This window comes from Hyaena hyaena, unplaced genomic scaffold, assembly GCF_003009895.1.
Source record: "Hyaena hyaena isolate Hyena2069 unplaced genomic scaffold, ASM300989v1 scaffold_29, whole genome shotgun sequence".
Taxonomy (NCBI): Eukaryota; Metazoa; Chordata; class Mammalia; order Carnivora; family Hyaenidae; genus Hyaena; species Hyaena hyaena.
In genome coordinates, this window is record NW_024080661.1 from 4,010,057 (window position 1) to 4,136,032 (window position 125,976).

Consider the following 125,976-nt stretch of genomic DNA (forward strand, 5'->3'; position numbering starts at 1 on the left):
ACTTGCAGGTTTGGAGTCAGAAGTAAAGTTAAAACAATTTTTTAAAGTAATGTCTACACCCATTACTTTAATATCGGGGGCTCAAACTCAAGATCCCGAGATCAGGGGTCAGATGCTCTACCAACTGAGCCAGCCAGGTGCCCCTCAGAAGTAAATTTGATAGCGTTGGGTACAGGACACATGGGTGCTCGGTATGCCATTCTCTGTACTTTTCTGGGTACTGGAAACATTTCAGAGTAAGAAGAATGACTCGAGGTATTTGGGAGTTCCTGTACGGGTGTGTGTGCAAGGTAGGTGTGAATTAATAGGCGAAGAGAGGGGAGGTGATAAGACCAGAGGCTTAAAGAAAGTGCAAAAAGGTGAGCAAGTCTGAAGCGTAGCTTCTGCTATGGGGACCAGGAAAAAGGACTGACCAGGGACATGGAAGAACTTTGGGCTGCCGCAGCCCTCTCTGTGGAGGGAGACTATGACGTTGTAGTGACCCCAGGGCTCATGATGGGGGCCACCCAGGTGGTGGGTTGCTCTCCAGCTGGGCTCGGTGGAGGGTTATGAGCAGACAGTTGGGCCAACCAAGATGGAGGTCTGTTGGACATGCAAGGGAGAAGCATCCATTAGAAAGTGGTAGTTCAAGTGGTTTCTAGGGGAGTCCATGTTGAGCAAAGGAGGAAGTGAAGAGTGGGGTGACTGGTGGAGACATGGAAGAGAAGTCCAGGCTGGGGATCCCCGTGAGATCAGAGGGAGGCCACAAAGGCATCACGGAAGGAACACTCTTAGGGTCGGAGAGCAGGAGGTTGGAATTTGTTTGAGCTGCAGAAAACCAAAGAAGAGAAAATCTTGAATGGAGCCAGAGGAGAAAATACCATCTTATTTATAGAAAGATTTATATGAATTATAGGGGCACCTGGGTGGCTTAGTCGGTTAAGCATCTGACTTAAGCTCAGGTCATGATCTCACAGTTCGTGGGTTCGAGCCCCATGTCGGGCTCTTTGCTGACAGCTAGCTCAGAGCCTGGAGCCTGTTTCAGATTCTGTATCTCCCTCTCTCTCTCTGACCCTCCCCTGCTCACACTGTCTCTCTCTCTCTCTCTCTTTCAGAAATAAATTTAAAAAAAAATAAAGTAACTCAACATGGGGCTTGAACTCATAACCTTGAGATCAAGCGTTGCATGCTCTCCCCCCCAAATAAATGAAATAAAAAATAAAGTTAAAGAATATATATGTACAGATTATATTGGATGTTTCGGAAGCCATGCAACCAAGAACAGAATAAAGTGACATCTCTAGTGTTGAAAGAGAAAAAACAATACAGAATTCTGTATCTAGTGAAAATATCCTTCCAAGGTGAGCATAAATAAATACTTTCTCAATCAAACAAAAGCTGAGGGAATTCGTTGCCAGTAGACTTGCCTTGGAGGAAATGGTAAAAGAAGATTTTCAGAAAGAAGGAAAATGGTGAAGGTCAAAAGCTCAGTTCTACATAAAGAAAGGAAGAGCATAAGAGAAGGAGTAAATGGAGATAAAATATTTTATTTTTCTTATTCTTAATTTATCTAAGAGAAAATGTTCATATAATAATAGCAACGATGTATTGGGTAATTACAGCTTATGGATAAGTGAAATGAATTATACCAAAGTTATAAGGGACAGGAGGAAGAAGTAGGGAATATTCACTTCTAAGGTACCAGCCATCAAAGAGAATAGTATTATTTGAAAATGAATCTAGATCAGGCTAAGTTGTATCATAAACTCGAGGGCTGCTACTTAAAACATTTTTTAAGTGTTTTCATTTATTTAAGTAATCTCTATACCCCACGTGGGACTTGAACTCATGACCCGAAGATCAAGAGTCACACATACTCTTCCTACGGAGGCAGCCAGGTGCCCCTAAAAATATATTTAAAAAGTAGGCTCCACATCCAGCGTGGAGTCCAATATGGGACTTGAACTCACGACCCTGAGATCAAGACCTGAGATCAAGAGTCAGACACTTAACTGACTGAGCCATTCAGGAGCCCCTAAAATATTTTTAATGTTTTATTTATTATTTTTGAAAGAGAGAGAGAGAGCATGAGCAGGGGAGGGGCGGAGAGAGAGGGAGACACAGAAACCCAAGCAGGCTCCAGGCTCTGAGCTGTCAGCACAAAGCCAGACACCAGGCTTGAACTCATGAACTCTGAGATCATGACCTGAGCTGAAGTCAGACACTTAACTGACTGAACGACCCAGGCACCCCTAAAATATTTTTAATTTAATTTTTATTTTCTTAATGTTTTATTTTTGAGAGAGAGAGAGAGAGAAAGCATGAGAGGGAGAGGGACAGAGGCAGAGAGAGGGGGGGACAAAGGATCCAATTTGAAGTGGGCTCTACGCTGGTAGCAGGGAGCCTGATGCGGGGCTCAAACTCATGAACCATGAGATTGTGACCTGAGCCGAAGTTGGTTACCCAACCAACTGAACCACTCAGGCCCCCCAAAATATTTTTTTTACATTTTAATTTAATTTTATTATTTTTTGAAGTGATCTCTACACCCAACATGGAGATCACACTTATTGACCCTGAGGTCAAGAGTCACACATTCCACCAACTGACCCAGACAAGCACCCCAGCCCCCAAAATATTTTTAAAAGATGTATACTCGGTATGCTAAGAGAGGAGAGAAAATAGAATAATACAGAGTGCTCAACTAAAGCCAGAGAAGGTAGAAAAAGCAGGGACCGGTTTCAAAACCGAAGAAACAGAGAGTAAGTACAATAAAAAGAAAACAGCCACCGATATGGTAGGTATTAATCCAACTATGTCGATAATTATTTAAATGTGAATGATATAAGCACACCAATGAAAAGACAGACTGACAGGATGGATAAGAAACAAAACAAAACAAAACCCAACTTTGTTTGTAAGAAAGTCACTTCAAATATAAAGATACGGTCAATTAAACGTAAAGGACTCAAGAAAAATACAGCATGCTAACACTAATCATAAGAAAGCGAGGGTTGGAGGGGGGCCGCCTGGCTGGCTCTGTCAATGGAGCATGCAACTCTTGGTCTCAGGGTCATGAATTTGAGCCCCACATTGCACGTAAAGCTCACTAAAAAAAAAAAAAAAAAAAAAAAAAAAGGAAAAGAAAAGAAAAAAGAAAGCTTGAGGAGCTATATTTGTTTCAGACCAAGGAAACTTCAGAACAAGGAAAATAATCAGGGATGAAGAGGGGCATCGTCACAGTAAAGGGGTTTATTCTCCAAGAAGGCATAACAGTCTGATGTATACGCACCTACTGTGAGTATCAAAACACATGAGGCAAAACATCGTTGAACTACGAGAGGGAAAAGACAAATCCCCTCTCAGAGTTGGAGACTTCAACACACCTTCATTAGTGGTTGAGTGTGAATTATGGGTTTGAAGAACAGCAAGGAGGCCAGTGTGGTTGGAGAGAGCGTGAGCGAGAGCGCCGGAAGATGAAGGCAAAGAGGTGATGTGATGGGTGTGGAGGGATCACGTAGTGCCTCACAGGATATCATAAGGACTTTGAATTCTACTCTAAGTGAGATAAGGCGTTGTTGCCGAATCGTGAGCAGAAGAGTGACACGGCTTGACTTATTTTTTACTGGAATGTGTCTCAGTGTGGATTTTTCAAATTTATCCGACTTGGAGTTCTTTGAGATACTTGGAGGTGTAGATTCCTGCCTTTCATCATATTTGGGACAGTGTGGGCCATTGTTTCTTCGAATGCTCTTTCTGCACCCCTTCTTTCTCTGGGACTTCCACAGTGCATGTGTTGGTGGGCTTGATGGTGCTCCACAGTTCTCTTCGGCTCTGTTCTTTTTCTTTTTTTCTTTCTGTCCATCAGGCTAAATGATTTCAATTGACTTTCCATCACTGACTTTTCTCCTTGTTCAAACCTACTGTTGAACCCCTCTAGTGAATTTTTCATTGCAGGTATTGTACGTTTAAGCTCCAGAATTTCTATTTGGTTTCATTTGATAACTTTTTTCTCTTCACTGATATTCTCTATTTGTTCAGACACCATTCTCTTGGTTTTCCTTTTGTTATTTGTCCATGTTTTTCTTTAGCTCGTTGGGCATATATATTTTTAAATTTTTTAATGTTTATTCATTTTTGAGAGAGAGAGAGAGACAGGGACAGAGTCTGAGTTGGGGAGGTGCAGAGAGAGAGGGAGACACAGAATCCGAAGCAGCTGTCAGCACAGAGCCCGACGCTGGACTCAAACTCATGAACTGTGAGATCACGACCTGAGCTGAAGTCAGAGGCTTAACCGACTGAGCCACCCAGGCACCCCCTCTTTGGGCATATTTTGAAAACAGTCGAAGTCTTTGTCTAGTAAGTCCAATGTCTTTGTTTGTTTATCTGTTTGTTTCAGTAAGTACAATGTCTATGTGTCCTTTCTGTTTTCCTGTGAATGGGCCATCTTTTCTGTTTCTTTATAGGCTTTATAATCTTGCTGTTGAAACTAGGTATTTTAAATTTTATAATGTGGTACGTCTGGGAATCAGATGTTTCTTCCTATCCAGGGTTTGTTGCTGTTGCTTGCTGTGGGATACGATGCAATCCTCCGTTTGTTTAATGACTTTTCCAAACTATCTTTGCAAGGACAATATTCCTTGTCATGTGTGGTCACTGAGGCTGTGCACGAAGAATCCTGTGCACCATGCTGCTAAAAGGTGAATGATGTACTTACTTGGGATGCTGAAGCTTTCATAACATTTTTAGTCACATTTCAGTTTCCTCAAAATGTGCAGAAGCCCTTAGTGAGATTACTGACTTTATATATGTGGAAGGAGATACTCTTTAAACACATGCCTACAAGATGACTATCTGGGTGTTGACCTGTAAAGTAATTTTTTTAAAGTTTATTTTATTTTTAAGAGAAAGAGAGAGAGAGAAAGAGAAAGAGAGAGATAGAGCATGAGAGGAGGAGGAGCAGAGAGAAAGAGGAGACACAGAATCCAAAGCAGGCTCCAGACTCCCAGCTGTCAATACAGAGCCCAATGTGGGGCTCAAACCTGTGAACCATGAGATCATGACCAGAGCCGAAGTTGGATACTTAACCCACTGAGCCACCCAGGCGCTCCTAAAGTAATTTTTAAAGTAGGCTCCACGTCCAATGAGGGGGCTTGAACTCACAACCCTGAGATTAAGAGTCACATGCTCCACTGACTGAGCCAGACTGGCATCCCTGTAAAATCTTGTTTAAAGGGTAAGAGTAAAGGAATGTCCTTCTCTAATTTGGAAGTATACAAAAGATAAAAATGGAGAAAGGGATCACAGTAAAACAGAAGTTTATATGCTATTTCTCCAAAACTGTTCGTTGATCTTTGAAGAGGCCATAAGAAGCCTAGAGAAAGATGAATTGGCTGCATTTGAGTTGTTCAGTATCATGTGTAGGTTGTGAGAAAAGCTCACACGGGGTGGAGGGGGTGGGGAAGACTCATATTTAGGAAATAAGGCTGCTTCAGAATTAAAACAAAAACAAAAACAGGTCACCAGGAAAGGGCAGTCAAATTAAACAAGACTTTCTTAATTTAAAAAAAAGTTTATTTATTTTTTGGGGGGGAAGGGGGAGAGAGAGAGAGAATCCCAAGCAGGCTCCACGCTGTCAGCACAGAGCCCCACATAGGGCTCGAACCAGCAAACCATGAGATCATGACCTGGGCTGAAATCAAAAGCCAGACACTTACCCGACTGAGTCACTCGGGCACCCAAGACTTTCTAAAATTTTTAAATAAAAATTGTAACTTATTTGAAATCTGCGTTAGTCTGAATTCTCCAGAGAATAGAACCAATATGAGATAGCTAGCTAGCTCATCTGTCTATCATCTGTTACAAGGAATTGGTTCATGTGGTTATGAAGGTTGGAGTCCCGAGATCTGCAGTTAGCAGGTGAAGACCCATGAGAGCTGATAGTTTGGCTCCAGCCTAAGTTCTGAGGGCTGAAATCTGGAAGCATGGATGATATAGGTTCCAGAGTGATGGCAAAGACTGGTGTCCTGGCATGAAGCTAGCCAGAAGACACTGTCTTCTCCCTTACTCAGCCTTTCAGTCCATGCAGGACTTCAACAGATTGGATATCCAACCTGCCCGCCCACCCCCCACCAAACCACCACAAAGGGGAAGGTAATCTGCTTTACTTAATCTACTGATTCCAGTATGAGTCTCATTCATAAACATCCCCAGGGACACGCCAGAATAATGTTTAACCAAACACCCGGGCACCCCATGACCCAATTCAGAGGACATGAAATTAACCATCAACTTGGATTTCACAGTCAGGATCACCTCTGTGCTTTAAAGCCGTTTTCCCCGAGAAGGAAGTCAACCTTCTGATGGGCATCTGAGTATTTAAAAATGACGAACGTTTTAGGCATGGCTAGTCTATATGATAAATTCATAGATGCGAAGGACCAACCGATAAACAACTGGCCTACCCAAATAAGCCTGTAAGATACAAAGGAATGGACTTTTTGAGGAGTGGTGATGGATTCCCACAAGTCTAAAAACCTGCTGTTGTGGGATGCCTGGGTGGCTCAGTCGGTTAAGCGTCTGACTTCAGCTCAGGTCATGATCTCACAGTTTGTGAGTTCGAGCCCTGTGTCAGGCTCTGTGCTGACAGCCAGCTCAGAGCCTGGAGCCTGTTTCAGATTCTGTATCTCCCTCTCTCTCTCTCTGACCCTTCCCTGCTCATGCTGTCTCTCTCTCTCTCTCTTTCTCTCTCTCAGAAATAAACAAAACATTAAAAAAATTAAAAAATACCCTGCTGTTGCAAGCAAGTGGAATCCTAAGTATTCCATGCTCATATGTTTTGTTGAGGGGAGATTTAGCTGGATGTGGTCACACTGGACTGACCCAAGGAATTGGTACAATGTAGGTTGACTAAGCACAGGGCTGTGGGGCCAGATGAATTTTACATTTGACTCTGAAGTTTCAGCACTACATAAAAGAAGAGGAGGGTATCCTAAAAAAAAGGCTATAGGCAGTTCAGAGAAGTATTATTGGAATAGAAAACCAAGAGTCACATCATTCTGCCATGTCATGGGTCAGACAGAAACATACCATTGCTTTATTATTATTATTATTATTACTTAATATGAACAATAGCTCCTTAATTTATCCGATTATAGGTATGTTCTTCTTGACTTTTTTTTTAATTTTTTTTTTAATTTCTAGGAGAAAGAGAGAAAGAGACAGTGTTAGCAAGGGAGGGTCAGAGAGAGAGGGAGACACAGAATCTGAAGCAGGCTCCAGGCTCTGAGCTGGCAGTCAGCACAGAGCCCAACGCGGGTCTCGAACCCACGAACCGCGAGATCATGACCTAAGCGAAAGTCGGACGCTTAACTGACTAAGCCACCCAGGCACCCCTTGACTTTTTGAAGTCTTACATTCATGTTTCTTAAGAATACACAATCAGGGTGCCTGACTGGCTCAGTCGGAAGGGCATGTGGCTCTTGATCTTGGGGTCATGAGTTCAAGCTCCATGTTGGGTGTAGAGATTCCTTAAATACATAAATGAATCAACTTAAAAAAAATTAAAAAAGAGTACATAATCATGTAGCTCATAAAATTTATATGTACAGCAAAGAGGGGCTCCTGGATGGCTCGGTTGGTTAAGCATCTGACTTCAGCTCAGGTCATAATCTCGTGGTTTGTGAGTTCAAGCCCCGCATTGGACTCAGAGCCTGGAGCCTACTTTGGATTCATGTCTCCCCTTCTCTCTGCCCCTCTCATGCTCATGCTCTGTCTCTCTCTGTCTGTCAATAATAAATAAACATTGAAAAAATATTTAAATGTCCAACAAAGAGTTCTAAAGGGTTAAAATAAATTTTCTTATATCAGACAAAAAGAGCTGACCTAAAAATATTGTTATATTTTTCTTACATGTATTATTTAATTGGTCCTATTATCAATCAGTACTAATTACTTCTTTTAACTAGTCCTGTTGTTTTGTTTAAATAACAGCATTTAGGGGCGCCTGTATGGCTCAGTTGGTTAAGCGTCTGACTTCGGCTCAGGTCATGATCTCACAGTTAGTGGGTTCGAGCCCCGCATCGTGCTCTGTGCTGATGGCTAGCTCAGAGCCCGGAGCCTGTTTCAGATGTCTCCCTCTCTCTCTAACCCTCCTCTGCTCATGCTGTCTCTTTCTCTCAGAAGTAAATAAAAAACATTTTTAAAAGATTTTAAAAAATAACAGCATTTAGGGGCGCCTGGGTGGCTCAGTCAGTAAGGCATCCAACTTCGGCTCAGATCATGATCTCGTAGTTCATGAGTTCGAGCCCTGCATTGGGCTCTGTGCTGATGGCTCGGAGCCTGGAGCCTGCTTCAGATTCTGTGTTTCCCTCTCTCTCTGTTCCTCTCGCGCTCATGCTCTGTCTCTCAAAAATGAATAAACATTAAAATAAATAAATAAATAACAGCATCTATGGGCCAGGAAATAAAATAATAAGAGAATAACATAATTTCAAATAAATACTTATTTTCATGCTATTATGTTAGAGTCATAAAACATGCTTAGATTATAAATTTGAGCTTCGATTTTTTTGTCTGGTATGGCTATGTCCCTCTAACAAGATTGGCTCTCTAAAAAGCAGGTCACTGTGGGTAAGGGACTTCTGAAAGCCAGGGCCCAGAGCTTCACAGAGCTCAAATGATGTCACCATGTCTGCTTGTCGATCTGTCTGCTTTCTGTGTGGCTCCTCGCCCCCACCTCCCCCCCCCACCCCAGCCTGTGCTTACATTATCTTCACCTACCAATCTAAGCAGGAAAGCATTTCCCCAGACACAGTCCTGGGATTGAGTCTCAGTGGGTGCCCTCAGTTCACACGCCTGTCCCTAAACCACTTACTGTGTCCAAAGGAAGTGGTGGAGCCTGGGTTATCAGTTCACCCCAGAGTGGGAGGGAGGCTGGAAGGAGCCAGCTCCCTCAAAAACAAATTGAGAGTGGAGACGTGGTTCCCTGAAGGGAAACCTGGGACTCTTCCCAGAAGAGGAATAGATGCTGTGCAGACGAAAGCATCCTCAGCCATCCATTTACTCTGTCGGCGGCCAGCCAAAGTGCTTTCCGCTAAGTCGTTCTGGGCCAGCTCCCTGGAGCCAAACAAACATGCATCCATTTTATCATTTACCATATTCTTTTGAGATGATCTGGTGCTGTGTCTCTCTTACTGATCGGACAGCAAGTTTCCCAAGGACAGAGGCCATGGCTGATTCCTGCTCTGTCTCTTTCACACTCAGCAGGGCCCTGGGATCCTGTTCCCACCTCTGTTCTCAGCCCTTGCTACATACGTTTCCTTGCACAATCTCTTCCACTCCTGTGACTTTCAACAACACTTCTGGCAGAGACCTTCACCCTGAGTCCAGAGGCGGGCATCCCGCTGTCTTCCAGACACTCTAACTTGGACGTCCCACAGGCAGCTCAAGCTATACTGGAAACTGAACTTGCTGTCCTCATCCCTAAATGCTAAATATCCTCCTCCTCCACGGTCCCCTTTCTCAGCAACCCCTGGTCATTCGATTTACTTGGCTCTCACCTGCCACAGTCTGTCCATCCCTAAGTGTTCTTGACCCTTTCTCTCAGATACTTCTCGGTGCCCCCTCCCTCCTCATCTCACTGGCCGGCCTCAGCGTCCCTCCCTTGATGATACAGCCACCGTCCGGCGCCAGCCTCCCTCAGCCTGTTCCTTGGTGTTTCCTGTCAATTTCGCCTTCCCACCACCCCAGCAGCACCTGCGGGCTCTGGCCTCGCTGTTCTGTGCATGCTCTGAGCTGCCACGGCCTTTCTACTTCTCCTTGTCCTGAGAGACCAGGTTACCTCCAGGAAGAAGCCCTCCCTCCATGAGGGCGCAACCCCCGGCTGAGAGCCCAGTGCTTTGCTCTTCCCTGCTTTCCAGCACCCGTACTCATCCAGCCCCCCTTTCAGTGGTGCATTTGATTGTGTGGCCACTATTGACTTGACAGCAATTTGACTTCCTGTGAGAAAGCCTCTGTGGTTAGACAGGTGGTCTCTTTACTTACTCATTTCTCCCCGTAGACTGTGATTGACATGGGAGCAGGCGAGGTGTCCTTTATCTCTGTGACCCTAGCCCGGGGCTGGAATATAGCAGGTGCTCATCGATTGTTAAGTGAGCGAATCAGCAGGGCAGCTACAACAGAGGTTGGCAAACTTTGGAAAGGGCCAGACGGAGAATATTTTAGCCTTTGCAGGTAGCGCGGTCTCCCTTAGCAGCCACAAATCATATGTAAATAACACTGCGCTTACAAAATCAGGTGGCCCCTGTCAGGCTGACCTTCCAGCCTGGGGGAGGGGTTCGGGGAGCCCTCTGATTCTTCCTCTGCCTTGAGGACAAGAGGGAAAGGAGAAAAACATGAAGACCAGACCACAGGTAGGATTTTCTAAGAAAAGGTTAGGGAGGAATCGCTTTCCTCGGAGGTATTGAAAACGAGAAACTGCCCAAGTATGCTGAAAAACAAGGCGGTGTGGCCTGGAGGCAGGAGGAGGGACAAGGTGGCCCCTAGATCGGTCATGATTATTACAACCCAGGGGTTTTTCCTGCCCTTTGGAGAAGGGCGCGGTGCACCGACCATGGGCTGCAGTTAGCTCAATCGCCACCAGGTGGCAGGCCTGCCCATTCCTAAATGCTGAGGACTCTGGCAGCTGGGGACTCCAATTGGTCGACAGATTTATTTATCCGTCATTTATTCATTCACGATTTGTATTCCCCAAGCACGTTGGACTCCTCCTACAATGCCAGCAGGCGCTGTGCTAAGTGTGGGGAGGGAGCAAGCGGCCAAGACTGGGTCTGGGTTCTAAGGCACCTGGCATACCTACCTCGTCCCTCCCCGGCAGCGGGTCAAATGCCCAGATATGGGTCCATAGTGGCGACCGGGTGTCTGTGTGCCAGGCCTGCTGCCTGGACCTGTGCCCACTGCAACCTCGTGGAATGGTGTCCCTTGCCTTCCGTTCTCGTTCAGCGAGAGCCAACGGGCAGCGGGCCCTGAGCAAGGTTTGGATCACCTCCCACCCGGAGCTCAGGTCGCCCTCAGCAGGTCTCAGGTGCAGCCGCACACTGGTCCCTCGGGCTGAGGTTTTCTCCATCTCTGTCGTCTTCCAACCAGGCCCAACCTCAAACCGCCAGTCTCTCCCCTCCCCCCTTTCCTCCCTTCCCTTTGCTCTGTTCTGATAGCCTTTCTCAGAAATGTCCATCCGGAGAGCAGGACGTGGGTACCTGGAGCAGGGCCAAGTCCTGGGGGTCTTGGGGTCACTTCCTCCACCTTTGCCACTACTTAGGGCACCACACACTCCCCCGCCCCCACCCCCGTGGTTCCTGGTTCCAGTGTTCACCACCCACGTGCCAGAAGCATCCATGTCTTGGCTATTTACTCCATCCCCACCTGAAGTATAGCCTCCGGAGGGCAGAGACCTCTGGCTCACTGTCAAACCTCCAGGACCTACGCAGCGCCTGACACATAGCAGGTTTCAACAAATGTGGGCTGGACCACTCAGTAAGGGTGAGTGGATGCAGCTTTGCAAAAGTTTAGAGGACTTCAGAGCGAGACCCCACAGATCCACACAAAGGCAGGGTGGGCAGGGGTAAACCCTAGAGGCTAAGAACGTGCCTGAGAGTAACTGCCCTGAATTGAACGGAGGACCCCCTGGGCCTGTTTCAATGAGGACCATGGGAGCCCCAGACTCCAGCCCCAGCAGGGATGGAGTTAGCACCTATTGGGGTCATTCTTTGGACAGGGCCCCCAGATGACTTCCTCGGCCATCAGCCCTGGGGCCCCATCCTCTGGAAGAGTGCCCCCCACTGCTCTGCCTTATTTCCTTCTCTCTACTCCTGCCCCACTTCCCTGGGAACTGGGAACCCCTCCCTCGACCCAGGCCCCGTGCCTTCTGACTCACTGTGTAGCTCAGCTGGAAAGCATCTGGTCATGCCCATGGCCCTGGCATCTGGCCCGTTGGCCTTGAATGAGAGGCACCCCTTCCTCGGACCTTCCATTAAGTTCTCCGTTAAGATCGTGTCCATTGAAAACTTCCCCACTCGGCCCCCCTCCCCCGAGAAAAATCCCCTCTGAGAAGCGGAGGTGGCAAAGCACCCTACCCCGTGCCAGGTGGAGTGGGACTCCCAACCTTATCAGCTCATCACATTCCGGACATTCCCTGTGGGTGGGGGAGGGGTCGGCCAGAAGAGGAGAATGCTGCTTGACTTCAATATCCCAGGTCTTGGTTTGCTCCAATTTCTACCCCCCACCCAGGGCTCAGGGCCCTTCCACGTGCCTCCCAGCCCCTTGCATCTTGGTCTCCATGTCTAGCTCCTCATCCTCTCTCAGTCTGTTCTGTTCTCCCTTTCCTTCCATTTTCTTTTGCCTTTCCCAGCCCTCCTCTGTCATCCCAGGAGTTTGCATTAGGAAGTGGGGGGACCACGGTGGGGTTCTCAGTTCTCAGAGGGGACCTTGTCCCTGACCTAGGCAACCAAGAACTCTAGATTTGGTCTGGCCCCGGGTTGCCACCACTTCCTTGTCAATCTTGGGTCCAGGACTTGCCCTCTCTGGTCATGGGGGTCATCCTGCCTCTTGAGCGCTGGAGTCCTGGGTTCTGAGTCCCTGATCTCTAAGGCGTTCCCAGAGTGATGGTCCGGATATGCCCTGGAGAGAGTTCCCCAAGGCCTCCTTCCAAACTGCACAGGACCAGAAGGGAGGGCCAGCCCCTCCACCAGGCTCCCACCGTCCACCCAGCCTGGCCCCCCTCCCTCTCTTGCTGGAGGAGGGGCTGCCTGCCCACCTTCTTCATACACCATCTGCAGGTATGGACCCAGTACAAAGTTGTCCTATTTGTGAAACACTTATACACACATCCCTCTACCTTCTGGCCACCTCCCAACTGCTGACCACAGAGGTGGTTGAAGCGGGGCTGGAATCCAGCCCTAGTTCTAGTTCTAGGTCTAACTCTGGGTCTACCACTAGCCTACTATGTGACCTGAAGTCTTCCTCTGAGCTGAGAGGAATGACAGGAGTAGACTGGCGGTCTCACGTTCCAAAGTCAAAGGGGAACACCGAGAGACCTGGACTAGACAGAAGTTTTGATGGAGGACATGAAGAGGAGTCATCATGGAGGTATTTCCCTCTTGGAAACAATGCCTTTTTGTTTTTTGAGTGAGGATCAGGCTGTCCCTAAGGGCTCCCCTCCTCTGTAGTGTTCCCTACCCCAAGCCCTTAGGCCATTCTCTTATCAGAAAAATGTCCAGAAGAGTGCTGCTGTGAAGAGTATCTCCAAACACACACAGCCAACATCAAGCTTAATGGCAAGATGTTGAAAGCTCTTCTGCTGAAAAAGATCTTCTCACTATCCCTACTTCTGTCCAGCACTACACTTGGAAATCCCGGTCAGGGCAATATGGCAAGAGAAAGAAGTTATGAGAATTGGAAAAGAAAAGAATAAAACTGCCGATATTTAGATGACATAATGGTACACAGAAAAAATCCAAAAAACATACCAACGATTTCAATAAGTAAGTGAATTTAGCAAGGTCACTGGATACAAGGTTAGTATAAGAAATCAAATGTTTTTCAAATAATTTTTAATGTTTATTTACTTTTGAGAGCGAGCGAGAGAGAGAGAGCTAGACAGAGTGCAAGTGGGGAGGGACAGAGAGGGAGACACAGAATCCGAAGCAGGCTCCAGGCTCTGGTCAGCACAGAGCTCGACGTGGGGCTCAAACTCACAAACTGTGAGATCAGACGCTCAACCGACTGAGCCACCCAGGCACCCCAAATGTTTTTGAATATATTATCAATGCACAATTAGAGAAAGGAATTCAAAAGACAACATCATTTTCACTCTTATGTGGAACTTGAGAAACTTACAGAAGACCATGGGGGAAGGTAAGAGGAAAAATTGATTCAAACAGAGAGGGAGGGATACCATAAAAGACTCTCAAATACAGAGAACAAACTGAGGGTTGATGGGGGGAAGGAGAGGAGGGAAATGGGTGATGGGCATTGAGGAGGGCACTTGTTGGGATGAACACTGGGTGTCGTATGTAAGTGATGAAGCATGGGAATCTATCCCCCAAACCAAGAGCACACTGTATACACTGTATGTTAGCTAACTTGACAATAAATTATATTAAATTTTTTAAATTATAAAAAATAAAATATATTAAAAAAACAAAAACAAACAAAAAGATAACATCATTGGGGCTGCTGGGTGGTTCAGTCGGTTAAGCATCCAACTCGATTTCGACTCAGGTCATGATCTCACAGTTCATGGGTTCAAGTCCCATGTCATGCTCTGTACGGACATTGTGGAGACTGCTTGGGATTCTCCCTCTCTCCCTCTCTCTGCCCCTTCCCCCACTCACTTGCAAGTGCACTCTCTCTCAAAATAAACCAAAAAAAAAAAAAAAAAAGGCAACATCATTTATACACTTTAAAAATATCAAATTCTTGGGGCCGCCTGGGTGGCTCAGTCGATTAAGCGTCCAACTTCGGCTCAGGTCATGACCTCACAGTTTGTGGGTTTGAGCCCTGCAATGGGCTCTGTGCTGACAACTAGCTCAGAGCCTGGAGCCTGTCTTCAGATTCTGTGTCTCCCTCTCTCTCTGACCCTCCCCTGCCTCATGCTGTCTCTCTCTCTCTCTCAAAAATAAATTAAAAAACATTTAAAAAATATCAAATTCTTGTTGAGAAAGAAATCTAACCAAAAAATACAAGATTACTTAGTACACAGAAAACCATAAAACATTACTGAGAAATACTGTGAAATATCTACGTTAACTGAGGGGTATACTGTGTTCATGAATTAGAAGATTATAAAGATATTAATTCTCCACAAATCAATCTATAGAATCAATGCAATCCCAATCAAAACCTAGCAGGAATGCGTGTGTGTGCACGCGCATGTGTGTATCAACAAGCTGATTCTAAAATTTGTATGGAAATACAAAAGACCAAGAATAGTCAAGACATGCTTGATGAAGAGGAAAGTTGGAGGGCTTCTAGCACCAGATATTAAGACATCAATGCAAGAATGGACCAGTAGAACAAAATAAAGATCCCTGCAACAGGTCCACAGAAAAATGGCCACTTGATTTTTGACACAGATATTGCTGCTTTGCTCTAAGGAGAAAAGCATGATCTTCTCAATAAATGATGCTGGGTTGATTGGATGTTCATATGGAAAAAAGGTATCTTGATCCCTACTTCACATCACACGCAGAAATAAATTTCAGCTAGAATATAAATCTAAAAATAAAAAGGTAAAACAACTAGAAGGAAACATTAAGATATCTTCATAAGTTAGGCAAAGTTCCTTAAACAGGACACGAAAATCACTAACTGTAATGGAACAAACTTGATAAATTATTCTCCATTAGGATAAAGAACTTCAGTTTATCAAAAGTCACCATTAAGAAAGTGAAAAGGAAAGCTGCAGAGTTGGAGAAGGTATTTGCAATACATAGGTTTGTATCCATAATATATAAAGAACTCTTACAGATCAATAGAAATAAGAAGGACAATACAATAGAAAATGGGTGAGAGACTTGAACAGGCACTTCACAAATAAGGTTTTCCACATGGTCTGTGAACATAAGGCACGGCGATCGATATCACATCACTAGGAAGATGCAAAAGCTACACTGAGCTGAGATGAAAAGACCAACTAAATATGGTGGGGATATGAAACACATAGCACTTTCATACCTGGCTGGTGAGAGTATCAGTTGGCAGGATCACTTTGGAAAATTTTATGACAGTATCAATTAAAGCTGAACATATTCAGCCCCTATGCTCCAGCATTTCCATCTCTGGGCATGTGTCCAACACGAAAAGCATACATTATGTTCCGAAAGACACACCCAAGGATGTTCACCAGAGCAGTATCGTCAGCAGCCCCGAACCGAAAACCCCAGATGGCCATCAGCAATAGACTAGATCGATAAAGAGTGGTCTGTTCATATGATAGCATACTATGCAATGCAAAGGAACAAACTACCACTGGAAGAGACAACATGGATGAATCTTGGGCGGTGGGAGTGGGAGGAGACAGAGAGACAAAGCAGAGGTCAGAGAACCAAGATCACTAGGCGGTGGGCAACCAGAGTGAGAAGGAACACAGCCATAGGAGGAGGGGCAGCCGGGTGCTTGGAGACCAGTGGTGTCTGGTAGTCGGTGATGGGTAGGAACGTAAGCCACCTCTTCCCTCCGTCACCCCCACCTCTCAGGAATGACACCCCGCTTACCCTGCTTGGCGAACAGTATTTAGGGAGGAATTTAAGCACAGGGCCAACAGCGCACAGGTGAGAGGCAAAGAGGGCATGGAGAATTGGGCAAAAGGCAGAAAGCAGAGGGAGAGGGGAGCACGCAGGACTCTCAGGGTGAGGGCTGAAGCTTAAAACTCCAGAATGGAAGTCTGGAGAGCTCAAGAACCCAGGTGATTGATGCTGGAGTCTCGGGGGAAGTGAGCAGGGGAGACTAGACGTGGTGCAGGGCCATCCGCATGTGGTGCAGCGGACCTCCCCCACCCCTTCCTGCAGAAGGGCAGCCCCTCTCCGCCCGACACGACACAGACATGTGGAGAATGTCAGTGGCCAAAGGCAGAGATGGCTGGAGGAGGCCAAGGAGAGTCACCCCGCTGATATCCAGAGGCTTGAAGGAGAGACCCCCCCCCAACTCCCTCCCAAATCCTTGGGTGGAAGGACTGTGACCTTCCAAGAGCCAAGGGGTTAGAGGCAGGCTGCCGGCTCCAAGGAGAGTCTGCGAGCCCTGGGGAGCGGGGAATAAGTGACCCGCTGCCTTGTGAATCAGGGGCCAGCTCTGGGGAAGCTGACACTAAGGACAGGGGGCTTCTGCTCCACCCCCCCATCCCCCCAGGGCTGGTGGAGGACAAATACGACAGGGGCCTCATGTGCCTCGCACAATCTGGAAATCCCAATCCTCTCGGGGCCTTTGCTTATACCGTTTCCCTGGGGGTCTGGCCTGTGTCTGGAGGCACATTGTGCAAGACCTGACCTTTCACGGAGCTGTCACAAACGTGACCCTGGTTGATCAGCAGCAAAACCATGGGGGACAAGGTCCTGTTACCTCTACTGCATAGATGAGTCTCCATCACAGGCCCAAGGCGCACAGCTCAGAAGCCAATGGTGGGGGGGGGGGGGCCTTGAGAGGCGGGAGGGGGAAGGGGGACGCTGTAGGGAAGAGGCAGAGCCCTAGGTGAGGGGGAAGGAGGGCAAGAAGCAGGGGTGGACCCAGCCTTGAAGAGAGCTAGGACTTTCCTCCACGTCTTCCAGCAAGCCTTCCTAGCTGCCTTCATCAGAGAGGCTGTCCCTATTCTCATCCCCACCCTGCACCCTCCCCAAATCTAGACCCCACCAGCCTTCCAACCCGATTGGGGTGCCTGCTCTGCCTGTACCCCCACACAGCCAACTGACATCTGAGCAGTAGGGGTGGGGGCTCCTCTAGGTCTCTCCCAAGGCGCCCTAGGTGGGCTTCGCACAGAGGAGGTGCTCACTGGCACTTTATGAATCGGCCTGAGAGGGGTCGGCTCCACCTGGAAGACTTCCTGAAGGAGGTGGCCCTGGAGCTTGGGAGAGACCGGAGGGACTTCAGGTGTTGTGGGGGGAAGAGAGAGAAAAGAGGGGGGCCTTAGTAGCTGGGAAGGAGTGCTCAGGTTTCCTGTGACAGCCACATTTCCCACTAAACACCCCAAGGGCGGACCTGCCCTCGCTGCCCTGGCTGGGAGCCCCCAAAAGGTGTGGCAGGGCAAGCCCACTTCCCTGACCAGTCCCAGCCAGGGAAGCCGGGCTCTGGGGAAGGAGACGCAGAGGCTGGGTTGAGGGCCCATCCTGTCCCACAGCCCTGGGCCCCACGGGACCGGAGTCTGTCAGGACCGAAGGCTGACGCCCCTCCAGGCACTGACCATGAGCAGATGCGGGCTCCTTAGGGCGCAGGTAGGAAGCATCCCCCACTGTCTTCCGGAGTGTTTGTGGGGAAAGAGTGGCCTTGTGGGAAAGCAGAGCGGGTGTTTACCTGGTCAGGAGAGGCTTGGCTGAACTTCGGGTTTAGCTACTTAGAGCACACGGTGAGGGAGCTGCACACTGTCTATGCCTGCGCTGCAGCCCCAAACCTCCCGGGGGGCGTGGGCGTGGGAGGAGGGACAGGCAGGGACAGAAAAGGCTGAGGGTCTGGGTCTTCATCGCTCCCGCTCCCGGAGAATCCACAGCCACTTCTGGCCTCGCCACTCTCTTCCCACCAGTCTGTGGGCGGCCCCCGGATCCCCTGGATTCCTGTCCCGGCCTGTCTATGCAGACAGGAGAGAGGACAGAGATGGGAGGGAGACAGAGACTAGATGGGACAAGGGGCCCGGAAGTAGGGGGATGGAGCCAGGGGAGGGGGCGAGGGGGAGCCCTCCCCGGAAGGGACTTGGGCAGGGGCCCTGGGAGTGGGGCGGAGCTCCTAGCCCCCCACTCCCCACCCCTCCATTCTGTGCCCAGAACCAGTCTCTTAGCTTTCCGGGCCACCCAGCACCTGCAGGTGGTTCTGGGTATGTTTCTAGCCAGGGGCTGTCGTGGGTGATATGACGGTGTCCTCTAGGAAGTGGGTGCTTGTCGGCTCAGGGCAGCACCCTCCCCCGCCCCGTCTCCCCACTCCTGTCAAGCTCCTTGATTATTTTTTCCTGTCCGCTCTGCCTCCGGGGGCTGCCTCCCGCCCAGGATGGAAGGCAGGCAGCAGCTTATCTGACCCAGCCTGGCCCTGGGTGGGGGGCCCCCTGCTCTTGGGGGGCCTGGATCATGTAAGCCAGAGAGACCAAAGAGACTGCTCCCACCCCCATCCTGGGAGCCCCGAGAGGCCCCCTTCCTGCCCCCGGTTTCCCAGCCTCTCCTCTGAGAGCAGGCCCGAACCTTCTGGGAGGCAGCCAGATTCCTGCCGGAGGGTGGGCTGTGGGAGGGAGAAGCGGCGAGCAGCTACTGTTCTAGTACACGTCCCATCCCCCACGCAGGGTGAGCCAGGCCCCTGAGTCCCCCGCTTCCCCTCCCTGTGTCCAGGGGCTGCGGGCCCGCGTGAGACCAGAGGAATGGACGCGGCCAGGGCCTGACCCAGGAGCCTTGGCTCTGGGCCCAGCACTAAGAACACTGTCCGTAAATATTTGGGGAGTGAACGGTACCCGCCCCTCCGCACACAGCCGCCTCTTTCCTGCAGCCGCAGAAGGCTTGCAGGAGCCGGAGGCTGCCGTGTCCATCCCTCTGCATCGGATCAGCATCAAGGATCTGCTAGGCCCTCAGGCGGGTCTGGCCACTGACAGGAAGGCCATCTTCTGCGTCACCCGCAGCGGTACCACTGCAGCCATCGCCCTGCCTCGGTGCTCACCAGAGTCTGCTCCGGCTGGGAAACCCCAAGCCTTTTCAAGCTCTCTCGGGCACAGAATCCTTTGCCGATGGGCGTCCGTTCTGGGAGCCCTTGACTCAGGGTTGGGATGGCAATGAATCCCGTCCGACCTTCGGAAAATAAACTTTGGTCCTCACCCTGCTGTACCGTGTCTCTTTCTGGAGAGCTGTCTGTCTGCCCGCTGTCACCCTGGCTAGAAGGGCTGAATGATAAAAGGATGCCCTGAAACTCCGTTGGGGGTCCCCTTCCCCACTCCACTGGGAGCAAGAACCTGGGGGGGGGGGGACACACAGCCCTCAACCTTCCCTGACCTTTCCACCCTCCTGGGGCCTCTGGGGACATCTCTGGACAACTCCCATGCCAGGCAGCCGAGAATGTACCTGCTGCAGGTGAACGGCTAAGGGGTCTCGGGTGCTCCCTGCCCCCACACCTAGGGCCTCAGAAGTGGATGTAGGGTTGCTCTGGGCTGGGCTGCGGGACAGGAAAGCTGGAGTCAGGGCTGGGAAGAAGAAGAAGTGCCACGTGCACTTTTCCAATCTTGCTCCCGTGCCTCCAGCGCCATATCTAACCTCATTCCATGAGCCTGCCTGGGCCCCCCGTCTCGTTGCGTAATATCAGGCAAGTTATCGCAATGCTCTAGAAGCTCCATTTCCCCATCTGTAAAATGAGGGTACTAATAGTACCTGCTTCATAGGATTGCTATAAGGCTCAGATGAGATGATGTGTGCGGGGCACTTAGCACAGGATGGAGTATAGACTAAGGACATGACACGTGTGGTCCATGCTGACTGAGGCTTTTAAGACTTAAAGGCCAAGTTCTCCAAGTCCTCTCAGCCCCGAGCTCTGGGCGTGCTTCTCACGGCCTGGGGGAGAATAATGTGCTCTGAGGCTGACTGCACCTGCCTGGCTCCAATCGGATCAATCTTCTCTACTCACTATTGTTCTCCACCTCCCGGCTCTCGTGAGTCTTTAGGTCTGGTGTCTTCTGCCCGACCAGCCTTGCCAGGCTGGTGCCCATCCCCCTTCCAGGAAGAGGGATGCAAGCACAGCTGGGAGCTCCTGTCTGGGTCAGGGAGGCTCTGGGAATTCCTAGGGCTTGGGCGGGGGAGCCCAGCGAGGAAGGAAGCACCCTTTCCAGGAGCCAAAGAGAGGTGAGGGGGAAAGTTTGCCCCACCCCTTCCACAATGAAGGCCGCTGTTCGGACCCCTGCCACCCAGCCTGCACACCTAGCAGGTGTGAAGTGGTATCTCATCGTGGTTTTGATTTGCTTTTCCCTGATGACGAACAATGTTGACCACCTTCTTAAGTGCTTGTTGGCCATTTGTGTATCTTCTTTTTTTTTTTTTTAATGTTTAATTTATTTTTGGGATAGAGATAGAGACAGCGTGAGCAGGGGAGGGTCAGAGAGAGAGGGAGACACAGAATCCGAAACAGGCTCCAGGCTCTGAGCTATTCCTCAGCACAGAGCCCGACGCGGGGCTCGAACCCACGAACCATGAGATCATGACCTAAGCTGAAGTCGGATGCTTAACCGACTGAGCCACCCAGGCGCCCCTGTGTATCTTCTTTGCAGAAAAGTCTATTCAGACGCTTTTTAACCACTTCGCTGGCCCCAGGTCACTAGGCTGTCCTTCCTCCTTCCGTTCGCCCCCCGCCCCCTCCCCGCCACCGCAGCCTGTTCTCCTTCTAAGCCCAGCTCTAGACAGACCCTCCCCCTGCTTGAACCTTCAGTGGCTCCCCATTGCTTATGGCCAAACTTGCCACACTGCGTTCTGTGAAAAGTGTTTTGGGAAAAGCCAAGGGAAGTTACTCTGGAAGTGGTTCTGTGGTCAAACTGTGGCCATCGTTTTGGGAAATGCTGGAATATTCAAGAGTCTAAGCTTGCCAATGCATGTTAGCTCAGACAATTCCCAAAACTAGTGAATGAATGAGCTAACTAAATAAATAAGCAAACAAACATTCAAAAAAATCCCCTCCCAGACCCAGAATGTCCCAAGTGAATATGATGTTAGATTCACACTGTGCTTTGTGTTTCCTCTTTTACCATTTATTGAGATAGAATTGATGTATCATACAACTCGCCCAAAGCTTATAATTCAGTGGTTTTTAGTATATGCCCGGTCGTGCGACCCTCATGATAATCAATTCTGGAACATTTTCATCACCCCAAAAAGAAACGCCATACATGCCCTTTAGCCATCATCCCTAACCTGCCCACCATTCCTCCCTCTCTCTACCCTGGGCACCTACTAATGCACTCTCTGTTTCTACATTTGCATGTTCTGGACATCTCGTATAAATGGAATCACACAGCTTTTCATGACTTGCTTCTTTCACTCAGCAAAATGTCTTCAAGGTTCAATCATACTGTAATGTATATCAACACTTCATTCCTTTTTAATGTCCCAATAATAGTCCCTTGTGTGGATGTGATACATTTTGTTTGTTCATCAGTTGATGGACATTTGGGTGAGTTTTACTTTGGGGCTATATGAATACCGCTGCCATGAACATTCGCATACAAGCTTTCATGTAGATGTACGTGTTCATGTCTCCTGGGTATATACCAGGGAGTGGAATTGCTGGGCCAAATGGTAAGCCTATATTTAGCTCGTTGAGGAAATGCCAGACTATTTTTTGAAGCAATCACATCATTTACCATTCCCACCAGCAATGTGTGAGGGCTCCAAATTCTCTGCGTCTTCACCAACATTCACTTGACTCTTTGGTTCGAGCCACCCTCAAGCGTATAAAGTGATCTCGTTGTGGGTTTTTTTTTAAGTGTTTATTTTTGAGAGAGAGGCAGACAGAAGGCGGGCAGGGGAGGGCAGAGAGAGAGAGAGGGAGACACAGAATCGAATCCGAAGCAGGCTCCAGGCTCTGAGCTGTCAGCACAGAGCCCGATGTGGGGCTTGAATTCGTGCACCATGAGATTGCGACCTGAACCAGACGCCTAACCAACTGAGCCACCCAGGGCCCTGAAATATTTATAAAACATCCAGTGGCGGCTCATAGAACTCTGGGGAGCACCAGTTGGAAAATGCCACCTACGAGATGAGATCCAAGGTTTTTAGCCTGCCCAAAGCCTCTTACTATTTGTGCCCAACTTACACGCTATTCTGATGCTTCTCCCACCCCTACCCCTGCACACACACACACCAGCCCCCTTTGTCTGCTGGACTTTACTCACCTTCTAAGGAATAGAAAGAGCTAAGACTTATTGGGCGCTTGCTGTATACCATCTCCCTAAGCAATTTATTTGTAGTATTCCATTTAATTTTTACAAGAACCCTATGATGTATATGTTCCTATCATCTCCATCTTCCAGATGAGGAAGTCCAAGTTCACCGTGAGTAAGTAACCTGCCCAAGGTTACTCAGTTAGCAGGTCATGGAGGGAGAATTTGAACCCAGGCCATCGGACTCCAGAGTCCCTCTCTGCCCTTAACCAATCACTATCCTCCCGCAAGCTTTGCCGGTTACCTCCGCTCCCCACCGCCTCCTTAGGACCAAAATATATTCACCAAGCTCTACTACGTATTTTGCTGAGATGACAAATTAGCAAGAGAGTAAAAGAATTCATGGAACTGCATTGTCAGAGCTGGGAGGGACCCAAGCGATGGTGCACACATTCTGGGATAGGGAACGGATGGGTAGGGAGGTTCCGAGACTCGGCCGGGGCAACGAGGCGGAGGCAAAAACCATGTCGGGATCCGTTTCTTCACCTCCAGTCTCGCGGTTTTGACAGCACACCTGCTGTACCTCCTTTCGACGCGCATTTATTGAGCGCCTTCTCTGTGCGACGCCCCAGTCTGAGCTCCATCTGAGGCCAAATGGACGAGACCCCTGGGATCCTGCTCTGCCTCTCCTCCCGGGGAACAGGGGAGCTTAGGTCTGGCGGGGCTTCTCCTGGGCTTCAAGACCCTTCGGATTCTTTCCCCACCGCACCCCTCCCCCCCCCTCCCCCCCACTTTGCAGGGCCATCCCTGGGCTCCGGCTCAGCCTTCTCAGCTCTATTGCAGGGAGCAGCGGCAATGGGAGGCGGCAGTTGGCCGGGGGCACAGGGCGGGGCCGGGAGGAAGGACCCTGGGTCCGGCTCATTTCCTGGCACCCTTGTTTGCCGCGTGCCCCTGGCTTCTGGTGGCTGTTTCCGCCCCGCCCACAGCCTCCCTGGAAGCCTGCGTAGCCGGCCTGAGGCTGGAATTCTCCCACCACCCTCGGCCCCGCCCTCTCCTCAGAGCCCAGCAGAGCAGGATTCGGATCCCGCTCCCCTAGGTAGTGGTGTGACCGTGGGCATGTCACTTCGTCAGTCTGGGCCTTTGTTTCCTTCTGGAAAACGAGATAATAGGACTGACCTCACAGGCTCCTCGTGAGAAATAAAGGTCGCGATTTGCATAAAGGGCGTGGCACGATGAGACTCCCGGTGAAAACTGTTACCCCTTTTCTCGCCCAGCTCTCCCCATCAATTCCAGGATGCCCACTCTCCCCTGGTCCCCATCTCTGTGTTGGAGTCCCACTCTGAGCCCCAGGGAAGGCCAGCCAGGCTCCTCTGAGGGCGGAGGGGGGGCTCCGGGGGCTGATACCTCCAGTAGCGCTTGGGAGGGGTCCATTTCCCAGACACAGAAATGTCCGTGCGTCACAGTGAATGGAGCCGAGGGGAACCCACAAAGAAGCACCGTGAGTTGTTTGACGGACCAGGGGAGATTCAATCTGATGCCTCTCCTTGACCTCCACTCCAAGCAGAACAGTGTAGTGGGAGCTATTGGCAGGGTGGAGAGAGAGAGAGTCTGAGCTCGCCTTTTCTGAGAGTCAGAGCTGTCAGGAGACAGACGGCCACTGTCACCCTCACCACCATCTCAATAAAAAATAACATGCATTGGCCTATTTACTATGTGGCGGGCGCTGTGCAAGTTCTTACTTAACTCTCCACAACAACTCTCGGGCTAGAGTGCAGTTATTAGCTCCAGTGTGCAGACAGAGAGACTGAGTCACAGACAGCTTTTAAGCAACTTTGCCCCAGCTAATCAGTGATACATGGCCCAGTGTGACAAGTGCTCTATCCGAGGGGAAAACAGGGTTATGCCAGAGCAGAAAGCATGGGCTGGGGCCCAGGGAGCTGGGAAGATGGCTCAATTAGCCTTGATGGAAGGGGAGCTGTCAATGGAAGATGCTGGAATGTTGCTCACAGGTGGAGGGAACACCATGGGCAAGGGTCTTGAGAAAAGGCGGGGGGAGCAGGCTTTGGGGGATGATCTCCCCCCGGGCTGGAGCCATGGGGGAAAGGATGGGAGTGTGGGGTGCAAGGACCAAGGACCAAGGTGCAAAGGAAAGCAGGTGGTCACAGAGGACCTCAAGCCCCAAGCTGAGCTAGGGTTAGTTTTGAATAGGGTCAGAGCAGTAAGGCCCTGGAGCCAGGTAACGATTGTCTGCAGGAAGAGAAGGGCACAGTGTGTGGCCCCCTGACAGGTGCTTCCCAGGTATGGGCTCAGTTAATCTCCCAACTATCCCCAGAGTTGGGCATGACCATCACCTCTTTGCAAAGAAATGATGCTCAGAGATGACCAAGGGTGAGTTAGAGGCTGGTGGGCATTGGGGTAGGGGCGCCACAGCCTGGCACACTGGCAGCGAGGACAGGTGGGCAGCGTTCTAAAGTCTGAGGGCGTCTGTGGGGGCAGAGAAGAACGTAGGCAGGGCATGAATGAAGCGGGGGCCCCGGGGGTTGTAACTGGGTCACCAAGAGATGAGAACAAGAAGGAGGCTAGAAGGAAGAAAGGACAGAGCTGGGGGCCTGGAGTGCAGGGTGCAGGTGAGGAGAGGCACTGGGGATGATCTCGGGGGGGCGGGGAGGGCTTGTTGGGGGCCAAGCCTGACCCCAAGGAACCAGGCTGTCACGGCCTGGTTGACATCCAGGCTGAGGCTAGTGCTTGCTCCTGGGGAAAGGGTTCTAGGATCTTCGGAAGGTTTGGAGCGCACCACGTTGGGCGGCCCTCCTGCGCTCTGGCCTCCTTGTTTATCTCCACCCCTGTCCCAGGCCTGTGACAGATTGCCGGACAGACCTCCCCCTAAGGAGGCCCTAGAGGTCCCACAGATTCGCCAGCTACTTGCTACTGATCTCTCCCCACGTCCCCTGCACGACTGCCACCAGCTCCTGGCCCCGCCCTCACCCACATGTCTCTCTTGCCCACGTCCCTCTCCGCAGGAGGGCGGGTGCCACATCAGCCGCAGGTGGGTCTTCTGAATCCACAAAGGTTCTCCACTTGCTCACTCCCGGGTGTGGACCCAGCCGTTGCCTTCAGCTCCAAGGCCGGCGAGCTGAAGGCTTTCCCCAGCGTGCCCCTCGCAGCCTCTGTGACTGCTGCCTTCTGCCCTGCCCATGCCCCCTCGCTGGGCCCTTGTCTTCCTGTGCATCTGGTTGTCCCCCCCACCCCTCGCCCTGGACCCCTGAGTTCCATCTCCTTCGGCACTCAGCAGTCCAGGTAGGTTGCGCCCACATTCGGCCTCCGAGCACGGTCAGGAGTGCTGCCCAGAGCAGTTCTGCTGCCTCCCAGTGGCCCTGACGTCCCCCAAGCCCCTTACGGCTCTTCTTCCCATCCGCGGACCCCAGGACAAGGCAGGGAAGGGACCTCCAGAGGGAAAAGCCCAGGACTCTGGGGCAGGAGAGTGAAGTCCCTTCTTCATAGCCCCATCGTGCTAACAGTGAACCAGGGAGGGCAGTGCCAGAGGCCTGTCTAGAACCCCTGCCCACCCCCCACCCCCATTAAATCACTCTCTGTCCCAGCCCTGGCCTCTTCCCTCCCTCCCCCTACCTTCATGCTGCCTGAATCATTTATACCCCAGGGCCCTGAGCTCTGCAGGAGATGCTGTAACACCCTGTCTTGTCCCTGCAAGCGCGCCCACGTGCTACCCGCCAGGTAGAGCTCCCTGCCTTTTAATAGGAACGTTCCGGAGACAAGGCCTTAGGCCACACGAAGGTTGCCTAATGGTGAGAATTTCTGTGATCCTGGCAGGAAAGGAGAGGGTCGTTACGAGGAGGGGAATTTCTGCTACCTCCCAGATCAAACTCCGGAAGGGTGCCCTGCCTTGCACATCAGACTCAGGAGAGGCGGGGGGAGGGGGCTGAGAACAGAGTTTGTTCCCCTCCCCATCCCCACCCCCACTCCCTGTCTGCCGGGCAGTCTGACCCCCTGGCTGACCGAAACTTGCAAGCGCATTTCAGCTCAGGGGTATCTGGCTTCACTACCTTTCCACTCACTGGTGAGGTTCACAGAGAGGCCCAGTGGGGGGGGGGGGGTAGCGGCGGGGGGAGTGCTTGGACCAGGAGCAAGGGCAGGGAGAAGGCTACAACCTGTGTTACTCAGGGCCCAGCTGGGTCTGCAGTGGGTGGGGAGGAGGAAGTGAGTCAGTGGGCACAGCAATTCATGCCTCAGACTTCTGACTTTCCTTTTCAACCCACTGAGCCAAGACGTTTGTCCCAACAGGATCCCGGGGTGGGGGAGGGGACGGGAGCAAGAGGGTATTTATGAGACGGAGCTGGCCTCTCGCTCACCTCTACCATGTTCTCTGATTTATGGCCATAAAGAGTACGGGGCCAACTGAATTTAGCTGAAGATGTGCTACCGCGTGTGAGGGGCCGTCACGGGTGCTGGAAATTCAAGTGAAATCCACAGGGAGCACAATGGCCACGGAGTGGGCCACTTCTGGGCCTCGGCTCTACTATTTTCCAACAAACCTGTGAGTCGGGTTTCTATAATCACACTGCAAGCCCAGACTAGAAGTCATTGTAAGGCCTGGAAGATTCTAGAGTGACTGTGTGGCACCTCCATTGCCTCCTCCCGTTCCCCCCAACCCTAAAATACAAGGTGGTGTGCAGGGTTAGGCTGTTTACACTCGAGAGCTCGATGAATGTGGGGTCAAGGTGAAAGCTCAGCCTCCCCGGAAGATGCTCTGGTGCCTCTTTGACACCCCTGGTGGGTCCCAGCTCTGTGCCGGTCCGTCGTAGGTTGTCAATTAATGTTTGAGGCTGACAGATTCTGAGCCAGGGACCAGGCGCCTGCCGGTATCTAGGTCACGGGAGAAAGGAAATCTGATAAACCCATTCATGCTTCATCGCTCCTCCCTCCCTCCTCAGTAATTTGCATTTTCAACTCAGATCAGAGATAGAGACCTGAGTCTTAATTCAATAGCAGAGATCTGGTCCACTTAGTTCAACAAATATTAGGAGCCTTAGCACACATGGGACACCAGCTAGTGAATAATGAGAGATCTCCTCCAGCCCTTTCGTTGCACGGATGGGGAAATCGAGGCTCAGAGGACAGTAACTTGCCCAAGGTGAGAGGGCCGAAGAGAGCCTGCACTCAACTCAGAGGAAGGATAGTGCAAACCCAGCAAGCACTAAATAAACCGAGGCACCTTTATAGAATCTTGACTCTGTCATTGTTGCAACGGGGGACATTTCACCGTGAACCAGCTCTTCTGCCCTCTTCTCTCCCGAGGCTCTGTCTTCCTAGTCCTTTGCTCCCTTGTCCAGATACTCCTCCTCCAAGAAGCCTCCCTGCCTCTACAGCAGAGCCCATAGCTGGCTTGCTGTCAGGCTCCCCCGCAGAGGCAGACGGACCCCACCCAAGGTATTGCTTGATGTCAAGTCTGATGACGCCACACGCACGCCAGGAGTGCATGAAAAGGTTTATTATTTACATAATTGAGGTCTCCGGGGAGGGCAGGGCTGGTGTGCGGAGCAAGGTCTGAACCAGTGAGAGCGAACAAGGAAAAGAGATTGCCTTCTTGTGGTTAGGGACTGAGATCAAAGTGAACATTTGCGCTGGACAGGATTTATAGGGTTCGAATCCCCCATGGATGTCAAAGGAGGGAACACAGCCCGCAAGTTTTGTTATAAGCTCGTCCAGGTGTGGGGCAAAGGAGAAGAAGAAGGGAGGGTGCTTACAAGCCATCAGCAGTCAAACATCAAAAAATGGGACTCCGAGGGGCGCCTGGGTGGCTCAGTCGGTTAAGCATCCGACTTCCGCTCGGGTCACGATCTCACTGTTTGTGAGTTTGAGCCCCGCACCGAGCTCACTGCTGTCAGCACAGAGCCTACTTCCGATCCTCTGTCTCCCTCTCTCTCTGCCCGTCCCCTGCTTACTCTCTCTGTCAAAAATAAATAAACCTTTTTTTTTTTTTTTTTAGAGAGAGATAGAGAACGAGCAGGGGAGGGGCAGAGAGAGAGGGAGGCACAAAACTCAGCAGGCTCCAGGCTCGGAGCTGTCAACACAGAACCTGATGCGAGGGTCGAACTCACCAACTGTGAGATCATGACCTGAGCCGAAGTCGGACGCTTAACCGACCGAGCCACCCAGATGCCCCAGATAAACATTTTTTAAAATGTTTAAAAAAGGACTCTGGTTCCTCTTGATGCATGTTATTCATGCATCCTTGCTTCTCTCTGTCTACCTTTATAGCTAGGGCTCCTTCTCCACAGAGAAGAGCTGACATGCTCAAATCAACCGATGGATGAGATGAAGCCATGGATGATATGTCGCTGGAACCAGGTGGCTTCAGAACTTTGTCATGCACTTACCGTTTCCCCTTCTGCATCATTCTAGCCCAGAGACCCTTCCAGTGCCCACTTCCAGTCTCCCTCCATCCCTGCTCGATCTCTCCCAGGTCTCTCTGACACTCCCCCACATTCCTTAGCTCGAGTCCTCCCCTGCCCCTGCTACCAGGCGCCCTGCTCTCACTCCCACATTCCCTCAGGATACTCCCCTGGAGTGGAAAAACCACCCCTCATCCCTTTCCTGCTCCCAGCCCTGGGATCGGACGTGCTGGTCATTCCTGTTTGGGATGGCCAAAGAGATAACGCCTGGCACAGAGCCCATCTGTCATCACAGGACTCTCAAAGCTGTTTCAGGTGGGACCCCCACCGACACTTAACAGCCACCCTGGCCCCTACTCTCCTGACCCTGGATGCCAGGAACATGGTGGAGGACCCCAGCCCGAAGGAGAACAAGGTAACTGGTCAACTTCCACCCAGGCCAGGAGGAGAGGCTGGGTGGCTCTGGGTGGCTGGGACAGCTCTGGAACAGATGCTGTCCTAAGGGCATACAGGGATGAACGTCGTCTCGCAGAACACCACAGAGAACGCTGTTACTGCAGCTGCTTTCATTCAGATGTCTCTGGCTGGCTGACCAACATCTGCCTGGTACCTGTCTCTTAAAGACATAGATGTCGCCGGGAGCTTCCGGTCCTGGCCCCGACTCGAATGAGCTGGGTGATCTTGGATGTCCAGGTTCCCTCCTAAGTCAAATGAGGACGATAATCCTGACGTCACAGAGAGGCCAGGAGGATGAAATAAGAGTCTGCACGTGGAATGATTCATAAACTGTAATGTTCAAGTCCCCTTTCCAGCCTCTGAATCTAATTTTGCACTCCTAGCTCCTTATTCCTTTCCTTAAAGAGGTCTCCAAATTACACACATTTCAGGCTCCCCCCCAAACCTAGACCAGTTCCAAGTATTGTACAAATGTTACTGATTAGCACAAGTGGTCAAGGACTCTGAGGCCAGATAATACAGGATAAAAATCTGAGCTGTGTGTTCCTCACCAAGTTGCTTAACCTCTCTGAGCCTCGGTTTCCTCATCTTAAAACAGATCATCTTCCAAGGTTGATGTGAAGCTTTAGTCTAATAATCTTTGTAAAGCCCTTAGCATAGTTCTTGCTGCATGAGTGCTTACAACATAGTTTTCTTATTATTAGAAACTCTGAGATAGGGCCTCTAAATCAAATTTCAAAAGCGCCAGTGCTGAGGTGTGGATTTCTGGGCCAAAATAAGAACGTTCCTTCTGCCTGGAGAAAAGAAACGTTCAGCGGAAGTGGGTCTGTGCTTCAATATGAGAAATCTGAGTCCGTTTCAAGAAAGTAGACAGTGACCTGCTCAAGTTCCCTTTCGGTTAGATCCTGCTGAGGATGACCAGACCTTTGGGCCCCGCCCACCTACCTCCACCTGGCGCCACCCACCGCACACCTAGGGGGGCTCTGTCCCTGCCCAGTCTCCAAACACTCAGTCTGAGCCCCCTCAGTGGGAGGAGGAGACGTTTGGGATTCCGCTGGGCTGGGCCCCGAAGGCAGGAGTGGAGGAGATGTGTGTACCGGCTGGGCCCAGCATCCCGGCCACACAGTGCGTTCTAAGAAGGGACTCATTTCCACCCCGAAGAGCTTATAAGGGATACCAGGAGGCTCAGCCCTTTGGAGGACCTGCTGTTTTGTTGCTTATTACAATTAGCAATGCTTGGTTATTACCACCGCTAAACATCTGTCTGGCTTTGCTCAGGGACCACTCCCAGCCCGGGTCAGGGTGGGCGAGGGCGGGTAGGCAAGAGAAGTAAATCTCGACAAGGACAGCGAAGGGCCTGGGTGCGAGGGAGAACGCCCAGAGACCGCCAGCCGCCACTCCGGGACTCACAGCGCCGCGGAGGCGAGTCGGGCATTCCAGCCAGCGGCGCGCGGACGTCGGTTCCCACCCAGGTCCGCCAACGCCGGGTCTCTCCCGCCGGGCCCGCAGAGGTGGCCGCGCCTGGAACCGCCGTTCGCGCAGCAGTGGCAACCGGAGCAAAGCTGCCGGACAAATCCCACCCCCGGCCCCGCCCGTCCAATCCATCTTGCTGGGGAGGTGACGCTTCTTGGGAGAAGCAAGGGGCGGGGAAGGGAAATCCAAGCCTTGCGGGGCTCTCGACAGGTGTTTGGGGGAGAAGGCGGAGCCTGGTTAGGGAGGATGAGGAGGGAGGGGCGGCGCTGCCCCTTTAAGAGGCGGTGGCGGAGCCGGGACCTTTTCTCTTTCCCCGGAAGGAAAGCGGAGCCCGGGCTGGGCGCGCAAGGTGGGGAGGTGCGGGCTGGGGCGTGGGGAGGCGGGGCGCGCGCGGAGGGCACCCCTCCCTCCGGTCTTCCTTGCGGTCCACCGGTCCGCGCGCCCAGATCCGCCGCCGAGCCGGGATCGGAGGCAACAGTGCGGCCAAGGGGGGCGCGGCCAGGGACCAGCTAGGGGCAGGGTGCGTGGGCCGGGGGGGGCGGTGACCCGGCGGCAGGGCAGGCGGGAGAACAGACCCGCGAACCTCAGAGAGGAATCTAAAAGCGCAGACCCCGAGGGGACGCGAGACGGACCGGGGCTGGGGGCCAGAAACTCGTCGGCGCTGCCGGGCTCAACGACGCGGCCCGCGGTGGCGCGGGCAGCAGGTGAACAAGTCTTCACCCCCAGCCCCGCACCCTCACGCGCTCTCGCCCCGGCCCCCTGCTCCGGCTCGCAGCCATGGGCCCCGGCCCCCGCCGCGCCGCCTGCGTCCCGCGCCCGATGCTCTGCGCGCTCGCCTTGATGGTGGCCGCCGGGGGCCGCGTCGCCTCCGCCTTCAACCTGGACACCCGATTCCTGGTGGTGAAGGAGGCCAAGAACCCGGGCAGCCTCTTCGGCTACTCGGTCGCCCTCCATCGGCAGACGGAGCGGCAGCAGCGCTACCTGTAAGTGAGGCTGGCGGGGGTGCGGGTGGGGGTGGGGGTGGGGGTGGGAGGGAGTGCGTGCGCAGGGTGCGGATCCTTAGCCGAGTCGCAGCCCGGCTTCGAGGGCCACCGCCCGCTCTAGGCAGCCGGGATTAAGGGGGCGGGGACCTGGGCAGCCCTTCTGCTGCCGAGGTCTGGCGGGAAGTGGAGGGATTCGGGGTGGGATGGGGTCAGTAATCACTGGCAAGTGCCGACCCGGCCAGAACCTGTCTCAACTCAGCCCCTGGGCTCTTCACACCTCTCAAGTAGAAGTGGGATCCCCGTTTCCTGGGCACCCTCCCATTCTATACCGAATATTTCTCTCCAGGGCTGGGACGTGGGGAAAATAAACACCTAGTGGATCCCGCTTCCCCCTTTCCTGGGACGAACCTGTGGGCATATGTATTTAAGCCCTCCCGGGCCTTTACACCTCGCCTGTAGTCTGCAGGCCAGGCCAGCCACACCCTCTGCAGAGCCAGACTAGAGGGCCTCAGCTGCTCAGCGGTTGCTGGGTGAAGTGACGGGCGAGTCTGGGCGTTTGGCGCTCTCCAGGATCTCCCCCTGACCCCTTAAGGATGGGGATGTAGAGGTAGCTCTCCCAACTCCTGCTTGGTCTCCTGTCCCCCTCGCCCCCCAAGCCACCCTCAGCAGGGACGCCCGCCCTCCCACCAGACATCTTCCCTGCATTCCACAGATTCATGTTGAATCTTCAACCCTGAGTGTGTTTGTTTTGGTTTGAAGAGGGAAAGAGTGTTTTTCTCTTCTGGTCGCCTTCGCCAACAGCTGTAAGGAGAAGGAGGGGGAAGAGCTAGCCACAGAGGAGAGGGGAGAAGGAGATTGCAGCCAGCTGTTTGTGGTTCCTCCCCCCCATCCCCCCCCCAGCCAACGTGCACACCCGTGTCTAGAGGGGCGTGTGCAGGTTTCAGAGGGTTCTCTGCCACGGTCTCAGGTGCAGAGGTTGGTGTTTGGGAGAAAAAGGCAGCTGGGAGAGGGGAGGCTGCCCCAGGAGGGAAGGAGTTATGACGGGTCAGGCAGGCTGCACCTACCTCTTTGGGCTGGGGGACGTACCAGATGTCCACTCCCTCCTGGTGTCCCGACTCCACTGAGCAAGAGGACATGGTCACATACATGTTTGGATTGAAACCTTTCCCAGCTCTGGCAGGGGCCTGCAGAAACTCGAGGAAGCTTGAATATCCAAAGTCCAAACCCTGCCCCAGCCTCAGCCTCTGCCCCACTGGCCCAGCCCAGGCCCAGGCTACCTATCTACTTGGCCTCCGTCTAGCCTCTGCAGGGGCCAAGTCCACCACACCCTTCCCAGCGCAGGCTGGTCTTGGCGAGCCCTTCATCTCGTGGAGACCCTCGGTGACCATCAGCACCAGTTTCTATCTCGGCGCTGTCTTCGCTACAGCCCAGACAAAGATGTTCAGGCTGTTCAATACCGAACCTGCATGGTATAAGGTAGCATAGTGTAAAGAGAAGATCAGGAAAGCAAGAGTAAATAATGAAAAGCTGGAGTAAATCGTGGACTGTGTAAACCCCACCCACCCCCACCCCCACCCGCTATGTGGCCTTGAGCAAGATATTTCCCTTCTCTGGGCCGGTTTTTCCCAAAAAGGGGTTGGGCCTGGATCTATATGCTCCTTCCTGCCTCTGTCGGCCTGTAAGAGGCCACTTGGCACGGAGGGGAGAGAAGAGGCACCCAGAGTCCCACTGCCAGTTTCCAGTCTCGGATCTGTCACTAATATCAGAGTCTTAATTTCTCCACATGTCGGGGAGGGAAACAACATGCCTTCTTCACGAGGTGCCTATGTCTCCCGGGAGCAGTTTAGGGCTCTTGTGCCAAAGCCAGGCCCTCACTAACCAAGATGGCAACGCGAGGGGCCTCTACGTCTCTTTCTGGGCAGTGAGAGATGGCATGAGGCATGCTAGGAGCCCAGAAGTTTCCAAAACTACTGACTCTCGCAGAGGCAGGTCGTTCTAGATAGAGTTCTGGGCCATTCTCTCCAGTGTCCTGTCTTTCCCAGGGTGGGGAGTGGTTCGTATCGTGGCTCAGCTCCTCCTCTTGCTGAATTCTGCACCGTGGGCCCTTTGGGAGAGCCAGCTGGGCCAGCCGGGTGTAGCTGCGGCCAGCTGCGCAGCCAGATGTGAACAGCTGCATGAGTGCACTGCTCGGGGGAAACGAAAAGTCAGGTCTTACATTCTGTTTGCCTCAAAGCCCCTTTGGGAAAAGGGGAGAGGTTTCATGGTCCTGAACAAGCTCTTAGCCCGGGATTCCTAGACGGTTTCTGGGAGACGCGGGGACCCCTGAACATACCGTGGGTCTGCATTGTTCTGGGAGTGGAAGGAGGGGAGGAGCACGGCTTTCATGATATTCTCAAAGAAGGCCTTATTCCAGAAACGGTTCAAAGCCCAGGTGCCGATCTCTTGGTTCAGCCTTATCTTGGGACCGGAGCTCCCTGCCCACAGCATTCAGAGCTCATTCTAACCCAGGCCCCAGCTTCCCAGTCTCTGGAAGTGAGGGGTGCACAGCAGGGCCAAGGTCTAAGGTGCTTTGGGCTTCTTGGTGAGATGCATGAGGCCCTCGGAGGGAAGCAGAGGGACTATTCCTCTGGGAGATAGTCCCTGCCCTCCAGCCCCCAGCCCCTGCTCCGTCATTCCCTCCTGGGAGTCCAGATGTCCTGCTCTGGCCGGACCTTGTGGGCTGCAGAAGATACCTCTGGGGCTCTCTCTCTCCCTCTTTGCCCTTGCCTGGAAATGAGGGTGTCTGCGGAGCCTGGGGCAGAGGTGGTTGTGGCCCCTGGCAGATGAGGTCATATCTGAGGTAGGAAGGAACCGGGCTCACCTGCTGTGCTCTCCCAAAACATGTTTCCCGGGGCAGGGCAGGCGCGCCTGGCAGCCTCCAAGGCTCGTGCCAGAGGAAATGGGCAGAGCAGCCGCGACTGCAGGCAGAATTCCCGCACGCGTGGTGCCCTTTTTCTCTGGCTCTCTCCAGTGACCAGTCCAGGCCAAGGAGCTTTAAAATTGGGCAGGAGGCGGGGGAAGCCTGATCTGGTAGAAAAAGAAGTGGAAGGGGTTTGGCTGGAGATAAACAAAGGAGGGAGGGAATGTCTGATGCAGCATGAGGGATGGTGGTTAGCTGAGGCGAAGAAGGCCTTGGGGAATCAAGTACGGAAAAAAAAAAAAAAAAAAAAAACTATATAAAAAAAAAAAAAAAAAAAAAAAAAAAAAAAAAAAAACCTAAAGAGCCAGCCAGAGGGAGAAGAAATGAGAAAGACAGCCTTGTTTCGGGCCAGGGCCTCCTGTCCTCGCTCATTCCCTCGCTGCCTCCAGCTTGTTGCTCTGGTGCTAGGGCTGAGTCACCAGAAGGGAGAGGGGGCTGGATGGGAGATGGCTAATTCGGGCAGCAGGATGGGCGCAGAGCTGGGATCCTGCATCTTAGAGCTGCCCCACCTGCGCCAGCAGAGTTGAGGCAGTGGCTTGCGGGGTGGGGTGGGAGGGAAAGGGAATCTGGAGGAGTAAGGCACCGGGTCAGTGCTCTGGCCCCTTGGGCTCCTCCAAGTTAACTGAAGGCTTCCCACTCGAGCCGCCCCAGCACCTCCTCCGGGCAAGGATCCTGGGAAGTTGAATCTGACAGGCAGTGTGTCTCTGAGCATCACCCCCCCCCAGTCCCCCCCCCCCCCCGGGGAGCCACCCTGGTGCCTTAACTGCCCCTGGATCCTGTTCCCCAGCCCCCTCCCATTCTGCTGCGTTTGGCCGTTGCAGTGCATTAGCTTTGAACCGCTCCAGGAAGAGTGATGGAATGGGGGTGAGGAAGTGCTTTGATGGGACTTGGAGCCCAAGGGGATCCCCAGAGGCCAGGAGGGGCTTGGCTGGCTGGAGCCAAAGGAGAGGCTGAGGAGGCAGCTCTTTGAAAGCCCTTGAGAGGTCATTTCATCCATCCCCCTAGTTCCCAGAGGGGCCCAGCCCTGCTTGGAGAGAGGCCGGCTGATCTCCCTCCTTCCGTGCTCCCAGAGCTAGCCTTCCTTCTGACTGCCGCCTAGAGGGGGCGCTCAGTGGTGGTCTGGGAGAGGTCGGCTTTTGACTCACTGATTGGGAGCAGACCCAACAGCAGGCAGCATTGTGGTCGTTTGCATGTTATTTCACATTTCATTTACGGGCCAGTAAGGCCTTTCCCACACCTGGCTGTGTCTAGAGGAAGCTGGACCGGACCCTCTGCATAAGCTTTCCCATCCAACTCCTAGTCGTCTGGCTATAGACCCGCTGCATCCCAGGCTGGGAGCCAGAGGGCCTTAAAGGGCCTCTGAGTAGGCCAAGTAGGAGCTAAAAATACTCCAGGGGGGTTGGGAGGGGGCTCCCTGTGGAGCCTAGGATAGGGAAGGGAGGGGCCTAGGATGTGGGGCTGGAATTAGGGCACCAGTCCTGCCCCACTGCCCATCAGCAGGCACAAGGCTGGTGCAGGGTGAGGGCCGATCAGGTATAGATGGCAAAGGGATTTGTTTCGATCCGATTGCCATTCTGCCTGCCCGGTACCCCAGGAGGCTAAGAGGAGGGGCCCCTCAGCCTAGTGCCTCTGAGATGAGTAAAGCTGGGAGGTCATGGCCACCCTGCCCCTCAGCCACCTCACGTCCCAACTAGGTCAGGGCTGGGCTGGGGACAGCAACACTTGCATTGCATTTCACGCCCTGGACTGCACCCTGGGCTCCCCAAGGCCTCCTCACCCACCGAGGCCTGAACCTACCCCTTCAAGGTCACTGTAGCCATCCCTCAGCCTCTACCTCCAGCCAAATCCGAGCGACCACGCTAGAATGCCCCACCCCACCTTAGTGATTTCACCCCTGTGGAAGTGCCACTTGGGTCCTGTCCTCTGCTCCCTCTAAACAACTGAACTAGTCTGCTATTTGCCCTCGGTTCCAGGTCCCCCTACCTGGTGGGGCAAAAATTCCTGGGTGCTTGGGGTCAGGGGGACGCCTGGGCATGTGCTAAGGCCAGTCCCTGATGCCACGAGAAGTCAGACAGACGGTGCTCACGTTGGCCATGACTTCATAGTCAGAAAGCCCTTTTGAAGAATGAACCAACCCCTTTGTTCCCCCTCCGGGACTGGGAGGACAGCTGCTGTCCCCATTTTACAGATGAGACCCTCACAGCTCAGAGAGGGAAAAGAAACTGCCACACAGGGCGGAACAAACCCTACAAGCCGGCCATCAGGTTCTTTTCCCACGGGCTGGAATGTTCCTTTACCACGGGCTTTGGCTTCCCTCTCTCACCTGTCAGTTGCACCCGGGGGCAAATGTCCATGGGTGGTCAGGCAGGGGACTCACCGGACACCTTCTCCGGCCCAGACAGAGGATGACTAACCGGCCCTGGCTGCCACCCTGGGGCCCTGCCAGCCTGCCTGCTTGCACATCTTAGCCCTGCTCTGCTTAAAGAAGCCGCACCTCTGCCCCCGGCGACACTTCTCAGGGTGAGGTGTGAGCTGAGAAGTGAGGTGCAGGCAGAAATCCCACCCCCTTGCCAGCACCCCCCCGGGCAGTGCATTCCTGACACCCAGTGGGCGGAGGCACCCCAGGTCCCAGCATGCCCGGGCCCTGGCCTGCCCACTCCTCACAGCCCTTGCTCACAGGTGCCAAGAGGGAGCTGCGGTGGGGGGAAGGGGGGGCGTTGCTGTGCACCTCCAGACTCTGGCAGGAAGCCCAGGGCCCAGGTTCTGAGCCGGAAGCCTCAGGGCGATAGTGTTGCTGGGGCCAGATGGAGGGGTAGCGTAGGAGATCCCTGCCACCCAGAAGGCTGCGCCCATCAGGGTCTGGGAGGCAGGCCTCGCAGGGTGTCCAGAGACTGCAGGGAGGAGATGCCCAGAGAGCAAGGAGGCCATAGAGCTATATTCTCAAACTGAGGTGCACGGTATTTGGGGCACATGTTAGATATGCAGGTTCCAGGGCTCCACCCCGCCCCCCCCCCAAGATGCAATTCCGACAGTCCGTGGTGGGCCAAGGACTTTGCTGTTTTATTTATTTTTTTATTGTTATTTTTGAAATTTGTTTCATGTTTCTTTATTTTTGAGACAGAGAGACAGAGTGGGGGAGGGGCAGAGAGGGAGACACAGAATCCGAAACAGGCTCCAGGCTCCGAGCTGTCAGCCCAGAGCCCCGGTTCGGGGCTCGAACTCACCAACCCTGAGATCAGGACCTGAGCTGAAGTCGGACACTTAACCGACTGAGCCACCCAGGTGCCCCCGGACTTTGCCGTTTTAACACACATGCCAGAGATTTCTGATGCCGGTGGGCCTAGGGCTGTCTTCTGAGATACTGCCTCCAGGCTGATCTGCCTTCCTCTCCAATAGCCACCTCTCTGGGACAAGAGGGTGGCCAGGGCTCTAAGCACCCTTGTAGGGACCTGCAGTTATCATCCCCAAAGATGGGCACTAGGCAGGCTGGGGGCAGCGTGATTGTCCTTGCCCATCCACATGCTCGTGCCCACCGCCAAGAACTCTGCCCTGTGGCCACAGTGTCCAAAGTGTCAGGTACCCGGCCCCCCCCCACCCCATACCTTGTATGCCTGTCTCCGGGTGGTGGTGGTGCCGTGTGGCGGGAGAGTAGACATCACCCAGGTCACTTCAGGGCCCTGCTGACCCAGCTTCCCTGACTCTGGTTTAGGGGACACTCACTGAATTCACTCATGACCTCCAGCTCGTCTTCTTCCGTGCTGGCCCCTAGACCGAAGTCCTCACATAGTTTAGAGGGGAAGGACCCAGGCCTCCAGCAGCCACCCCACCCCTCACACTGTCTCCCCTCAGCCCCCCTCCCCCCAGAAGTTGACCTGTGCCAGGATTCCTCCAGTCTTTCTTCCGGTCTACCTTCACCTCAGAAGGCAAAGCATTCCTTCCAGAATCCAGATCCAACCGTGTCACTCAGATGCCACACATTCCTCCCAAAACCCAGATCTGCTCCTGTCACTCCCTTGCTTAGAAAATCCCTCTGTGGCTGCCCTTTCCACCCTGCCCTCCAGTGTGCCCTCCCTGCCGCACCCCCCCCCCCCGCCGGCCCGCTGTACTGGGGGCCTTGTGGATCCTGAGTCACCCTGCTTGCTCATACTTCCTGGCCTTCATACATGTCACACCTTTGCCTGAAGTGCCCTTCCTCCCTTTCTCCTGGTGAGTCCTCGTCATCATCAGCTCAGGCTGGGCTCCCCTCTTCTGTGTGCCTCCCTGACTGCTCCCCACACTGGATCTGGGTAGCTTTCCCCTCCCCCGCTTTCCTCCCCAGTGCCCCCCCACCCCCACCCTGCACTGGGCTCTCCTGGAGGGCAGGGGCCAGGATCCATTCCTCTCCTGACCCCAGATCCTGGCACACAGCCTGGCACCTGGGACACAGCAGATGCCCGGGAAACATGGTGAACAGGGAGTTGTTTGAATCAGGCTTTGGGGAGTCTGAGCTCCGCTCTGCCAACCTCCTTGCTCCCCAGGCTCCTGGCTGGTGCTCCCCGGGACCTCGCCGTGCCTGATGGCTATACCAACCGGACCGGTGCTGTGTACCTGTGCCCACTCACTGCCTACAAGAATGACTGTGCGCGGATGGATATCTCCGAGAAAAGTGAGGGGAAGGCTCCAGGGATCAGCGCTGGGTCAGGAGTTTGGGGGGGGCGTAGCACAGAGAGAATGACCGGGGGAGCTCTCAGGCTTCCCTGGGAAGTTCCTAGTCCCTTGTTGTCCAGCTGGGAGGAGGGAGCTCTTAGAGGAGAGGGGGCCACATTGGGCTTGTGGAGCTGACATTAATGGTGGGCTGGAGAGGGGCACTGGCAGGGGGGGGGGTTGCCTGCAGGAGTAGAGGGTCAGGAAGACCGGCCCCTGCCCTCAGAGGCTCTACACACAGGGAGGATGGGTGCCCCGGCTCATGATCCCCCCACCATGCCCACAGGTGACCCTGACCATCATATTATTGAGGACATGTGGCTCGGGGTGACCGTGGCCAGCCAGGGCCCTGCGGGCAGAGTCCTGGTAAGTGGGTACTCACTGTCAGCACCCCCCCCAACTCTCTCCTTCATTTCCCAGGAGCTGGGGAGGGAAGCAGAGGGCAGGAGAGGTGTGTGAGCTGGGACCTTGCAGATGTCCATTTCCATGCCTCTGTGTCTCCATTGGCCTGCGTGTCCCCTCGATCCTGCACTTATGTGGGGGGTTGGGGGGGGAGGAGTGCTGGCACATTCTTAGGGCCTGGCATGGCCTGGGTCCTGTCTGAATCACCCACTTCCTCTCCCCCCCCATCCCCACCGCCACCCCCTCCCGGGGTGCTCACCCTTCGTGGGAACGAGCTGAGGGAACTGTGAGGAGGAAAGGGCAGAGGAGGCCTGGGGCAGTATTGCCTGGGCCCGCTCCTTCCTGACAGGCTGCTGGCGGAAGAGGCACAACCCTGATGACCCCAGCTCACCCGGCTGGGGTTCGGGGGCCACTCCCTGCTGTCACTGGCCACTTCCTGGCTGCATTCTTCAGCGTCGGCCCCTGGGGGGGGGGGGTCTCAATTTCTGAATCCCAGATAGACCATTCTTTTTTTCACTTTTCAAAATTGATGTGAAACTTACAGACGGTGAAATGTACAGATTTTACCTTTTAGGGAGTCTTGACACATTCAACCCCTGTGTCACGGATACGCATTAAAGAAATGTGTACATCACTCCAGACAGCATGTCCCCTTCCAACCAGTTGCCACCCCTGTAGTCATCCCTGTTGCAATTTCTGTTACCTTGGAGCACTGTTTTAGGCTCCAGGTTTGCATCAAATGCCAGAGGTTAAAACTGAACGCCGTTTTATTTGTTTTATTTATATTTTTATTATAGTTAATTGTCAGGTTGGTTTCCCTATAACACCCAAGTGCTCATCCCCACAAGTGCCCTCCTCCATGCCCATCACCCCCCTTCCCTTCTCCCCCACCCCCATCAGCCCTCAGTTTGTTCTCAGTATTTAGGAGTCTCTCATTGTTTGCCTCCCTCCCTCTCCTTAACTATTCTTTCCCCTTCCCCTCCCCCATGGTTCTCTGTTAAGTTTCTCCTGTTCCACATATGAGTGAAAACATATGGATGGTATCTGTCCTTCTCTGCCTGACTTATTTCGCCCAGCATAACACCCTCGAGTTCCATCCACGTTGCTACACATGGCCAGATTTCATTCTTTTTCATCGCCATGTAGTATTCCATTGTCTAGATAAACCACATCTTCTTGAGCCATTCATCCGTTGATGGACACTTAGGCTCTTTCCATGTTTCGGCTATTGTTGAGAGTGCTGCTATGAACATTGGGGTACATGTGCTCCTATGCATCAGCATTTCTGGATCCCTTGGGTAAATTCCTAGCAATGCTATTGCTGGGTCATAGGGGAGTTCTATTGTTAGTTTCCTGAGGAACCGCCACACTGTTTTCCAGAGGGGCTGCACCAGTTTACATTCCCACCAGCAGTGTAGGAGGGTGCCCGTTTCTCCACATTCTCACTAGCATCTGTAGTCTCCCGATTTGTTCATTTTAGCCATTCTGACTGGCGTGAGGTGGTATCTCAGTGGGGTTTTGATTTGTATTTCCCTGATGAGGAGGGACGCTCAGCATCGTTTCGTGTGTCTGTCGGCCATCTGGGTGTCCTCTTTGGAGAAGTGTCTGTTCGTATCTTCTGCCCATTTCTTCACTGGATTATTAGTTTTTCGGGTGTGGAGTTTGGTGAGTTCCTAAAAGATTCTGAATATTAGCCCTTTATCCGATATGTCGTTTGCAACGATCTTCTCCCATTCTGTCAGTTGCCTATTAGTTTTGTTGATTATGAAACGCTGTTTTAGAACTGTGTTACAGACGGTGGGGTCTGGGATTCCATTTAAGGCAGTCCTAGATCCCGGTCCCTTCGACAGTTGTTTGCTGACCCATCTGTTCATGCGACAAATGTTTAGTGAGCACCTACTGTGTGCTGTGTTCCCTGCCAGCCCTGGAAGCCTCTCAGTGACTCAGGCCTGCGGCTCCTGGAGCCCACAGCTGCAAGGAGACACAGAGAGCAAGCACACGAGACCCAGGCCTAGTTCTGGATTTCACCTGACCCCTGGCTGTTTTATAAACACCCTCTTCTCATCGATGTGCCCCAAAACTATTTGTCGAGCACCTCTAGCGTGCCGGGAGAGGGCAGGAGAGGGGCAGAGCAGCCTAGCCCAGTGCTTAGGAGCTCCGACTCAGGAGCCTGACAGCCTTGGTTTGACTATTCTCTGCTTCTGTCTGGATGTGAGAGCTTAGTTAGAGAATTAGCTCTCTGTGCTTCAGTTTCCTTATGTAAAATGGGGGTGGAAATTGTCCCTACTTGGTAGGGGTATTAGGAGGCGTAGTGGAGTTAATATGTGAAGAGCTTAGACTTAATGTCTGGCGTATAGTAAGCACTCAGCAGGTGCTAGCTGCTATGATTACTGGTGTTGTCGCTATTATTGTTATTATTATTTTAACAAGGGCTCTTCCATTAGGAGGGCAGAGCAGAGAAGTCAGTCCCTTAATCCTGGATCGCACATTCCCTTTTCCTTTTGCCAAGATCTGTAAGCCACTCTCAAACCTGGGACCTCCCGGCCTCCCAAAATGTGTTCCCAACCTTCAAAGCAGATTTCCAAATCTCCGGAAAGGAGACACAGGCCCAGGCGTCTCGGTGGGAAGGAAAAAAAAGCCAGGGGACCTCTTCTAAGTCTTCTCCAGCAAAGCCAGAGGCACACAGGGCCAAGGAGACGGCTGGTCTTCAGTTCCCGCTATGGGCTCAGGCTGTGTGTGTCCCCAGGTCTGCGCCCACCGCTACACCCAGGTGCTGTGGTCAGGGTCAGAGGACCAGCGACGCATGGTGGGCAAGTGCTACGTGCGGGGCAATGACCTTCAGCTGGACCGCACAGATGACTGGCAAACCTACCACAATGAGATGTGTAACAGCAACACAGACTACCTGGAGACGGGTATGTGCCAGTTGGGCACCAGTGGCGGCTTCACAAAGAACACCGTGTACTTCGGCGCACCGGGTGCCTATAACTGGAAAGGTAGGGACCGTGGGGGAGGGAGGAGGGTGGAGCACCCATGCCCAAGCTAGTCCCGGGGACAGCCAGCCCAGACCCTCCCCACTAGAGGGCAGAAGAGAGCCCTTTGCCCATATTGGCAACCACCAGCACATCTGCTATTTAAAATAAATTTTTTAAAATATTTATTTATTTATTTTTGAGACAGAGAGCAACAGAGCATGAGCAGGGGAGGGGCAGAGAGAGGGAGGGAGACACAGAATCCGAAACAGGCTCTGAGCTGTTAGCACAGAGCCCGATGTGGGGCTCAAAGCCACGAACCGTGAAATCATGACCTGAGCCAAAGTCGGACGCCCAACCCACTGAGCCACCCAGGCGCCTCATACCTCTGCTATTTTAAAGTGCTTACTTGTGCCACAGGCTTTACACATCTTATGTTAATTTATCCTAGAATATTCTTATAAAGCAGGTATCATTATACTCATTTTACGGAAAACTGAGCCTCCGAGAAGTAAAGTAAATGGCCCAGGGTCATCAGTAAGTGATGAAACATGCAGATCCATCAGACTCTACTTCAAGCATTTAAAACCTTATTAAAACAATAAAACATGCTCCTGGTACAACTACTGACTGGTGCGGTAGGATTTGGCAAAACAAAGAGTAAAAGTGTCCCTCCTCTCCCACCCGCTTCTCTCGTCCTGTGTCACTGTGCAGATTACTGTCTTGTAGAACTGCCGACTTATTTTAGGATTTTTAAAAAATGTTTTATACATTTCTGAGAAAGAGAGAGACAGCGTGAGCAGGGGAGGGTCAGAAAGAGAGGGAGACCCAGAATCCGAAGCAGGCTCCAGGCTCCGAGCTGTCAGCGCAGAGCCTGACGTGGGGCTCGAACCCAACCGTGAGATCATGCCCTGAGCTGAAGTTGGACGCTTAACTGACTGAGCCACCCAGGCACCCCAGGATATACAGATATCTTTTAAAAACACACACTCAAACAGAATCACACTAAACATGCTCTTCTGGGGGCATCTGGGTGGCTCAGTCGGTTAAGCGTCCGACTTCAGCTCAGGGCATGATCTCTCAGTCTGTGAGTTCGAGCCCCGCATCGGGCTCTGTGCTGACAGCTTGGAGCCTGGAGCCTGCTTCAGATTCTGTGTCTCCCTCTCTCTGCCCCTAACTCATGCTCTGCCTCTCTCTCTCTCTCTCTCAAAAATAAATAAACATTAACAAAAAAACCCACATGCTCTTCTGCTTTCTTTTTCCACTTGCCAATAAGCTGTGGGCACCTTTTCACATTGGTACATATCAGGCAATCCTTTGGGGGCCTATAGAGTATTTCTTTGTACCAAGAGCCATGTTTATAACTGCTGTGCCCCCCACTGCTGCTCAGGCGTCTGAGGGCTCCCGTCCCCTCCATGTCTGCCTCTGTCCACCCCACATGTAGCCACAGTGAGCCTTCTCTCCTTACTGCATCCTTGTTATTGTAGAATCAACTGGCAGAGAGAGCCCTGAATCCCTTCCTCTTGACCAACAGGTAGCCCAGGGCGTATTTGTAGCTTGACCCACCTGAAACTGAGGCCCCTGCTCAGTCCTCTGGTCTTGCCTCCCCTGCCCCCTGGTCCTTTAGAACCTCAGTAGGGCAGTGGCCACTCTCTAACAGCAACCCCACGGAGCGGGGGACGGGTAGGCAGCCCGAGTTTGGGGGCAGAACCAGGAGATCATAGGGTGGAGTCTAGCCTCGACGTCTAGAGTGAGGGAAATGTCACCTAGAGTCCAGGAGCCTGGATGACCAGCTTCTAGCCGTGTCTCTACAACTGCTCCCCACCCCTGAGCCTTGCTTTTCTCATCTGTAAAACGGGCCTCATCATTCTACTTCACAGAATTATGAAGATAAAGAGGGCGTGTTTTGCCAATGGCAAAGCACTCACAAATAAAAGGGGTTATTACTGTCCTTGTGGGGGTGGGGGGTGTGGCAGGGGACCCAGACGTGGAGGATGAAGAGAGTAGTGATCTGAACTCCTCCCCTCCCCCTCCCGGAAACTTGTGAAGGAAACAGCTACATGATTCAGCGGAAGGACTGGGATTTATCCGAGTATAGTTACAAGGACCCAGAGGACCAAGGAAACCTCTATATTGGTGAGTCCAGCTGTGGTGGCTTATTGGGTGGCGGAGGAAGAAGGGGGCTCAGTTCCTAGCCTGCTGGCCTCTCACCTCAGTGCTTGGTAGAAGAGGGAAGCCACGGTGCAGGTGTGACTAGTGGCGTTTAAGTTCAACTAGCACACACCTATTGAGCACCACCTGTATACCGGGCCTGTTCTGGGCCCCCCAAGATGCAAGGTCCCTACCTTCATGGAAGCCATAGTCCAGTGCGTGGACGGGATTGGAAGCTGGGCGTCCAGGGTCCACTTTCTTTCCCAACTTGGGATAGAGGAATAGAAGACATAAGGCTCTTCCTTAATCCGTCCCCTTTCCTTGACACCCTGGGTCTCGTTGATCCCTAAGTCCTGTCGAGCACTGGACACCCTCTATATCTGGGTTCCCATTTTGTCCCAGCCCTTACCAGCCCACACTTGATAGACTACATTCTCAATCTTAACACCCGCAGCCTTGCTGGGGATTTGGGTGGGCTGGATCCAGAGCAGAAGGGGACAAAGTGTACTGAGCCTTGATTGACTGCCTTCCCCTTGCCCCAGGGTACACTGTGCAGGTGGGCAGCTCTGTCCTGCACGCCAAGGACATCACGATTGTGACAGGCGCCCCGCGGCACCGACATATGGGTGCTGTCTTCTTGCTGAGCCAGGAGGCAGGTGGGGACCTTCGGAGGAGGCAGGTGCTGGAGGGCACGCAGGTGGGCGCCTACTTCGGCAGCGCCATTGCCCTGGCAGACCTGAACAATGATGGGTGAGAATCCGGGGCCACTTTCTGGGGCCAGGGCGAATGGTGAGGGGGGCAGGCTTGAGCGAGCCAGGCCAGAGAAGTGGAGGCTTGCGATTGTTCGTTTGTCTGCCTGCTGTTTACAGGGATTTGCAAGTCAAATTTGCGTCTTGACCTGCAATTAGAGATGACGGGTGTTTGTTTACATGTCAATTGCATGACAGCCACGTCTCCTTTTGTCATTTTATGCTTCTAGTGGATGTGGGTGGTTTGGGTGTGATCTGGGCCTCCATGGCTTCCCCATGACACGTATTTCTTCTCAGACGGGTCATATTGGCCTTTCCATGTCCTTCTCATGATCAGAGATGCCATCAGTGTAGCCCTGGCACAATTGTACCTGCTAAACAAGAATTCTGTTGTATGTTGGAGGCTGACCCCACACTCCTACTTCCCCCCCTTCTCTCCTGTGTAGGTGGCAGGACCTCCTGGTGGGTGCCCCCTACTACTTTGAGCGGAAAGAAGAGGTAGGAGGTGCCGTCTATGTCTTCATGAACCAGGCAGGCACCTCCTTCCCTGCCCACCCCTCCCTCCTTCTTCACGGCCCCGGTCGCTCTGCCTTTGGCTTCTCCGTGGCCAGCATTGGTGACATCAACCAGGACGGATTCCAGGGTATGAGCCAGCACTCCTGCTCCAGCACACCCACTGAGTGCCAGCCGCATACCAGGCTTCGCAGGGCCTGAAGAGGAGCCTGGGGCCCAGGCCAGGGAGCTCACAGCAGTCGTAGAGCGAGGCCATGCGGAGGAAGCCTCCAGAGGCAAGCTCTAGGGCTTGCCAGAGCTGGGGGAGTGGATGTACCACTGGGCGTCTGAGGCTGGGCCGAGTGTGCACAGTGGAGGGGAACAGAAGGGGCACAATGTGAGCGTGGGATACTTGCCCCCTCTGCCCAAATTGAGTGGATGTGGGGTGTTCACGTCAGAGAAGAAGCTGGAATGGCCCTGTGGACCCGGGTGGGCACTGTGAGAGCCAGGCAGAGGAACTGGGGCTTTACATGGGGTAATGGCTGAGGGGCATCCAGGCAAGGTTTCCAGGCAGGGATGTGATTTGATGGCTTGGTACCTTGAAAGATGATTCTAGAGGGTGATACGGGATGGATGGGGGAGAGCAAGACTGGGGGTGTTAAGATCAAGAATGTAGTCCATTAAGTGTGGGCTGGTAAGGGCTGGGACAAAATGGGAACCCAGATATAGAGGGTGTCCAGTGCTCGACAGGACTTAGGGATCAACGAGACCCAGGGTGTCAAGGAAAGGGGACGGATTAAGGAAGAGCCTGGTTGCTATGAGAGCCCCTGGCTTATCTGGAAACTGCTTTTTCTGACCACCTCGATTTCCCAGAACATACCTGAGAACCGAAATGAATGCAGAGGAGCCTCTAAAGAGCCAACATAGGTGCTAGAAAGTTCGGTTAGCAAAGCCTATGCATTTACTGGTAGAAGAGTTGTCTGGTTTCTACTCAGGACCTACTTACTTCTCCTTTACATACTTCTCTCTCTTTTTTTTTTAAATTTGTTTTGTTTCATTTATTTTTGATATATAGAGAGACAGAGCATGAGCAGGGGAGGGACAGAGAGAGAGGGAGACACAGAATCTGAAGCAGGCTCCAGGCTCTGAGCCGTCAGCCCAGAGCCCGACGCGGGGCTCGAACCCACAAACCGTGAGATCACGACCTAAGCCAAAGTCAGCCGCTTAACCGACCCAACCACCCAGGCGCCCCCCTTTACGTACTTTTCTAACAAGCTTCACTTTCTGGTTACCTAGGCCTTATCAGATCAAAAGCAGCAAACTAGAAAGAGTTTGGTAAATTTTAAGAAGATAATAAAACATTTGGGGCTTATTTGTGGAAATCATCATTAGCATCCGAAAAGTCTAAAGTCTAAAGGATTTAACAAGAAAGGTTATAGTGTGATTAAAATTCCAGCCCCCTGTGTTAGAGAGACAGGGACTCAAACTGGCCTCTTTTCTACTCGTTAGTTGTGGGACTTGGGTTTTCTGAGTCGGCTCCCTCACCTGTAAAATGGGATGCCGGTACCTCCCCCCAGCAATCTTGCCAGGATTAAATGATATCAGTGTGCTTGGTAACTACATGGCGAAGTCACCAGTGGGGACATACATCTCTTTGTGGCCCTGCTGGTAAATGTCACTAGAAGAACCGGGTATCTGAAGGGGAGGCTGGTAGGGGAGACGGAACGTACCATAATGAGGGAAAAGACACACTAGGCTAGTGGGCAGGAATCCGGAGTGTAGACCTGCCTGGGACGTTAACTTGCGGTGTGACTTGAGGTAAGTCATCTGCCTCTCCGAGACCTACCTTCCCACCCATAAAAGGAAGCAGCTGGGCTCACAGTGGTCCCAGTTTTAATGGCGAGCCACAGAACTCTGTTCTCCGGTGTTCTGAAGCCCCGCCTGGCAGGGTGAGGTCAGTTTCATGCTGGACCCTGCGGCCTGGAGCGCAAGGCTGGGGAGACACGGGGCCCATGGTACTCAGGGTGAACTGCCCTCCCTCTCTTCCCCAGACATTGCCGTGGGAGCCCCATTCGAGGGCTTGGGCAAAGTGTACATCTACCACAGCAGCTCCGAGGGGCTCCTCAGACAGCCGCAGCAGGTATGGACGGACAGGGACAAAGGAGTCCAGCCCTCCTTCGCCTCATACACCCTCCCCCTGTCCCTCCCCGGGCCCCACTCCCCAGAGCTCACCCTGAGCCTGTCCCCACCGCTTCCCCCTGCCCCTCGCACCCGCCCCCCCCCCCACCAGGTGATCCACGGGGAGGAGCTGGGACTGCCCGGCTTGGCCTCCTTTGGCTACTCACTGAGTGGGCGGATGGATGTGGATGAGAACTTCTACCCGGACCTGCTAGTGGGGAGCCTGTCAGACCGCATTGTGCTGCTGCGGTAAGCCAGGGCAATGGGAGACAGGAGCCTTTCTGTCCCCCAACCCCGTCTGCATGGAGCCTGTCTCTGTCCTCCTTCAGCACCGGGTCCATGCAAGCCTGAGCCCCGGGGCCTGGCCTGGGCGGGGGGAGGGGACAGGCAAGAGGCACTGATGTCTGTTGCATTTTCTCTGCAGGGCACGGCCTGTCATCAACATCCTCCACAAGACCTTGGTGGCCAGGCCATCTGTGCTGGACCCTGCGCTCTGCACAGCTACCTCCTGGTGAGACTCTCAGCTCCTGCTCTATCTGCCCATTCGTCAAGCCAGGAGGGACCCTGGCTCCCAGCCCCCTCCCCTGGCAACTCCTGATATCCCACCATTAGAGGGTTGGTTGCTGGGGTAAGCATTGGCCCTCCTACCCAACCTCATTAAAAAGCCAACTTCTTGGCGGGAGGTAATAGACAAATTCCCCATGGGGGGGGGAGGGAGGGAGTAGAGCATGGTGGTTTGGAGTGGGAGCTCTGGACGGCCTTGTCTGAACAAATCAGCTATGCCCACTGCAGCGGAAGGGGTGGGCTCTGGGGAGTGAGTTCCTAGGGAAGGAGGGGAGTGGGAGACACTTAGGTGGACAGAAGAGAGAGCCACCTTGGGCAGGTGGTTAATCCCTCTGCGCCTCAGAGTCGTTGCCTATGAACCAAAGTTAATAGTAACAACCGATTTACGGGATTGTGATAATTAAATGAGGCAATGTACAGAAAGCCCTTCCCACGGCACCTTGTACACCCTGCGTGCTCCAAACGTGTTAGTTGCTAAGATGGTGACGGCAATAACGACGGTGACAGCCTCGAGGTCTTTGTGTGAATGAGGCCCAGATCAGAAGGCAGAGGGCCACAGAGCAGAAATCAGGGGTGAGTGGGAGGAGATCTGGACAGCAGGTCCTATACAAGACCAGGCAGGGCGCCAACCAACGGGTGACATCAGGCGACTCCTTCTGCTCTCAGGGCCTCCGTTTCCCAACTGGTGACCTCTAACCCTGTTTACCATGGCTCTAAGGGGAGTGTAGGGGGGAAAGAAACCAGGGACACCCCAAACCAGCTATGTGGACCTCTCCAGTGTCGTCCCTGCCTTTCCTTCTAAGGGCCCTGGTTTCCCCCTTGCCCAGTACAGGGGTGAGAGCCAGGGCCTGGATAACTGGGCCCCACGGTGAGCTGTCCCACCTATCTGTCTCCTGCCTCCCAACAGCGTGCAGGTGGAGCTGTGCTTTGCTTACAACCAGAGCGCCGGGAACCCCAACTACAGGCGAAACATTAGTGAGTTGGGGGGGGGCAGGGAGGAGGGGTGTGGTTACCTGGCCACTTGCTAACCACCCTGGCCACCTCCAGCCCTGGCCTACACCCTGGAGGCTGACCGGGACCGCCGACCGCCCAGGCTTCGCTTCGCCCGCAGCCAGTCTGCTGTCTTCCACGGCTTCTTCTCCATGCCCGACATGCGCTGTCAGAAGCTGGAACTGCTGCTGATGGTGAGCGAGGGGCTGAGGGTGGGACCTGGCTCCAGGACCCCTGCAGGAGGCCGCTAGAGTCCCCTCAGGGCAGGGGGGAGGGACTGGAGTCTCCCCAGAGACAGAGGTGGGGGAGGGGGGCCTGCAAGGCCATAGGTCTTCAGCGGGTACAGTGCACAGCATATGGGGGGGGGGAGCGAGCGAGAGAGAGACCCTCGGAGTTGGAATGGGAGCCAAAGGGCTCATCACCTCTGAGAAAAGTGAGGGGTGTGAGACTTGGCTTAGTTTGTGTCTGGGAGAAAAAGAGGCCTGTGAGTGGGGGACCAGCTGAGCCCTTCTCTAGGATATGGTGGTTGAAAGAGAGAGCACAACCTGGGGACCCTCGGGATGAAGGGGAGCTCAGCAACCAGCCCCTCATCTCTGGGGAGGAGGAATCCCATCACCTTGCTTGTGGATCAGAGTGGTAGGAAGGGGGGGTCAATGTGATAGGAAGAGAGGGAGTTCACCCTTACTGGGCTTCTTCCGTGTGGAGGGGGCCTCAGCTCGTCCCTGAGGGTTCAAGGCGGTGGGAGGATTCACCCGGGGGGAGGGCGGAAGGGGAGTGCAGCGCTGGGCTCAGCTCACCCTCCTTCCCCAGGACAACGTCCGCGACAAACTCCGTCCCATCATCATTTCCATGAACTACTCTCTACCTCTGCGGATGCCTGAGCGCCCGCGGCTGGGGCTGCGGTCCCTGGACGCGTACCCGGTGCTAAACCAGGCGCAGACGCTGGAGAACCACACCGAGGTGGGCGGGGCCGGGGTCGGAAGGGCGGGGCCCCGGAGGGCTGTGGAGCGAGAGGGCTCTCTGGGTGCTGGGCCCTTACGCCTCCGGCCGCCCCCAGGTTCACTTCCAGAAAGAGTGCGGCCAGGACAACAAATGCGACAGCAACTTGGACATGAAGGCGGCCTTCGTGTCGGAGCTGGGGCAGCCTCTGAGCAGGTGCGCTCTAGGCCGCGCGGATTGGCCAAGGGAGGGGCGGGGCTTCGTTGGCTAACCGAACGCGAGGGGCGGGGCCTTTGGGGTCAGCGATCCGAGGGAACCCGGGGAGATCTGAGGGGAGGGGGCCTCCGGGAAAGAGGGGACTTTAACTGACCTGGCCTTCATCGGGTCTTCCTCTCCGAGGCTAGAGGGCGGGGCCTTACTGTGTGTGGGCGGGGGGGGGGCTTTCCTCACCAGCGGGCCTGAGGGGCGGGGCCTAGTTGATCTGGGGCGGGCCTGGGGCGGGGCTCTGGGCTCACCCGGGTCTCCTTTCCCGCCTCAGGCTGCACTACAGCAAAGACGTCCGGAAACTACACCTGAGCATCAACGTGACCAACACCCAGAGCAGGGAGCGGGCTGGGGAAGACGCCCATGAGGCGCTGCTCACCCTGGCGGTGCCTCCCGCCCTGCTGCTGTCCTCAGTGCGCCCCGTGAGTGCCCTCCGTGGAGCCAAGAGCCCAACTAGGGCTCCACCGAGCATTTGCATCCTTATATGCACGGCATTTACATGTGCTCTTATTTATCCTGCGCCCACCCTCCTTCCTATGGGCTGGGCTTCCTCGGGTGCTTGCAGTGTCTCTAATGCTAGGAGAACCCGGGTATTCAAGCCTCAATGGCATCCGACCCAGCGTCACAGGGAAGGGGCTGGAGAAGCCCTTCTCTGACCACCCAGGCCTGATTTGTCATCTTGCCTCAGGCTGGGACGTGCCAGGCCAATGAGACCATCGTCTGTGAGCTGGGGAACCCCTTCAAACGGAACCAGAGGGTGAGTGCTGGCCAGGCCTTCCCAGCCCTGTGGGTCCCAGGCTGCTACTCTGATGAGCGCCGTGACCATACTTCTGCCTGCCTGCCAGGCTTGCTTAAAGCAAAGAGCCAGGGTAGGAGACAGGGAGATATAGGGGTGGGGCATGAGGAGAGACCCAGAGACTAAGAAACATGGGGCCGCTAGGGAGCTACACACAAAGCTAGAGCAGCTGGAGGTGAGGAGCTGGATTCTGCTGTGCACCTACTGTGTGCCAGGCGCCGAGTCCAACAGTGGGCACTTTGTTTATGCTGTAATTCTCAAAACCTTCTGAGGAGGTAGATACTGTTTTACAGAAAGAAGATACAGGCTTAGAAAGTACAGTAACTTGCTCTAAGTCTTGTAGCTTGAAAGCATCGGAGATGCCATTGACATGAAGGGGGAAGGGAAGCAGGCTGAGGCTAGCGACGTGAAAGAGTGGACTCAGGCGGCCAGGCGGAGACCCCTTGCTCACAACGAGGGAAGGAGGCCAGAGAGCCAACTCCGGAGTATAGCGTTCGGCCCCTCTCTCCCCTGTGGCATCACTCCTGGCCGGCCCTGAATGCCCCTCTTTGCCTCACTGGCCCTCATGGCAGATGGAGCTGCTCATCACCTTCGAGGTCAACGGAGTGACTCTGCACACCAGGGAACTGCAGATGCAGCTACAGCTCTCCACGTGAGTGACCGCAAAACCAGTCAGTGTCAAGGGTGAGGTGCCTTGGGGCGCTCCTCCAACCCCAGCCTCAGCTGACACATCTCCCTTCCCCCCTGCATTCCCTCCCCAGGTCAAGTCACCAGGACAACCTGCAGCCCGTGACCCTGACTTTGCTGGTGGACTACACGCTCCAGGCCTCTCTCAGCATGTGGGTGCCACCCCTCCCCGGCCTGCTGTGCCTGTGCTGGGGGCCCCCTGTCCTCAGTGTGGCTCCCAAGCTCCTTGGACATAGCTCTCTCGGGCCTGGGGTCCTCAGGCCTCTGCTTCTCCTGGGTTATCCCTTCCTTTAACCACAACAATCACTATCATCATCATCATCATCATTCCCTTTGGAAGGCAGGTAGCAGTGGAGAAATCAGCCACCCTGGGACTCAGGCGTTGGTGCAGCCCTGCCGTTTCATGAGAGCTCATTGTGCTCAGAATTTTTTAAATTTTTTTTGCTTTCATTATTTATGTTTGATAGAGAGAGAGACAGAGCATGAGCAGAAGATAGGCAGAGAGAGAGGGAGACACCAAATCCAAAGAGGCTCCAGGCTCTGAGCTGTCAGCCCAGAGCCTGGCGCCAGGCTCGAACCCACAAACCATGAGATCATGACCTGAGCCGAAGTCGGACGCTTAACCGACTGAGCCACCCATGTGCCCCATGTGCTAGGAGTTTTCTATACTCATTGACTTCCCACGACAGCCCCATGACATAGTAAGTGTTATGAATGCCATTTTACGGATGTGGAGACTGAGGTTTCCAGTTTCCTGAGAGCACAGATAACTTGCTTAAGGAATAGCTGGCACACAGCTAGTAAATGCAAAGCAGGGATATATCTCAGGTCTGCCTGAAGTTAAAGGAGCTGTGGTTCACCTACCTCGGTGCCCACCCCCTCTGCCAGGGCCCCTCCTGCCCCCTCAGACTCCAGCATCTTTCTTACTCTTAGGGTGAGTCACCGGCTCCAGAGCTTCTTTGGGGGAACAGTGATGGGCGAGTCTGGCATGAAAACTGTGGAGGACGTGGGAAGTCCCCTCAAGTATGAATTCCAAGTAAGGGGGCTGCTGGGACCCTGGGTGGGGACTGCCGGGAAGGGGTGGGGGAGATGGGTCTGGGGCCCGAGGGTATGAGGGTTGAGGCTGTGTGAGAAGGAGGTGATTTCCCAGGAGGTAGTGGCCATGACACCCCTTGTGCCCACAGGTGGGCCCAATGGGGGAAGGGCTGGCCGCCCTGGGGACCCTGGTCCTAGGGCTGGAGTGGCCCTACGAAGTCATCAATGGCAAGTGGCTGCTGTACCCTACAGAGATCACCATCCACGGCAATGGGTCCTGGCCCTGTCAGCCACCTGGAGACCTTGTCAACCCTCTGAATCTCACTCTGTCGGTAAGGACACCAGGACACCATCGGGGATCTTTCATTTACATCTCATTTGCATTGCAACTCATTTGCATGCTGCCGGGCAGAGAGTCCCATGCCTTGCCCTCCCTCCCCACATACCCCTTTAGGAGCCTACCTCTCCCCCTTCCCTCCGTCCTCTCCCCCCACTCTGCTCCCACCCCTTCCTCCCAGCCAACCCCTTCTTCCCTCTTCAGGTCCCTGGGGACAGGCCGCCATCTCCACAGCGCAGGCGGCGACAGTTGGACCCAGGAGGAGGCCAGGGTCCCCCGCCAGTCACTCTGGCTGCTGCCAAGAAGGCCAAGTCTGAGGCCCAACTGGTGAGTGGCCAGGGCAAGGTTGGAAGGGAGCGTCCCCACCCATCACAGGGTGGGTGCGCACGAGGGGGCCCTGAAGCAAGGTTGATGGGTGCTGATCACCAGGAGACCCCAGTCTGATGAGGTGATGATGTGACCCGTGGCTTGAGGAGCCCCTAGTCAGAGGGAGGAGACTCCTCTCCCACCTCCGTGGTTATCCCACTCTCCGTGGCCTTCGGCGGCAGCCAGTACGGTGGGCCAAAGGAAGAGACACTGGCTTCCTGAGAACCCCATCCTGTTGGGGGGACATAGCGGCTTAAAGTCTTGGACATTAGGACTGATGAATGGGGACAGACTGAGGAATGCGGGGCAGGGAGATGTGGGTGGTGCAGGGTGCCCTCTGCCCGAAGGGAGAAAGGAACAGGCCTGGGAAGCATGTTGAGGACCAGCTGAGTGAAGAAGGAGGAGGCGGTGTTCCCCGGTGTCCCTGGGAGGTGTCCCCCGGTAGCAGGAGCTGGCATGAACAAAGGCTCAGTGGGGGAGGGGGCTAAGAAGGGGGTGTTGGCCGCTGGGCCCCATTTATATACAACAGGATCGGATTCCATGTTATCTATGCCCCTGGCAACTACCTGTGCTTGGCCTAAAGAATGTGACTTAAAATGTGTAAGTGGGGGGGAGGGTTTGGGCGCGAGTGGAAGGCTGAGGTAGGACCCCTTCCGGTCAGCCATGGGCGGGTCTAAGCGCGGGGAAGAGCCAAAGGTGAGGGGCGAAGCATGAAGCATGCGCAGACCCAGCCCGTCTCCTGTCCCCTGTCACCTCAGAAATGTGATAGTGACCGCACCCGCTGCGTGTGGCTGGAGTGCCCCATTCCTGATAGCCCGGTCATCACCAACGTGACAGTGCGGGCACGAGTGTGGAACAGCACCTTCATCGAGGTCAGTGCCTGGGTGCGGAGGTCACTGCCCCCCTTCCAGGGTGAGGCGAGCCTCACGGAGAGGGTGAGGCTGGGGTCACAGCAAGGCCTTATGTGCATTTGTGTGCCTTGTGTGTGTGCGTGTGTGTGTGTGTGTGTGTGTGTCAGCGGCAGCATTGTATTTAACATATGATAATTTGTACACCTGCCACTATGTGCCTGTCAGCATTAGTTCGTGTGTCCGTGTGTGGACATGACCTAATGTTCGTCACCGGCCAAAATGCCCTTCTCTCGTGTGTCCTCTATTGCGTTGTGTGTCTGTCCCTCTCCCCGCATAAACTCCTCTTCGGCCCTTGGGCTGTCCCCAGACGCTTCACCACCAGTGAGGTCTTCTCTGACTTTTCCAGCTGCAAACGACCTCTCTGGACACCCACAGAACTTTCTTTTTAATCTTTATTTATTTCGAGAGAGAGGGTGTGGGGGAGGGGCAGAGAGAGACGGGGAGACAGAAATCCCAAGCCGGCTCTGCACTGTCGGTGCAGAAATCGGTGACCGACTGAGCCACCCAGCCAGTCTCCCCGACCCAAGAACTTTCTCAGAAGCTGCACCTGCCAGGAGTCACGCTCTACTCTGGATACTGAGTAGGAGCACTCTTATACCGGCCTCCTCATGCCACCTAGACCAGATTTTTCTGTAAGTGACCAGATTAGAAATCTTTTCAGCTTGTGTGAGGTGTATGGTGTCTGCGGTAACTATTCAGCTCTGCCGCTGTAGCACAAGCTGCCGTAAACACTATCGAAACGGATGGGCATGGCTGCGTCTCAAAAATATTTTATTTACAAAAGCAAGTGACGGGCCAGATTTAGCCCAGAGACCTGACCCGGACCTTGACCTTCCTTGTCTCTGCTGTCTGCAGCATCTGGCACAGGACCTGATGCAGAAACAAGTGGGTGAAGAGCGCCAGGGTGACTCAGTCCGTTAAGCGGCTGACTTTGGCTTACAGTTCATGGGTTCGAGCCCCGCATCGGGCTCTGTGCCGACAACTTGGAGCCTGGAGCCTGCTTTAGATTCTGTGTCTCCCTCTCTCTCTCTCTGCCCCTCCCCTGCTTGTGCTCTGTCTCTCTGCTTCTCAAGAATAAACAAACATTGAGGTGCCTGGGTGGCTCAGACGGTTAAGCATCCAACTTCAGCTCAGGTCACAATCTTACGGTTTGTGAGTTAGAGCCCCATGTCAGGCTCTGTGCTGACAGCTCACAGCCTGGAGACTGCACCAGATTCTGTGTCTCCCTCTCTCTCTGCCCCTTCCCCACTTGTGCTCCATCTCTCTCTGTCTCTCAAAAATAAAGGTTAACAATTTTTTTTAATAATAAATAAATAAACATTTAAAAAATTAAAAAAAAATAAATGAATGGGTGATATGCATTTGTGTGTGGAGACGCCTGGCTCTCAGATCCCTTGGGGTGTGTCTTAAAGATGCTGTGTGTGGGGGAGCGTGTGCCCTGGGGGGGAAGAGGGAGGCTCAGAGGGGCTTCAGCTACTTCTTTAAACCCATCCTTCCCCACCCCACCCCCAACTTCCAGGATTACAAAGACTTTGACAGAGTCATGGTAAGCGGCTATGCTACCCTGTTCCTCCGAACCAGCATCCCCACCATCAACATGGAGAACAAGACCGTGTGGGTGAGTGAGCGAGTGTGTTAGGGAGCACCGGCGCCTGGCCAGCGCAGGGGAGCACAGGGTGCCCTCTCAGAGCATTTCCACATACGTGAGCCATGTGGTTCTCCATCTTGGCTGGGAATCCTCTGGAGGGTCTCTGGGGTCTGGACCGCACCCCTAAGCCATGAAATCTGTGGGGGTGTCGCATTTTGGTATGTTTAAAAGACCCCTCGGTGGGGGTGCCTGGGTGGCTCAGTCAGTTAAGCGTGTGACTTCAGCTCAGGTCATGATCTCACGGTTCGTGGGTTAGAGCCTCATGTCGGGCTCTGTGCTGACAGCTCGGAGCCTGGAGCCTGCTTCGGATTCTGTGTCTCCTTCTCTCTCTGACCCTCCCCTGCTCGTGCTCTTGTCACTCTCTGTCTCTCAAAAATAAATAAATGTTAAAAAAATTTTTTTTAATAATAATAAAAAATAAATAAATAAAAGACCTCTTGGTGATTCCAGTGTGCAGCCGGGGTTGAGAACTTTTGCTTGAGCCTATAGGACCTGCGTAGCTTCTCTGTGAAGATGTACCATCTCCATGGAGACTTGAAAACAAACTTCTCAAGTCTAGTTCTTTTTTTTTTTTTTTTTTAATATTTTTTATTTATTTCTAGGAGAGAGAGAGAGAGAGAGACAGCGTCAGCAGGGAAGGGTCAGAGAGAGAGGGAGACACAGACTCTGAAATAGGCTCCAGACTCTGAGCTGGCAGTCAGCACAGAGCGCGACGCGGGGCTCAAACCCACGAACCGCGAGATCATGACCTAAGCGAAAGTCAGACGCTTACCCGACTAAGCCACCCAGGCGCCCCTCTCAAGTCTAGTTCTGAGTTACATCGGGGAGAAAAAAAAAATAACGACAAGACTGTTAATAATTTTTTGTGAAAAGGATTTAGTGGAGACGTGGAGGATCTACATACAGGAAATGAAGGGAGGGTGGTGTATTTCCTAAGATAAATTAAGGTAGTGGAGGAAGGGCCAGAAATACCAATGGAACAGAATAGAAATTTATGTTCTTACACAGATGGCATTTGTAAGCCATGGAGGAAGTTAGGTTAGTAAGTTGTGTTGGGAGAACCCATTTGGAAAGTAAAAACAAACCCTTACCGCACACGATAACTGACAACATGATTGAGTTGAGTAAATATTTAAATATGGGAAATAAAACTTAATGTACCAGAAGAAAACTGAGAAAACAGCATAACAACAATCTTTCATTTTGGGGAGAGGGAGTTATTTTAGTAAACCCCAAAGTCACAAAGGAAATATTGGACAAATTAGACCATGTGAAATTTTTAAAAAATTGATGATAAAAAAAACTAAAAGGGCAAATGGTAGATTGTTTTCTAAAAAGTTTATAGCATATATGGCAAAGTTGGTATATATACATTTTTCATTAAAAATTTTTTTATTTTTTATTTATTTTATTTATTTATTTTTTTAATTTACAAATAGTTTATTGTCAAGTTGGTTTCCATATAATACCCAGTGCTCATTCATTAAAAAAAATTTTTTAATGTTTTTATTTATTTGTGTGTGACAGAGAGAGACAGTGTGAGCAGGGGAGGGTCAGAGAGAGAGGGAGATACAGTATCTGAAGCAGGCTCCAGGCTCTGAGCTGGCTGTCAGCACAGAGCCTGACGTGGGGCTCGAATCTACGAATTGTGAGATCATGACCTGAGCCGAAGTTGGACGCTTAACCGACTGAGCCACCCAGGTGCCCCTATATTTTTAATTTTTAAAATGTTTTTATTTATTTTTGAGAGAGAGAGAGAGACAGAGCATGAGTGGGCAGAGGGGCAGAGAGAGAGGGAGACAGAGAATCTGAAGCAGGCTCCAGGCTCTGAGCTGCCAGCACAGAGCCCGACGCGGGGCTCGAACCCATGAACTATGAGATCATGACCTGAGCCAAAGTCAGACACTTAACCAACGAGCCACCCAGGCACCCAATTTTTAATGTCTAAAGGTAAAGGCAACATAAAGATAAATGGGCAGTGTACACAGGGTGAACTAGAAATCGTCACCTCAATAGTGAGGACATAAAAAGAACAGCAACAAGATTTTTTTCCTATCAGATTGGAAAAGATTAAAAAGAATCACGCTGACTGTGCTGATGAGGTAGAAGGAAATGCTCTTGGTCAGAGTATAAACTGATGGATTCTTTTTGGAAATGTATTTGTCAATATCTATTAGAGTGTAAAATGCATACTTCCTTTGAGCCAGCGCATGATAATATATCTTAAAGAGCTAATAAGACAAATGGGCGAATATAAATATAGGCGGATATTTTAAAGCATTGTTTATAATGGCATGAAATTGGAAACAGTCTACATGTCTTTCGGTAGGATATTGGTTCAATAAATTGTGGTACATTTTATAGAATGACTGTGCAGTCCTCAGAAGAGATTAGGTTGATCTTTATTAATTGACATCAAAAAATGATAATAAAACTGAAAGACGAAGCAGGTTGCAGAAGAGTGTGTGCAGCACACACGGACCCCATTTCTGTGGATGAAAAAAGTATGTACGTTCAACATATGCATTAAAATATACAAAAAGAGATTCACCAAAATGTTGAAGGTTATTTCTAGGAAGTAAAATTACTGGGAACCTTTTGTTTTCTTTATATCATCTGTATTTAAATTTTTTCAATATTTATTTTTGAGAGAGAGAGACAGAGACAGAGTGCAAGCAGGGGAGGGGCAGAAAGAGAGGGAGACAGAATCCAAAGCAGGCTCCAGGCTCTGAGCTGTCAGCACAGAGCCCAATGTGGAGCTCAAACCCACGAGCCACAAGATCATGACTGAGCCAAAGTCAGACCCTTAGCCGACTGAGCCACCCAGGGGCCCCAAGAAAAATATTTTTTAAAAAAAGAAATCTGTATAGTCAGAAAAAAATTTTCTCTATGTAAATGTATATAAAATACGTTATGTAATATAATTTTATATATATTATGTAACATTTATATGCTATGTATGTTATATTATGTTATATAACATATCATATCATATGTAATGTTACATATGATGTGATATATAATTATAACAATATAATTGTATAATATAATATTTTATAATGTATGATCATATAACATGTTATAGTATCTATAATATAATTTTATATTATAATATAAATATGCATATATATCCATTGTAGGCAAAGAAATATAAAGGCACTATAAGCTCTGCCTTCTTTATTTTTTTATAAATATTTGTGGAGTGCTTGTTAGGTATCATGTATTGATCAAAGCAGTTGACTGATATTAAACACATTTAATCTTCCCCAGCAACCCATGAAGTAGGTGTCATTCCCATAGTCTCCACTTTACAGATGAACAAAAGAGAGCTTAAATAACTGTCCCAAGGTCACACAGCTGATGCATAGCACACCTGGGACTTCAACCCGGGTAGTCTAGTCCCAGAACCCATGCTCTTGGCCACGGATTCTATACTGTGAGGTAGGCATGATGATCTCCTTATTAGCATGAAATGGAGAGTCAAAGAGGTGAAATGACTTGTCCGAGGCCACACACGAAGCTCATCAAAGATGGGGATAGTGCTCAAGCCGGGAGGGGCAGATTACAAACCCTGATTCCAGACTGCCTCCCAGATCTGAGGCTGGTCCTTCACAGGACAGGTCTGCACCTCAGGAAAACCAGAGGATGGAGGAGGAAGGACTCTGCCCCCAGCAATGGGCAGGCAGGGGCTTTTTCTGGTCCCTGAGTGCCCCCTGCTGGTCATAGGCCAAACAGCAGGGGTCTGGGGCAGGCTGGGTGAGCGTGGGGCATCAGTCAGGGGGCTGACACAGGACTGAGCCCCTTCTCGCATTCGCCAGTTCTCCGTGGACATTGACTCGGAGCTGGAGGAGGAGCTGCCGGCGGAGATCGAGCTGTGGCTGGTGCTTGTGGCCGTGAGTGCCGGGCTGCTGCTTCTGGGGCTGATCATCCTCTTGCTCTGGAAGGTGCGGACCCCAGACCAACACCGGGACTCCCACTCTGGGACCTCCTGCCAGCAGCCCCCCACCAGCCCTCCCTTCACCCCATTCCTCACTTCTACCCCACCCCCACCCTTCCCCCATGTCATCCCCACCTTCTCCCCAGCTTCCAGTCTCACCCGCTGTCCCATCCTTACCTCACTCACCAGGATGCTCCTGCCTGGTTAAGGGGGGGGACCCACAGGCTGGAGAGGGGAAGAAGCCAGGAGCTCTGGCTTCCGGCCACACCACCAAGTTGGGGCTGGGGCCGGGGCCCAGGCGTCCGGGCTCCCCAGCCCTAAGCCCCAGCCCATGAGTGCTGCCGGCAAGGACCCCCCCCCCAAGCTCCCCCTGATGGCCCGTCCCCACCTCCTCCCCTCCGCAGTGCGGCTTCTTCAAGCGAGCCCGCACTCGCGCCCTGTATGAAGCTAAGAGGCAGAAGGCGGAGATGAAGAGCCAGCCGTCAGAGACAGAGAGGCTGACCGACGACTACTGAGGGGGGCAGCCCCTGCCCCCCGGCCCACCCGGGTAACGCGGCCTCCGGGCCCTCTTCCCTGAGCCTCGCAGCTGGCCGGGGCCTCTGACTCTGTCCTGTCTGCTCCTCTTCCCCGTGGGCCTTCTCTGCACTTCACTCTGTCCCCAGCACCACCCCTCAAAGCAGGCCGCTGGTCTCCCTCCACACCTGGGACAGCTCAAGGTGTCTTCTCGCTGCCTCCCCTGAAGGCTTAGGGTCCCAAGAGGGAGCCATAACATGCTCCCCATGCCCCTTCGCTTTCTAAGGACTGGAAAAGGAGCAAGGCCAAGGTTAGGCCTCATCTCTAGGCCACACGGCAGACTTCTAGAGCGAGTCTGCACCTCCATTTCCACCTCCTGAGAAGGAGGGGACCAGCAGAGTCCTTCTCCTGGGAACTAGTCCTTCTCCTCCTTGGAGCCCCCCCAACTTGCAGTGACAAACTGACCCCCCACCCCCACCCCAACAACGTGGTCAGGGCACATCACCTCCTGGCCATCTCATCGGCTATCTCAGGGACCCGCCTCTGTCTCCATCTGCCTCCCCTCCCCTCTCTGCCCTCTTCAGATCCTCCTTCCTCTGGGGCCTGGGGTGGGCAACTCGCCCTCTCTGTTGCAGTGCAGGGAGATGGCATGTGTTTGGGTCAGGGGTCCTGGCTTCGAGGGCCTCTGGGTGGGGGGAGGAAGGGGCTGGGCACATCTTCCCGCAGCCTGGAGAGCGGGATGCTGAGGCCCTTGCTCTTCTCCACCCCCCACCCCCCGCCCCAATGCAGTGCGACTTCTTTAAGCGGACCCGCTATTACCGGATCATGCCCAAGTACCACGCAGTGCGGATCCGGGAGGAGGAGCGCTACCCGCCTCCAGGGAGCACCGCGCCTACCAAGAAGCACTGGGTCACCAGCTGGCAGAGTCGGGACCGATACTACTGACGTCCTCCCTGACCCCCCCCCCCGCTCCCCCAGTGTCCCCTTCTATTTATCATAAGTTATACCCCTGAGAGTCCATAGGGGCCACTGCCTTTGGCTGGCACCCGCAGCCTCAAGCACACACACCTCTTCGAGCACATATATGTGCCATCCGGCCGCGGGCTCCCCACAGGAGGGAGCCCACCGCAGCCCCCAGGCCCTGGACATGCGTGGGCCCCACCGCTTGTGGACTGTGCTCTTGTACCACGGACAGCACGTGGACGTGGGCGGCCCTGCCTGTGCCAAAACCAAGCCCAAGGGCCTCCACGGAAGCTAGGAGGAAAATGCCTCCGCTGTGGCGACGCCTCCGCCCATTCACACTGGACCCATCTTCAGCCACAGTCACTGGATTGACTCTGCTATTAAGCCTAAAACTACTGACAGGGAAGCGCGTGCCAGGCCCCCAGCCGCCGCTCCCGGCTCCCATGCCAGAGAACGTGGGGGGCCTGCCTCAGGTTGTCCACGTGGCGTTTACAGGACTCAGTGCGCTCAGACCCAAGAGCAGAGGGAGCTGGAGGGAAGGCCCCCGGGCTGGCTTTCCCTCCCAGGCCTCTGTGATGCCTCTCTCCTCGGCCACAGCCCACACTGGCAAGGGAAGCGGTCTGAAGACGGACAGGCCGCTAGGCTCGGCCCGCTGCTGTGGGACTGCCCTGGGAACTCAGTGGAACGCTCAGCAGAGGAGGGGACGGTCCCGGGCCAACGAGATGTCGGAAGTATAGAGGAGATACCACTTCTTACCCACCACTACCATCCAGGCCTCTGAAGGCCCGGAGAGACCACCCCCCCCCCCCACACGCACACAAGGTCACAGAGAGAGCGACACTTGAATGTAGAACAGGGAGGGAGCTCTGGCCCTGCCCCCTGGGCTGGAAGTTATTCTGCCCTCACTGACCACGGGTAGGGGACCTGGAAGTGGAGTTCTTGGCTGTCCTTGGCGTTCTCAGAGCCAACCCAGCTCTGCCTCCTCCCCTGTGGGCTAAGTCCGGAGGCCCAGTCTAGAAGGTGAGGCTGGTCCCAGGGAACCTCTCCTGACCCTTGCCTCTTGGGAGTCCCTTTTCCAGTCCTTAACCCCTTCCACGGTACTGTAGCGGGGGCCTCCCTCCCCCCCTTTGTGCCTTCTTTGTATATAGGCTTCTCACGGCAACCAGTAAATAGCCCCCAGTTTTTATGGGCTGCAGTGGCCTCTATTCATCCCCACCCTGTATCAACCCCGGTGCAGGGATCTTGCAGGTGGGGAGGGGGACATACAAGCCTCTGTTCTCCGTGGTGTCCTGGTCTAAAGGATGGTCGTGGACCTCAAACTGAGATCCAGAACCTAAGGTCCGGGGAAAGACCTGAGTCGACTGGCTAGCATCCAAAACGGTTTCTTGGTGCACAGTGTGCTGGCCCTGGGGAGGGAGGGGCGAGGGAGTGGTGGCAGTGTGCAGCGTCCAGAAGAGGCAGAGAGCTCCTTTGCTGTACTGCAACAGGTAGTCCTGGATGATGGAGCAGGGAGGCTGGGTGCAAGGGCGGAGAGCCAACGGCCTTCATCCAGAGGCTGGATTCAGATCCGAACCTGCTTTTCTGCTGCAGTTCCCCCCTACCCCCCACCCCTAGGCACCGTGTTGAGTAGATCAGAGGGTGAACCAGGGACCCAACCCTGGAAAGATTGAAAGGTCCGAGTATCTATTCCGCAGGCTCTGGGCAGGGGTACCTGGAGTCCCAGTCTTGTGGCCATTCCTCCAGGGGTCCTTCGGTGCCGAGCCTCCAGGGGCCACAGCAGTGGATCAAGCCCTCCACTTCCTAAGGTGACTCTTTCATAGAGTCTGGGAGGACGGAGCAAGGCTGCTTTGCCCATGCCTTCTTTGTCTGAAATTGTGGCTTGGGTCCTTCTGTGCATTGTCCTCAAAGCTATGACCTTTGGAAGACTTCACCGGAGGCTGAAAATGACTACTCAGCGAAACCTAGAGGCAGATCCTCTATTCAGCTGCTCTGAGAGCCCACAGACCCAGGCTATTATCCCAGGAGCCCCAGCTGATGTCTGCCCGGTGTCTCCCGATCTGCCCCACTTTCTGTGCTGGGATTGCCCCTTCCTAGGATGATTGACAGTGGAAGGTCCAATTCCTCTGGGAAAACCCCAGCCGCTACCCAGAGCTCTCAGAACCAGGAATCGGAGCCCCCAGTTCATTTTCCGAAACCTGGGTTATTCACTCAGTCGGGAGTAACAGCATGCGCGGGGTGGCAAAGTCCAGCTGCAGAGCTCAGTTGGGCTCAGTCCTGTCTTGCAGACACTTCCTACTTAGGAAAACTAGGAATCTACACATTCCTCTGGCTGCCTTCACAGGCTCAGCCTCCAGTCGTGTGTGTGTGAGAGAGAGAGAGACTGTGTTCTCATCCAAGCATAAACGGTCTCTCTCTCACACACACACACACACACACAAACACCCCCCCCCCCCCCCCCCCGCAGTGTAAGTAGTCAAGTCATTTTCATGACCCCTGCTACACTTTTATGAAAGAAACATAATGGCAAAGATGTAGCAATACCCACTTTATATTAAAGGGTCCTCCATAAACGTCAAGCTTCTGGAGCTCCTTGGAGTTACAGCACCTCCAAACTGTTCCCAAAGAAGGTCTCAGCTTTTATGTCACTAAAAGGACCCATAAGGTGATTCTCCCCCTCGGGACACATGGCTGGATTGCACTTCCTGGAACTTCCTGGTTAGGTGAGGTCATGTGACTAATCCTGGCCAATGAGTTGTGAGCAGGAGGGAAGGGGATCAACTCTGGGCTGAGACAGTTCATTGCTGGGTGAGGCTCTCCCAGGCTTTCCCTCCTCTGCTGCTGCTGCTGCTGCTGCTGTAGAAGCCTGTGGTGAGAACCCCACCACCACCCCGCACCAACCTCCGTTGTATATATAGTGGGAAATTTGGGCATGGTGTGGGTGGAGGTTACCTCCACATCACCGAAACCTAGCTTGACCATGCCATGCCATACCCATTATTACCCTGCAGCAATCTCTGCAGACAGAATTTTGACCCAAGCACAGAAGCCACGTTATAGAAGTCCAGCACTAACAGAGGACCACGGGAAATTTCTCTCTCCTACACCTAGCCACAGCTCACAGCCTTCTCATTATTACTTAAATTTTGACGACAATAGTAATAGCTGCTATTTGACGATTATTTATTATGTGCTGGACACAGGGCTAGGTTTTATACATGTAGTATCCTGTATACTCTTCCTGGCAACTTGAGGACTGCACTCACCAACGTCATCGATGATTTAATTGATGGAAGGACGGAAGGATGTTTCGTTGTTCCTCCCTGGTGCCTCTGTGGCATGTCTCCCTAGTGACCCCAATTCTTTTTTCACATTCTTTTCCCTTCTATGTGCCAGGGGCTATAGCTGGTGCTGGAGATCGAGCAGTGAATTACACAGACACAGACAGCTCTGTCTTGGAGCTTTTAGTCTAATGTGGGAGACAGAGAAGTCAGCAGGTGATTCCCACTCTGTGATAAGAGCCAAATAGCGCTAAGGTTGCGAGGTCCAAGGAGCCCTTGCAGGGAGCCCATAACCCAGCCTGGTAGGTTAGAGACTTGAAGAATGAGTAGGTGGTAAAAAAAAAAAAAAAAAAAAAAAACAAACAGGGGCGCCTGGGTGGCTTAGTCGGTTAAGCGTCCGACTTTTCCTTAGGTCATGATCTCCCGGTTCGTGGGTTCGAGCCCCGCGTCGGGCTCTGTGCTGACAGCCAGTAGAGAGCCTGGAGCCTGTTTCCAATTCTGTGTCTCCCTCTCTCTCTGACCCTCCCCTGCTCATGCTGTCTCTCTCTCTCTCTCCTAGAAATAAATAAAACATTTAAAAATTAAAAAAAAATGATTTTGACAGAGGAGACAGCCTTTGCAAGGTGTTGGAGATGGGAGGCTGGTTCAAGGCAGTAGATAATTATGGCTGGGAGTTGAGCAGGGGAATGAGAGATGAACCTGGAGAATTAAGCCAAAACAGATCGTGAAAGAGCAAGAAAGGAGCCAGCAAGAAGTGGAGAGGCACTGACTGTGAGCAAGGGAAGTAATACGTTCATGGCTGTCTCAGTTGGAAGAGCGTGAGACTCTTGATCTCGGGGTGGTGAGTTTGAGCCCATGTTGGGTGCAGAGGTGACTTAAATAAATAAAACTTAAAAAAAAACAAAAAACCACCAAACAAACCAAGTTCAGATTTGCATTTGGGAATGATCCCTGAGCCTCAGTTTCCTTATTCATATAATGGGGATAATAATAGCACAATCAAGCCGTCTGGGTCATTAAATAAAATCACGCGTGCAAACAATGCCTGGCACATAGGCTATTATTCGTTCAGTAAAGAGTCCCTGCCATTGTGAACGGTGGAAGACTCTTCCAGATAGCTCGGTGTTGACTGTAGTACATTCTGTTACACAGTAACTACTTGTTTACTTATGTGGCTACTTCCCCAACTGAAAAAGGAAACGATCGAGGGAAAAGACTAGTCTTCCATCCTTTCTGTGTTTCTTGTTCCCAGCACAAAGCCCAGCGCGTATTGGGCACTTGGTCGGTGGGGCCCAAGGACTGAACAGTGAAATAGTGAAAACATCAAAGGGGCAAGGCCGGGACCACGAGAGCGGGCGCCAGGTTCTTAACGACAGCTCAGGGCTGCTGGGGAAGGACAGGCTCCCCAAAGCCCCAGCACAGATCACCTGCCAGGACCTTTCCCCAAGGAAGCCCCGTGCGAAGATGGTCGCTTTCTCAAGTCAAATGAGTAGAGAATAATAAAATAAGTGTTTTAAAAAATGCACGCAGAGCGCTGGTGTTAGGGGCTGCCTCCACCGCCGCCAGTCGTTAGGGTTTTGACTTCGGGTGTCGCCTTTCCCTGAGCCGTTTGGATCTTTGTGGAAGTGGGCGGGGGGCAAATCTGTTCGAGGGGTGAGCACGGCTTGCATCCTGATCCCGAAGTTTGTAAACATTCCCAGTCTGAGTCACTGTCATCTGGACTGGGAACCCAGCAGACCGTCCCCTTCAAGGAGTGCAGGTGCGGATCCATCCAGGCGCCTGAAACAGGTCCCTTTGGGAAGGAAGGGATTCGTTGCAAACTATCCGGATAATTTCAGGGAAGGCGAGTGAAAGAGATTCGGGGAGAGCGCGGCTCGAGAGGAAGAAGTGGAAAGGAAGAATAACGGACCTCTGGGGAGGCAGGGGTTAAGCTGGGCTTGGCGCGGAGGAGTAAAGGGCGGCACGAACGCTCGGGGCGGGGCGGGCCTTCGGTGCGGCCGAGGAAAACAACAGGCCTCCCCGGGCAAAGAAGGGGTTAAGGGGGCGGGTGCAGGGGAAGCCACGTGCCGGGGCGAGAGGCGATTGGCTCTGCTGAGCTTGTTTGTGAGCGGCCATTGGCGTCGTCGGTGCACCGCGACGAGCCGATTGGCCGGGGCTTGAAGGACTTGCCGGGGCCGGGGCGGGGACGAGACGGCGGGCCCCAGTCGCTGGGCCGGGCCGGGCCGGGCCGGGCCGAGCCGAGAGCGAGCGCTGCCCGCGGGAGGACTGGAGCCCGAGCCCGAGCAGCGGCCACCGCCGCCGCCGCCGCCGCCGCCGCCGCCGTCATGCGCTGGATCCGTGCGCTGCTGAAGAATGCGTCCCTGGCAGGGGCGCCCAAGTACATCGAACACTTCAGCAAGTTCTCCCCGTCCCCGCTGTCCATCAAGCAGTTTCTGGACTTCGGTACGGAGTGCGCCGGGGGTGAGGAGGGGCGGGAGGGGGCGGCAGGCTGCGAGGGCCTGCGGGGGGCACGGCGTGGGGGCCTATACGTGAAGAGGCCCTGGCCAGGAAGGATTAATGCGGAGGAGAAGAAAGGCCCTGCGTGACCGCGAAGGGTTGCTTGGAAGGGTACGGGCAGGGAAGGGTTAAGGGGAGGGGGCCGGGAGTGGCCCTGAAAGGGTTAAGGTGAGCTCCGGACTGGGCTGTTAATGGGAAGTGGGAGCACTGACTTGGAGGGGTCCAATGTCTTGCTGGGCTTTGTGAGAGGTCTTGCAGAGTCGGGGGCAATGAGGTGGTGACGTTAGGGCAGGAAGGCAGTGACATATACCCAGACCGAAAGGGTTAACGGTGCTTGTCCTAGTGGCTCAAAGGGTAGGGGATGGAGAGGAAATGGGGCGGGGATGCTGGTGGGAGCAACAGGCAGGATTGGGAGGTGCAGCCATCTGGAAAGAGACCTGGGCTGCGCTGGGCACCCTGGGGTCAGGTGGGGCCTGGGCTCTTTCAGAGAATGTCAACAGGAGAGAGATCGCCCGGTCCCTATACCTCTACCCACTGAAGGAGCTGGTCCCCAGCTGTCCCCGTGGGCAAGGACACTTGAAGAGCAAATTTGTTTGGGCCTGGCTCCCTGTCCCCAACCGGGCCAAGGCCTGGGGCACCATAAGGTGGAGTCAGGAGGCTTGCCACCTTGGCTGCTCCTGGGCCAGGATCACTCACCAGCAGCGGGCTGGGGGTGCCCCTGGAGCAGAAGCTAAGCTGTGCCCGTGTGGCCGCTGAAGCAGGCATTGTGTGGGCCCTGCCTGTCTACTCGGGATTAGGAGGGGGTGCCCAGGTCTCTCAAGAGTTGAAGAGACAGTGCCTGGCTCAGGTTACAGCTGCGTCACTGATGGGAGGGGTGGGGAGGTGGCAGCCAGGACACTGGGCCCCTGTTCCCCTGGACTTGTCCGCCTGTCCCCCTGCCCTGTTTGAGCTGTCCCAGTGTAGGAACGCCTCCTGGGGGCCATTCCCAGCCACCAGCAGTTGTCCAGTCCAAACTGGACCCCAGTTATAGACATGGGCTAGGTGGGGCTCATAGTAGAGTTTGGTCCACTTGTAGTACGGGGTGGGGGGTAGGGTGGGGGGACAGATCTTCAGAAGGATGGTGACATGCCCTTAGTGGCGGAGTTGGGAACAGAACTCAGAGTAGAATCTAGGTCTTCTGACTGTAGGCCATGGCCTTAGTCTATCACCTGGTCTTCATCTTGAAGCCAGACGAAGGACGGGGCTGGTATTTGGGTTCCCAAGCTTGGGCCCTGCTTGCCCAACAGGCAGGCATTGATGCGGGGCACCTCTGCAGTGGTCATCAAGAGCAGCCTGGATGAGGACAGAGTGACCCGCAGTGACTCTGGGCTCCTGCAGCTGCTATGGGCCAGGCATAGCTCCCCTCAGCCAGGCCCAGCCCTGGGAAGGGCTGGTTTTCCCAGACTCCTCTGCCCACCTGGGTCAACCCCAGCCCACCCCTTCTACCCTGCAGAAGCGAGTGTCCAGACAGAAAGACACGAAGTGAGGTCAGTTAAGCCAAAGGCGGCTCCAAGTGGGCCCAGGAGTGGCCCTGTCTCCTGTGGTAGAAGGCAAGCGGGTGTCAGTGGAGGCTGGGGAGGGGAGGCAAGCTTGAAGAGGGGTAGGAGGGGTGGTGTGGAGACGGGATCGGTGCAGGCGACTGGGAGAGCCGCTTTGCTTTGTGCCCCCCCGCCCCCCGGTCACTTCTTCTCCGCGCCCTCAGGAACTGAAGGATTTTATCTACCCGATCCCTGAGCTGATCTCCGGCTCCAGTGGTTTGCAGCTGTGTGGGCTCACCCGCCTCTCTCCCCCTCCAGGGTCCAGCAATGCCTGTGAGAAAACCTCATTCACCTTCCTCAGGCAGGAGCTGCCCGTGCGCCTGGCCAACATCATGAAAGAGATCAACCTGCTTCCCGACCGAGTGCTGAGCACGCCCTCGGTGCAGCTGGTCCAGAGCTGGTGAGACCCCTCCCCCCCAACAGCCGCTCCCACTCCACTGCCCACCCTGCTGCCAGATGGACCCCGGGCTCAGAGAGGGAGACTCTGTGCTCTTAGGTGCTCCCTTGAGGGAGATGGGGGCAGTGGGGAAGCACAGGGGCTTCAAGAGGCTGGAGTGCTGCCCAAGGTCAAGTGGCATGCTGGGCCAGAGCGGGAGCTGAGATAAAGCCTGCATGCCTGTGGGCCATCCCTATACTTCGCCACTCCCTCCTCTGGAAACTCAGCATCCACCTGGGAGGAGATCGTTTTCACAGCCCAAATCCAAACCAAGCAAATGTCGCCATTTGCCCCCGACCCTGGTTCTAAAAAGCCAGCGCCTACTGGGTAATATTTATCTGGGGCACCATTGGAAATAGAAACGGAAAGAAACAGATTGTCAAATGATGTAAGCCAAGCTATGAGTCATACTGTTTTGGATGTTGGGAAACACCCCCACCCAGGGAGGGCACGGTCCCTACCCCCCACCCCCGCCAACGTTGGAGGGGCAAAGACCAAAAATTGCAGCGGTAGCGGAAGGAAACCCTCCGTAAAGGTCACTCTAGAACCCTGTCCCTCGTTAAATAACCGGATGACATTGATCAATGGCCAGTCGCATGAAGAACAAGAAAGAGTTTGCAAGGGCATGGGAGTGATTAATCTTAATCTTTGCTGGTCTTCGGTGGTTCCTACGCAGAAACCCTTTGCTGGGTCTTCTGGCGGTGGTGAGCAGTCCGTGATCTGGTGGGGAGTGGAGTTGATAAACTAAGAGCTCCATAGGTAGTGGTGGGAGCAGTGAGGCGCTGAAGAGTTACTTTTTAAAAAAATTTTTTTTAATGTTTATTTATTTTTGAGACAGAGAGAGACAGAGCATAAGCGGGGGAGGGGCAGAGAGAAGGAGACCCAGAACCCGAAGCAGGCTCCAGGCTCCGAGCTGTCAGCGCAGAGCCCAACGTGGGATTCAAACCCACTAACCCTGAGATCATGACCTGAGCCGAAGTCGGATGCCCAACTAACTGAGCCACCCAGGTGCCCTGAGAGTTACTTTTATTTAAGAACCAAAACAGTCTTCAAAAGCAACATCGATTGGGTTTTTCTCCTTGTTGTAGAAGCATAACATGTCCACCTCGACGTTTGGAAAACACACCAAGTGGGGAAGAGAGAACGTGAACCCCTATCGGCAGGGTTTCATGAGGTTTTAGTGGTGCCTTCCGAGCATTCTTGCTACACATGGATGCACACACGCAGGACTTACTCTTATTTAATGAGATGCGGTACGGGAAGTGTTTTATGTACGAGGCTGGGCACATAGAAGATGCACGCTGAGTCAGAAAGCTGTGGGGAAGGGGCGCCTGGGTGGCTCGGGGTCGGTTGGGCCACTCTTGATGTCAGCTCAGGTCACGATCTCGCCATTCATGGGTTTCAGCCCTGCCGTAGGCCTTTGTGCAGACAGCGCGGAGCCTGCTTGGGATTCTCTCTCTCCCTCTCTCTGCTCCTCTCCCTCACGTGCACATGCTCGCTCTCGCTCTCTCTCTCTCAAAATTCACAAACATTTAAGAAAAGAAGAACGTGTGGGGAAGTTGAAATGGATGCATAGAGGAGGTGACATGTCCCTGGGCCGTACAGAGCACCTCAGTGAGCCCAGACCTAGAAAGAAGGGAAGGGCATTACAGGCCTTGAAATGGCAGCGCTGAGGTGTAGAGGGAGACCTCTGAGACCTCACTCTGTGCCCACAGTGCTTTTGATACAAGCGGTGGAGGGGGTGGGGGGAGAGGGCGGAGACTGGTCTTCCTACAGCCCCACCAGGTCACCCCTCACTGGGCCCTGTCCCTCTGAGGTCCAGGACATCTGGGGCGACCGGCATTTCCCACCATGGGGTGGGTGGAAGTCGTAGGCAGGAGCCAGAAGGTGCCATCTGTTTCCCCGCTCCTCCTCCGGCTCTGTCCGGCTGGCTGGCTGGCCGCCTCTCCAGCGGGTCCCTGACTCCAGGACAGGCCCTCTTGGGCCCCTCCCCGGACACTGTGCTCCTGGGAGAGCAGAGGAGATGTGTGCCAGGGTGTGGGGGAGCTGCTGAACTGCCCATGATGCCCCCAGGCCCCTGCCCAGGACATTCCTGAAAAGGAATCGCACATGTGTGGGCTTGGCCTGACTTTTCTTCTCGGAAAGCTTGGAAGTCATGTCCAGCAACAGCAGGAGGGAGCGAAGTTAGACAAAAGAGAACCCTTCGCAGTGTTGGATGACTTAACTTAGAGGAGAGCAAGCCAAGGGATTGCTGCAGCCCGCCAAGGTTGTTTCCGGGGGGAATGGGCATCGGGCTGTGGCAAGAGAGGCTGAAGTGTGATGGGAGGAAGGACTTTCTGATGGGGACAAGGTGGCTGCCTGTGACAGCGTGCATACCTCCTCCCGGGGAACCCACCCCCAGCTCGGCACAGGGGTGGAGGTGGGCAGGGTTTGCATGAGAGGAGGGGAGGAGGGGGACAGCACACCAAGGAGCCTGGCAAGGGGGCCACTGTCTTCAGAGTCTGATGAGTGGGGAACAAATGCTCCCCTTTGGGGAACGGTAGAGTCCCAGATGAATGCTCTTAGTGGGGGTAGCGCTGAGAGGTTGTGATAGCTGGTGAGTTTCTACTCTGCTGCCGGGAGATTCTAGGCAAGTGTCAGTGGCCAAGGGGGACAAGTCGAGCATTCCTGGTTCTAAATAAACCTGATAAATTGTTTCAGCCAGACAGACCTGGTGCAGACAGACCCGTTTTGGAAGTGACTGGAAGAGAGTAAAAAGCCCTGGTAATTGGCGTCAGCATCAGCACGCTTGACTTTGAGGCTTGGCTTTGCTGCTTGCTGGACACTTAATCCTTAGCAAGCCCTCCAGCCTCCCTGAGCCTCGGCTTCCTCACATGTCAAATAGGGATCCATTCTGTCTCAAAGGGCAAATGCCACCGTTAGAGGCAATATGGTGCTATACAAACTCTGTATGCACAAGTGGTGTCCCCGAGCTCTAGGGCAGCAGCCCTTCCAGGCCAAAGATTTGTGACTGTGGCCGAGGTTCTCTTAGACAATGTGGTAATAATAGCAATGACAGTGACCAAAGCAAACAGACCTGGAGGGCCTGCTGTGCGTCAAGAAGAAGGAAGAAGGCATGTCCGCTGAGTCTTCACTCACTTAATGTTCCCGACAGCCTTATGAAGGCAGCCTTGTTTTTATCCCCATTTCCTAGATGAGCAGACTGAGGTTCAGAGAGGTGAAGACACAGGTCTGAGGTCACTGAGGCTGCTGGTGAGAGAGCGGGGTGTGCGAGCTGGCTGCATTCATGAGGGGAAGGGAACAGCGCTGGGTTCTGGGGCAGCCGTCTGCATCTGAGGTTTCCACACTCACCAAGCGAGTCCTCCAGACCGCAGGGCTCACCTCATCAGAACGTGTGCAGCCCAGGGATGCTGAGTGCCGAGCAGGGACCTAGACATGTGCTTCCAGAAGGTGGCGGGTTAAGTGAGGGATGCAGAGCAGAATCTCGTGTCATCAAGGGGTTGCAGGGGAAAGGGGCTGGAGCGCCTTCTCATGAACCTCCCTTGCCTGTCAGTGAGGTGTGCGGACCCCAGACCCAGCCTGTGGGGCACCCGCACCCCAACCCTACAGGAACCACGGTTCTTGAGAAGAGCCACTCCCATGTTGGTGGTCCCAGGTTCCCAGGGCCTGCTGTGCCCCAGGCTGTGCCCCAGGGCCAGATCTTCACCGTATCCCTCGCTCCTTCCGTGATCAGGGTTGAGACTGATGACCTCAGAGTGTGGCTGCCGGGAACCCCATTGTATAGGCGGGGACCTGAGCGGCTCAGCGGTCTCCGTAGCACCCAGGACTGGGGTCTGCCTGGCTCAGGGCTTGCACCCAGCACCCCTCCACAGACCAGCTTCCAGATACAGGACAGGAGTGTCACCTCTCCCTGCTCCAACAGCCATGGCCATGGCCTCATTCACACTTCTCACTCCCAGCCCCCTCTGCCTCTCCACACATCCCGCCCCCATGCCTCCCAGCTGCAGGGCTCTGGGCAGGCCAGAAGGGCCCAGAAGGCAGGCGCCCAGAGCCTAGTTTGCTGAGGTCGGCAGGCCCAGGCCAACCCCAGGGCAGCCGTGTTGGGCCCCCCACTGCCTGCCAGGCCTGCTCTGTCCCTAAACCTGGAACTGAAGTGGCACATCTGTCATTGCACCACTGCTCTCGGGCCTCCCGGGTCCAAGCCCAGTTCTTTCTCTGGTCCCTGGAGCGGTGGGCAGTGCGGAGCCAGCGAGTGTCACTCCTTCCCCGGGGTGTCTCCCTTTAGGACCCAGTCTTTCCTGAGGGTGACATCTGGTGTGGCAGGCCTCAGTGGGCTTCAGGCCAGGGCCCCTGGAGTCCTCTGGGAAAATCCTTCCCACCCTCTCCTCTCCCTCCCCCAGGACCAGTCCCAGGAAGGAAAGGGCCTTGGAGGGGAGGGAGGGCGCAGGGATTCTAACCCTGTGAGGGGGCAGGCAGGGGTGCTACCCTGTTTCACAGTCCGAGTCTGGGAGACCAAGGCCTGAGGCTGCCAGGCCTCCCCAGACCGGAGCCAGACCGGAGCTATCCTTTGCCCCACTTCGTTGGCCATGTGACCAGGCCCCACTTCTTCTGTCCTTTAGGGTCCATTTGGCAGCCTCGGGGTGTGGCGCCAGGAGCTGTGGTGCTTACCCTGCCCCTCTCCGCCTCCTGGCCCAGTGGGCGGGGCCTCCTGGCTCCTCCCCCTCCCTCCCTGCCCGGGCTTAGGAAGGGGTTCTGGGCTCTAGTCCGCAGCGGGTTTCCTCCCCTTCCTCTACCTGCCCCAGCCTTGCACACTTGCAGGTTTTCTCCCCAAATCCCCTCGCCTTCCCAGAATCCTGAGCGTGAGGCTTTCTCCTGGACGTGGCAATGAGGGCGTGGAACAGGGATTTGGTGGCACACAGCCTACGAGAGAGAGGCCCTGCTCTGCTCGGTAACCCCCTCACCTGTGGAATGAGCGCAGCAGGAGCACCCAGCTCCAGGTTAAGGCGGAGGCTAGAGTAGGGGAGCAGGCAGGCGCAGAGCCGAGTCCTGTCCGAGGTTGGCTCCCCGTAAATGCCAGCGGCGTTCACACTGGCAGCAACACTGTTAGTTAGGACCAGTGTAGATGGCAACTGGCCCCATGGTGTGGACTTGGAGTCAGACAGATGTGGGTTTGAATCCCAGTACGGGCCCCTTACGATGTGGCCTGGGCCATACCACCTGCTTTCTCTGAGCAGGTTTCCTTATCTATAAAAAGCCAGTGTACACTGGACACAGGCGGGCACGGGCAGGCACTCTGTAAGAGGCAGATGTTATAACCCCCCAGGGAGCCCGAATTGGGGCCTCTCTGATTGTCTGCTGCGGCTGCAGGGGTGGGGTGGGGCGACGTGGGGAAGATGGTCTCCTCTGCTGGGTGGGGAGGGCAGACGGGGAGCACCAGGGCTGGGATGACCCCGTTCCTGCCATCCACACCACGGTGGCGGTCCAGTGCCCAGGACAGCCAGGAGGAGGCTATCGGGTGCCATGTGGGAGCTCAGAGGACACACTCAGCTACTGACGATATTTAAACCTCCATTCATAACAAGGGCACCCATCTAGAGAGTGCTCACCGTGCGCCAGGCACTGTGCTACTCATCACACTTGACCCTCACTGAAAGGCAGTGGTGGCGGTAGGTACAAAACCCTCCATTTTCCTGATGAGGAAACTCAGGCCCAGAGAGGCTCCACGACTCACACAGGCCACACAGCCCGAAGTGAGACAGCCAGGACGGGGACTCAGTAGAGCGAGCCCCCAAGCCAGCTCTCCCACTCTCTCCTCCCCTGTCTTAAGCCAGAGAGGGAAGAGCAGCCGTTGGTAGGTGACGGGGGGAGGGCATTCTGCACAGAGGGACCCTCGGGGATGTGGAGGGGAGTGTGTTGAGCAGACCGGGCACAGCATGGTGGCAGGAGTGCCAGAGGCTGGAGTCCTCTCCACCACCTCCCAGCCACAGGATGGCTTCGGGCCTCGGTTGAGGAACCTGTGAAATGGGGCCGATGCCTGCTCTTCTCACCTGTCAAGGTCAAAGCGCTGAGTACATAGGAATGCTCCTACTGTGGAGGTCCCTTTCCTAGAGACCGTTAAGCCCTGCAGCCCTCCGCCCCAGGGCTCCAGGCGGCCCCTCCTTGCTGCTGGCCAGAAGGGTTTCCCCTGGAGAGAGGCTCAGCTGTGTGGCCTTCCCCTGGAGACCAGCCTGTGTGCCCGGCACAGCGGGGGTCCCAGCTTATAGGGGCTCTAGGTTGACACTGGCTGCTGCCTTGAGAGGTGGGCCCGACTCCCTTGCACAGGCTGGTCCCCCTGCTGCCTCCAGTTCAGGGCTTCCCAACACTCCCCCGGTTACCCAGCTCTTTTGCAATTCCTGCGGAAACCGGCCTCCCAACCAGGCCTGCAGATGGGGGGTGTCAGGGGCCCTTTGGAGTGAAGTGAGCTGTCCCTGCTGGCAAAGGGTTCCAGCCCCACCCATGGTCAGGGCCGGCCATGCCTGTCCCACTGCTGTGTCCTTCCCACCCGCCCTTTAAGATCCACCTCCTGAGGCAGACTGCACGGCTCCCGTGCCCAGCCCAGTGCATGAGGCTGTAATCCTCATGGAGCCTCCGCTCTGATGTGCCCTGGGCTGGCCAGCCGCGCCCCAAGGAATGAAACAGCAGCCAGACAGGCCAGATGTCACGGTCTGTTTCCATGAACGGCCTCGGGGAGGTTAAGTGACTCGCCCCAGCCTTCTGTCACTGCAGAGCCTTGCTCATTCATCCAGGAGGCCCTGGGGACCGAATGATCGCCAGGGCCCCTCCGAAGGCTGCTATTCTTAGATCCCAAAGCAAAGGTGCTATACGGGGGACCAGCAAATGAGAGATGTTCTTGCATAACTTACTGTGTTGTCAGGGAGACTCGCACACAGGAAACGCTTTGGGAAAAAGTGTGGTGCAGTCCGGGTGCCGCCCACGGTCGGGGCGGAGCAGGCGAGGCGCCAGCTGTCGGGTGGGAAGGGGGCCAGGCCTGGCCTGGAGCTGAGGCCGTGTCCCCCCTTCCCCACCGCACACAGGTATGTCCAGAGCCTCCTGGACATCATGGAGTTCCTGGACAAGGACCCGGAGGACCATCGTACCCTGAGCCAGTGAGTGAGCGCCTCCGTTGGGGACAGGAGGGCAGGCGCAGGCGAGGGGCACGGAGCCACAGCCCAGCGGCAAAAATGCCAGGAGGGTGGAAGAAATGACCTCTGTCCTCAGGGATAGCTGGTCTGAGAGGGCAGTTGGCCCCTGGCCTCTCAGTGTCACTGAGTCTGATTGGGGGGACCCAAGCCCTTGTCCCTGAAGAGTTCCCTGCTGTCAGCCAGGCAGTGGGAGATTCAGGGCAGGCTTGAGAAGCAGCAGGGAAGGCACTGTGTGTCCTTCAGGTTGGGAAGGGTCAAATGAATGAAGATATGGGGAGAGGAGGTCAGAAGTGGGGAAGAGATGGGGGGGTGGGGCCGACAGCTGCCATGCCCTGCAGGTTCGCGGAGGCCCTGATCACCATCCGGAACCGCCACAATGACGTGGTGCCCACCATGGCACAGGGCGTGCTGGAGTACAAGGATGCCTACGGCAACGACCCGGTCTCCAACCAGAACATTCAGTACTTTCTGGACCGCTTCTACCTCAGCCGCATCTCCATCCGCATGCTCATCAATCAGCACAGTGAGCAGGGCCGGGGGGGTGCTCAGGGCCGGAGAGAGCGCTTCCGGCCCCACAGTGGACAAAGAACATGGCAGCCATGAACTGTGTCCTACCCGTTTGTAGAGTGCAAAGTCACGCCCCCTCTTTATTTAAAGAGTGTCCCGTGTAGCATGCATCAAAAGTCGGTTGCCTTCAGAAGCAGTCCCAAAGTGTCCACTGTGATTGTTAAGAAATTACAACCAGTTGGAAATTAAATGAGATCCTCATGCTCAGATCGTTCCTGATGCAGCATGGGAAAATTATTTGTAAACGGTGTCGCAGAAGGAAGAAGGAGTGTAATGTGGGCTGTGTGGGGGACCGGGGCTCTCTTAGAATACTTCAGGTCTGCAAAGAGTCCAGGCAGGGAGGAGGTGGGAGAAGAGGTGTTAAGTGCAGGGGTGGAGTTAGAGAGCCTGGGGGGAGGGGGCAGGAGGGGAGCCCCACCAACAGCACCCTTCCTTCCTTGTCCACAGCCCTGATTTTTGACGGCAGCACCAACCCAGCCCACCCCAAACACATTGGCAGCATCGACCCCAACTGCAACGTCTCTGAGGTGGTGAAGGGTAAGCCGCCCTCGCTGCGCTGGCCCACACGGGGGAGCCCCAGGGACCCCCTTGGAGCTACCTGGCCCGAGGCAGAGCCATTCCCCAGTGGGTGGGGGCCTCATCCCCTTGGGTGTGATGTTAGCAATGCCCCTCCCCCCATGCCAGACCCTAGCCCCCTAACCGGCCTCTCTCTTCTCTCAGATGCCTATGACATGGCCAAGCTGCTGTGTGACAAGTATTACATGGCTTCACCTGACTTGGAGATCCAAGAGATCAATAGTGAGTGAACAAGGCCATGTGCATGTGTGTGCATGTGCGTGTGCATGTGTGTGTGTGTCTAAGGGCTCCAGAGAAGAAGGTGAGATGGAGGAGTCAGGAAAAGGACTGGGAGGAAAAAAAAAGGAAAAGGAAAAGAACTAGGTGGAGCAGAAGCAGAGCTGGTATTGACTTATGATTAGCAGTATTATTATTAATTTATGTGTCAAGCATTTATGAAGCAATAAACATACCAGGCACTCTGTTCTCACGGAGGCTATGTTCCTGGTGCTTGGGAGGTTGGGGAACGGGGCCGTTAGCCAGTGAACAAGTAACAAACAAGCTAATTTCAGATGGTGACAAGTGACGGGGAGGCAGCAAGATGAGGTCACATGACAGTGACGGCGAGGACCGGTGTGTTTCAGAATCCAGACAACTGTTGGCTTAATTAGAAGAGAGGTTTTCCCTCTCTCTCCGGCCCCTGGGGTGCAGCCGTCAGAGCTGGCCACCCACACTCAGGTCTCAGCTCCAGCTGGAGAAGGCGAAGAGGATGCAGAAGGCAGGGCTGGGGGAGGGGAGACTCACTCTTCTAAGTCACCTGGCCATGCCCGGCCGCCAGGGAGCCTGGGAATTCAGTCGAGCTGGGCAGCCATGTGCCCGGTAAGACTTTGGGGGAGGGGGTATCTATTACCAAAAGAGGAAGGGAAGAGTGGATACAAGAAGATGGCTTCAAGGGTCCTACTTTGGGTGGGGTGGTCAGGGGCCATCAGGACCGGAGGGTGTGCTGGGAGATGGCCAGGGAGGGGTTGGAGACAGAGGCCACGGCACGCGGGGCCCACGAGCCACAGGGAGGAGCTGGGATGTTGTGTGCAGCAGGAAGCCCACTGGAGGGTTTGAAACGCATGCCAGGATCTGACTTACGTTGTAAAGGTATTTAGAGGTCGGAGGGGGTGGGTGAGACCTCAGGAAGACCAGTTAGGGAGGTCACTGCAGGAATCCAGGGGAGGGCAAGGCAGCAGAGATGAAAAAAAAAGGGTAGATCTGAGAAGAAGTAGAGAGGTCCGGACCTGCTGATGAGTCAGGGGCATAAGAGAAAGGGGGAACAGGGATCTGGAAGTTTCTACATCCATCTCCCCCACCTTGCCTTAGCCACCCCCTGCCTGTGTGCCAGAAGCCTAAGGTATTTCATGCCTGGAAGTCAGGCTGCCTACATCCTTAAGGCCCAGTTCAAGTTCAGGCCCTTGGCAAAGCCTTCCTGGACCTCCTAGAAAACACGGTTAGGCACCCACCTACCTCTGTTTGAATTACTTGGGGGCAGAGACAGAAGGGCAGAGACAGGCCGCTTTACTTCAGTATCCCTGGGGTCAAGTTCAGGGCCTGGCACACAGCTCTAGGTACAACACCCAATGTGAAAGTCAGCTGTGTGTTTGTCTAGACTTGAATTTCCAAGACGGTAGGGCTGAGTTTCATTCAACTTTATGCCCTACTGCCCAGCATTCGTTAATCCATTTTTTGAGCTCCTGCCACAAAGTTTCGTGCCAGGTACCAGGAGAAGATACCAGTCCCTAAGACCAAGAAATACTCCAGACTAGAGCGATTCTTGAGAGGCAGAGTGCTGCTCTAAGAATCATGTGCAGCTCCTCTCTCCCCTCCCCACGGGATTAAAAAAACTCTCCAACAGGGGGAGAGGGGGGGCTGGGGGGCTCAGTCAGTTAAGCATCCAACTTCAGCCCAAATCATGATCTTGTGGTTTGTGGGTTTGAGCCCCACAACGGGCTCTGTGCTGACAGCCCAGAGCCTGGAGCCTGCTTCAGATTCTGTGCCTCCCTCTCTCTCTGCCCCTCCCTGACTTGTGCTCTGACTCTATCTCAAAAATAAACAAACATTAAAAAAACTTCCAGGGAGTCTGGTGTCCAGGTGAATGCTAGGAGGCTGGAGATAGGCTGGATAGATAGTTTTTGAATGGATGGACGGCTAGATGAACAGTGGATAAAGAGAAGGATGGATCCGTACTTTCTGAATGGGTAACTGAGGATGGGTGTTTGAAAAATGCATAGTCGAGGGACAGTTTGATGGCTGAATGGACACTGGAGGGGTAGATGGAAGAATTCATAGATGTTGACCATTCAGCATCTGTGATTGGATGGATGGATGGATAGATGGATGGATGGACGGACATTTTACAATGGGTGGATACTGCATGAATAGATAGATGGTCGAATGGACACCGAAGGAATGGATAGCTGGATGAACAAATGCCAGATGGGTGGCCCAGCAGATGGTTGGACGATAGATGGGTGGTTGAGTGCTGGGTCCCAGGTGCTGAGTGAACGAATGCAGAATGGTGACCTCTTGACAATTTCCTGACCCTTGATCTCGACTTTCCCAGCAGCATCCAACTCCAGACAGCCAATTCACATGGTCTATGTCCCCTCCCACCTCTACCACATGCTTTTTGAACTCTTCAAGGTAAGGGGGTGGGGAATGGTCCTCTATGGGGTTGGGGGTGGTTGGGTTAGGCTGCTCCCGTCCATCTCTTCCACCTTTCTCCCCCCACAGAATGCCATGCGTGCAACTGTGGAAAGCCACGAGTCCAGTCTTGTTCTCCCACCTATCAAGGTCATGGTGGCCTTGGGCGAGGAAGATCTGTCCATCAAAGTATGTGACCCTTGGTTTGGGGCCAGAGGGCGGTGGGGTGGGAACTTCCCTTCCTCTGGGAGATGGGCTCAGAGAAGATCCTGGGCATGGAGACGATCAAGAGAAGGTCGGGGGGGGGGGGGGGGTCAGAGCGTGGGCGGCATCAGCACTGATGATCTATCCGTCTCCCCCAGATGAGTGACCGAGGCGGGGGAGTCCCCCTGAGGAAGATCGAGCGACTCTTCAGCTACATGTATTCCACCGCCCCCACCCCCCAGCCAGGCACCGGAGGGACCCCGCTGGTGAGATGGCTTCTCTCCAGCACGAGAGGCCTGTCCTCTACCTCTCCCCGGCCAAGCTCCTCTGCCTCCCCTGCTTCCCCCCAATCCCAGCTGAGACCAGCCTTTCTGGCCCCACCAGACCCATGTCCCCCACCCCTGGGGGATTCTGGGAATCCCTGGCCCCACCCCCACTCAGCACACGGGTCCCTGCAGCTCCAGGAAGCCCAGCACCAGCCTCCTCATCATGCTCCCTTCCTGCCCCCTCACAGGCTGGCTTCGGGTACGGGCTCCCCATTTCCCGCCTCTATGCCAAGTACTTCCAGGGAGACCTGCAGCTCTTCTCCATGGAGGGCTTTGGGACTGATGCTGTCATCTACCTCAAGGTGAGGCTCCTTGACCGCAGGGCCCGGCTGGCAGGGTTTGCTGGTGCGTTGGCCTGCTGTGAGGCTCCTAAACCACCCCTCCCATCCTTTCCTGACTCCGGACTGAGAATCAGAGCACAGCTACAGTTCCCCAGCCCCCAGACATTCCCAACCTGGCAGGCAATTTAAGGAAGTCCACGGTCCATGACTAAGACCGCTGTTCTGGGGACCTTTGCCTTCTTACACCCAGGCGGAAGGGGGGTCCCGTAGAGAACTTCTCAGCCGGCTCAGGAAGAGACCGAGGCCCAGAGTCGGTGACCTTGTTCAAGGTCACAGCCCACCCTCCCTCTGCCTCCCTGACCCTTTGAGTGAGCAGCCTTCCTGAACAGGAAGGAATGAGGCACAGACGGGACAGGTCCTTTCGTGGGTCTTTCTGGGCCGGGGTCGGTGGTCTCAGCCGGTGGCTGGCCCAGACATGGCGAGTCACATTCAGAGGCCACCACAGCCCGCCCTGGGGAGGGGCGGGTGGGGCGCTGGGGGGCGGACCAGGCTGACCCTAGTGCTCCCCAGGCCCTGTCCACGGACTCAGTGGAACGCCTGCCCGTCTACAACAAGTCAGCCTGGCGTCACTACCAGACCATCCAGGAGGCCGGCGACTGGTGTGTGCCCAGCACAGAGCCCAAGAACACGTCCACCTACCGCGTCAGCTAGGGGCCGCCTCACTGCCCCATGCCTGAGAGGACAGACTGCCATCACCGGGATCAGCCGCCACGGTGACCCTCCCCGTCCCCCCCACCCCCAGGTGGGGAGAGGCTCTCCCTGATGACCAGTTTCTGTCTCTATGGAAATTATAGTGGTGACCAGTCCGTGGGGGCCCCTAAGTGCCAATCTCTCTCCATGGAGACCCCTGGGTGGCCTCCCCGTGGTTCAGTCTCGGCGGGTGCTGCCTGAGGGCAGGGGCCTATCTCCGACCTGATGGGGCGTCCCAGCACCGCATCTCCATGGCAGTCCTTCAGAGCTGCCACTTCTCTGCCAGGGGTTCTGCATCCCCCTCACTGTCCTCCACGGCCCTGGCCTTCCAAGGACGCCCTGCTTGCCTTACCTTCCACCCCAGCCCGTGCAGGCACCCTGGCCCTGGTCCAGAGTCTGCGTTAGGAAGCAGCCAGGTGTCCCTGGGTGGAGAAAGGCATTGCACCCTTGGGCCCTGGTCCTGCAGCGCCTCCCTCCACCCTGAGTTTTGAAGGTCAAGGTTAGGAGGCGGGAGTTCTCACCCAGGGCTCAGCCTTAGGGTGGAGGAACCAGGGAGGACCCGGAGATGAGCGGCCCCTAGCCGGGCTGCTCAGAGCCTCTCAGGCACCTCCCAGGCCCTTCCCTGCCGTGTCCTCACATGCCCACCCCTGCCTGCCAGCCCCACACCCCCACGGGTCCACCTGAGCTCCAGACACCCCCACCCTCCGTGCCTGGACACGCACACGCTTGGGATGGCCTTCTCCCTAGAATGCTCTATGTACATAGCTAGTTTTATAGCCCCGAAAGGCCCCCCCCCCACCCTCCCCTTAGCACACAGGGGTTAAAGTCGTGTGTCCCTCCTAGTGGCTGTGACGATGGCCGTGACATCCACAGTAAAGAGGAGACAAACGAGACTGCGTCCTGGCTGCTTTCCTGGCAGGGGGGAGGTGGGGAGGGAGAGCCGCATGCACTGGCACGCGCAGGCTGTAGTCCCAGTGATCACCACATGACGCGCTCAGGACACCCAGCGCCGGGCATGACTCTGTCTACCCAGGCAGAGCCCTCCATTCAGAGCACCTGACACCACAGCACCTGCCGCCCCCCTCCCCCCCCCGCCGTCCCCCGGGGCCCAGCGCAGCCTCCCGACCCGGCCCAACTCCCCAGTGGGGGCAGACAAAGGTCACTGGCACATCATAAGTGTTTATTGAAATAAATTGAGTCCCACCCCCCCTTCACATGCAGGTGGGCACCCATATAGCTCCTGATAGCTTCAAAGGCCCCGGGTGCCTTCCAGCCTCCCCGCCAGCCCCTCCAACAGGCGCACATGGTGCCAGTGCCCCCGGATCTCCGTCTCCCTCTGAAGCCCCTTTCCCTGCACAGACAGCAGAGAGGAGCCGAGGGTTGAGTCCCAGGGACAGCACCCCAGCTGTAGCATGGGCGGCCTCGAGGCCAGAGGGCCCCGAGCAGGAATGAGGGGGGTCGGCATGCACTGGGTCCTGTCCACCACTCCAGGCAGGCGGCGGCAGAGGGGGACTCCTAATCAGAGGCCCCCCCCGGCCCCACCGGTAACTGGCCGCTCCTCCAGAAGCTGGGCTAGCTGCTGGCCAGTGCTGCACCTGAAAGCCCCACCTTCTAAGGACAGATGGATGTCATCCCTGCACTGCTGGGATGGATCCCACCCCTACCCATGGGCCCGGCCCCACCCCTCCTTGTGACCCAGGGAGCCAGAACTGCCCGCCAGTTCTGGAACCCACGGAGGCCCAGGCAGGAACCAAAGCAGATGCGGGAGGGCCGATGAGCCCTTCCCACGGCTCATGGGGAAGTGCCCAGATTGTGCCTCTCTACCTGGCTAGCGGGGAGGATTCACCCCGTTCAGTCCCACCTAGGCACTGGTGGGGGTATTCTGTCACCCTCCCGGCTCCCACGTTTGCTCTGTCCCCAGAGAGACCTCAGGCGTCCTCTGCGGGAGCAACAGAAGTGTGCCCTGTGTTCGAGAGCAGGTCAAAGAGCAGGCCTTGAATGGGCCCCAGAGGGACAGATCAGTACGGATGTCCTCTAGCCACTGGGACCCACAGGACAGGGAAGGGGAAGGAGAAGCTTTTATCCTCCCTGCCCGCCCCCGAAGGCCTCGAAAAGACCACGCCGCTTTCTCTGCTCTCCCCGTTGAGGCGTGCAGACTGAGGGGCTACCCTGAATGCAACTTGCTACGGTGCCGCCCGGCCTCCCTGGGGAGCACAGAGCTGTCCCAGCAGCACACTGCCACCTCGGAGAGCTGGAGAGGGGCATCTCTACCCCCTGACTCGTGCTGAGATGCCTCCTACCTCTCCAAGGCCTGGGACCCTGGCTCCGTCTCAGGGCCTCTAGAAGGCAGGCGGGCAGGCAGGTGTCCTAGCTCACGGCCGGCCAGCACCGCCGTGGCCCGAGGGTGGAGGGTCAGGCCGACCCAGGTGGCCTCAGGTCTCCCAGACTTGTTCGGCCCCCACCTGTCTGCCCTCTGCCCATAACCTGCCAGCTCACCTAGGGACTGTGTGCCAAACAAGTCCTTAAAATTGGATTTATTACTGGGCCCTCTCCTGGGGTCTCCCTTTCTGGGGGAATCTGGGTCCAGACCGAGTGACAGGGTGAGAGAGGGCACGCACCCCCCTGAGCGTGCGGGGCGGGGCCAGGCCAGCCCAAGCTTGGCCCGCGGGCCCCGCCTCCTCACTGAGGCCTGTGCCCACCGAGCCAGGCGGCCACCAGCGCCTGGGTGCCGGCGCCTGCCCCCTGCCCTCCCCTAGCTCTTCTTGGTCTCCTGCTCCCTGCGCCGGAGTTTCTCCCGCTGCCGCGCCGCCTTCTCCTGGGCTTTGCGCTCCTTTTCAGCGGCCGCCGCCAGCTCCTTCACCTTGCGCTTCACCAGCGCCCGGTCATGTGAGTTGCTGAGCCCCAGGCTCTGGGGAGGAATCAAGGGTGAGGGAAGGAGCCCCAGAGCCACCCTGGACCCTGGCCGACCCGAGCCCCAGGTTCTCTGTGCCCCAGATGTAAGCTCTGCAAGCCCTCCACCTCCCAGATGTGCACGCGGAGCAGAACCCGCAGGGCAAGAATTTGGAAGGTGGGCGGTAAGAAAAGATGCGGGTGGCGGATCATTCCAGACCCTTAGCCCCTGCCCCTACCCCTGGCAATCCTCAGCCCCCATTCCGCCACTCAGGATTTCAGCCATGGCATGACCCCGCCCAGCACCTCCGGGGCCCAAGAGAGCGAGTGACTTGCCCAAGGTCACACAGCTAGTCAGCAGCCGAGGTCCCTCCCCACTCAGAGACTCCCTGGGGACCCTCCTCACCACCCCTTCCCCAAGCGGTGCAGCAGAGGGTGGGGAACAGGCCAGAAATCTCCCAGCACGGAGATCTGAGGTGCCCCCCCCGACCTCCCTGACTACCAGCACGTGCCAAGACTGAGAATCAGGCAAGGTGATCCGAGAGCGGCCTGGTTTATGACCCCAGGAGACTCAAAATCAAGAGTCACGTGAGATGATGGGCCTGGAGGTCAAGGTCAATCTGGAGACATGGGATGGAACTTGAAAGTCAAACTGAAAGCCTGGCCTTGAGTTTCAAGTCAGACTGGGGACTCATGCTAGATTAGGCCACGGACCTTGCCCAGGGGTCAGAGGTCAGGGCAGTAGCCACACAGGAAGTGAAAGATCAGGGTGAAGGGGTCCCAGTCCCAGAAGGCTGCCTCGGGCTCTGGCTGGGGGCACGGCTCAGCTCCTCTGACTCACCTTCAGTTTGCTGCCATCCAGCTGCAGGAGCTGGGGCCCATCCACCTGCCGCGCCTCGAACTCGGCGGCGTACTGCTCCAGGTTGAGGCTGTGCAGCCACTGGCTCACCTGCTGACTGGTCCAGTGGTGGACAGTGGGGAGCGGCTCATCCAGGAACTGGGGTAGAGACCAAGGATGGTGAGGGGGGCGGGCAAGGCCTGGCCTGTGGCCTGCACACCCGGTGCCCAGAGGTCAGGGCTGGCTCACCTCATCCGAAGACTGGGATAGCGTGTGGTAGGGATAGGAGCACTTAGTCTCCTGCCGGGGACCGCTTGGGATCTTGGGGCTGCCGCTGGGGGGCGTGGAGTCATCGCTCAGGGTGGATTCCTAGACAGGAGAGGGGTGCGTGCCGCTGAGGAGAGCTCACCTGCGAGCCCAAGGGAGTCCCCCCAACCCGCTGCCCCGACTGGACAGAGCTGGAGCTGGGGACGGGGCACCTGGACTTGCTCAGTGCCTCCTGTGCACGAACCAGGAGCCAGACGGGCACGTATGACATGGTGGCTTGTGGGAGGCATCAGGGTGTAAGGCTTCTGGGAGCACGTGGGGCTAGAACTGAGGCGGAATAGTTAGCAGGAATGGAGGAGGTCTCAGACCACTTCCTACAGGCAGCCAACCAGGATTCCCCCAGGAGATGTCAGGGGTCCTCCTTCGTGCCTCCCCACCACAGCCCCTGGCGCCCTGGCTGGTAAGTGCCTGAGTAGAGACCATAAGCTCTCTGAGGCCCTGGGCTGTCTGTTCACTATGTTCTCCCAGGGCTCAGCACAAGGGAAGGAAGAGATGGAGGGAGTCCCTATAGGGGAAGAGGGGATAAGGAAGTGCCGGGTCCGAAGGAACTCTTCCCCCCCCCCCCGCCCCGGACTCCCAGCTTTCTGATCTCCTCGGCTCTAATAGCACAGAAGGCACAACCACAGAACGGGCTTGGAGCCTGGGAAGCGACCCGCATCGCAAGTCCTTCTCTCTTGGCCTTCCTTCCTTCATCTCTACAACCGGGGTAGGTGCCTGCGCTTTGGGAGAGCAAAGCAAAAGCGCACACCTGGAGCCTCGTAAACCGCAGAGAGCGGCGTGAGCACAAGCAGACACTATTGCCCCGCCCCGGCCCTGGTCTCACTTCTCGCTGGCACTGGCTAGTCTGCGTCCCTTTTATCTCTCTTTCCTCCAGGCCCCAGTGCACCACACAGGTGGCCCAGCTCCGAAGACCGGGCGTGGAGCCGGCAGGAGAGTGAGCGCGAATGCCAGGGGAGGCCTAGCGTTCAGGGACGCACACATTGAATTCCGTGAATGAAACTCAGAATATGAATGAGTGAACGAGGGAAGGAATGAACTCAGAGAACGAGAACGGATGAACTAAGGAATCACCGAATGGCTCTGGGGACAGACAGATGGACTCTGGGAATGCCACCTGAGTCTGGGGCCTGCACAGCGGCGGGGGGGAGGGGGAGGGGGTGCAGGAAGGCCGTGCATTGACTCACCTGAGAAGCTGACTTCTTAGGGCTGAAGCCCTCATGTTTAGGAGAGCAGGCGGGGGAGGTGGTGCTCCCAGAGGACGCCGAGCCTTTGCCGCTGTCCGTGAACCAGGAAAAGGGCAGGAACGGGGAGCCCCCTGACCTGCCACCGGACCCCTCCACTGACTCCCTGTGGAGAGAGCACCCTGCGTGGCTGTGGGCACCAAGGTGAGGGCCGGGCCCATGGGGAACCACAGGCGGAAGCCGTGGCTGAGGGGCTCCGGGTACCGCATACCTGCTGCCCATGGACAAGCGGTTGCTGCCCTTGTCCTTCCGGCTCTTGCTAGTGGATGCTCGGCGTAAGGTGACCCTGTGGGGAGGGCAGGGGGGAGTGAGGCAGTGCTGCCCACTGTGCTAGCCTGTGCCCAAAAGCTCCTAGCCTTTGCTTCTGGCCCCTTCTCCACTCACCCCAGGTCCAGGAACTTTCGACGCGTCTTCTTATCCAGGCCGATGGTGGGGCTGGCGGGCTCGGGTGGGCTGGCATCCCGGCTGTCATCTTTTGCAGAAGGGAGGGAAGGGAATAGCCTGTGTGGTCACTTACCTGCCTCCTTGGGCTGCCGGTGTGAGGTGGGAGAAACTCTTTTGCCTTAGAATCAGGTAACTTGGCTCTGGTGCCCTTCACTAGCTGTGTGACTTGGGACAAATCCCTTTACATCTCTGAGCTTCCTTTAGCTCAAATATAGGAATAATAACACCTGATCTACAATAACACCTATTTTGTGGGATCTATAAGAACACCTGCCTCTTTCAAGGAACATTTACAAAAGCCTTATATAAACCATGAAAGAGTAGGGACTGCTACTCTTTACTGTTCATCTTATCCTGACCACTTCTTTGGTTTGTTTGGTTTTTTTTTTTTCATTTTTTATTGTTTATTTTTGAGAGAGTTTTTTTTTTCATTTTTTAATGTTTATTTTTGAGAGAGTCAGGGCACAAAGGGGGAAGGGCAGAGAGAGAGAGGGAGACACAGAATCCAAAGCAGGCTCCAGGCTCTGAGCTGTCAGCACAGAGGCTGATGCGGGGCTCGAACCCATGACCCATGAGATCATGCCCTGACTGAAGTTGGAGGCTTAACAGACTGAGCCCCGCAGTCTCCCCAATCCTGACAAACTTCCAACCAGCCTTCCCATCTTGGCTCCCAAGTCACTTCCTCAGAGAAGCCTTACAGGAGGCTCCCAACTAGGTCCTTTCACCCTGCTATGCACCCTCCAGCCACCGTGCACGTTGCTCCCATAGCACTTATTACAACCTGTAACTATACATTTAATTAAGGGGTGATTTGATCGCTTCGCCCTTAAGCAATCAGGAATTATTAGATTGTCTCTCCCTAAAATGGCAAGCCTCGCGTGGGAAAAGACTGCACCCGTTTCCTCCCCTGGGCGCCCCAGCGCGCAACAGTGTCCAGCACATAGCAGGAGCTCAGTAAGCAAATGAGCGAGCCGTAATGCGTCCTCCTCCCTCCCCTCACGCTCCTGCCTCCCCCCCCCCCCCCCCCCCCCCCCCCCCCCCCCCCCCCCCCCCCCCACCCCAGCCACTCTGCCCTACTCGGTCCAGCGCTATGCTTCGCTTTGGGGCCGGTGCAGCGGCCCAGGGACCGGCAGGGGCCGCTGCAGTCCCGGCGCAGGCCAGCAGGGGGCGCCGCGCCGACCCCGCTCACCTTCGCTGTGCGGCTCTGCGCGCGGGTGGCGGCGCACGAAGCTGGGCGAGCTGTCCGAGGAGGGCGCGGAGCGCGGCGGCGAGCAGGAGGCGGCGGCCAGGCCCTCGTGCGAGGCGGCGTTGTGCAGGGGCCGGTAGCGTGTGAGCGGCGAGGGCGGCGGCTCATCTTCGTCCAGGCTGCGCCGCAACCCCGGAGGCTCCAGGCAGAAGGAGCCCCCCCCAGGGGACCCGGGGCCCGAGTGCAAAGGCGAGCGTAGCCGGTGCAGGGGGCTCCCGCAGCCGTCTGTCACCTGGGGGAAGGGCAGCCGCTCACTGCCAACCCTCCTCCCCTCTCCCCCCAGGGCCTGGGAATTGGTTTCACCCCTTAAACTGCAAGGGAGCCTCTGAAGCGAGGAGCCCGGGCTCTTGGCTCCTTCAGGGACCTTGGAAGGAAGGGTGTCCTCGGCCCCCGGGGGTGGGGGGCTGGGCCGTGAAAGGTGGGAGATGGGGGGCCTTGAGTCATGTAGGCTGGGGTTGAACCCCACTTTCCTCACTTCCTAACTGCGTGAATTTGTGACTGAACCTCTCAGAGCCCCAGTTCCCTCACATGTAAGATGAGAGTGATGACACCTTGGGTGAAATCTGACATGAGCCGGAAGGGAATGCAGGTAGTTTCTTGTTGGCGTTAAGATGTCAGGAGCCTGGGAGTGTGGTTTCTCTGGAAAAGGGTTTGGAGGGATGGGGGGGGGGGCAGGCAAGAGGGTGGGTCGGGTTCGTGTGACTGGGAGGGTTGCCCCAACCTTGCCTCCGGGCCCGTCAGAGCCTTCGCCGTCCTCTGCAGAGCTGGCGCTGTCCCGAAGCCTGGAGCGGGAGGGCCGGTGTCTCCGGCCCTTGGCCAGGAGCTGGGCTCGGGCCTTGTGTAAACTGCTGTCCAGTCTGACGGTCTCTGGCACCGCCAAGTCCAGGTCTGTGAACCAGGTGAAGGGGGCGGAGAGCAGACCGTGAGGACAGCAAGCCCAGAGGCCAGGCCGCCGCCTGCACTCACACCCCAGACCGTCACCACGGCGCTGGGCCACGGGATGGAGATGGAGAACGGGGTCCCTTGTGGTCTCTGAGCAAGCCAGACATGTCAGCACCTAAATACAGCAGCCGCTCACAGGCACCAAGGAGGACGGGATGGTCCTGTGCGGATGGGTCAGGGGAGGAAGCACCAAGGCTGGTCTAAGGTCCGGGTGGGAGTTTTCTTTTTCTTTTTTTTAATTTTTAAAAATTTATTTTCTGAGAGAGAGAGAGACAGCGTGAGCAGGGGAGGGTCAGGGAGAGGGAAATATAGAACCTGAAACAGGCTTCAGGTTCTCTGAGCTGGCTGTCAGCACAGAGCCTGACGCAGGGCTTGAACCCAGGAACCGAGATCATGACCTGAGCCGAAGTCGGACATTCAACCGACTAAGCCACCTAGGCGCCCCCAGGTGGGAGTTTTCAAGAGAGGAGGTTGGCAAGCTGCTGTATGCACTGCTGGGAAGCAGGGAAGCGAGCTGGGCGCACCTCCTTGGTACATGCGGGGTAGCTTTGTGCAGAGGAGGGCTGGGGATGAGGCTGGACAGATCACGGTGACCACAGCCACCATTTAAGAAGCACCTACTGGGGCGCCTGGGTGGCTTAGTTGGTTAAGCGTCAGACTTTCGCTTAAGTCATGATCTCACAGTTTGTGGGTTTGAGCCCCGCGTCGGGCTCTGTGCTGACAGCCAGCTCAGAGCCTGGAGCCTATTTCAGAGTTTGTGTCTCCCTCTCTCTCTGACCCTCCCCTGCTCACGCTGTCTCTCTCTCTCTCCTAGAAATAAATAAAAATATTAAAAAAAAAAAAAAAAGAAGCACCTACTATGTGCCAGAATGTTCGTACATCACCTCATCTACTCAAAACAGCCCAGTGAGCCAGGGGCAACTATTAGGCACATTTTACAGCTGAGCAAACTAAGGCTCAGAGGGGTCAAGTTCTTGGCCGAAGCCACCAGCTAGCTATGGTCCGGGATCTGGGCCCGACTAGTCTGGCTCCAGAGACTGGCCCTGCTGGGACACTGGCTGGCTGTGCCGTGCTCGGGGTTGGTCCTCAGACATAGCACTGCTGAGAAGGCTCATAGCTTGACCCGGAACACAGTAGCGGAATCAGGGAAAACCCAGAGTCCGGGAGGCCTGTCTCTGCCATCCCGGGGGAGGGAGGGGTAAGGGGGTGGCGGTGGCACCAGGCTGGGTCCTGGATGAAGACGTGGAAGAAGAACTAGGCAAACCGAATGGATCGTGCAAAGACCCAGCTGCTCCTAGTTTTCCTTCCCATTTGCTCCAGCCGGGAATGAGGCCCTCACTGCTGCATCCCCAGGCTTGGCGCTGGGATCTCGAGGCAGAAGATGTCCCTCCCCAGATCTCAGAATGGGTTAAGACCTTTCTTCCCCACTCCACCCCACCCCACGATCTCAGGGTCCCCCATCCAATCGCTCCTGCCTGCCCTGCTTTGCTGCTCCCCTAAGCCACCCCAGTTGCTGGCCCGACTTAACTACCACCTACTGGGTCATCCCTGACCCCTCCCTGAATTCCAAAGCCCGGGACACCTCCGCACCGACCAGGGACCTCGCCGTGTCGAAGGCACCCGGCTCCTCCAATCATCTGCCAGAACGAACCCACCACCTTGCCTCAAACTGGCTTCCCCTTTGCTCCTCAGCTCAGCCACAGGGTCCATCCTGGCCACCCAACTCAGCCCCAAGCCACCCTTGGGCCCCAGCTGTTAGCTCTGCTTTCAAAATACCTCTAGACGTACTGAAATATTGATGGTGAGATGATACGATGCTTTGGATTAGGTTCAAAATAATCCAGGGGAACAGGAGTGGAGCCCTCAAGGCACGGAGATGGAAGAGTGGCCGTGAGCGGATGACTGCTGAGGCCGAGTGACAGTACGTGGACGCACCGTGCATGTCATGCCAGATGTTGTTTCTACGTGTCTGCGCGTGCACACACTCACATACGTGCAAACACATGGGGAGGAAGGGGAGAGTGTGCAGAGGGGAAGGGGAGGCAGGGAGGGGATGGGAAGGCAGGGAGGAGAGGGGGACGCACAGCCTCCCTGGTCTAGGTCACTATCACCTCCCGCCTCAGTGATTACAGAAGCCTCCCAGCTGGTCTTCCCTTGTCCCTCCCTTTCCCATTTCCAGTCTATTTTCAACACAGCAGTGGCCAGAGTGATCCTGATAAAACATGTCAGCCCTTGTCACCGCTCTGCTCAGAACCCTCTGGGGATTCCTATGTCACGCAGAGGACATGCCAACTCCTCCCCGTGGCTTTCCAGACTCAGTCTGCGCTCCCCTTACCTCCCTGAGCTTCTACTTCTCTCCCCTGTGCTCCCTCCACTCCTGGCCATCCCAGCCTCCTGGCTCTTCCTCACATAAGCCTCACCTGCACCTCAGGGCCTTTGCACTTCCTCTGTGCTTTTCCTGCAAGGCTCTTGCCACGGGTCTCGGCATTTCTTTACCTCCTTCAGGTCTTTGCTTACATGCTTTCTATCACTGAGGACTTTACTGACCACTCAGCTTCTAATTCTGGGAAGGGTGGGTCCCAAAGCCAACAACATAAAGTCCATATGCCTCAGGCCTCCAGACAAGGCTGGAGGGGTCCCAGCTCCCGGTCCCAGCTCCCCCTTTCTGTGTTCCCCACATCTCCTCTGTACAACATGCTCGTATAAGGACCACGGTTAAGAGCCGGGTTCCTGGGGCTGAATCCAGTTCTGCCAGTTGCTGGCTCGGTGATTCTGCACAAGTTACTTACATTTAGATGTTGGCTTCCTCATCAGTAAAATGGGGTCATAACAGGAGTATGTGCCTCACAGGGAACATTAACTAAGATCACCATGGAAAGCCGTGCCAGAATGCCTGCAGCTAGGTGCCCAGCAAGCGCGAGCTGCTGGTGGTGCTGGTGACAGCGGTACTAACCTACTGACCACGCCTGGATCCCTGTCTCCACCTGCCTCTGTTTGTGCTGCTCCCGCAGCCCTCTCCGCTCCACCCCTTCTTTGTCTGGCTGTCACCTTGAGTCCATATGCCGCCAGACCCGCAGGACCACCACCCCTCTGCAGGTCTGGTGCCATGCTCTGGCCGGAAGTGACTGTCCCGTGCAGGCTGCACGCTGCAGAGGCTCAAGCCCTTCGCCACCCACTGTGTTCTGCGAGAGCTGGCACAGGGCCCGGCGGAGAGGAGGTGGTCAGTCGGTGTTTGATGTATCAAAGCCAGTGACACTATGGGGATCAGTGCGGAGCCAGGTGGAGATGGATTCAAGATATCAGAAGGGGCTGATGTGCACCTGTCACATCCGCGCTTCAATCCGCTACAGAGCACTCCTTGTGTCGTCGTGTGTGCTTTAGCGTGGGTCCCCCGCGTGCCCCGGCACTAGAACTCACGCTCCTTCAGGGCAGTGACTCTGTCTGGTTCGTTCAGTACTGTCCCCCTGGTGACAGGAACTCAGTGGTATTTGTGGAAGGGCTGAAATAGACAGGCGGGGGCTGGAGGGTGTAGGTTAGGGAGCCAGGCTGAGGTCTGGGCAACAGTAAAGAGCCAAGGTTGTATGGAGGGAGAACAAGAAAGAACTTTCCAAGGAGAAGGGAGGGCGTGGGCCAGTGGAGCTTGCAAGGAGAGGGGACTGGCCCGGATGTAGGGGAGGGTGGACCCGTGGAGACTGTCACAGTGGTCCAGGGGCAGTGGTGGAGGCTCTGCGAGGGGAGAGGTCCCATCAAAGGACTGCTGCTTTGGACCCCAGCCTTGACACTACCCCTCAGGATGGAGCCGTCTGTCCCCTGCTCCCTGACACAGAATCTCCAGCTTTATCTCCAAGCAGCAAGGATTAAAGACTGGACCACAGAGTAAGAATCGCTAATACTTACGGAGCCCTCACTGTGTGGGGCACCGGTTCTAAGTGCTTCACAATTACTAGCTCACTTGAACTCCCCACAACCCTAGGAGGAAGAGACTCCGGGAATCCCCAGGGCACAGCCTTAATGTGCCTGAAGGCACGTGGCTGATGAAGAGAGGGGCCAAGGTGACAGGCAGTCTGGCTCCAGGGGCTCAGTGCATAACTACCAAGCCTGCTGCACCTCCTCGGAGGCAGAGACGGGGGGCACCTTGTGAGTCCAACCTCTCATTTTACAGGTGGGGAAACTGAGGCCTCGGACAGGCAAGGTTTGGCCAGAGGTGCAGGAGGAGTTAAGGACAGGCCTCTTGGCTCCCAGACTAGTGTTCTCGCTGTTCTGGGTGGCCTGGGCATGTTGCTGCTGAACTTCCTCGACCCCTCCAGCACTCAGCTGGTGTCCAGCCACCCCAGGGCCAGGGCGGAGGACCCTTTGCTCCTGACTCGGGGCCACAGCAGGACAGCAGGCAGCTTACCTTGGAGGGGGCAAAGGCACTTCTAAGGGGCTTAAGTGATTTTAAGACGAGGTGGAGTCTGTCTCTCCTCTGGTCCCTGCTCTATCTGGCTCCCTGGCCTCCCTCTGTCTCTGTGTGTCTGTCTCTCTGTCTCTCTCTGTCTCTCCCCAGCAGGGAGCTAGCCCAGCCCAGGGCACTGGGGAGTCATGAATATTTAATTGCCTTTTCGCATCAGGAAGGCGGCAAGGCGGCCAGCTACCTCAGCAGGTCTGGGAGAAGGAAAAACCAGCAGAGTTGGGGTTGGTGGGGGTTGAGGAAAGGGCCAGGCCTGGGTGCAGACGGTGAGACTCTGTCTGAGGCGCAGATGCAGCTGGAGGCTGGAGGAGTCCAGGAGGCACACCACCCATTCCACGGGCCCCGGGGAGGCCAGGAAAGCGGTTTCCCAGGAGCCAGGAGCCAGGAGTTCCTGGCATTGCCAGGGCGCATGGCCACACGGGAGAATCGGGTGAGCAGGGGAGGGCAGGTAGAGATGAGAAGGCAGGAGAGGAGAAGCGGGGAGTCCCCTGAGGCCGTGCGCACAAGTGTGACAGTCCTGAGCGCGGCACATGGGCCACGCGCTTCCGGTGACCTTTTCTGTCTCCACCTCTCCCTCCACGTGCCTCCACGTCCCTCCCACTGACTCTCCTCCGCCAAAATCCAGCTGGGAAACAGCCTTGCCGCCCCAGTGCATGCTGGGAACCCGGCCCTCTCGGGGTGGGGTCTCTCTCCAAACCACACAGAAGAAAGACTGCAGGGGGTATATGATGGATCGTACAGGTGCGTAAAGAGGGGGCCCGGCCTGGGGGTACAGGGGCCCGTATGTCCTACACATTTGATTTCCACGCACACCCTGCAGGCTGAGGTCCGTCCCTGTGGGATGTGGAGGTAATGGGTATCACCTGCGCTGGGGACACAGGTGTGCGGCACAGTGACTGAGAGCAGGCAGGCAGGCTGGAGTCCCAGTTCCAACTCTGCCACCAAGCTGCCATCGGATCTTTAAAGCAAGTCTGTATGTAGCACTCCGTCTGAACAAAGAGCACACCTCCTAGCATTACTGTGGGGAGTAAATGAGCCAGAGCCTGGGAGATGGAGGTGCTAGCCTACTACCTGGCATGAGGCAGTGCTTCATAAATGAAGACCCTTATTGTTGTTGTAACTGGCATAGGTAGTAATGACAAAGACTCGTGCTGTCACCCGCACACTAACACACTGAAGTCCCAGAGGGACTCCCCCCAATGCCGGTGGCCTTGGATAGAGTTATAGCAAACAGAACTTACCAAAAACCTCATCCGCAGGTTCTCGTAGCTTTGAAGAAGCCATGACTCCAGGGAGCTGGGGAGGATCGGGTGGGAGAGAGAGAGAGAGAGAGAGAGACTATGGATAAGAGGTTCAGGTTGGTGGAGACCAGGGCACTGCCACTGGCTACCGGCTCCTAGCCTTTTTGGCCCCTCACCTTCCCTTAGAACTCTTCCTCCAGCCCCTTGGAAAAGAAGTCACCTGAACCATACGCTAGACTGTGAGCACTGGGCCAGGAGGCAGAAATGGAGGAGTAGAAAGGGGCAGGAGCAAACCCAGGGTGTGGACACAGGCTGAGTCCTGTGGCTTGTGGCCAAGCTGATTTGCTACGTGCTCTCACATGGCTCACGTGCTCTCACATGGCTCACTGAACTGCCCCCCTACAGTGTGCTGGGCCTTTCCATCATCACCATTCCCTAAAGACTTCTGGTCATCATACATTGTCCAACATCAAATCTGGGAGAAATCTTGGGGATTATTAAATCTAATGCTCTCATTTTACAAATAAGGAACAGAGGGGAGAGTGACTGGCTTAGGGCATATAACGAGCCAATGGCAAAATAAGGAGCAGAACCCAGGCTCTTCCATCCATCCACCTACCTACCCACCTATGTATCCATCTATCTACTTGCCCATGCATCCAACCATTCACTCACCCACCCACCATCCATCCATTCATTCACTCATCCATCATCCACTCACCCATCCACCATCCATCCATCCATTCACTCATCCACCATCCAACAGTTCACTTAGCCATCCACCATCCACTCACCCATCCACCACCCATCCATTCACTCGCCCATCCACCATCCAACCGTTCACCCACCCATCCACCATCCAACCATTCACCCACCCATCCACCATCCATCCATTCACCCATCCACCATCCAACCATTCACTCACCCATCCACCATCTATCCATCCATTCACCCATCCACCCATCCTCCCATCTCTGCATCCATTAATTCATACTATCCACCCATCCATCTTTCCATCTATCATCCAGTCCTACTTCACCTCCCTCCCCCGTCCCCCATCCCTGGTGTGCTCACCACCTGCCGTCCTGAACATGAGCTGTTCAGGAAGCTGGCACCATCAGCAGGGCCACTGTTCTTGACAAACTCACAGTTCTCACAGTTCCAGACAGACTCACAGATGCAGAAGGGTATGAGGAGTACTCACAGCAGAACAGTGGACAGCCAAATTTCTGTGATGCATCAAGTATGTTCCGGGAGGAAGTGTGATGGGTAGGGGTTTGGTTTGGTTTTGCGTTTTGGTGGGAAGCAAGAAGGGAGGCAGGTGGGGAAGCAGGATGTGCGATGCTATGTGCTGTGTACCATGTGGGCAGGCTTCCGAGCAGCCGTAGGACGGCAGCAGCCCTAAACCAAGGCCTGGGTGTTCGAGGGGAAGGGGAATACTGGACAGGAGGAGAGAGAGGAAGCTCAGGGGTGGGGTTGGGGGCACAGCGCATGGCGGGGAAAACGACCTCTGATTACTGCTAACACTCGGGTCCCCGTGGGCAGTGCAAAGGCACTGGGCTAGAAATGCATTTGACAGGTATGGGGAAGCTTGGCCTTCTGCTTGCTTTTCCAACTTTCCTCTTCTGTTATTACTTAGACACCATCTCTCTGTGAGCCATCCTGGCTTGAGATTCTTAGTATCCCCACTGCACAGATGGGAACACTCAGATGCAGGGGATAAGAGGCAGAATGCAACCTCAACCTCTCTCCTGCTCTTCAGCCCCATCCTGGGCAATGATCTGCAGTTTGGGAGGGTACACACGAGGAGAGGACGCTGCTGCGAGAAGGGAGAGGGGAAGAGGGAGGGGAGCTGGTCCATACCGTCTAGGATGGGAGAAGCTTCTAAAGCTATTCTTTTTTTTTTTTTTTTTTGAGAGAGATAGAGACAGTATAAGCAGGGGAGGGTCAGAGAGAGAGGGAGACACAGAATCCGAAACAGGCTCCGGGCTCTGAGTTAGCTGTCAGCACAGAGCCCAATGCGGGCTCGAACCCACGAACCGTGAGATCATGACCTGAGCTGAAGTTGACGCTTAACCGACTGAGCCACCCAGGCGCCCCTAGGATGGGAGAAGCTTCTAAACCACCTCCACCCCTGCTTGGGGCTGAAAGCAGGAAATGAGGTATGAGAAGGGGTCAGGGGCATGGGTCCCCCAAGAACTCTCTTGCCATTCTTGACCTCTGGTTGCCAGTAGCAAAGAAATTCCACAGCCTCTCTTCCTGCCTCAAGGGCCATCTTGGAAGCAAGGCTGCCCCCTAAGAATGAACGAAATTCCCTCCTTCAATCACAAAGCCTCATCTGCCCAGGACCTGGCTGCCCTCCTAGACAGCCCTCCTTCCTCCCATTCGTCCACATAATTTCTAAATCCACCCTTCCCCCAACCACTGAGAAATGGGGGATTTTTCATACTTCACTGATTCCCTAAATAGGTCATATCTCCCCTGCATCAGATGGGAGCACCCTGAGGAGAGGGGAGGGTATTCCCCCATCAGATTAAGGATTCTCTGAAGAGAAGAACTGCCTCTCACATCAGAATGGAGGCTCTCTGAGGTCAGCAGTGGGGCCTTCTCTCTTAGACTAGCTGAGAATGGAGGGAGACATGTGCGTTCTTCATTCAAAGTCCCAGTCTGGGGTGGAGACCCTCTTGTGGACGGAGTCCACTTTCAGGCACCCTCTGGGGGACGGGCCTTCCAGCTCACACCTGTGCCTAATCCATCCTGATTCAGCACAAATGGCTTTCTTTCCCTCCCTTCAACCACGAACTGCCTGGGGTGTGTGTATGTCCCCACCCTACACTGTCCCATGGGGAACTCTGGGAAACGGGCCAACCAAGCAGTCACTAGACCCCTCTCACCAAAACTGAGCTTTAGAAAACCACCCCCCTTCACACCCCTACACACACACACACACACACACACACACACACACACACTCATCTGCGCAATTTCAACCAGGAACTGCCTGGAGGTGGAAATGAAACTGTCCCTCTGGGCACGGGCTGAGCACGGGTGCTCCCAGGCCACTCCCTCCTCCCAAAGCTCCCAGTTCCCAGGGGAGTAACACCTATGATCTTTGACTCTTCTCTGGGAGTAAGGGAGGCTTTCTGGGAGCCAGGGAAGAAGGAGAAAGGGCGCACAGGCCCAGCAGGGGAGTGGGGAGGAGGAACCCGGACAGACAGGTTGGTGGAGGGTCAGTCCACAGAGCTGCAGAGAGAAGGAAGAAAGAGCAGGGAAGAGAGGAGCGGGGCCGGGGAAGCAGTGGTGGAGACGGGCTCCCTCGGGCCCCGAAGTGAGGCCCCAAGAAGGGCTGCCAGGAGAGACCCAAGGGGTGGCTGTAGGGAGAGGGGCGGGCCCCACAGGCAAGAGGAAAGGGGCCCGGGAAGAGAAGACAAGAGACCGAGACAGAAGTGCGACTGGGAACGGCTGGGAAGGAAAGGCCGGGAGGGGAGGCTGGGGGTGGGGGTGGCGGCAGCGGGGAGCTGGAGAAAGCGGCGCCCCCTCCCCTAGGCCCCGGCTGCGGCGGCGGGCGGCGGGCGAGTGGGACCGCGCTCCCAGCCCCGCGGAGGCCGGGGCACCTACCGCACTCCCGGTCGGGGCCGGGCGGCTAGTTTCTCTCGGGTCCAGCCGTCCAACTCCGCGCCGAGCAGGAAGGAGTTAAGCCCTCTCCCCCCTCCCCCAACCCCAGTTTTTTAAAATTAATTTCTCCGGGAGGGAGAGGATTAGGGATATAAATCCTATCTCCGCCCCCTCCCCCGACAGCCTGCCACCCCAGCTCCGCGCGGCCCCCCAGGGATGGGGAAGAAAGGCCCTGCCCGACCCCGCTCAGGGTCCCGCCGCGAGCCCCAATGACCCCAGCTCCGCTTCCCCGTCGGCGTCGGGGTCCTCACCTCCCGCATCCGTCATCTTCAGCGTCCGGCGCCGCGGGAGCCCCTCGGGCCCATGGTGCTCGGGGCGCGGGCCAGGCGGGGAGGGGCGGGGGGCCGTCACCCCGGCCGCGGGGGGCTGCGGGCGGGCTCGAGCCGCTCCATCCCGGGAGAGGGGCGGGCGCGGAGAGTCCCGGAGCCGGAGGCGAAGGGGGGAGCGGGAGAGCAGGAGAGGGTTTGCGGGGAGAGGGAGACGCGGGCGGGGCTGGACCAGAGCCCTGACGGGAGGATGCTCCGTGCGCGCGCGCGTGTGTGCGTGTGCGCGTGTGTGCGCGCGTGTGTGCGTGTGTGTGTGTGAGAGAGAGAGAGAGAGAGGGAGAGAGAGAGAGGGAGAGGAGGGAGGGACGGAGGGAACCACCTCCTTGCCGCCGCCCGCCGGGCCCCGCCGGATGCAGGCCCCCTGCGGGGCAGGACGACACGCGTCGCGTCGCGTCCGCTGGGGTCCGCGGGGGTCTCCCGGGAAGGGGCGGTGCGGGGGGCGCGTGGCGGGGAGGCAGGCGCCCGGAGACAAAGAGCAGAAGGGAGGGAGGGAGGGAGGGAGAGGGGGCGGAGGCGTCAGGACCGGAGGGAGGAGGAGGAGGGCCCGCGCGGTGGCCGGGCGAGGGGATTCCGAGTTGCAGCTACTAGTGGGGCCGCGGAAGTCCGGCGGGGAGAGGTGAGGCGGGGGAGCGGCCCCGCCTCCGGACCCACGGGGCTTCCGCCTCCTCTGTGCGGTCTGTGAGGGCTCCTGATTCATCCATTCAGCGGACGTCCACGGGCAACTTTGTGCGCCAAGGCCTGAGGGCACCGAGGGGAACAGAACCACCTGAGCCCCGGCCGTCGGGGCTCGCTGCGTTGTCAGGGGGACAAACCAATGGGGAGGCCCTCACAAGCCGGGTGTCGTGAGCCTCGCTTCACAGAGGACACTTCAGCGCAGTGAGTGCGCGCTGGAGGACGCAGGCCAGGCCTGGGGGTGGAGGAGGATGAAGGTGGAGGTGATCCGGCAGGTTCCCAGGTGGGGGTGTCGTATTGGCTACCCCTGTAGGCCAGGACGGGGTAGAAGTGCTGGGGGGGGGAGGTCGTTGGGGGGTGGCGGGCTAGAGAAGAAAAAGAGTGAGGCTGCTAAGGTGCAGGGGTGGAGGGAGTGTTTGCAGTTTAAACTGGGGGGGGGCAGTAACAGGAATGAGGGGCTCAGATTTGCTTTTTAGGATAAATCTTTTGGCTCCTCCGTACAGGGTGGATTGAAGAGGGCAGCCAGAGGCAGGGAGAGCCCTTGCCAGGCTGATGAGAGATGAGGGCCGTAGGCATGAAGATCACAGGTCCAGTTGAGAACTGTTCAGGATAGAGAATGGAAGAAATTGACCAGATTTGAGGGACCACTTGCCACTGAGGGAGAAGGAGGCCTGGCTTGAGGCTGAGTCCTGGAGTGGGGGGGGGGGGAGGCGGGCAGGGATGAGATCACACTTGGAGCAGGCCAGCCTAGAGGGAAATCGTGTAATAATCAACAACTAGCTACCATACTGTGATGGCGTAGGAGCCAGGCATTGCCCTAAGCACATTTCCCTGATTGTTAATGTCACCCTTACAATAGCCCCATGAGGGAGCTGTTTCTGTTACCCTCGCTTTAAGAGGGGGAAAACAGAGACTTTGAAAAATAAAAGTGGTTTGTTCAAGAGCAAATGGTGAGGTTGTATGGGGGGGGGGGAGGCGTCCAGAGCTCAAGGGGGAAATGGGCAGCCTGTAGGGATAGAGTTCTCCAATGGCCAGCTGGAGTCTCTGGCGTCACAGGTCTCTGAGGGGGCTGTGGGACGTGGCATGTTGAGCTGGGATGGTCTTGGGGGTCGTGGGTGAGGACAGAATGAATAAGCTTTAAGGGCTGAAGTTGTCCTAGGAAATCGGTGGGCATTTTAGGGATCTCTGTGTGTCTGGAATCTGTCGCCAGTCATGGAGGGCTGGCTAGATTGTGGAGAGCTGAGGACGGGGTCACTGGGTGACCTCCTAGAGGGCAGGGTCTGGGATCTTTAAAGAGGACATGGGGGCACCTGGGTGGCTCAGTCAGTTAAGCTTCCGACTTCAGCTCAGGTCATGATCTCATGGTTTGTGAGTTCTAGCCCTGCGTCTGGCTCTGTGCTGACAGCTCAGAGCCTGGAGCTGCTTCGGATTCTGCGTCTCCCTCTCTGTCTCTCTCTGCCTCTCCCTCACTCATGCTCATTCTCATTCTCGTTCTCTTTCTCTCTCTCAAGAATAAGTGAAATTAAAAAAAAAAAAAGAGGACATGGTTTTCAGGCATCTGGTGAGGTCTGGGTGGTAGGGTGGAAGGAGGGGCTGGGTCTACAGGCCCTATAGGGACTGTGGCCATCATGGGTATGGAACACCAGTGCTGAGGGGTGCAGGTTCTGCGGAGGAGGGTGCCTGCTGGGCCACAGGACCCAGAAGGACCCCCTGTTCCTAGTGATACCTGTACGCTTCTGGAAGTTCAGAAGATGCCCTTCGTCTGAGTTCCCTCCTCTATGGCAAATGCTGTCGTTGTGGCAAAGCTGACCCAAGCTCTGAGAACTGAGCTGGTGACGGCGCAGGGCTGAGGTAACCAGCCTCACACAGGCCTGCCCATAGCCACTTGGCGTAGCCCCAAGCACAGACAGATTTCATGGTCGTGTCACGTCTTAGGCCGGAGAAACTCAAAGCAAAGCCACGCAGGACACCCCCAGTCATGCGGCACGCTCAAGGCTTAGACATGGGGAACCGCTTGGTCCACCTTTTGAAACATAGTGTGGGACCCTCACATGATGCACGGGACACGTGGGGGCACCAGGACCCCACTCTATAGACTCAGCAACCCAGTCGGACCAGCAGAAGGTGTCACAGCCCCGACGTCTTCCTCCCCCCTCGCCAGGGTGGTCCAGCCACTTCATTTCTTGGGGGTTCCTGGCTAGGTTCCCTGAGCAGGGCCTCAGTGACCTCTGTCTCTGGATGCATGACCTGTGGCCTCATGGTTTGGTGTCTCTGCTCCTGGGACTTGGGCACCTGGATCTTTCTTCCCAGAAGTGTTCTTAGGCTCATCCAAGGATGATCCACTTGGAGAAGATGACCCGAGAGGCATGGACACCATCCTGGGGTTTCCACGTACCCCCAGCTGGGTGGCAGACTGGACGGGTGCTCTGTGGCCCTCAGGTGTAGAATTAGGATTTTTGAGAGGCAGGAGCGGGGAGCCAGAATCTGGCTTGACATGAGACTTGTGTGACAAAGCCATTCTCAAAGGAGCCATGCCTCAGGTGCTGATGGCCACCAGGGGCTCTGGTAGAGGCCAGTCACCTTGGGTGTTGTCCGCAACTCATCAGAGTGACCTTAAAGGGTCCTGATGTTGGGACTTCATTCCTTCAGGCAAAGGGGAACATGAGAACCCCCGGGGGGCCAGGCCACTGAGCACAAGTGCCTCGTGCTTCTGTTCTCTCACCTATACACCGACCAGCACCCACAGCAAGGCAAGGCCCTAGCCTTGGCCTCCTCCCCCCTCTCTCTCCCCTGTCTGGGACTTCACCAAATCTTGCCCTAGAACCCTGGTTCTAGACTCTGTAGCAACCAGACGTGCCAGCTCAGAGCAGGGGGCTAGAACGATTTAAATTTTCTAGCACCCTGGGGACAAAACCACTCGGACATGTCACCTCCCGCCTCCAGGAAACCTTTGATCCTCAGGTACCTCAGGTAAGGTACCTTGTGAGAGCGGCGACTGGGTATTCCCAGCAGGTTAGACTTCTCAGGGAAGGGACCTGCGGCTCGCCTTGCCCTTGCCGTTATCATTATCTAACCTGTCCTTTGAATTCAGAGGGCTCCTGAAAAGAGGAAATGCAACGGGCCTGAGGAACTCTCTGGAAACCCCAGGCCTCACCAGGAGAAATAGGTGGGTGCTGAGGGAGGCAATGGTGACGAGGAATTTGCTGGGAGCGGGAATATGGGATCTCCGTAGAAGGATCCTCACGGTCAGAGGGAGCACGGGTAGGAGGGGACCGCGGGGCACAGACCCACAACCCTGTCCCTCCCCCGCGAATCAAGAAACCAGTCAGCGACGCTCTGGGGGCTGCTTTTATGGGGGCGACTTGACAGAGGGCATGGTCCGTACAAAACCGGAAACAATACATACATATATATATTATATACAGAGACGCAGTCCTCCGGAGAGGCGGGGCGGGGGCGGTGCCGGCTCGGGAAACCGGAAGCGCCCCGCGGCCCCGCCCACCCTGCCCCGCCCCCTCCATCTGCCGGGGCGAAGAAGTGCGTAGGTCTGGGCTCTGAGACAGCCAGCTCTTTCAGGGGGTGGGGGCACGTCGGGGGGGCAAGAGGTGGGGTTGGGAGGGGCGAGAAATACTGATCGATGGCGTGGTCTATTTACAGGGGTCGAGAAGCCCAAACGGAGACGATGGGGGTTGTCTGTTTTTAAAAAATGAACAAAAATCCAGTCTGGGGCCGGGGCATAAGGAAGAGGCAAAACACAAGAGATGGATCCTGAAAGGGAAGGGGACCTGGGGGCGGGGGGTGGGGTGGGGCGGGGTGTCCCACCTCCCTTGGTCTAGTCCCCCCCCGATTTGGGGTTCAAGTGGGGAAACGGAGTGTATTTCACTTAGAAAGCAGGCTGCCAGCAGGGCAGCCCTGGTCTCCAAAAAGATGAGTAGTAGTAAAATTTTGCCCTCCAGTCAAAACATTGGAAAACTGTGGGTGTGGGTGGACCGAGGTGGAGTCTGCAGTGTCAGTACAAGTCTTCCAGGTGTGGCCCTGGGCAGGACCCGGACTCTCCAGTGGGAAATGCTCCCCTTGCCTAAGACCAGGGGCTCTGCAGCCCCGCCCCCTAAGCTGACCTCTCCTCCTTGGTTCTTCCCAGGCCTGGCCAGGCAACTTGGAGCGCACAGAGGCCACCGAACAGTTCCAGGAGGAGGCTATGGCTATTTGGCACCTGGGGGTAGGGAGGCACAAGGAAAAATTGAGGGCTGCTGCACCAGGAAAGGGGGAGCTGGGGACCAGGTGCCCTGGGCTCTCCCCTTTTCCCAAAGGATGCATGAGAAGTCAGTGCAGGGCCGGTCCCAGCCCCCAGGCTCAGGGGCGGTGGACTCTGTCCCTCCTGGGAGGAAGGGCCAGGATGGATGGGGGAAGGTGTGGAGGCAGCCCCTCCCAGCAGGAGGGTCAGAATGCAACAGAGACAGCACGATGATGGGGGATGGGGAAAGGGCCAAGAAGGTAGAATCTCAAGTCAAGAGGCCCAAGGGCCCGCGGAGGAGCCCGGGGGCAGGGAGCAGCCTCCAGGTGGTGAGATGCCGGGAGAGCCCCCAGCCCCATTCCAGTCCAGAGACAAAGGCTGGAGGTTGTAAAGTCTGGCAGTATGGTCTGCAAGTCCACGTGTCTGTCCACCCCCCAGGCCGACCCTCGGCATCCCTCCGCCTCCGTGCCTTGGCCCCGCAGGGCAAGAAGGAAGCCACTCTTCCAGCCACCTCTGTCTGCCCAGGCCCTCTGGTCCCTGAAGCTGGGGGAGGTGGGGCGGAGGGTGGGGAGTCGGGGCACCTGTCCCCAGGCTGGTAGGGGGCGGGGTGAAGTATTGAGGACAGGGGAGGGAGGACAACAGGAGGGGATTCATTATTGTCCGGTCAAGGAATGATTCCTGTTAAGTAGAATTGGAATTCCTCAGTGTCTGCAGGTTCCCTTCCAGTTCTGAGATCTGGCGAACAAAAGGGAGAGGGGGTCAGGCCCTGCCATTCCGCCAGCCCCTGGTGAGGACATGGTGACCCTGAGCCAGCACCATGACTCTCCCTCTCCCCGTCCAGGATCCCGAGGGGGCACTGGAGGGAGGGTCTGCGCGCTGCCTCCCCTCCATTCAGCCCTGCCCCCAGGACACCCCTGGGCCCACCTTGTCCAGGAGCTTGTCCATCTCCTCCTTCCTTGCCAGCTCTGACTCTTCCAGAACCCGGCGCTGTGCCGTCTCCTTCTTCAGGAACTCGATCTCCCTAGGGGTCGGCAGGGGACAGACCACGGGTGAGGGTGTGTGGTCTGGCTTCCATCCAAGGAGTCCCAGGGCCCTCAGCCCTGTCCTTAGCCCCACCTGAGCAGCGCTGTCCGTCTCTCCCTGTTCTTAGCTCAGGAGGCCCCAAGTCTTCCCAAAGACCCCTCACCATGGGGCCCCCCAACTTCTGTGCTCCTTGCCTCCTTACTCAGCCCGAGGTGGGGAGGCTCTGCCACCAGAGGCCTCTTGCAGTCTACCCTGGGCCAGGGACCCCCCCCAGGGACCCCCCCACACCCCCCAGCGCCCGGGTCGCGTACTTCTGCTGGTAGTCTTTGATGAGACGTTTGGCCTTGCTGTACTTGCGCTCCAGGGCCTGGTACTGGGCCTGGGTCTCCCGCAGGTGCTCGTCCACCGCCTGGCACAGGCTCTGGGCCTCGCCCCAGTAGCCCTCCAGCTTCTCCATGCGCTCCTTGTTCTCCTCGACGCTCTGCTCCAGCTGAGCCTTCTCCACCCGCCACCGCCCCTTCTCCTGCTCCAGGCTCTGCAGCTGCAGAGGGAGCAGCCGTGGGTCAGTGCGGGCCGCAGGGCGCCCCCATCCTGGCCCCTGGGGCCGGTCTCTGGATGATTCCTGCAGAGGTGGAGCCCACTGCCTGTGCGCCCCACCCCCCACAAACTAGTAACTGTCCTTGGCTGAGCCTGAGAACTAAAAACTGGAGAGGGAAGGGGCGCCTGGGTGGCTTAGTCGGTTAAGCGTCCGACTTTCGCTTAGGTCATGATCTCGCGGATCGTGGGTTCGAGCCCCGCGTCGGGCTCTGTGCTGACTGCCAGCTCAGAGCCTGGAGCCTGTTTCAGTCTGTGACTCCCTCTCTCTCTGACCCTCCCCTGCTCACGCTGTCTCTCTCTCTCTCTCCTAGAAATAAATAAAAACATTTTAAAAAAAACATTAAAAAAAATTTTTTTTAAGTCTCTGACCCCATGCAGCTGCANAAAAAAAAAAAAAAAAAAAAAACGTTAAAAAAAAAATAAATAAATAAATAAAAAATAAAAACTGGAGAGGGAAGAGGTGGGAGGTCGGCCTCAGAGCTCCCAGCCCGGGCCCCTGCGCCGCGCACACACCTAGCAGGCCAGAGGCCCAGTCCAGTCCCCGCAGAGCTCTCTGACCTGCGGCAAGGCACCTTCGGCCATAGGCCTCAGTCCTCCCGTCTGTGAAATGAGACTGCTTCCTGCCTTGCCAAGCTCTCAGGGCTACAGGAAGATGGTGGACGGGAAAGAGCAGAGCAGGTGAGGGTCGCCGTCGCCCTCTGTCACCTCCGCAGCTCTGGCCCTGCTGACCAGTCCCTGCGTCTGCAGCTTCCCACACAATCCTGGCTCCTCCCTCCCACCTTATCCACGTTCCTCGCAGGCACCCCGCCCGCACAAATCTATTCCTCCTTCCTGTGATCTCACTGCCATGCCAGGGCTCAGCCTCAAGCCCCTACCTGCCCCTCCGAGCTCGCTGGCTGCGAACGCCGCCTGCTGTGCCCCAGCCACGTGGGCTTTCCTGCAGATCCTCAGAGCTGCCACGTTCCCTCTTGCCACAGGGCCTTTGCCCGTGCCATTCCCTCTGCTCCCCTCCCCCACCTGCTCTCTCCCTTGCCCCACGGTCTCCCACTAGCTTACTTTTCGGCCCTCTGCTCAGCGTATCACTTCCCCAGAGAAGTCTCCTGTGATTCCCTCCAACAGCACCCCCCACACACACACACTCGGGCTGGATCAGGCTCTCCTGCTCTAGGAGCTCGACACCCCTGTATCCCCCTCTGGAGCCCCGTGTCAGCTGGTAAGGATGCAGACACCAGCGCGTGCACTGAGCCGCACAAGGGCAGGTGTCAAATGTGCATCCGCCCCCATAGGGACTGGAACAGGGCTGGGCAGGTGGACGGTACCCTGCTGGCCTTTACAAACACAAAGCAGGAACGGACCCTTGGCGCTCCCCCTCGCCTTCATGGCCTGCACAGAGCGGGGCCCATCATCTTGGCCTCAGAAACGCAGCTCCGACCCGTCCCTCCTACCCATACCCTGCGCCTGCCCTCTGGGCAGCCCTGGCCACCACGCCCCCCAGGACACCACCAGGGCCTCTGACTGGTTTGCCAGCCTCCAAGTCCTGCCCACCCCCATGTCCTCCGGCCCCACAGGCAGTGACCTTTGCCCCTTTATACACCCCCTGTGGCCACAGGACCAAGGCCAGAGTCCTCAGCGGGGAGTGGGGACCCTGCGAGGCTCAGACCATCTCGGCGGGCCAGCACCGCCTCCCACCTTGTCCCCGTAGGAATGGCTCCCACAGCCGGCGGGCCTCCTCCAAGCTCAGCCTCACTCCCCCTGGGAGTGCCCTTCCTCTGCCTCAGTCTCCTAAACCCGGCCCGGCCCCCAGCGGTGACCTCTCCTCCTTTCGTGTGTGGTGGGTGGACCGAGGCTGTGTGGCTCCAAGTCCCTTGCCCCCCACCATACCAGAAGCCCCGTGGCAGCGGGGGTTCTAATGTCCTGGCCCAGCAGGGGCCCAATACCCACGTTTCACAGGAAGTCCGTGTATCAACATGCCTGCGAGCACGTGGGCGCTCTGAGAGGGTGTCCGTGCATGGGACGTAAGCGTGTTTGTGCATGTCATGCGTGTTACCATCTGGTACCGTCAGCGTGAGCCCCGCTGTGAGAACACACGTGTCCTGGGACCCTCGTCCTGCGGGATGGTCATGCCTGTGGGTCTCAGCCGATGAATACAGAGCGTCTACATGTACAGGCTGATCACCTGGGTATACAGTCCCGTGAAGCAGGAGCCTCTGCGTCCATGCCGAGTGGGCGTCTCTAAGAGACCTTGGGGAGTGGGCCTGGGGCTACTACGTGCCTGGGGTCCTGGCTGGCACGTGTCAGTGGGCAGATCACTGAGTAGCTTACGTTACCGGGCTGTATAGGGGACCTGTATGAGACACCACGAATGTGAAGACTACATCTAGTGCAACCTAGTGTCATTCAGCGTAATCGCTCACAGCTCGATTTTTTTTTGAGCACCTATATTATGTGTCAGGTGCTGTGCTAAGGACTGTATACGCGTTATGCCCTCAAATCCCCTCAACGATCCTACAGTGTTGGCCCTATTATCGTCCCATTTTGTAGGTGAGGAGACTGAGGCACAGGGCAGCGAGCGGATGGTGGCACGGATGGGTCCAGACCTCATGCTTTTTACACCACGCTCCCTTGCCTCAGAGTAGCTTGTTTTGAGTCTGCCTGCGGGTGACGGACGAGTGGCAGCGTCCACAGGTGTGGAGGTAGGGGGTCGTCTTCCCCCGCCAGCCCTCAGACCCCACTCCCCCTGCTATATTCTTACCTTCCTTTTTAGCTGCTGGATCTCTGCCTCGGTCACGGCATGCTTGATCTGGAGCTGTGGGGGCGGAGAGGCAGGCGCTCAGCTCTGGCCCGAGGGGACCGCTCCGCAGGGCGGGATAATTGCCAGCTTGTGCCCTCCCCCAGCCCGGGGCCCCCTCCCCCTCTGCCCACCTCCTTGAACTTGTGCACCAGCTTCTCGGGCTCCATGTCCACGGGGGACAAGGCATCCTCATTTTCTGCCAGCTCAAACACCTCGATGGCCATCTCGCCGCCTGGGAACGTGGGGCTCAGCTCTTCTTCCTCGTCGGTGGCATATTCTCCCGTCTGTGAAGGGAGGGAGGGGACAGCACACCCTGTCCACCCCAGGCTCACTTGGCCCTGATGCGCAGCACTTAGACTGGCAACAGGTTTCCCAAGTCAGGCTGGGGGGGTGCTGCCCGGGGGCGTGGTTCAAGCTGGGCCCAGGGCAGTAGGCGTGGTTGGCACCTTCTGGGGAGTCCCCTGAGGGCACGGTAGTTCCCCCCATAGGACACAGCCTGTGCTTTTCCCTTTACACTATGGGTCCCCTGAGGGTAGAGGCCCTGTACGCCTTCCCGCCAGAGGAGGGACTCTTTGAAGGAGCTGTGTTTTTCTTGTAGGAGCAAGAAGGCTCTCTGAAGACAGAAAGTGTGATTCCTGCCATAAGACTCAAGTGTTCTTTGAAGGTAGGGATCCCCCCCCGGGTAGGGACGGGCGCCCCTCGCCTTCTTTACAAGGCCTGGGAAAGCAGGGGTCCAAGGATGGTTGTAATGCTCTGTCCAGCCACCAGGGGGCGATGATGCGCGCAGTCAGGCAGGGAGTCCCTACCTCCTCGTCGTCCTCCCCATACTGGGCGTATCTCTGCTCCATCATCTCCCGCTGCCATCGCTCCTGTTCCAGGGTCTGCTGAATCAGCTGGGCCACCTCACTCTGCTCGCCCGGCCGCTCCCGGCCGATCATAAACCTGCAGGGGCATCAGCGTCATATGCCTTCGCCTCCGTCTTCGCCTGGGTATTGCCACCATCCTTCCCTACTGGTGCACCACCTCCACATCCAGACCCTCCCAAGGGAGGTGAAACGAGAGGGCCGACTTCAGAGGCCGTGGAGTGTTAATAATGAATGGGGGAGCCGGGGGCCCTTACTGGGTTTCCTTCCCCAGGGAGGCACAAGGCCCACTAACCCTGGCAGCCAGTTTGGGGGGAGGGGCGATGTCGGTCAAACCCTCCCTGCTGGGCTGCAGGGGACAGGAGTTCAGAAGCTGCCTGGCCAGGGGGGCTCTTCCTCCACGACAGAAGAGAAAACGAGGCAGGGGGATGGTGATGCTGACCCATCCCAGCAGCCTGCTTCTCCATCCCCCTGCCCTGGGGCTGCGGAGGGGCTTCGTGTGTAACCTCCAAGCCCCCAAGCTTCAGGAAGGGGCGGGATGATGGTGCGTGGAGATTAGGACAGAGAGGAAACAGTGGAACTTCCAGGCACCAGCCCCTCCTCTCCGTGGCCACCCACATCCTGTTTCTGTCCACCGCCCTTTCCTGGGGGCAGTGCCCCTCTTGGAGGGGGCGGGGGGTGGTCTCTGAATGTTTTGCGGGAGCAGGACACAAGGAGTCTAGAACCCAGTTTCCTTCACTGACAGGCCAAGGGAGGTAAGGCCCCCAGGACCGCACAGGGGTGAGGAGGGAAGGATGAAGGGGCCTGGTGGGGAGGCTCCAATCTGGACCAAGTCTCCCTGCACATCTTGGTTCTCTGGTGAGTTAGTGACGGACACGTGAGGGAAGAATAAATCCAAGAGGCCAGTCTGGAGGTGTAGCGGGCCACGGGCCTTGAAGGCTGTGCTGGTGGCCAGCCAGGCTCAGGGGCTTGGGAGAGGACAGCAAGCGCGGGACAGGGATGCGGGCACAGCAGTTCTTTCGGGCAGGGGAGGCCGCGGCAGCCCCTCTGTAAGGTGGGCCAACCAGTGGCTCAGCTGGTTAATCGTCCGACTCTCGGAGTCAGCTCAGGTCATGATCTTAGGGTTTGTGAGTTCGAGTCCCGCCACGTTGGGCTCTGAGCTGACGGAGCGGAGCCTGCTTGGGATTCTTTTTCTCTCTGTCCCTCCCCTGCTTGCTGCTCTCTCTTTTTCATAATATATAAAAATAAACTCTAATTTAAAAAAATTATAAGGGGGGCTACCCAGAACCTTAGCCGGGTGTGGCCCGGTGGGCTGAGTGCCAGGACGAGGGCCAAACCTCCATCTGCTCCCGCTCCCCAGCCCGCCCCCCGCTCCCGACCCTTACCGCACGCGACCCTTGGTGTTCCGGAGCACAGAGGCTGCAAAGCTCTGGGTCACTCCCACCAGACTCGTGCCATCCACCTCCACAAGGAGATCATTCACTTGGATCCTGGGAGAGGCCACACTGGTTAGCGGGGCTCACAGGGGAACCGCAGCTGAGATAGAGGCGTTCCCCCTCCCATCCGGAACTTGAGGCTCAGTCCCCACTGGGCCCCGGTACTTTGTCTACTTGCATAAAATGCATGAGGCCAGAGGGTCAGGTATCCTCCAGGCTCACCGGTAGACGGTGAGCCCCGGGCAGGCAAAGCAGACACAGGCATGCGGGACCCGGAGTGGTGACAGTCACACCCCTGGCCCCTCCTCCGTGACACCCGACAGAGGGGGGCAGCATCCCAAGTTTGTTACCGCCATGCACGCTGCCAGGGGCCCGAAGCACAGGTGACACATGGTCCGCTTACAAGTTCACGTCTGCAGACCTGGGTCTGCAGATTTTCTGCCAAATGGCCAAGAGCCATGTAGCAAACCGTCGTCCTCACGCACCGGCCCGTAGGCTCACAGCACCCTCCCTGGGGCACACAGCCGCCACCGCGGTCCTGGTGTGGCACCAGAGGCCCTACTTCTCCGCACAAGGAGAGGGACGGGCAGGAAGGAACTGGCCGGATCCCTGGCCGCTGCCTTCCTCCACTCCTACCTCCCATGGAGCTCCAGGCCTCCTCTCCGGCCTCCTATGCGGAAATGGAGGAAACGGCCTATTGTGAAGAGCTCCCCCCCTCCGCCTGTGTGCCCCACATGTGGCCACTCTGTCACACGGACACACATTCCCCACACCGCCAACAGATGACCACAGAGAAGGCTCTGGAAATTCAAGTGAGTGGGTAAGCGAAAGAGCGGAGGCTGTCACCTTCCTTTTGTCCATCCACCCCCCTGTGCCACTTGGGCCACAGCAGGCAGAAGCACCCTGAACGAGGCAACCCAGAGTCCGGCAACATGACCCCAAGTCAGCCGGCCCTCGCAGGGACACCCACTCACCTCTGTCACATGGAGGGGTCCGGGTTTGGAGGCACCAACCCAAGGCACCCCTGATATCTGGGGATGCCCTAAAGCCCATCCCACTTCCCCCCTGCGACACACACACACACACACACACACACACACACACACAGCGGAGTGGCCCACGGCGGGGCCACTGGGCTGCCTGGGGCTCAGGAGGCCCTTCCCGAACCTTCTGACCCCTCCGGCCTCAGATGCCAAGCACAAGCACACATGCGCTTACATGCACACACACGAGAAGCGTCTCCTCCCCAGGCACGGCCCACCAATCTTTCTAGCCCCCCACGCACCTGGACCCCCCTTGCTCTCTATGCTCTCACCACACACCCCTGCTTTCAGTCCCCATTCTAGAACCCATTGCACACTCTACGCCCTCAGCCTGGCTAACTCCTGCTCATCCTTCAGGTGTCGGCTCCAACATCACCTCCGCCAAGAAGCCTTCCCTACTAGCCATAGACAACGAGTCCTCCTTTTTATGCCTTCACGGCACCCCATACTACATTTCCCATATTTTCTGTGTCCACTTGGATGTCTGTCTGCCTCACCACACCACGTGCTTCTTGAGGAGCAAGGCCCTCATCACTGGCTCCCCAGGGCTTGCTCCAGCCCCACCACAGAGCCAGGGACTCGGTATTTGCTAAGTAGAGCAAAAAAGCTCGGGGATCCACCAGGAGCACAGCCCCCGTGCCCGTGCTCTCCCGACCACAGCCCAACGCACACTCAGAACCCGGACATACGACGCCTCCAGGCAGTCCTCCATCCTCACCGCCCGAATGTAAGTGCCGTGACGGCAGGGGTCCCATCAGTTGTGTTCGGCGCTGCTCCCCCTGGACCAGCACAGTAAGGCTCCCAGACCACCCGAGCCCCACACAGAGCCCAACACAGACTGGGGCCCACCCTGGCTCAGCAGGGGAGGGGGAGGCGGTACCTGCCGTCCCGATGGGCTGCGCCACCCTCAGTCACGGTCTTCACGAAGATGCCCAGCTTCTCCAGGCCCATGTCCGCCCCGGCCCCCATACCGATGATGCTGATGCCCAGACCCTCGGAGTCTGTGGAGCAGAAAGTCGTGAGAGGTTGGCGTGGGCAGGTGGGGGGCAGGGGCAAGGCGTTCCCCGGGGCTTTGAGGGTGGACATGATGAGAGACTCCCCTCCCCCCATCTCCATTGTCACCCCAGGGCACAGCCCCACCTCAGGCAGCAGGTCCACGCTTAGGGGATGTCCAGGACTGGGTGAGGGACACACCTTCTGTCCACACTCTCTCTATCAGGCCACCGAGGGTGCTCGTGGGTCACTGCCTGCTCTGTACCCCCCACCCCCAAGAACCAATGGGCATCAGGGCGTGCTGAGGGTGGCCTGGGGGGCGGGCCAGGGACTACGGTGCAGGCAGATGAGGGGCACAGAGGGACGGGATGGCCTGGGGGTGGCCACGGTGGAGCTGGTCTCACGCACACTCCCAGCCTCAATGACTGAAGATCGCCTGCTTTGCCCTCCACAGCTGTCCCCTCCTGTCTCATGGGCCTCTGACATCCAAAGGCTTATCTTCCCCCACAAACAGGCTCTTCTTGTCTGCCACTCCCTCCAGGGGCCCGAGAGTCACCTGGATTCCTCCCTCCCCCTCACGGCCTCAGGCGGGCCGAAGGGCCACCAGGTCCTGCAGATTCTTGCTCCCAAGGCTCTCTCAAGCACACCCACTTCCCACGCAGCCCGTCACCAGGTCCTCCCCACTGTGGCCTCTCCCCATCCACTTCGGGCCCCTTCTCCCCACAGCGCGGCCTCCGGTGGCCTTCCTAAAAGCCCTTTCCCGCGCCCTGCCACGGTGTCCCAGTCCGTCTCAGAGAGAAAAGACGGTGGCCTCCACGCGGCCTACGAGGCCCCACGTACCCCTCTTGCCCTCGTGATCCAAATCCGGCCAAGTCTCTCTTCTCTCTTTCCCGCAAGCATTCCCCTCTGCAGAGCTCAACGCAAGCACTCCTTCCTTGGGGACCCCACTGGCCTGGGTCTACGTGCTGGTGCAGCGGCCCCCGCCCATCCCTGCCCAGCCCGTGAGGACACGGTTAGCCCGGGGGTGTCCCCTCAGTGCCCGCCTCCCATCATGGCGCGGCCCACACCGAGCCCGGATGCCCAGTCCCGGCAGCTGGACGGGCACACAGTGGGGCAGGACGGGGTCGGGGGTGGGAGCTCTGGCCGCACTGGAGTCCATGTGGCTGGGGGGACTAGCAGAGGCAGAGTAGACACCAAAGTCCCTGAGGAAGCCCCCCACTCCCACCCCCAGGGCCCAGGGCAGAGCTGGAGCCAGAGAAGAGCCCCCCCCCGCCCCCCCGGCACCCACCCCTACCCCACGGCCTGGCCCGGACGTCTCACCCTTCTCCAGCTCCACCGGGAACAGCTCCAACCTCTCCACCCGCTTCTCCAGCTCGTACTCCGCGGAGGCGGCCATGGGATCCACGTCCTCGTTGCGCCGGTCGTAGTCCTCGTTGGAGTAGGTGCTGAACACCTGCGGGGGGGCCGCTGGTCAGGGCGGGTGCGGGGAGGCTGCCAGGGCAGCCTGCGGCCACCCCCTGGTGTCCCCGTCCTGCCCCAGGCCTCCCCCAGCCCCCAGATGACCCCCGCTCGGAGGGAAGGCCCTTCTAGCGCTGGAGTCCACGGGGCAAGAGGGAAAGGGACGACCCTGGCCGCCACACCGTCATTCTCTCCTGCGGCCGCAGCTGGGCACCAGCATTGGCTGCTGTGGAAGGAAAGGAAGGGCAGTCCTGGAGAAACCGTCAGGCTCCGGAAGCCGGCTCTCCAGGTCAGAGGCAGACAGACCAAGAGACTGGGGCAGGAGGAGACGCGAGGACCCAGAGGGCCAGACAAGGGCAGACGCGGATGGCAGGAGAGTGGGGCTGAGCGGGAGCAGACGGGAAGTGGAGGAGGGGAGTCTGGAGAATGGAGAAGATCGAGAGGATGCCAGATGGGGAGAGAGGGGGGAGCGGGTGTGAGACGCAGGGTGAGGGGAGGGAGGAGGAGAGAGAGGGACAGAGAGGCACCCAGGACCCGGCTGACCTGAACTCGGAGTTGAGGCTGGGGTCAGGGACAGAGGCAGGAGGGATCGCCCCACCCCCAGGGAGAAAGGGGAGCACTGCACTTGAGGTGCCCCTCAGGTGACAGGAGGCGGGGCGGGAGAGAACGCCGGGCCCACATGGCCTGGCCTGCATGGCTGGGCCTCAGTTTCCCTCCAGAGAAGCAGCTCTGAGGTGTGCCCCTTACCCTCCATGCACCAGGTGGCCGGGCCAGAGGCTCAGGACCCTGGTGAGAGCAAGGGGCTCAGGCAGGGGTGGAGCCTCTCCGAGGAGAGGAGAGGAGGGCCACAGTAAGCCCAGCCTGCGGGGAGGCCCCAAGGCCAGCCCTACCTTGCCGTCCCCTGTACCCTCCGCTATCTCCTTCCTGTGGCCCTCTTCCTGTGCGAGCAGGAGAACTCGACCCTCCCCCAGAGAGCAGAAAAGCTAGGGCAGGGGCTCTATGACAGTGCCTGAATCTGGGTCCGGGGGGGTACCCCCCAGTGGGAGGTGAATGAGCACCATTTGGGGCACCGTGACACGTTCACGCTTTATTGCCTGCAGCGACAGGTTGGCACCCCTTGGGAGCCACGCGGGGGCGAGGAGGGGTGGGCGCAGCTCTATCAAGACGGTGGGGCCTGAGGCCTGAGCAGCTGGGGTGGAGCGCCGTGTCCCCCGAGGCCCCTGCCAGGGCCCTCTCTCCCCGGGGCACCCTGGCGGGCAGTCGACTTGTGCCCTGGCCTTTGTTTGCACTCGGCTCAGTGTCACCCTCCAGGCCCCACCACCAGAGCCTCACTCCCACAAGGGGGGTATCAGAGGGTTAGAAGTGCAGCTGGGAGGGGCCTTTGTGGTCCCTTCACTCACTGCCCTCAATTTCACCGCATCAGAGAAACTCGAGCTCAGGCCCCTTGAAGCTCATTCTCAGTCGTGCAGGGGCCTCCTGACGCCTGGCCATTGGCCTCCAAGCCCCCAGTCCGCACACAGAATAAGAAGCCAGGTCTGCCGCTAAGGTCACTCGGGTTGGCCAGGGGCTGGGCAGGGTGAGTGAGACTGCGCCCAGCGGGCCCGGGCAAGTGGGTCTGCCTGTGACATTGTCCGCATTGCCCTCATGCCCCGGACCTAGCAAACGGGCTTTGGCGACTTTTGCATGAGTCCCTGGACCCTCACCCTCTGCTCCAGCAGACAGGGGCCCTTCACGCCAAACCCCTCCAGGTGGGGGTGCATGCGGCCAAAACACACTCCCAGCCTGTCCTCGGCTTTGCCCTCCCCTCTGCTAGCCTACCGCACCCTGCCCCGGTGCAGGAAACCCAGCCCCCAGCCTCAGAGGCCCCAGGCCAGCCCCACATCACCCACCACAATGTGCCCGGCCCATCGCAGGGCCCAGTCCCCCGCCCCAACCGCCAACACGGAACTGGGCTCTCTGTCCTCAGCAGAAACCTCCATAAGGGCGACAACTGGGCCATCCGTAAGGGCCCGAGACCCTCAAGTCGGCGTCAGTGCGGAGTGGGGGCAGGGAAGGGGAAAAACTGGGACCCACCGCCCAGGGTGGGGAGGAGGAAGTCCCCAACAAGGTCAAAAGTCAGACATACCAAGGCGGCAGCACGGACCACTGGCTCCCACCCTCCTGCGAGCAACGGCCACCAGGGAGTCAGGAAACAGTGCTCCAAATCGTGCGCTATTTTTTACCCAAAAATCAGGGTAAGGTGTCAAATATAGACAGTCAGAGGCCCAGGACTGAAAGACCAAACTCCACCTCTAACGGGATCAGGCCACTCAGAGAAGTGGTTGCGGGTGGGAGGGTCCTGACTCCCTCCGTGGTCCCTACCTCCTCTGCCGGGGTCCCAAGAAACACCATAACCTTCCTTCCATTCCAGCCCGATCCTGTTGCCCTGGGGAGGGGGAGGGGGAGGGCTGGGAAAGGACATGTAAGGTCGCAGACCCAGATGGGGAAGGAATGGTGTGGCTGGAGTAGCACCTTTCAGAGCCCAGCTGGGGGAGAGGGGGAAGAGGGGAGGAGCAGGAGGGACGGGAGGAAACTTGGGCAGCCTTGGCGTCCAGGAGCAGTTCTGGAAACTTCAAGCAAACAGATGAGGGTTTGACTGGGGAGGGGTAAAGGCAGGGTCCAGGCCTTAGGAGAGTTCGAGGGCCTGGACATCCCCCTCACCCTGCCCCCCCCCCCTCGCCCCGGGCAGTGGACCTGGCGCTGGGCACAGCTGAGCCTGGGGCAGTGAGAAAGGGCCATCCAGACTGGATGTGCTGGCCAAGCTTGGAGGGTGGCAGGAAGGGGAGCGGGGTGACCTGGGGCTCTTAATTCATCCCAGGGATGTCCCCCTACCCAGACCCCGTCGGTACTGTTCTGAGGATCCCTGGGCACTGGCACAAGCCACACACCCATCACCAAGAGCGATGGTGGGGAGGTGGGGCACTGAGACCCCCAAAAGGGGCAGCTCCCTTTTAGGGCGCCCGGAGAAAGTGGCGAGAGTTCTGGGAGTTTGCCAAGGCCCCAGGAGTCAGGCCTCCCCAGCAGCCAAGAGAAGACGCCTGTGGGCAGCTGCCAGGCATTCTGGGGGCTTTCCCAGCCCCACCCCCTCTCTTCAAGGCCCAGCCCCCTCATGGGCCAGGCAAGGTGCCCGTTCCCCTGGTGCAACCCAGCACCTCCCCCTCCCCAGCTGGCCCAGCACAGACCCCAGGGAACTGGGCCCCAGCGCCAGGCCTCTCCCCCACCCCCAGTCACATGGGCCCAGCCCTGCTCACCCTCATAGACCTGCTTCCCTCTTTCACTTCTGCAAACTTGGGGCAGGGGCTGCAGACAGGAGGGAGGAAGGGCTGCGCTCCCCTACACCTTCGTTTTAGGAAGTTCTTGGCGCCTCCCTCCTCTACAGGGGCAAAGCAGGGGGTGTTTCTAAGCGCCCCCACCTCTCCCGCCCAGAGTGGAGTAAGGACCAATGTGGTCTCCTGAGGACACGCACACAGAGACACACACCTCTCAGCCTCAGGCAGCCACCGGGGGAAGAGCGTCTGGGAGAGGAAGGGAGAGCAGGTGTCCCAGGATGCGGGCGCGGCGCAGCCCGGGCGAGGTGGCAGGCAGAGGAACCTGAGGGCAGGTCGGGGCAGGCCGCCCTGTCTCGGGCCTGAAAATCGTGCCCCTCTGACAAACAGCTGGAACTCCCCCACGCCCCCCTCGGGGTGGTAACTTCTGGGAAGGGGGCTGGGTGGCAGGGGCTGACTCAGCCTGCCAAACCCGGCTGGCGAGGCGGGGGCGACGGCGTGCACGTGGCAGGGGCGGCGCGGGGGCGGGGATGGGGGCTCACTCACTTGGATGGGCGCCGTGCTGAAATGGATCTTCCGGCTCGGGGCCGGGTCCTCTTCTTCCGAGAGCCCCGGGATCTCCACGCACCCCGACTCGGGCTCATAAGGGGGCTCCCCATCTTCCTCGTCGTCTTCGTCGTCCTCCTCCAGGGCACTGCCCCCAGAGTCCTCCCCCAGCCCACTGTAGGCGCTCACGTCCACCAAGTCTGCCTCCGAGAAGTCCTCCTTCTTGGACTCATCCGCCTCCTCGGGGGCCACGTCCGGGGCCCGGCCGTTGCCCACCCCCCTCTCGGGCGCCGCTACGGCCGCCGGGGCCTCCTCCAGGGCCGCCTGGGCCTTCTGCTCCTCCGGCGGCGCGGGGCCGGCTGTGGTTGCCAAGGTGCTGCCATTCTCCAGGGCCGCGTGGACCGTCACCTCCGCCTGAATCACCTCCCCAGGCGCCGCCTCGGCCTCCGACTCCCCGCTCTCCTCCACCTCCACGGGCTTAATCTTGCGCACCTCCCGGGGCTTGGGGGGCGGCCGGGCAGGGGCCACTCGGTGCTGCGGAGGCTGCTGCCCTCCTGGGCCGCGTTCCTTCTCGGCCGGTGCATCCCCCGACGGGGCGGGCGGCGGCGGCGGCGGCGGCTGGAACACCCGGGACCGCTTACTGACCAGCTTCGAGTTGACCTGGGGAAGCCCGGCGGCCGCGGCCCTGGGGAGCCCGGGCCCACGGTGGAGGCCGGTCCTCGAGTCGGCCTTCTCGAAGACGGCGCTGAGCTGGCTGACCGTCGGCGACACGGCGTCCGCGTCCAGCTTGTCCAGCGCCTCGGTGCTGCCGTTGAAGCGCACCACGACGTCCAGCTTCCGGTCCTGCAGGCCGGCGCGCTCCTGCCTCAGCAGCCGCCGCGCTGCGGCCTCCTTGTCGCCGCCCGCGGCTGCCGGGACGCTCCGTTCGAACAGCTTCCGCGTCTCCTGCAGCCGGGACGGCGGGTGCGGCGGCGGCGCGGGCTGCGCCGAGGGCGCGGGCTTGGAGTCGAAGCGGCTCACGCGCTCCGACACGCTGGTGCCCAGCTTGAGCAGGGCGCTGTGGTCCACGTTCTCGTTCAGGCTGCTGGCCCGCGGCAGCGACAGGCGCACGCCGCGCTCGGGCGCCCGCGGGGCCTCGGTGGGGCCCGCGCCGCCGCCCGCCTCGCCCGGCGGCCCCGCCGTCGTGCCCATCTGCAGGAACATACTTTTGATGCGGTGGACGTTGGAGCCATATTTCTTGTGGTGGGCCGCCTTGGGTGCCTCGTCGGGCCCGGGCGCGTCGGGCGGCTTCAGCGCCTGGATGCCCGCCTCGTAGGCGCTGCGGTGCGGGGAGGCGCTCCGGAGGGGACCCCCGGGCCCCCGCGGCTCCGTCTTCATCATGGTGGGGGGAGACGGGGGCGCATCCCCTCGCTTCCCGCTCCCCCCCTCCAACAGGCGGCTGGCCAAGTCGGGACCACCGCCCCCTCCCCCCCCGAGAAAAAGAAACCCCGGAAGGCCTTTTTTAGGCTCCCCCCAACCAAGCTGCCAAAAACAGTTAACCCCGCTTAAAAAAAAAAAAAAAAAAGGAAAAAAAAAACCCTCCGAGCGCCCTGTGTGGGTCGCCTCCCCCAATCCAGCTGCCACAGCCAGCCAGCCCCTCTTTCAAAGCCCGAGAGATTGGCCTGCTACGGTCGCCCCCACCCAAATTAGAAAAGCGGCGGCCGGGGCCGGTGGGACCGCGCGCCCTGCCCGCGAAGCAGCGGCGGAGGCGCCGGCTCACATCGTCCGAGGCGGTGTCAGTGGGGCTGGCAGCCCGGGCGTCCCCCACCCCGGCCGGGGGCCTCGGCTCTCGGGGGGCCCGGCACCCCGGCGCCCATGGCTGCTCGGCCGGCCCGGGCCGCTCCGCCGCCGCGCCACCCTCCCTCCCTCCCTCCCCCCCGCGCCCCGAGCCTCGGTCTTTCTCTGGCTCTGCCGGAGCGGCGGCTGCCCGAGACCGAGCGGCTGCCCTTCTCGCCGCCGCCGCTGGGGGACTGGCACCTCTGGGTCCTAAAGGGATCGGATTTCCGGGGCCGGAATGCGTGAGCCCTCCCCTTCCCCTCCTCCCGAACGTGTCCCCTCCCCTGCCCGTCCCTCGCCGACCGCCTGACGCTGACCCCAGATCCTGGCCTGCCCTCTTCAGCCCTTCCATCCCAGCCTCTGGCTGCGGCTTATCACAACCCACAAAAGCACACCCGCACCAAATACCGGGTGCGGGGAGGCAATCTGGCCCCAGTGGTCTCTGTGCGGTCCTGTCTCCGTCCCAAATGTGAAGGGAGATTAGTGGGGCGGGGCAAAGGATCATTTCCTTCAAGGTCCTTGGGAGTTCCCTAGTATGGTTCAAGGCCATCAGCATCAAAACCTATGGGCCCTTAAAAAATTGTGTTTTGAATTCAGATTTCTGGGCCCTCCTCCAAACTTTGTGAAGCACAACCTCAGAGGCCGGAGCGGGAATCTGCATTTTAAGAAATTCTCCTGTAGAACCGTTTGCACTCTCTAAGGTGTGAAAGCTGGGTCCAGTGTTGCTGGCTTTGTGGTGGAGGAGGAAAGGGGAACGGAAATGGTCCTCATCGCCCAGGTGGCAGCCCAAAGCTGGCCTTTGTCCTTTGGAAGTCTGAAAGGGGTGTCACCCTGCCCAGCACCCAGGAGGCAAGGGAGGAGATGCAATCCCTGCCTTCAAGCCCCTGCTAGGGCACTCTTGCCTCTTGAACAAGAGGAAGGGATTTGGCAGGAGGAATTCTGGAGGCCTGGGGCCAAGGTTTCAGCAGTGAGAGGTCTAGCTTGGGTCTCCGATCTAAAGGATCCCGGCCACTGTGTGCAAGTGTGTGTTAGGGAGGCGGGGAGAAAGATTGTAGTGACCCGCACAACCCCTGTCCCCCTGTCCCGACAACCCAGAAAGTTGTTGTGATGCTCTCCCCAACCCCACATATACAACAGGGAGCCTGGGTTTGCCCTCTACCCGTTCCCAGGCGCCAGGCCTGGGAGTAAATGTCCACCCTCTAGACCGTGACGGATCCAGATGCGCTGCCTCACTCCACAGATGCCAGAAAATGCTGAACAGGGTGGACCCTAGGACCCAGGGAACAACTCAGGCACAAAGCCTCCCCCCACTCCCAGCTGCTTCCTGCATCTCAGGCCTTCCTGCGGTCTCTGCCTCCTCCCCCGCCCTCTTCTCTTCCATCCTCTTCCTCTTCTTCCCAATCTCCCACTCTCTCCCCAGCTTGCCTAGAAGGGCTGTTGTAGGGAATCCTCCCACCCCTCTGCTGTAGGGGTGTGGGGTTTTTTTGCGGGGATATAAGCCGGTTAACACGTGCAAAGGACCCTGGGGGATGGGGTGTGGGAAGCTGCCTGGGAATCCTGAATATTGGGGCAGGGAGGGGCCAGGAACCCGAGGACTGGATCCAGAGACTAAGAGAGAGGGAAGATTTGGGCTCTAAGCAGGAACCGGAAATAAAGCCAGACCTGAGGCTTTGCAGTGACACCTGCCTCTTTGCCTAGCTGCCCTGGTAGCTTTCCGCTCCGCACCCCCCAATTTTACGCTTTGGGATAACAGACTGAAGAAGCCATCCCCAGTCTCCCCTCCCTCCTAACCCTTTGTAGAAGACTTCTTTGAAGAACAAGCCTTGGGACTTGGGTTTCCAAGTTCCAGTCTGGAGCTTGAAATCTGCCTCCCCTCGAAGGTCCCCCCGACCGCACGGTGGAAGTTGGGTGAGACAGAAATCTCACCTAGCCGAGGGATGGGAGTTTGGGCAAGTGTCCCCAGAAACTCTTGTGTGGACTGGAGGAGGGCGCAGGCCCCTGGGTGTTCTGCCCAGAATCTCCCACACCCTGGGATGAGTCATCTTAACTGGTCCCAGCCCAAGGGGTCTGGGGCCACGCTTTTGGCCAGGTGGGGAAGCTGGCTTCTAAGGGTGGGAGGAGGAGCTGAGAACCAGCAGTCAGGACCAGTGACTCTGGGACCCCCACCACCTCCAGCAGCAGTGGCAGCAGCATGGGGGTGACCTGGATTACTGAGGTGCTTGGATCTCCCTTGTCCAAGGGTGAAACCCTTTTAAGTGCTTTGGGAGGCAGGAGGGTGGAGTCAGTCCAGAGCTTGGATGGCTGGAGGCTAATGGGCGAGGATTATTATTTCATGGGCTCCCGGTTAGCTCAGCGACACCCCCAGCCAGAATTCCCGAAGAAGCTTTTATGGATCAGTAAGTGCTTTACCATCACTCCTTCCCTGGGGTGAGGCACCAAGCCGGCTGACCTGCGAGATTAGGCTGGCCTTCCAGACTAGAAGGGTAGGGAATGGGGTGTTACCTCCTCCGTTCCCCTCCCTGCCTGCCTGGAATCCCCCCTGCAGTGAGGATACATTTGGGAGGGTTACCATCCAAATGGCAAGATTTAAACCTAATTTCTATTCCCCTGGCTGTGATCCTCACCCCGCTCCTTCAGACCAGCACCCCATGGTAATTTAATCATCCCTTCTCTTGTCCTGTGTGGGGAAGGCCTCAATGGCCAAGTTGTCTGGTGGTCTTTAAATGGAAGTTCCTAGGGGCGCCTGGGTGGCTCAGTCGGTTAAGCATCTGACTTGGGCTCAGGTCATGATCTCACGGCTTGTGAGTTTGAGTCGCCCTCCACGTCACAGCTCAGAGCCTGGAGCCTGCTTCGGTTTCTGAGTCTCCCACTTTCTGCCCCTACCCCCCTCAAAAATAAATAAACATTAAAAAAAAATTATAAATGGAAGTTCCTTCCTCACCTTACCCTGGAAGAGAGGGTGAGGTGGTTCCCAATGCTGACCCAGGAGCTGGGCTGTCAGAGTTCAGATCGTGGCTCCACCACCTGCTAGCTGTGTGACCTTGGAAAAGTTACTCAGTGTCTCTGCTCTGACAGGATAAACAGAATAAAGTAGCTGGAACACAGAAGGTAGGGTGTGTGGGGAAGGAGATGCCTCTCCAGGTTCTTGATCAAAAGGCTGGGGGCTTCTATAGGGAGAGATCATCTGCCCTTGACCCTTCTCTTGATAGAGCCCCTCCCCATTTTCCTCCTACCCCCAGACCTGATGAGGGGCCCCTGAGACATTCCTCCAGGCTCGCCAGTTTTAAACAGCAGGTGTAACAAGTGATGAAGGCAGGGAGATCTGTGATAAGTCCTGAGCCCTCAGTGCCCTGGGCTCAGGCCTGGGCTGGGCGCCAAGGCTGGCTTCTCTTCCCAGCCCTGGGGCCTTGAGACTCAGCCTCTGAACGTTGTGTTTCTGCGGCCACAGTCATCTGAGCTGAGGCCGACCTAGACCCTGCCCTTTGGCCATTTTGTGGGGAGCCAGCGGTCCCCGCCCCAATCACTCCCCTTCATCTGTCCTCCTCTGCCAGGAGCTCGGGCAGATATGAAGATGCTGGAAAAGGCGTGTGTGTTCTCACACAACTCCACAGAGGACAACATAAATCCAGGATGTCGGTGCTGCGGGGGCCTTTAGTGGCCCTTGGTTGACCCCTTCCCAGGGGAATGAGGAGGGCTGAGACGTGCAGAGGGAAGTGACTTACCCAGTTTTAGAGGAAAGACCAGGCTGTGGATCAAAAGGTCTGAACTGAATCATAGCTTCATCCATTTACTGGGTGACCTGGGCTTAGTCATTTTCCCTCCCTAAGCCTCATTTCCTCAAAGAGCTCAATCTGTATGTCTGAGCATGTCTCCTGAGCGCGGGGGGACCCCGAGTCTCCCCCACTCTCCGTGGAGCCAGGCAGAACAGGGGCTCTGAAGCCAGACGGTCTTTGTTCCCAACCTGCCACTTCCCAGTGAAGGGATTTTAACAAATGTCTTCATCTGTAAACTGGAAGAAACACAGCAACCTCATAGTGTTAACGATTAAATGAGTTCTGTGAGTGCTTTATGCGTTTAGAACGGCTCCTGGCACACAGTCGCAGCTGGGTGAGTCTCCTGTTGTTGACTGTGTGTGTATTTGAACATGTATGGAGGTGTGTGCACATGTGCGCATGTGTGAGCAGGTGTGGCCAAAACTGGGCGTCAGCGCTGACATCTCTGTGTGGGTCTCCGTGAAGCTTCCAGCCTCTTGTTTCCTTCTAAGGTCAATTTTTTAAAATTAATTTTTGTAATGTCCATTTATTTTGAGAGAGAGAAAGAGAGGGAGAAAGAGAAAGCGGGGGGGGGGGGGAGAGAGAGAGAGAAAGAGAGAGAGAATCCCAAGCAGACTCCACACTCAGCCCAGAGCCCATCACAGGCTTGATCCCACGACCATGAGATCATGACCAGAGCCAAAATTAACTCAACCTCCTGAGCCACCAGGGCGCCCCTCCCTCTGAGGTCTCTTAGATGGAGTTCTGAAATATAAATGCCCCCTGACTAAGGTGCTCCAAATCTTTTGGGATCATCCCTGAAATGAAGGTGACCTCCCTTCTCGACTTCCCAGAGGGTTTTTCATTCCTGCCTCTTGGTGTCTCAAGAGCCCCCCTCCCCACATTGCCTAAGCAAAGACAGGAGTCCTTTGGGGTCCACTTACAGAAGGAGGAGTCAGTGTGTGTGTGTGTGTGTGTGTGTGTATGTTGGGGAGTGGGGAAAGGGTGGGACAGAAGAAAGATTTCTCCAACTCATCAGTTGCTTTTAAAGAAAGCCTATAT

At 56.4% G+C, this 125,976-nt stretch overlaps 4 protein-coding genes and 1 long non-coding RNA gene across 8 annotated transcripts; 2 read left to right on the forward strand and 3 right to left on the reverse strand.

Moving 5' to 3' along the window:
- Positions 1–4,390: 4,390 nt before the first annotated feature.
- Positions 4,391–12,018, reverse strand: LOC120229092. Its single transcript, XR_005527660.1, has 4 exons — positions 11,912–12,018; positions 10,024–10,151; positions 8,855–9,096; positions 4,391–4,845 (listed from the first exon to the last, which is right to left on the reverse strand). It is a non-coding gene; the product is annotated as an uncharacterized LOC120229092 (long non-coding RNA).
- A 17,582-nt stretch (positions 12,019–29,600) lies between these two features.
- ITGA3 (integrin subunit alpha 3) lies at positions 29,601–63,617 on the forward strand. 2 transcript variants are annotated; one of them, XM_039227721.1, is made up of 27 exons: positions 29,601–31,258; positions 31,685–31,892; positions 39,369–39,496; positions 39,821–39,900; positions 42,683–42,932; positions 44,958–45,044; positions 45,602–45,809; positions 46,255–46,451; positions 48,352–48,440; positions 48,591–48,727; positions 48,903–48,989; positions 49,950–50,017; positions 50,090–50,226; positions 50,843–50,992; positions 51,090–51,187; positions 51,510–51,657; positions 51,924–51,992; positions 52,604–52,683; positions 52,793–52,870; positions 53,652–53,754; positions 53,903–54,085; positions 54,295–54,417; positions 55,215–55,328; positions 56,887–56,985; positions 60,834–60,959; positions 61,357–61,499; positions 62,255–63,617. In XM_039227721.1, the coding sequence occupies exons 1-26, from the start codon at positions 31,156–31,158 to the stop codon at positions 61,465–61,467; spliced, it is 3,261 nt and encodes a 1,086-aa protein (XP_039083652.1). In that variant the 5' UTR covers positions 29,601–31,155; the 3' UTR covers positions 61,468–61,499; positions 62,255–63,617. The 2 variants fall into 2 exon arrangements, with proteins under 2 accessions (XP_039083652.1, XP_039083653.1); XM_039227722.1 differs by lacking the exons at positions 45,602–45,809; positions 46,255–46,451 and having other exon boundaries at positions 31,069–31,258; positions 62,255–63,614.
- A 4,276-nt stretch (positions 63,618–67,893) lies between these two features.
- On the forward strand, positions 67,894–83,660 carry PDK2 (pyruvate dehydrogenase kinase 2). 3 transcript variants are annotated; one of them, XM_039227943.1, is made up of 11 exons: positions 67,894–68,148; positions 70,038–70,179; positions 77,289–77,360; positions 77,735–77,919; positions 78,411–78,500; positions 78,684–78,761; positions 81,127–81,206; positions 81,297–81,395; positions 81,569–81,676; positions 81,925–82,038; positions 82,588–83,660. In XM_039227943.1, the coding sequence occupies exons 1-11, from the start codon at positions 68,031–68,033 to the stop codon at positions 82,726–82,728; spliced, it is 1,227 nt and encodes a 408-aa protein (XP_039083874.1). In that variant the 5' UTR covers positions 67,894–68,030; the 3' UTR covers positions 82,729–83,660. The 3 variants fall into 3 exon arrangements, with proteins under 3 accessions (XP_039083874.1, XP_039083875.1, XP_039083873.1); XM_039227944.1 differs by having other exon boundaries at positions 81,130–81,206; XM_039227942.1 differs by having other exon boundaries at positions 81,130–81,395.
- Positions 83,661–83,933: 273 nt separating this feature from the next.
- Positions 83,934–100,599, reverse strand: SAMD14 (sterile alpha motif domain containing 14). The gene is made up of 10 exons (XM_039227749.1): positions 100,312–100,599; positions 96,386–96,440; positions 90,474–90,640; positions 89,696–89,984; positions 88,447–88,534; positions 88,274–88,348; positions 88,006–88,168; positions 86,744–86,863; positions 86,498–86,653; positions 83,934–85,675 (listed from the first exon to the last, which is right to left on the reverse strand). The coding sequence occupies exons 1-10, from the start codon at positions 100,318–100,320 to the stop codon at positions 85,520–85,522; spliced, it is 1,278 nt and encodes a 425-aa protein (XP_039083680.1). The 5' UTR covers positions 100,321–100,599; the 3' UTR covers positions 83,934–85,519.
- A 3,789-nt stretch (positions 100,600–104,388) lies between these two features.
- On the reverse strand, positions 104,389–121,188 carry PPP1R9B (protein phosphatase 1 regulatory subunit 9B). Its single transcript, XM_039227748.1, has 10 exons — positions 119,348–121,188; positions 115,359–115,491; positions 113,926–114,046; positions 111,952–112,056; positions 110,510–110,645; positions 109,835–109,987; positions 109,665–109,718; positions 106,627–106,856; positions 106,217–106,313; positions 104,389–106,027 (listed from the first exon to the last, which is right to left on the reverse strand). Exons 1-10 carry the CDS (start codon positions 120,725–120,727, stop codon positions 105,974–105,976), a joined length of 2,463 nt encoding a protein of 820 aa, XP_039083679.1. The 5' UTR covers positions 120,728–121,188; the 3' UTR covers positions 104,389–105,973.
- Positions 121,189–125,976: the final 4,788 nt, after the last annotated feature.

Coding starts and splice junctions, on each gene's coding strand:
- PDK2 (XM_039227942.1), top strand. CDS start 68,031: ATGCGCTGGATCCGTGCGCTGCTGAAGAATGCGTCCCTGGCAGGGGCG. Junction 77,361..77,734: donor GACCATCGTACCCTGAGCCA/GTGAGTGAGCGC, acceptor CATGCCCTGCAG/GTTCGCGGAGGCCCTGATCA. Junction 81,396..81,568: donor AGGAAGATCTGTCCATCAAA/GTATGTGACCCT, acceptor CGTCTCCCCCAG/ATGAGTGACCGAGGCGGGGG.
- SAMD14 (XM_039227749.1), bottom strand. Junction 88,349..88,446: donor CGAAAGTTCCTGGACCTGGG/GTGAGTGGAGAA, acceptor CCCTCCCCACAG/GGTCACCTTACGCCGAGCAT. Junction 86,654..86,743: donor TATCCCAGTCTTCGGATGAG/GTGAGCCAGCCC, acceptor TCTCTACCCCAG/TTCCTGGATGAGCCGCTCCC.
- ITGA3 (XM_039227721.1), top strand. CDS start 31,156: ATGAGGAGGGAGGGGCGGCGCTGCCCCTTTAAGAGGCGGTGGCGGAGC. Junction 50,227..50,842: donor AGCTGGAACTGCTGCTGATG/GTGAGCGAGGGG, acceptor CTCCTTCCCCAG/GACAACGTCCGCGACAAACT. Junction 54,086..54,294: donor CTCTGAATCTCACTCTGTCG/GTAAGGACACCA, acceptor TTCCCTCTTCAG/GTCCCTGGGGACAGGCCGCC.
- PPP1R9B (XM_039227748.1), bottom strand. CDS start 120,727: ATGATGAAGACGGAGCCGCGGGGGCCCGGGGGTCCCCTCCGGAGCGCC. Junction 112,057..113,925: donor GCAGCCCATCGGGACGGCAG/GTACCGCCTCCC, acceptor GGCCTCTCCCAG/GATCCAAGTGAATGATCTCC. Junction 109,988..110,509: donor ATGGGGAGGACGACGAGGAG/GTAGGGACTCCC, acceptor CTCCCTTCACAG/ACGGGAGAATATGCCACCGA.